Source organism: Narcine bancroftii, chromosome 7, assembly GCF_036971445.1.
Source record: "Narcine bancroftii isolate sNarBan1 chromosome 7, sNarBan1.hap1, whole genome shotgun sequence".
In the NCBI taxonomy this organism is placed as follows: Eukaryota; Metazoa; Chordata; class Chondrichthyes; order Torpediniformes; family Narcinidae; genus Narcine; species Narcine bancroftii.
Window position 1 is genome coordinate 209,838,395 of NC_091475.1, and position 121,896 is coordinate 209,960,290.

Below are 121,896 nucleotides of genomic sequence, written 5' to 3' on the forward strand. Positions count from 1 at the left end.
TTGTTCTATGCTACTGAAGGCCTGTACTGCTCTGTTACTGTTCTATGCTACTGAAGGCCTGTACTGTTCTGTTACTGTTCTATGCTACTGAAGGCCTGTACTGCTCTGTCACTGTTCTATGCTACTGAAGGCCTGTACTGTTCTGTTACTGTTCTATGCTACTGAAGGCCTGTACTGTTCTATGCTACTGAAGGCCTGTACTGTTCTATGTCACTGTTCTATGCTACTGAAGGCCTGTACTGTTCTGTTACTGTTCTATGCTACTGAAGGCCTGTACTGCTCTGTCACTGTTCTATGCTACTGAAGGCCTGTACTGTTCTGTTACTGTTCTATGCTACTGAAGGCCTGTACTGTTCTATGCTACTGAAGGCCTGTACTGTTCTATGTCACTGTTCTATGCTACTGAAGGCCTGTACTGTTCTATGTCACTGTTCTATGCTACTGAAGGCCTGTACTGCTCTGTTATTGTTCTATGCTACTGAAGGCCTGTACTGTTCTGTTACTGTTCTATGCTACTGAAGGCCTGTACTGTTCTGTTACTGTTCTATGCTACTGAAGGCCTGTACTGCTCTGTTACTGTTCTATGCTACTGAAGGCCTGTACTGTTCTGTTATTGTTCTATGCTACTGAAGGCCTGTACTGCTCTGTTACTGTTCTATGCTACTGAAGGCCTGTACTGTTCTGTTACTGTTCTATGCTACTGAAGGCCTGTACTGCTCTGTCACTGTTCTATGCTACTGAAGGCCTGTACTGTTCTGTTACTGTTCTATGCTACTGAAGGCCTGTACTGTTCTATGCTACTGAAGGCCTGTACTGTTCTATGTCACTGTTCTATGCTACTGAAGGCCTGTACTGCTCTGTTATTGTTCTATGCTACTGAAGGCCTGTACTGCTCTGTTACTGTTCTATGCTACTGAAGGCCTGTACTGTTCTGTTACTGTTCTATGCTACTGAAGGCCTGTACTGTTCTGTTACTGTTCTATGCTACTGAAGGCCTGTACTGTTCTGTTATTGTTCTATGCTACTGAAGGCCTGTACTGCTCTGTTACTGTTCTATGCTACTGAAGGCCTGTACTGTTCTGTTATTCTTCTATGCTACTGAAGGCCTGTACTGCTCTGTTACTGTTCTATGCTACTGAAGGCCTGTACTGTTCTGTTACTGTTCTATGCTACTGAAGGCCTGTACTGCTCTGTCACTGTTCTATGCTACTGAAGGCCTGTACTGTTCTGTTACTGTTCTATGCTACTGAAGGCCTGTACTGTTCTATGCTACTGAAGGCCTGTACTGTTCTATGTCACTGTTCTATGCTACTGAAGGCCTGTACTGTTCTATGTCACTGTTCTATGCTACTGAAGGCCTGTACTGCTCTGTTATTGTTCTATGCTACTGAAGGCCTGTACTGCTCTGTTACTGTTCTATGCTACTGAAGGCCTGTACTGTTCTGTTACTGTTCTATGCTACTGAAGGCCTGTACTGTTCTGTTACTGTTCTATGCTACTGAAGGCCTGTACTGTTCTGTTACTGTTCTATGCTACTGAAGGCCTGTACTGTTCTATGCTACTGAAGGCCTGTACTGTTCTATGTCACTGTTCTATGCTACTGAAGGCCTGTACTGTTCTATGTCACTGTTCTATGCTACTGAAGGCCTGTACTGTTCTATGTCACTGTTCTATGCTACTGAAGGCCTGTACTGCTCTGTTATTGTTCTATGCTACTGAAGGCCTGTACTGCTCTGTTACTGTTCTATGCTACTGAAGGCCTGTACTGTTCTGTTACTGTTCTATGCTACTGAAGGCCTGTACTGTTCTGTTACTGTTCTATGCTACTGAAGGCCTGTACTGTTCTGTTATTGTTCTATGCTACTGAAGGCCTGTACTGCTCTGTTACTGTTCTATGCTACTGAAGGCCTGTACTGTTCTGTTATTGTTCTATGCTACTGAAGGCCTGTACTGCTCTGTTACTGTTCTATGCTACTGAAGGCCTGTACTGTTCTGTTACTGTTCTATGCTACTGAAGGCCTGTACTGTTCTATGCTACTGAAGGCCTGTACTGTTCTATGCTACTGAAGGCCTGTACTGTTCTATGCTACTGAAGGCCTGTACTGTTCTGTTACTGTTCTATGCTACTGAAGGCCTGTACTGTTCTATGTCACTGTTCTATGCTACTGAAGGCCTGTACTGTTCTGTTATTGTTCTATGCTACTGAAGGCCTGTACTGTTCTGTTACTGTTCTATGCTACTGAAGGCCTGTACTGTTCTGTTATTGTTCTATGCTACTGAAGGCCTGTACTGCTCTGTTACTGTTCTATGCTACTGAAGGCCTGTACTGTTCTGTTACTGTTCTATGCTACTGAAGGCCTGTACTGCTCTGTCACTGTTCTATGCTACTGAAGGCCTGTACTGTTCTGTTACTGTTCTATGCTACTGAAGGCCTGTACTGTTCTATGCTACTGAAGGCCTGTACTGTTCTATGTCACTGTTCTATGCTACTGAAGGCCTGTACTGTTCTATGTCACTGTTCTATGCTACTGAAGGCCTGTACTGCTCTGTTATTGTTCTATGCTACTGAAGGCCTGTACTGTTCTGTTACTGTTCTATGCTACTGAAGGCCTGTACTGTTCTGTTACTGTTCTATGCTACTGAAGGCCTGTACTGTTCTGTTACTGTTCTATGCTACTGAAGGCCTGTACTGTTCTGTTATTGTTCTATGCTACTGAAGGCCTGTACTGCTCTGTTACTGTTCTATGCTACTGAAGGCCTGTACTGTTCTGTTATTGTTCTATGCTACTGAAGGCCTGTACTGCTCTGTTACTGTTCTATGCTACTGAAGGCCTGTACTGTTCTGTTACTGTTCTATGCTACTGAAGGCCTGTACTGTTCTATGCTACTGAAGGCCTGTACTGTTCTATGCTACTGAAGGCCTGTACTGTTCTATGCTACTGAAGGCCTGTACTGTTCTGTTACTGTTCTATGCTACTGAAGGCCTGTACTGCTCTGTTATTGTTCTATGCTACTGAAGGCCTGTACTGTTCTATGTCACTGTTCTATGCTACTGAAGGCCTGTACTGCTCTGTTACTGTTCTATGCTACTGAAGGCCTGTACTGTTCTGTTATTGTTCTATGCTACTGAAGGCCTGTACTGCTCTGTTACTGTTCTATGCTACTGAAGGCCTGTACTGTTCTGTTATTGTTCTATGCTACTGAAGGCCTGTACTGTTCTGTTACTGTTCTATGCTACTGAAGGCCTGTACTGTTCTGTTACTGTTCTATGCTACTGAAGGCCTGTACTGCTCTGTTACTGTTCTATGCTACTGAAGGCCTGTACTGCTCTGTTATTGTTCTATGCTACTGAAGGCCTGTACTGCTCTGTTATTGTTCTATGCTACTGAAGGCCTGTACTGTTCTGTTACTGTTCTATGCTACTGAAGGCCTGTACTGTTCTGTTACTGTTCTATGCTACTGAAGGCCTGTACTGCTCTGTCACTGTTCTATGCTACTGAAGGCCTGTACTGTTCTGTTACTGTTCTATGCTACTGAAGGCCTGTACTGTTCTATGCTACTGAAGGCCTGTACTGTTCTATGTCACTGTTCTATGCTACTGAAGGCCTGTACTGTTCTATGTCACTGTTCTATGCTACTGAAGGCCTGTACTGCTCTGTTACTGTTCTATGCTACTGAAGGCCTGTACTGCTCTGTTACTGTTCTATGCTACTGAAGGCCTGTACTGTTCTGTTACTGTTCTATGCTACTGAAGGCCTGTACTGTTCTATGCTACTGAAGGCCTGTACTGTTCTATGTCACTGTTCTATGCTACTGAAGGCCTGTACTGTTCTATGTCACTGTTCTATGCTACTGAAGGCCTGTACTGCTCTGTTATTGTTCTATGCTACTGAAGGCCTGTACTGCTCTGTTACTGTTCTATGCTACTGAAGGCCTGTACTGTTCTGTTACTGTTCTATGCTACTGAAGGCCTGTACTGTTCTGTTACTGTTCTATGCTACTGAAGGCCTGTACTGTTCTGTTATTGTTCTATGCTACTGAAGGCCTGTACTGCTCTGTTACTGTTCTATGCTACTGAAGGCCTGTACTGTTCTGTTATTGTTCTATGCTACTGAAGGCCTGTACTGCTCTGTTACTGTTCTATGCTACTGAAGGCCTGTACTGTTCTGTTACTGTTCTATGCTACTGAAGGCCTGTACTGCTCTGTCACTGTTCTATGCTACTGAAGGCCTGTACTGTTCTGTTACTGTTCTATGCTACTGAAGGCCTGTACTGTTCTATGCTACTGAAGGCCTGTACTGTTCTATGCTACTGAAGGCCTGTACTGTTCTATGTCACTGTTCTATGCTACTGAAGGCCTGTACTGTTCTATGTCACTGTTCTATGCTACTGAAGGCCTGTACTGCTCTGTTATTGTTCTATGCTACTGAAGGCCTGTACTGCTCTGTTACTGTTCTATGCTACTGAAGGCCTGTACTGTTCTGTTACTGTTCTATGCTACTGAAGGCCTGTACTGTTCTATGCTACTGAAGGCCTGTACTGTTCTATGTCACTGTTCTATGCTACTGAAGGCCTATACTGCTCTGTTACTGTTCTATGCTACTGAAGGCCTGTACTGTTCTGTTACTGTTCTATGCTACTGAAGGCCTGTACTGTTCTATGCTACTGAGGCCTGTACTGTTCTATGCTACTGAAGGCCTGTACTGTTCTGTTACTGTTCTATGCTACTGAAGGCCTGTACTGCTCTGTTATTGTTCTATGCTACTGAAGGCCTGTACTGTTCTATGTCACTGTTCTATGCTACTGAAGGCCTGTACTGCTCTGTTACTGTTCTATGCTACTGAAGGCCTGTACTGTTCTGTTACTGTTCTATGCTACTGAAGGCCTGTACTGCTCTGTCACTGTTCTATGCTACTGAAGGCCTGTACTGTTCTGTTACTGTTCTATGCTACTGAAGGCCTGTACTGTTCTGTTACTGTTCTATGCTACTGAAGGCCTGTACTGCTCTGTCACTGTTCTATGCTACTGAAGGCCTGTACTGTTCTGTTACTGTTCTATGCTACTGAAGTCCTGTACTGTTCTATGCTACTGAAGGCCTGTACTGTTCTATGTCACTGTTCTATGCTACTGAAGGCCTGTACTGTTCTATGTCACTGTTCTATGCTACTGAAGGCCTGTACTGCTCTGTTATTGTTCTATGCTACTGAAGGCCTGTACTGCTCTGTTACTGTTCTATGCTACTGAAGGCCTGTACTGTTCTGTTACTGTTCTATGCTACTGAAGGCCTGTACTGTTCTATGCTACTTAAGGCCTGTACTGTTCTATGTCACTGTTCTATGCTACTGAAGGCCTGTACTGTTCTATGTCACTGTTCTATGCTACTGAAGGCCTGTACTGCTCTGTTATTGTTCTATGCTACTGAAGGCCTGTACTGCTCTGTTACTGTTCTATGCTACTGAAGGCCTGTACTGCTCTGTTACTGTTCTATGCTACTGAAGGCCTGTACTGTTCTGTTATTGTTCTATGCTACTGAAGGCCTGTACTGCTCTGTTACTGTTCTATGCTACTGAAGGCCTGTACTGTTCTGTTATTGTTCTATGCTACTGAAGGCCTGTACTGCTCTGTTACTGTTCTATGCTACTGAAGGCCTGTACTGTTCTGTTACTGTTCTATGCTACTGAAGGCCTGTACTGTTCTATGCTACTGAAGGCCTGTACTGTTCTATGCTACTGAAGGCCTGTACTGTTCTATGCTACTGAAGGCCTGTACTGTTCTGTTACTGTTCTATGCTACTGAAGGCCTGTACTGCTCTGTTATTGTTCTATGCTACTGAAGGCCTGTACTGTTCTATGTCACTGTTCTATGCTACTGAAGGCCTGTACTGTTCTGTTATTGTTCTATGCTACTGAAGGCCTGTACTGTTCTGTTACTGTTCTATGCTACTGAAGGCCTGTACTGTTCTGTTATTGTTCTATGCTACTGAAGGCCTGTACTGTTCTGTTACTGTTCTATGCTACTGAAGGCATGTACTGCTCTGTCACTGTTCTATGCTACTGAAGGCCTGTACTGTTCTGTTACTGTTCTATGCTACTGAAGGCATGTACTGCTCTGTCACTGTTCTATGCTACTGAAGGCCTGTACTGCTCTGTTACTGTTCTATGCTACTGAAGGCCTGTACTGTTCTGTTACTGTTCTATGCTACTGAAGGCCTGTACTGTTCTGTTATTGTTCTATGCTACTGAAGGCCTGTACTGTTCTGTTACTGTTCTATGCTACTGAAGGCATGTACTGCTCTGTTATTGTTCTATGCTACTGAAGGCCTGTACTGTTCTGTTACTGTTCTATGCTACTGAAGGCATGTACTGCTCTGTCACTGTTCTATGCTACTGAAGGCCTGTACTGTTCTGTTACTGTTCTATGCTACTGAAGGCCTGTACTGTTCTATGCTACTGAAGGCCTGTACTGTTCTATGTCACTGTTCTATGCTACTGAAGGCCTGTACTGTTCTATGTCACTGTTCTATGCTACTGAAGGCCTGTACTGCTCTGTTATTGTTCTATGCTACTGAAGGCCTGTACTGTTCTGTTACTGTTCTATGCTACTGAAGGCCTGTACTGTTCTGTTACTGTTCTATGCTACTGAAGGCCTGTACTGTTCTGTTACTGTTCTATGCTACTGAAGGCCTGTACTGTTCTGTTATTGTTCTATGCTACTGAAGGCCTGTACTGCTCTGTTACTGTTCTATGCTACTGAAGGCCTGTACTGTTCTGTTATTGTTCTATGCTACTGAAGGCCTGTACTGCTCTGTTACTGTTCTATGCTACTGAAGGCCTGTACTGTTCTGTTACTGTTCTATGCTACTGAAGGCCTGTACTGTTCTATGCTACTGAAGGCCTGTACTGTTCTATGCTACTGAAGGCCTGTACTGTTCTATGCTACTGAAGGCCTGTACTGTTCTGTTACTGTTCTATGCTACTGAAGGCCTGTACTGTTCTATGTCACTGTTCTATGCTACTGAAGGCCTGTACTGCTCTGTTACTGTTCTATGCTACTGAAGGCCTGTACTGTTCTGTTATTGTTCTATGCTACTGAAGGCCTGTACTGCTCTGTTACTGTTCTATGCTACTGAAGGCCTGTACTGTTCTGTTATTGTTCTATGCTACTGAAGGCCTGTACTGCTCTGTTACTGTTCTATGCTACTGAAGGCCTGTACTGTTCTGTTATTGTTCTATGCTACTGAAGGCCTGTACTGCTCTGTTACTGTTCTATGCTACTGAAGGCCTGTACTGTTCTGTTACTGTTCTATGCTACTGAAGGCCTGTACTGCTCTGTCACTGTTCTATGCTACTGAAGGCCTGTACTGTTCTGTTACTGTTCTATGCTACTGAAGGCCTGTACTGTTCTATGCTACTGAAGGCCTGTACTGTTCTATGTCACTGTTCTATGCTACTGAAGGCCTGTACTGCTCTGTTACTGTTCTATGCTACTGAAGGCCTGTACTGTTCTGTTACTGTTCTATGCTACTGAAGGCCTGTACTGTTCTGTTACTGTTCTATGCTACTGAAGGCCTGTACTGCTCTGTTACTGTTCTATGCTACTGAAGGCCTGTACTGCTCTGTTACTGTTCTATGCTACTGAAGGCCTGTACTGTTCTGTTACTGTTCTATGCTACTGAAGGCCTGTACTGCTCTGTTACTGTTCTATGCTACTGAAGGCCTGTACTGTTCTGTTACTGTTCTATGCTACTGAAGGCCTGTACTGTTCTGTTACTGTTCTATGCTACTGAAGGCCTGTACTGCTCTGTTACTGTTCTATGCTACTGAAGGCCTGTACTGCTCTGTTACTGTTCTATGCTACTGAAGGCCTGTACTGTTCTGTTACTGTTCTATGCTACTGAAGGCCTGTACTGTTCTGTTACTGTTCTATGCTACTGAAGGCCTGTACTGCTCTGTTACTGTTCTATGCTACTGAAGGCCTGTACTGCTCTGTTACTGTTCTATGCTACTGAAGGCCTGTACTGTTCTGTTACTGTTCTATGCTACTGAAGGCCTGTACTGCTCTGTTACTGTTCTATGCTACTGAAGGCCTCTACTGTTCTGTTACTGTTCTATGCTACTGAAGGCCTGTACTGCTCTGTTACTGTTCTATGCTACTGAAGGCCTGTACTGCTCTGTTACTGTTCTATGCTACTGAAGGCCTGTACTGTTCTGTTACTGTTCTATGCTACTGAAGGCCTGTACTGTTCTATGTCACTGTTCTATGCTACTGAAGGCCTATACTGCTCTGTTACTGTTCTATGCTACTGAAGGCCTGTACTGTTCTGTTACTGTTCTATGCTACTGAAGGCCTGTACTGTTCTATGCTACTGAAGGCCTGTACTGTTCTATGCTACTGAAGGCCTGTACTGTTCTATGCTACTGAAGGCCTGTACTGTTCTGTTACTGTTCTATGCTACTGAAGGCCTGTACTGCTCTGTTATTGTTCTATGCTACTGAAGGCCTGTACTGTTCTATGTCACTGTTCTATGCTACTGAAGGCCTGTACTGCTCTGTTACTGTTCTATGCTACTGAAGGCCTGTACTGTTCTGTTACTGTTCTATGCTACTGAAGGCCTGTACTGTTCTATGCTACTGAAGGCCTGTACTGTTCTATGTCACTGTTCTATGCTACTGAAGGCCTGTACTGCTCTGTTACTGTTCTATGCTACTGAAGGCCTGTACTGTTCTGTTACTGTTCTATGCTACTGAAGGCCTGTACTGTTCTATGCTACTGAAGGCCTGTACTGCTCTGTTATTGTTCTATGCTACTGAAGGCCTGTACTGCTCTGTTACTGTTCTATGCTACTGAAGGCCTGTACTGTTCTATGTCACTGTTCTATGCTACTGAAGGCCTGTACTGTTCTATGCTACTGAAGGCCTGTACTGTTCTGTTACTGTTCTATGCTACTGAAGGCCTGTACTGCTCTGTTACTGTTCTATGCTACTGAAGGCCTGTACTGCTCTGTTACTGTTCTATGCTACTGAAGGCCTGTACTGCTCTGTTACTGTTCTATGCTACTGAAGGCCTGTACTGTTCTGTTACTGTTCTATGCTACTGAAGGCCTGTACTGCTCTGTTACTGTTCTATGCTACTGAAGGCCTGTACTGCTCTGTTACTGTTCTAGGCTACTGAAGGCCTGTACTGTTCTGTCACTGTTCTATGCTACTGAAGGCCTGTACTGTTCTGTTACTGTTCTATGCTACTGAAGGCCTGTACTGCTCTGTTACTGTTCTATGCTACTGAAGGCCTGTACTGCTCTGTTACTGTTCTATGCTACTGAAGGCCTGTACTGTTCTGTTACTGTTCTATGCTACTGAAGGCCTTTACTGTTCTGTTACTGTTCTATGCTACTGAAGGCCTGTACTGCTCTGTTACTGTTCTATGCTACTGAAGGCCTGTACTGCTCTGTTACTGTTCTATGCTACTGAAGGCCTGTACTGTTCTGTTACTGTTCTATGCTACTGAAGGCCTGTACTGCTCTGTTACTGTTCTATGCTACTGAAGGCCTGTACTGTTCTGTTACTGTTCTATGCTACTGAAGGCCTGTACTGCTCTGTTACTGTTCTATGCTACTGAAGGCCTGTACTGCTCTGTTACTGTTCTATGCTACTGAAGGCCTGTACTGTTCTGTTACTGTTCTATGCTACTGAAGGCCTGTACTGTTCTATGCTACTGAAGGCCTGTACTGTTCTATGTCACTGTTCTATGCTACTGAAGGCCTATACTGCTCTGTTACTGTTCTATGCTACTGAAGGCCTGTACTGTTCTGTTACTGTTCTATGCTACTGAAGGCCTGTACTGTTCTATGCTACTGAAGGCCTGTACTGTTCTATGCTACTGAAGGCCTGTACTGTTCTGTTACTGTTCTATGCTACTGAAGGCCTGTACTGCTCTGTTATTGTTCTATGCTACTGAAGGCCTGTACTGTTCTATGTCACTGTTCTATGCTACTGAAGGCCTGTACTGCTCTGTTACTGTTCTATGCTACTGAAGGCCTGTACTGTTCTGTTACTGTTCTATGCTACTGAAGGCTGTACTGTTCTATGCTACTTAAGGCCTGTACTGTTCTATGTCACTGTTCTATGCTACTGAAGGCCTGTACTGCTCTGTTACTGTTCTATGCTACTGAAGGCCTGTACTGTTCTGTTACTGTTCTATGCTACTGAAGGCCTGTACTGTTCTATGCTACTGAAGGCCTGTACTGCTCTGTTATTGTTCTATGCTACTGAAGGCCTGTACTGCTCTGTTACTGTTCTATGCTACTGAAGGCCTGTACTGCTCTGTTACTGTTCTATGCTACTGAAGGCCTGTACTGTTCTGTTACTGTTCTATGCTACTGAAGGCCTGTACTGTTCTATGCTACTGAAGGCCTGTACTGCTCTGTTACTGTTCTATGCTACTGAAGGCCTGTACTGTTCTGTTACTGTTCTATGCTACTGAAGGCCTGTACTGTTCTATGCTACTGAAGGCCTGTACTGCTCTGTTATTGTTCTATGCTACTGAAGGCCTGTACTGCTCTGTTACTGTTCTATGCTACTGAAGGCCTGTACTGCTCTGTTACTGTTCTAGGCTACTGAAGGCCTGTACTGTTCTGTCACTGTTCTATGCTACTGAAGGCCTGTACTGTTCTGTTACTGTTCTATGCTACTGAAGGCCTGTACTGCTCTGTTACTGTTCTATGCTACTGAAGGCCTGTACTGCTCTGTTACTGTTCTATGCTACTGAAGGCCTGTACTGTTCTGTTACTGTTCTATGCTACTGAAGGCCTGTACTGTTCTGTTACTGTTCTATGCTACTGAAGGCCTGTACTGCTCTGTTACTGTTCTATGCTACTGAAGGCCTGTACTGCTCTGTTACTGTTCTATGCTACTGAAGGCCTGTACTGTTCTGTTACTGTTCTATGCTACTGAAGGCCTGTACTGCTCTGTTACTGTTCTATGCTACTGAAGGCCTGTACTGTTCTGTTACTGTTCTATGCTACTGAAGGCCTGTACTGCTCTGTTACTGTTCTATGCTACTGAAGGCCTGTACTGCTCTGTTACTGTTCTATGCTACTGAAGGCCTGTACTGTTCTGTTACTGTTCTATGCTACTGAAGGCCTGTACTGTTCTATGCTACTGAAGGCCTGTACTGTTCTATGTCACTGTTCTATGCTACTGAAGGCCTATACTGCTCTGTTACTGTTCTATGCTACTGAAGGCCTGTACTGTTCTGTTACTGTTCTATGCTACTGAAGGCCTGTACTGTTCTATGCTACTGAAGGCCTGTACTGTTCTATGCTACTGAAGGCCTGTACTGTTCTGTTACTGTTCTATGCTACTGAAGGCCTGTACTGCTCTGTTATTGTTCTATGCTACTGAAGGCCTGTACTGTTCTATGTCACTGTTCTATGCTACTGAAGGCCTGTACTGCTCTGTTACTGTTCTATGCTACTGAAGGCCTGTACTGTTCTGTTACTGTTCTATGCTACTGAAGGCTGTACTGTTCTATGCTACTTAAGGCCTGTACTGTTCTATGTCACTGTTCTATGCTACTGAAGGCCTGTACTGCTCTGTTACTGTTCTATGCTACTGAAGGCCTGTACTGTTCTGTTACTGTTCTATGCTACTGAAGGCCTGTACTGTTCTATGCTACTGAAGGCCTGTACTGCTCTGTTATTGTTCTATGCTACTGAAGGCCTGTACTGCTCTGTTACTGTTCTATGCTACTGAAGGCCTGTACTGTTCTATGTCACTGTTCTATGCTACTGAAGGCCTGTACTGTTCTATGCTACTGAAGGCCTGTACTGTTCTGTTACTGTTCTATGCTACTGAAGGCCTGTACTGCTCTGTTACTGTTCTATGCTACTGAAGGCCTGTACTGCTCTGTTACTGTTCTATGCTACTGAAGGCCTGTACTGTTCTGTTACTGTTCTATGCTACTGAAGGCCTGTACTGTTCTATGCTACTGAAGGCCTGTACTGTTCTATGCTACTGAAGGCCTGTACTGTTCTATGTCACTGTTCTATGCTACTGAAGGCCTATACTGCACTGTTACTGTTCTATGCTACTGAAGGCCTGTACTGTTCTGTTACTGTTCTATGCTACTGAAGGCCTGTACTGTTCTATGCTACTGAAGGCCTGTACTGTTCTATGCTACTGAAGGCCTGTACTGTTCTATGCTACTGAAGGCCTGTACTGTTCTGTTACTGTTCTATGCTACTGAAGGCCTGTACTGCTCTGTTATTGTTCTATGCTACTGAAGGCCTGTACTGTTCTATGTCACTGTTCTATGCTACTGAAGGCCTGTACTGCTCTGTTACTGTTCTATGCTACTGAAGGCCTGTACTGCTCTGTTACTGTTCTATGCTACTGAAGGCCTGTACTGCTCTGTTACTGTTCTAGGCTACTGAAGGCCTGTACTGTTCTGTCACTGTTCTATGCTACTGAAGGCCTGTACTGTTCTGTTACTGTTCTATGCTACTGAAGGCCTGTACTGTTCTGTTACTGTTCTATGCTACTGAAGGCCTGTACTGCTCTGTTACTGTTCTATGCTACTGAAGGCCTGTACTGCTCTGTTACTGTTCTATGCTACTGAAGGCCTGTACTGTTCTGTTACTGTTCTATGCTACTGAAGGCCTGTACTGCTCTGTTACTGTTCTATGCTACTGAAGGCCTGTACTGTTCTGTTACTGTTCTATGCTACTGAAGGCCTGTACTGCTCTGTTACTGTTCTATGCTACTGAAGGCCTGTACTGCTCTGTTACTGTTCTATGCTACTGAAGGCCTGTACTGTTCTGTTACTGTTCTATGCTACTGAAGGCCTGTACTGTTCTATGCTACTGAAGGCCTGTACTGTTCTATGTCACTGTTCTATGCTACTGAAGGCCTATACTGCTCTGTTACTGTTCTATGCTACTGAAGGCCTGTACTGTTCTGTTACTGTTCTATGCTACTGAAGGCCTGTACTGTTCTATGCTACTGAAGGCCTGTACTGTTCTATGCTACTGAAGGCCTGTACTGTTCTATGCTACTGAAGGCCTGTACTGTTCTGTTACTGTTCTATGCTACTGAAGGCCTGTACTGCTCTGTTATTGTTCTATGCTACTGAAGGCCTGTACTGTTCTATGTCACTGTTCTATGCTACTGAAGGCCTGTACTGCTCTGTTACTGTTCTATGCTACTGAAGGCCTGTACTGTTCTGTTACTGTTCTATGCTACTGAAGGCTGTACTGTTCTATGCTACTGAAGGCCTGTACTGTTCTATGTCACTGTTCTATGCTACTGAAGGCCTGTACTGCTCTGTTACTGTTCTATGCTACTGAAGGCCTGTACTGTTCTGTTACTGTTCTATGCTACTGAAGGCCTGTACTGTTCTATGCTACTGAAGGCCTGTACTGGTCTGTTATTGTTCTATGCTACTGAAGGCCTGTACTGCTCTGTTACTGTTCTATGCTACTGAAGGCCTGTACTGTTCTATGTCACTGTTCTATGCTACTGAAGGCCTGTACTGTTCTATGCTACTGAAGGCCTGTACTGTTCTGTTACTGTTCTATGCTACTGAAGGCCTGTACTGCTCTGTTACTGTTCTATGCTACTGAAGGCCTGTACTGCTCTGTTACTGTTCTATGCTACTGAAGGCCTGTACTGTTCTGTTACTGTTCTATGCTACTGAAGGCCTGTACTGTTCTATGCTACTGAAGGCCTGTACTGTTCTATGCTACTGAATGCCTGTACTGTTCTATGTCACTGTTCTATGCTACTGAAGGCCTATACTGCTCTGTTACTGTTCTATGCTACTGAAGGCCTGTACTGTTCTGTTACTGTTCTATGCTACTGAAGGCCTGTACTGTTCTATGCTACTGAAGGCCTGTACTGTTCTATGCTACTGAAGGCCTGTACTGTTCTATGCTACTGAAGGCCTGTACTGTTCTGTTACTGTTCTATGCTACTGAAGGCCTGTACTGCTCTGTTATTGTTCTATGCTACTGAAGGCCTGTACTGTTCTATGTCACTGTTCTATGCTACTGAAGGCCTGTACTGCTCTGTTACTGTTCTATGCTACTGAAGGCCTGTACTGCTCTGTTACTGTTCTATGCTACTGAAGGACCTGTACTGTTCTGTTACTGTTCTATGCTACTGAAGGCCTGTACTGTTCTATGCTACTGAAGGCCTGTACTGCTCTGTTATTGTTCTATGCTACTGAAGGCCTGTACTGCTCTGTTACTGTTCTATGCTACTGAAGGCCTGTACTGTTCTATGTCACTGTTCTATGCTACTGAAGGCCTGTACTGTTCTATGCTACTGAAGGCCTGTACTGTTCTGTTACTGTTCTATGCTACTGAAGGCCTGTACTGTTCTATGCTACTGAAGGCCTGTACTGTTCTGTTACTGTTCTATGCTACTGAAGGCCTGTACTGCTCTGTTATTGTTCTATGCTACTGAAGGCCTGTACTGCTCTGTTACTGTTCTATGCTACTGAAGGCCTGTACTGTTCTGTTACTGTTCTATGCTACTGAAGGCCTGTACTGTTCTGTTACTGTTCTATGCTACTGAAGGCCTGTACTGTTCTATGCTACTGAAGGCCTGTACTGTTCTATGTCACTGTTCTATGCTACTGAAGGCCTGTACTGCTCTGTTATTGTTCTATGCTACTGAAGGCCTATACTGCTCTGTTACTGTTCTATGCTACTGAAGGCCTGTACTGTTCTGTTACTGTTCTATGCTACTGAAGGCCTGTACTGTTCTATGCTACTGAAGGCCTGTACTGTTCTGTACTGTTCTATGCTACTGAAGGCCTGTACTGTTCTATGTCACTGTTCTATGCTACTGAAGGCCTGTACTGCTCTGTTATTGTTCTATGCTACTGAAGGCCTGTACTGCTCTGTTACTGTTCTATGCTACTGAAGGCCTGTACTGTTCTGTTACTGTTCTATGCTACTGAAGGCCTGTACTGTTCTATGCTACTGAAGGCCTGTACTGTTCTTGTCACTGTTCTATGCTACTGAAGGCCTGTACTGTTCTATGTCACTGTTCTATGCTACTGAAGGCCTGTACTGCTCTGTTACTGTTCTATGCTACTGAAGGCCTGTACTGTTCTGTTATTGTTCTATGCTACTGAAGGCCTGTACTGCTCTGTTACTGTTCTATGCTACTGAAGGCCTGTACTGTTCTGTTATTGTTCTATGCTACTGAAGGCCTGTACTGCTCTGTTACTGTTCTATGCTACTGAAGGCCTGTACTGTTCTGTTACTGTTCTATGCTACTGAAGGCCTGTACTGTTCTATGCTACTGAAGGCCTGTACTGTTCTATGTCACTGTTCTATGCTACTGAAGGCCTGTACTGTTCTATGTCACTGTTCTATGCTACTGAAGGCCTGTACTGTTCTATGTCACTGTTCTATGCTACTGAAGGCCTGTACTGCTCTGTTATTGTTCTATGCTACTGAAGGCCTGTACTGCTCTGTTACTGTTCTATGCTACTGAAGGCCTGTACTGTTCTGTTACTGTTCTATGCTACTGAAGGCCTGTACTGTTCTGTTACTGTTCTATGCTACTGAAGGCCTGTACTGTTCTGTTATTGTTCTATGCTACTGAAGGCCTGTACTGCTCTGTTACTGTTCTATGCTACTGAAGGCCTGTACTGTTCTGTTATTGTTCTATGCTACTGAAGGCCTGTACTGCTCTGTTACTGTTCTATGCTACTGAAGGCCTGTACTGTTCTGTTACTGTTCTATGCTACTGAAGGCCTGTACTGTTCTATGCTACTGAAGGCCTGTACTGTTCTATGCTACTGAAGGCCTGTACTGTTCTATGCTACTGAAGGCCTGTACTGTTCTGTTACTGTTCTATGCTACTGAAGGCCTGTACTGCTCTGTTATTGTTCTATGCTACTGAAGGCCTGTACTGTTCTATGTCACTGTTCTATGCTACTGAAGGCCTGTACTGTTCTGTTATTGTTCTATGCTACTGAAGGCCTGTACTGTTCTGTTACTGTTCTATGCTACTGAAGGCCTGTACTGTTCTGTTATTGTTCTATGCTACTGAAGGCCTGTACTGCTCTGTTACTGTTCTATGCTACTGAAGGCCTGTACTGTTCTGTTACTGTTCTATGCTACTGAAGGCCTGTACTGCTCTGTCACTGTTCTATGCTACTGAAGGCCTGTACTGTTCTGTTACTGTTCTATGCTACTGAAGGCCTGTACTGTTCTATGTCACTGTTCTATGCTACTGAAGGCCTGTACTGTTCTATGTCACTGTTCTATGCTACTGAAGGCCTGTACTGCTCTGTTATTGTTCTATGCTACTGAAGGCCTGTACTGTTCTGTTACTGTTCTATGCTACTGAAGGCCTGTACTGTTCTGTTACTGTTCTATGCTACTGAAGGCCTGTACTGTTCTGTTACTGTTCTATGCTACTGAAGGCCTGTACTGTTCTGTTATTGTTCTATGCTACTGAAGGCCTGTACTGCTCTGTTACTGTTCTATGCTACTGAAGGCCTGTACTGTTCTGTTACTGTTCTATGCTACTGAAGGCCTGTACTGCTCTGTTACTGTTCTATGCTACTGAAGGCCTGTACTGTTCTATGCTACTGAAGGCCTGTACTGTTCTATGCTACTGAAGGCCTGTACTGTTCTATGCTACTGAAGGCCTGTACTGTTCTGTTACTGTTCTATGCTACTGAAGGCCTGTACTGCTCTGTTACTGTTCTATGCTACTGAAGGCCTGTACTGTTCTATGTCACTGTTCTATGCTACTGAAGGCCTGTACTGCTCTGTTACTGTTCTATGCTACTGAAGGCCTGTACTGTTCTGTTATTGTTCTATGCTACTGAAGGCCTGTACTGCTCTGTTACTGTTCTATGCTACTGAAGGCCTGTACTGTTCTGTTATTGTTCTATGCTACTGAAGGCCTGTACTGCTCTGTTACTGTTCTATGCTACTGAAGGCCTGTACTGTTCTGTTATTGTTCTATGCTACTGAAGGCCTGTACTGCTCTGTTACTGTTCTATGCTACTGAAGGCCTGTACTGTTCTGTTACTGTTCTATGCTACTGAAGGCCTGTACTGCTCTGTCACTGTTCTATGCTACTGAAGGCCTGTACTGTTCTGTTACTGTTCTATGCTACTGAAGGCCTGTACTGTTCTATGCTACTGAAGGCCTGTACTGTTCTATGTCACTGTTCTATGCTACTGAAGGCCTGTACTGTTCTATGTCACTGTTCTATGCTACTGAAGGCCTGTACTGCTCTGTTATTGTTCTATGCTACTGAAGGCCTGTACTGCTCTGTTACTGTTCTATGCTACTGAAGGCCTGTACTGTTCTGTTACTGTTCTATGCTACTGAAGGCCTGTACTGTTCTGTTATTGTTCTATGCTACTGAAGGCCTGTACTGCTCTGTTACTGTTCTATGCTACTGAAGGCCTGTACTGTTCTGTTATTGTTCTATGCTACTGAAGGCCTGTACTGCTCTGTTACTGTTCTATGCTACTGAAGGCCTGTACTGTTCTGTTACTGTTCTATGCTACTGAAGGCCTGTACTGCTCTGTCACTGTTCTATGCTACTGAAGGCCTGTACTGTTCTGTTACTGTTCTATGCTACTGAAGGCCTGTACTGTTCTATGCTACTGAAGGCCTGTACTGTTCTATGTCACTGTTCTATGCTACTGAAGGCCTGTACTGTCTATGTCACTGTTCTATGCTACTGAAGGCCTGTACTGCTCTGTTATTGTTCTATGCTACTGAAGGCCTGTACTGCTCTGTTACTGTTCTATGCTACTGAAGGCCTGTACTGTTCTGTTACTGTTCTATGCTACTGAAGGCCTGTACTGTTCTGTTACTGTTCTATGCTACTGAAGGCCTGTACTGTTCTGTTACTGTTCTATGCTACTGAAGGCCTGTACTGTTCTGTACTGTTCTATGCTACTGAAGGCCTGTACTGTTCTATGTCACTGTTCTATGCTACTGAAGGCCTGTACTGTTCTATGTCACTGTTCTATGCTACTGAAGGCCTGTACTGCTCTGTTATTGTTCTATGCTACTGAAGGCCTGTACTGCTCTGTTACTGTTCTATGCTACTGAAGGCCTGTACTGTTCTGTTACTGTTCTATGCTACTGAAGGCCTGTACTGTTCTGTTACTGTTCTATGCTACTGAAGGCCTGTACTGTTCTGTTATTGTTCTATGCTACTGAAGGCCTGTACTGCTCTGTTACTGTTCTATGCTACTGAAGGCCTGTACTGTTCTGTTACTGTTCTATGCTACTGAAGGCCTGTACTGTTCTATGCTACTGAAGGCCTGTACTGTTCTATGCTACTGAAGGCCTGTACTGTTCTATGCTACTGAAGGCCTGTACTGTTCTGTTACTGTTCTATGCTACTGAAGGCCTGTACTGTTCTGTTATTGTTCTATGCTACTGAAGGCCTGTACTGTTCTGTTACTGTTCTATGCTACTGAAGGCCTGTACTGTTCTGTTATTGTTCTATGCTACTGAAGGCCTGTACTGTTCTGTTACTGTTCTATGCTACTGAAGGCCTGTACTGTTCTGTTATTGTTCTATGCTACTGAAGGCCTGTACTGCTCTGTTACTGTTCTATGCTACTGAAGGCCTGTACTGTTCTGTTACTGTTCTATGCTACTGAAGGCCTGTACTGCTCTGTCACTGTTCTATGCTACTGAAGGCCTGTACTGTTCTGTTACTGTTCTATGCTACTGAAGGCCTGTACTGTTCTATGCTACTGAAGGCCTGTACTGTTCTATGTCACTGTTCTATGCTACTGAAGGCCTGTACTGTTCTATGTACTGTTCTATGCTACTGAAGGCCTGTACTGCTCTGTTATTGTTCTATGCTACTGAAGGCCTGTACTGTTCTGTTACTGTTCTATGCTACTGAAGGCCTGTACTGTTCTGTTACTGTTCTATGCTACTGAAGGCCTGTACTGCTCTGTTACTGTTCTATGCTACTGAAGGCCTGTACTGTTCTGTTATTGTTCTATGCTACTGAAGGCCTGTACTGCTCTGTTACTGTTCTATGCTACTGAAGGCCTGTACTGTTCTGTTACTGTTCTATGCTACTGAAGGCCTGTACTGCTCTGTCACTGTTCTATGCTACTGAAGGCCTGTACTGTTCTGTTACTGTTCTATGCTACTGAAGGCCTGTACTGTTCTATGCTACTGAAGGCCTGTACTGTTCTATGTCACTGTTCTATGCTACTGAAGGCCTGTACTGTTCTATGTCACTGTTCTATGCTACTGAAGGCCTGTACTGCTCTGTTATTGTTCTATGCTACTGAAGGCCTGTACTGCTCTGTTACTGTTCTATGCTACTGAAGGCCTGTACTGTTCTGTTACTGTTCTATGCTACTGAAGGCCTGTACTGTTCTGTTACTGTTCTATGCTACTGAAGGCCTGTACTGTTCTGTTACTGTTCTATGCTACTGAAGGCCTGTACTGCTCTGTTACTGTTCTATGCTACTGAAGGCCTGTACTGTTCTGTTACTGTTCTATGCTACTGAAGGCCTGTACTGTTCTGTTACTGTTCTATGCTACTGAAGGCCTGTACTGTTCTGTTACTGTTCTATGCTACTGAAGGCCTGTACTGCTCTGTCACTGTTCTATGCTACTGAAGGCCTGTACTGTTCTGTTACTGTTCTATGCTACTGAAGGCCTGTACTGTTCTATGCTACTGAAGGCCTGTACTGTTCTGTTACTGTTCTATGCTACTGAAGGCCTGTACTGTTCTGTTACTGTTCTATGCTACTGAAGGCCTGTACTGTTCTGTTATTGTTCTATGCTACTGAAGGCCTGTACTGCTCTGTTACTGTTCTATGCTACTGAAGGCCTGTACTGTTCTGTTACTGTTCTATGCTACTGAAGGCCTGTACTGTTCTGTTACTGTTCTATGCTACTGAAGGCCTGTACTGTTCTGTTACTGTTCTATGCTACTGAAGGCCTGTACTGTTCTATGCTACTGAAGGCCTGTACTGTTCTATGTCACTGTTCTATGCTACTGAAGGCCTGTACTGTTCTATGTCACTGTTCTATGCTACTGAAGGCCTGTACTGTTCTATGTCACTGTTCTATGCTACTGAAGGCCTGTACTGCTCTGTTATTGTTCTATGCTACTGAAGGCCTGTACTGCTCTGTTACTGTTCTATGCTACTGAAGGCCTGTACTGTTCTGTTATTGTTCTATGCTACTGAAGGCCTGTACTGCTCTGTTACTGTTCTATGCTACTGAAGGCCTGTACTGTTCTGTTATTGTTCTATGCTACTGAAGGCCTGTACTGCTCTGTTACTGTTCTATGCTACTGAAGGCCTGTACTGTTCTGTTACTGTTCTATGCTACTGAAGGCCTGTACTGTTCTATGCTACTGAAGGCCTGTACTGTTCTATGCTACTGAAGGCCTGTACTGTTCTATGCTACTGAAGGCCTGTACTGTTCTGTTACTGTTCTATGCTACTGAAGGCCTGTACTGTTCTATGTCACTGTTCTATGCTACTGAAGGCCTGTACTGTTCTGTTATTGTTCTATGCTACTGAAGGCCTGTACTGTTCTGTTACTGTTCTATGCTACTGAAGGCCTGTACTGTTCTGTTATTGTTCTATGCTACTGAAGGCCTGTACTGCTCTGTTACTGTTCTATGCTACTGAAGGCCTGTACTGTTCTGTTACTGTTCTATGCTACTGAAGGCCTGTACTGCTCTGTTACTGTTCTATGCTACTGAAGGCCTGTACTGTTCTGTTACTGTTCTATGCTACTGAAGGCCTGTACTGTTCTATGCTACTGAAGGCCTGTACTGTTCTATGTCACTGTTCTATGCTACTGAAGGCCTGTACTGTTCTTGTCACTGTTCTATGCTACTGAAGGCCTGTACTGTTCTATGTCACTGTTCTATGCTACTGAAGGCCTGTACTGCTCTGTTATTGTTCTATGCTACTGAAGGCCTGTACTGTTCTGTTACTGTTCTATGCTACTGAAGGCCTGTACTGTTCTGTTACTGTTCTATGCTACTGAAGGCCTGTACTGTTCTGTTACTGTTCTATGCTACTGAAGGCCTGTACTGTTCTGTTACTGTTCTATGCTACTGAAGGCCTGTACTGCTCTGTTACTGTTCTATGCTACTGAAGGCCTGTACTGTTCTGTTACTGTTCTATGCTACTGAAGGCCTGTACTGTTCTATGCTACTGAAGGCCTGTACTGTTCTATGTCACTGTTCTATGCTACTGAAGGCCTGTACTGTCTATGTCACTGTTCTATGCTACTGAAGGCCTGTACTGTCTCTGTTACTGTTCTATGCTACTGAAGGCCTGTACTGCTCTGTTACTGTTCTATGCTACTGAAGGCCTGTACTGTTCTGTTACTGTTCTATGCTACTGAAGGCCTGTACTGTTCTGTTACTGTTCTATGCTACTGAAGGCCTGTACTGCTCTGTTACTGTTCTATGCTACTGAAGGCCTGTACTGTTCTGTTATTGTTCTATGCTACTGAAGGCCTGTACTGCTCTGTTACTGTTCTATGCTACTGAAGGCCTGTACTGTTCTGTTACTGTTCTATGCTACTGAAGGCCTGTACTGCTCTGTACTGTTCTATGCTACTGAAGGCCTGTACTGTTCTGTACTGTTCTATGCTACTGAAGGCCTGTACTGTTCTATGCTACTGAAGGCCTGTACTGTTCTGTTACTGTTCTATGCTACTGAAGGCCTGTACTGTTCTATGTCACTGTTCTATGCTACTGAAGGCCTGTACTGCTCTGTTATTGTTCTATGCTACTGAAGGCCTGTACTGCTCTGTTACTGTTCTATGCTACTGAAGGCCTGTACTGTTCTGTTACTGTTCTATGCTACTGAAGGCCTGTACTGCTCTGTTACTGTTCTATGCTACTGAAGGCCTGTACTGTTCTGTTACTGTTCTATGCTACTGAAGGCCTGTACTGTTCTATGCTACTGAAGGCCTGTACTGTTCTGTTACTGTTCTATGCTACTGAAGGCCTGTACTGTTCTTGTCACTGTCTATGCTACTGAAGGCCTGTACTGTTCTATGTCACTGTTCTATGCTACTGAAGGCCTGTACTGCTCTGTTATTGTTCTATGCTACTGAAGGCCTGTACTGCTCTGTTACTGTTCTATGCTACTGAAGGCCTGTACTGTTCTGTTACTGTTCTATGCTACTGAAGGCCTGTACTGTTCTGTTACTGTTCTATGCTACTGAAGGCCTGTACTGTTCTGTTATTGTTCTATGCTACTGAAGGCCTGTACTGCTCTGTTACTGTTCTATGCTACTGAAGGCCTGTACTGTTCTGTTATTGTTCTATGCTACTGAAGGCCTGTACTGCTCTGTTACTGTTCTATGCTACTGAAGGCCTGTACTGTTCTGTTACTGTTCTATGCTACTGAAGGCCTGTACTGTTCTATGCTACTGAAGGCCTGTACTGTTCTATGCTACTGAAGGCCTTACTGTTCTATGCTACTGAAGGCCTGTACTGTTCTGTTACTGTTCTATGCTACTGAAGGCCTGTACTGTTCTATGTCACTGTTCTATGCTACTGAAGGCCTGTACTGTTCTGTTATTGTTCTATGCTACTGAAGGCCTGTACTGTTCTGTTACTGTTCTATGCTACTGAAGGCCTGTACTGTTCTGTTATTGTTCTATGCTACTGAAGGCCTGTACTGCTCTGTTACTGTTCTATGCTACTGAAGGCCTGTACTGTTCTGTTACTGTTCTATGCTACTGAAGGCCTGTACTGCTCTGTCACTGTTCTATGCTACTGAAGGCCTGTACTGTTCTGTTACTGTTCTATGCTACTGAAGGCCTGTACTGTTCTATGCTACTGAAGGCCTGTACTGTTCTATGTCACTGTTCTATGCTACTGAAGGCCTGTACTGTTCTATGTCACTGTTCTATGCTACTGAAGGCCTGTACTGCTCTGTTATTGTTCTATGCTACTGAAGGCCTGTACTGTTCTGTTACTGTTCTATGCTACTGAAGGCCTGTACTGTTCTGTTACTGTTCTATGCTACTGAAGGCCTGTACTGTTCTGTTACTGTTCTATGCTACTGAAGGCCTGTACTGTTCTGTTATTGTTCTATGCTACTGAAGGCCTGTACTGTTCTATGCTACTGAAGGCCTGTACTGTTCTGTTACTGTTCTATGCTACTGAAGGCCTGTACTGTTCTATGCTACTGAAGGCCTGTACTGTTCTATGCTACTGAAGGCCTGTACTGTTCTATGCTACTGAAGGCCTGTACTGTTCTGTTACTGTTCTATGCTACTGAAGGCCTGTACTGCTCTGTTATTGTTCTATGCTACTGAAGGCCTGTACTGTTCTATGTCACTGTTCTATGCTACTGAAGGCCTGTACTGCTTCTGTTACTGTTCTATGCTACTGAAGGCCTGTACTGTTCTGTTATTGTTCTATGCTACTGAAGGCCTGTACTGCTCTGTTACTGTTCTATGCTACTGAAGGCCTGTACTGTTCTGTTACTGTTCTATGCTACTGAAGGCCTGTACTGCTCTGTTACTGTTCTATGCTACTGAAGGCCTGTACTGTTCTGTTACTGTTCTATGCTACTGAAGGCCTGTACTGTTCTGTTACTGTTCTATGCTACTGAAGGCCTGTACTGTTCTGTTATTGTTCTATGCTACTGAAGGCCTGTACTGTTCTGTTACTGTTCTATGCTACTGAAGGCCTGTACTGCTCTGTTACTGTTCTATGCTACTGAAGGCCTGTACTGTTCTGTTATTGTTCTATGCTACTGAAGGCCTGTACTGCTCTGTTACTGTTCTATGCTACTGAAGGCCTGTACTGTTCTGTTACTGTTCTATGCTACTGAAGGCCTGTACTGCTCTGTCACTGTTCTATGCTACTGAAGGCCTGTACTGTTCTGTTACTGTTCTATGCTACTGAAGGCCTGTACTGTTCTATGCTACTGAAGGCCTGTACTGTTCTGTCACTGTTCTATGCTACTGAAGGCCTGTACTGTCTATGTCACTGTTCTATGCTACTGAAGGCCTGTACTGCTCTGTTATTGTTCTATGCTACTGAAGGCCTGTACTGCTCTGTTACTGTTCTATGCTACTGAAGGCCTGTACTGTTCTGTTACTGTTCTATGCTACTGAAGGCCTGTACTGTTCTGTTACTGTTCTATGCTACTGAAGGCCTGTACTGTTCTGTTATTGTTCTATGCTACTGAAGGCCTGTACTGCTCTGTTACTGTTCTATGCTACTGAAGGCCTGTACTGTTCTGTTATTGTTCTATGCTACTGAAGGCCTGTACTGCTCTGTTACTGTTCTATGCTACTGAAGGCCTGTACTGTTCTGTTACTGTTCTATGCTACTGAAGGCCTGTACTGCTCTGTCACTGTTCTATGCTACTGAAGGCCTGTACTGTTCTGTTACTGTTCTATGCTACTGAAGGCCTGTACTGTTCTATGCTACTGAAGGCCTGTACTGTTCTATGTCACTGTTCTATGCTACTGAAGGCCTGTACTGTTCTATGTCACTGTTCTATGCTACTGAAGGCCTGTACTGCTCTGTTATTGTTCTATGCTACTGAAGGCCTGTACTGCTCTGTTACTGTTCTATGCTACTGAAGGCCTGTACTGTTCTGTTACTGTTCTATGCTACTGAAGGCCTGTACTGTTCTATGCTACTGAAGGCCTGTACTGTTCTATGTCACTGTTCTATGCTACTGAAGGCCTATACTGCTCTGTTACTGTTCTATGCTACTGAAGGCCTGTACTGTTCTGTTACTGTTCTATGCTACTGAAGGCCTGTACTGTTCTATGCTACTGAAGGCCTGTACTGTTCTATGCTACTGAAGGCCTGTACTGTTCTGTTACTGTTCTATGCTACTGAAGGCCTGTACTGCTCTGTTATTGTTCTATGCTACTGAAGGCCTGTACTGTTCTATGTCACTGTTCTATGCTACTGAAGGCCTGTACTGCTCTGTTACTGTTCTATGCTACTGAAGGCCTGTACTGTTCTGTTACTGTTCTATGCTACTGAAGGCCTGTACTGCTCTGTCACTGTTCTATGCTACTGAAGGCCTGTACTGTTCTGTTACTGTTCTATGCTACTGAAGGCCTGTACTGTTCTGTTACTGTTCTATGCTACTGAAGGCCTGTACTGCTCTGTCACTGTTCTATGCTACTGAAGGCCTGTACTGTTCTGTTACTGTTCTATGCTACTGAAGTCCTGTACTGTTCTATGCTACTGAAGGCCTGTACTGTTCTATGTCACTGTTCTATGCTACTGAAGGCCTGTACTGTTCTATGTCACTGTTCTATGCTACTGAAGGCCTGTACTGTTCTATGTCACTGTTCTATGCTACTGAAGGCCTGTACTGCTCTGTTACTGTTCTATGCTACTGAAGGCCTGTACTGTTCTGTTACTGTTCTATGCTACTGAAGGCCTGTACTGTTCTATGCTACTGAAGGCCTGTACTGTTCTATGTCACTGTTCTATGCTACTGAAGGCCTGTACTGTTCTATGTCACTGTTCTATGCTACTGAAGGCCTGTACTGCTCTGTTATTGTTCTATGCTACTGAAGGCCTGTACTGCTCTGTTACTGTTCTATGCTACTGAAGGCCTGTACTGCTCTGTTACTGTTCTATGCTACTGAAGGCCTGTACTGTTCTGTTATTGTTCTATGCTACTGAAGGCCTGTACTGCTCTGTTACTGTTCTATGCTACTGAAGGCCTGTACTGTTCTGTTATTGTTCTATGCTACTGAAGGCCTGTACTGCTCTGTTACTGTTCTATGCTACTGAAGGCCTGTACTGTTCTGTTACTGTTCTATGCTACTGAAGGCCTGTACTGTTCTATGCTACTGAAGGCCTGTACTGTTCTATGCTACTGAAGGCCTGTACTGTTCTATGCTACTGAAGGCCTGTACTGTTCTGTTACTGTTCTATGCTACTGAAGGCCTGTACTGCTCTGTTATTGTTCTATGCTACTGAAGGCCTGTACTGTTCTATGTCACTGTTCTATGCTACTGAAGGCCTGTACTGTTCTGTTATTGTTCTATGCTACTGAAGGCCTGTACTGCTCTGTTACTGTTCTATGCTACTGAAGGCCTGTACTGCTCTGTTACTGTTCTATGCTACTGAAGGCCTGTACTGTTCTGTTACTGTTCTATGCTACTGAAGGCCTGTACTGTTCTGTTATTGTTCTATGCTACTGAAGGCCTGTACTGTTCTGTTACTGTTCTATGCTACTGAAGGCCTGTACTGCTCTGTTACTGTTCTATGCTACTGAAGGCCTGTACTGTTCTGTTACTGTTCTATGCTACTGAAGGCCTGTACTGTTCTGTTATTGTTCTATGCTACTGAAGGCCTGTACTGTTCTGTTACTGTTCTATGCTACTGAAGGCCTGTACTGTTCTGTTATTGTTCTATGCTACTGAAGGCCTGTACTGTTCTGTTACTGTTCTATGCTACTGAAGGCCTGTACTGTTCTGTTACTGTTCTATGCTACTGAAGGCCTGTACTGTTCTGTTATTGTTCTATGCTACTGAAGGCCTGTACTGTTCTGTTATTGTTCTATGCTACTGAAGGCCTGTACTGCTCTGTTACTGTTCTATGCTACTGAAGGCCTGTACTGTTCTGTTACTGTTCTATGCTACTGAAGGCCTGTACTGCTCTGTCACTGTTCTATGCTACTGAAGGCCTGTACTGTTCTGTTACTGTTCTATGCTACTGAAGGCCTGTACTGTTCTATGCTACTGAAGGCCTGTACTGTTCTATGTCACTGTTCTATGCTACTGAAGGCCTGTACTGTTCTGTTACTGTTCTATGCTACTGAAGGCCTGTACTGCTCTGTTATTGTTCTATGCTACTGAAGGCCTGTACTGCTCTGTTATTGTTCTATGCTACTGAAGGCCTGTACTGTTCTGTTACTGTTCTATGCTACTGAAGGCCTGTACTGTTCTGTTACTGTTCTATGCTACTGAAGGCCTGTACTGTTCTGTTACTGTTCTATGCTACTGAAGGCCTGTACTGTTCTGTTATTGTTCTATGCTACTGAAGGCCTGTACTGCTCTGTTACTGTTCTATGCTACTGAAGGCCTGTACTGTTCTGTTATTGTTCTATGCTACTGAAGGCCTGTACTGCTCTGTTACTGTTCTATGCTACTGAAGGCCTGTACTGTTCTGTTACTGTTCTATGCTACTGAAGGCCTGTACTGTTCTATGCTACTGAAGGCCTGTACTGTTCTATGCTACTGAAGGCCTGTACTGTTCTATGCTACTGAAGGCCTGTACTGTTCTGTTACTGTTCTATGCTACTGAAGGCCTGTACTGCTCTGTTATTGTTCTATGCTACTGAAGGCCTGTACTGTTCTATGTCACTGTTCTATGCTACTGAAGGCCTGTACTGCTCTGTTACTGTTCTATGCTACTGAAGGCCTGTACTGTTCTGTTATTGTTCTATGCTACTGAAGGCCTGTACTGCTCTGTTACTGTTCTATGCTACTGAAGGCCTGTACTGTTCTGTTATTGTTCTATGCTACTGAAGGCCTGTACTGCTCTGTTACTGTTCTATGCTACTGAAGGCCTGTACTGTTCTGTTATTGTTCTATGCTACTGAAGGCCTGTACTGCTCTGTTACTGTTCTATGCTACTGAAGGCCTGTACTGTTCTATGCTACTGAAGGCCTGTACTGCTCTGTCACTGTTCTATGCTACTGAAGGCCTGTACTGTTCTGTTACTGTTCTATGCTACTGAAGGCCTGTACTGTTCTATGCTACTGAAGGCCTGTACTGTTCTATGTCACTGTTCTATGCTACTGAAGGCCTGTACTGTTCTATGTCACTGTTCTATGCTACTGAAGGCCTGTACTGCTCTGTTATTGTTCTATGCTACTGAAGGCCTGTACTGCTCTGTTACTGTTCTATGCTACTGAAGGCCTGTACTGTTCTGTTACTGTTCTATGCTACTGAAGGCCTGTACTGTTCTGTTACTGTTCTATGCTACTGAAGGCCTGTACTGTTCTGTTACTGTTCTATGCTACTGAAGGCCTGTACTGTTCTGTTATTGTTCTATGCTACTGAAGGCCTGTACTGCTCTGTTACTGTTCTATGCTACTGAAGGCCTGTACTGTTCTGTTATTGTTCTATGCTACTGAAGGCCTGTACTGCTCTGTTACTGTTCTATGCTACTGAAGGCCTGTACTGTTCTGTTACTGTTCTATGCTACTGAAGGCCTGTACTGCTCTGTCACTGTTCTATGCTACTGAAGGCCTGTACTGTTCTGTTACTGTTCTATGCTACTGAAGGCCTGTACTGTTCTATGCTACTGAAGGCCTGTACTGTTCTATGTCACTGTTCTATGCTACTGAAGGCCTGTACTGTTCTATGTCACTGTTCTATGCTACTGAAGGCCTGTACTGCTCTGTTATTGTTCTATGCTACTGAAGGCCTGTACTGCTCTGTTACTGTTCTATGCTACTGAAGGCCTGTACTGTTCTGTTACTGTTCTATGCTACTGAAGGCCTGTACTGTTCTATGCTACTGAAGGCCTGTACTGTTCTATGTCACTGTTCTATGCTACTGAAGGCCTATACTGCTCTGTTACTGTTCTATGCTACTGAAGGCCTGTACTGTTCTGTTACTGTTCTATGCTACTGAAGGCCTGTACTGTTCTATGCTACTGAAGGCCTGTACTGTTCTATGCTACTGAAGGCCTGTACTGTTCTATGCTACTGAAGGCCTGTACTGTTCTATGCTACTGAAGGCCTGTACTGTTCTGTTACTGTTCTATGCTACTGAAGGCCTACTGAAGGCCTGTACTGCTCTGTTATTGTTCTATGCTACTGAAGGCCTGTACTGTTCTATGTCACTGTTCTATGCTACTGAAGGCCTGTACTGCTCTGTTACTGTTCTATGCTACTGAAGGCCTGTACTGTTTTGTTACTGTTCTATGCTACTGAAGGCCTGTACTGCTCTATCACTGTTCTATGCTACTGAAGGCCTGTACTGTTCTGTTACTGTTCTATTCTACTGAAGGCCTGTACTGTTCTGTTACTGTTCTATGCTACTGAAGGCCTGTACTGCTCTGTCACTGTTCTATGCTACTGAAGGCCTGTACTGTTCTGTTACTGTTCTATGCTACTGAAGTCCTGTACTGTTCTATGCTACTGAAGGCCTGTACTGTTCTATGTCACTGTTCTATGCTACTGAAGGCCTGTACTGTTCTATGTCACTGTTCTATGCTACTGAAGGCCTGTACTGCTCTGTTACTGTTCTATGCTACTGAAGGCCTGTACTGTTCTGTTACTGTTCTATGCTACTGAAGGCCTGTACTGTTCTATGCTACTGAAGGCCTGTACTGTTCTATGTCACTGTTCTATGCTACTGAAGGCCTGTACTGTTCTATGTCACTGTTCTATGCTACTGAAGGCCTGTACTGCTCTGTTATTGTTCTATGCTACTGAAGGCCTGTACTGCTCTGTTACTGTTCTATGCTACTGAAGGCCTGTACTGCTCTGTTACTGTTCTATGCTACTGAAGGCCTGTACTGTTCTGTTACTGTTCTATGCTACTGAAGGCCTGTACTGTTCTATGCTACTGAAGGCCTGTACTGTTCTATGTCACTGTTCTATGCTACTGAAGACCTATACTGCTCTGTTACTGTTCTATGCTACTGAAGGCCTGTACTGTTCTGTTACTGTTCTATGCTACTGAAGGCCTGTACTGTTCTATGCTACTGAAGGCCTGTACTGTTCTATGCTACTGAAGGCCTGTACTGTTCTATGCTACTGAAGTCCTGTACTGTTCTATGCTACTGAAGGCCTGTACTGTTCTGTTACTGTTCTATGCTACTGAAGGCCTGTACTGCTCTGTTATTGTTCTATGCTACTGAAGGCCTGTACTGTTCTGTTACTGTTCTATGCTACTGAAGGCCTGTACTGTTCTGTTATTGTTCTATGCTACTGAAGGCCTGTACTGCTCTGTTACTGTTCTATGCTACTGAAGGCCTGTACTGTTCTGTTATTCTTCTATGCTACTGAAGGCCTGTACTGCTCTGTTACTGTTCTATGCTACTGAAGGCCTGTACTGTTCTGTTACTGTTCTATGCTACTGAAGGCCTGTACTGCTCTGTCACTGTTCTATGCTACTGAAGGCCTGTACTGTTCTGTTACTGTTCTATGCTACTGAAGGCCTGTACTGTTCTATGCTACTGAAGGCCTGTACTGTTCTATGTCACTGTTCTATGCTACTGAAGGCCTGTACTGTTCTATGTCACTGTTCTATGCTACTGAAGGCCTGTACTGCTCTGTTATTGTTCTATGCTACTGAAGGCCTGTACTGCTCTGTTACTGTTCTATGCTACTGAAGGCCTGTACTGTTCTGTTACTGTTCTATGCTACTGAAGGCCTGTACTGTTCTGTTACCGTTCTATGCTACTGAAGGCCTGTACTGTTCTGTTACTGTTCTATGCTACTGAAGGCCTGTACTGTTCTATGCTACTGAAGGCCTGTACTGTTCTATGTCACTGTTCTATGCTACTGAAGGCCTGTACTGTTCTATGTCACTGTTCTATGCTACTGAAGGCCTGTACTGTTCTATGTCACTGTTCTATGCTACTGAAGGCCTGTACTGCTCTGTTATTGTTCTATGCTACTGAAGGCCTGTACTGCTCTGTTACTGTTCTATGCTACTGAAGGCCTGTACTGTTCTGTTACTGTTCTATGCTACTGAAGGCCTGTACTGTTCTGTTACTGTTCTATGCTACTGAAGGCCTGTACTGTTCTGTTATTGTTCTATGCTACTGAAGGCCTGTACTGCTCTGTTACTGTTCTATGCTACTGAAGGCCTGTACTGTTCTGTTATTGTTCTATGCTACTGAAGGCCTGTACTGCTCTGTTACTGTTCTATGCTACTGAAGGCCTGTACTGTTCTGTTACTGTTCTATGCTACTGAAGGCCTGTACTGTTCTATGCTACTGAAGGCCTGTACTGTTCTATGCTACTGAAGGCCTGTACTGTTCTATGCTACTGAAGGCCTGTACTGTTCTGTTACTGTTCTATGCTACTGAAGGCCTGTACTGTTCTATGTCACTGTTCTATGCTACTGAAGGCCTGTACTGTTCTGTTATTGTTCTATGCTACTGAAGGCCTGTACTGTTCTGTTACTGTTCTATGCTACTGAAGGCCTGTACTGTTCTGTTATTGTTCTATGCTACTGAAGGCCTGTACTGCTCTGTTACTGTTCTATGCTACTGAAGGCCTGTACTGTTCTGTTACTGTTCTATGCTACTGAAGGCCTGTACTGCTCTGTCACTGTTCTATGCTACTGAAGGCCTGTACTGTTCTGTTACTGTTCTATGCTACTGAAGGCCTGTACTGTTCTATGCTACTGAAGGCCTGTACTGTTCTATGTCACTGTTCTATGCTACTGAAGGCCTGTACTGTTCTATGTCACTGTTCTATGCTACTGAAGGCCTGTACTGCTCTGTTATTGTTCTATGCTACTGAAGGCCTGTACTGTTCTGTTACTGTTCTATGCTACTGAAGGCCTGTACTGTTCTGTTACTGTTCTATGCTACTGAAGGCCTGTACTGTTCTGTTACTGTTCTATGCTACTGAAGGCCTGTACTGTTCTGTTATTGTTCTATGCTACTGAAGGCCTGTACTGCTCTGTTACTGTTCTATGCTACTGAAGGCCTGTACTGTTCTGTTACTGTTCTATGCTACTGAAGGCCTGTACTGTTCTATGCTACTGAAGGCCTGTACTGTTCTATGCTACTGAAGGCCTGTACTGTTCTATGCTACTGAAGGCCTGTACTGTTCTGTTACTGTTCTATGCTACTGAAGGCCTGTACTGTTCTATGTCACTGTTCTATGCTACTGAAGGCCTGTACTGCTCTGTTACTGTTCTATGCTACTGAAGGCCTGTACTGTTCTGTTACTGTTCTATGCTACTGAAGGCCTGTACTGTTCTATGTCACTGTTCTATGCTACTGAAGGCCTGTACTGCTCTGTTACTGTTCTATGCTACTGAAGGCCTGTACTGTTCTGTTATTGTTCTATGCTACTGAAGGCCTGTACTGCTCTGTTACTGTTCTATGCTACTGAAGGCCTGTACTGTTCTGTTACTGTTCTATGCTACTGAAGGCCTGTACTGTTCTATGCTACTGAAGGCCTGTACTGTTCTATGTCACTGTTCTATGCTACTGAAGGCCTGTACTGCTCTGTTACTGTTCTATGCTACTGAAGGCCTGTACTGTTCTGTTATTGTTCTATGCTACTGAAGGCCTGTACTGCTCTGTTACTGTTCTATGCTACTGAAGGCCTGTACTGTTCTGTTACTGTTCTATGCTACTGAAGGCCTGTACTGTTCTGTTACTGTTCTATGCTACTGAAGGCCTGTACTGTTCTGTCACTGTTCTATGCTACTGAAGGCCTGTACTGTTCTATGCTACTGAAGGCCTGTACTGTTCTATGCTACTGAAGGCCTGTACTGTTCTATGCTACTGAAGGCCTGTACTGTTCTGTTACTGTTCTATGCTACTGAAGGCCTGTACTGTTCTATGCTACTGAAGGCCTGTACTGTTCTATGCTACTGAAGGCCTGTACTGTTCTATGCTACTGAAGGCCTGTACTGTTCTGTTACTGTTCTATGCTACTGAAGGCCTGTACTGTTCTATGTCACTGTTCTATGCTACTGAAGGCCTGTACTGCTCTGTTACTGTTCTATGCTACTGAAGGCCTGTACTGTTCTGTTACTGTTCTATGCTACTGAAGGCCTGTACTGTTCTATGTCACTGTTCTATGCTACTGAAGGCCTGTACTGCTCTGTTACTGTTCTATGCTACTGAAGGCCTGTACTGTTCTGTTATTGTTCTATGCTACTGAAGGCCTGTACTGCTCTGTTACTGTTCTATGCTACTGAAGGCCTGTACTGTTCTGTTACTGTTCTATGCTACTGAAGGCCTGTACTGTTCTATGCTACTGAAGGCCTGTACTGTTCTATGTCACTGTTCTATGCTACTGAAGGCCTGTACTGTTCTGTTATTGTTCTATGCTACTGAAGGCCTGTACTGCTCTGTTATTGTTCTATGCTACTGAAGGCCTGTACTGCTCTGTCACTGTTCTATGCTACTGAAGGCCTGTACTGCTCTGTTACTGTTCTATGCTACTGAAGGCCTGTACTGTTCTGTTATTGTTCTATGCTACTGAAGGCCTGTACTGCTCTGTCACTGTTCTATGCTACTGAAGGCCTGTACTGTTCTGTTACTGTTCTATGCTACTGAAGGCCTGTACTGTTCTATGCTACTGAAGGCCTGTACTGTTCTATGTCACTGTTCTATGCTACTGAAGGCCTGTACTGTTCTATGTCACTGTTCTATGAGGGAGGGGAGGGGAGGGAGAGGGAGAGGGGAGGGGGAGGTCACTGTGGGGAGGGGTGAGGTCACTGTGGGGAGGGGTGAGGTCACTGTGGGGAGGGGGGAGAAGGTCACTGTGGGGAGGGGGAGGGGTAGAATGTCACGGGGGAGGGGGAGGGGGAGGGAGAGGGGGAGGGGGAGGGGGAGGGGGAGGGGAAGAGGGGGAGGGGGAGGGGAGGGGAGGGGGAGGGGAGGGGGAGGGGAGGGGGAGGGGGGGAGGGGGAGGGGGGGAGGGGGGAAGGGGGAAGGGGGAGTGGGGGAAGGGGGAGAGGGGGAAGGGGGAGAGGGGGAAGGGGGAGAGGGGGGAGAGGGGGAAGGGGGAGAGGGGGGAGAGGGGGAAGGGGGAGAGGGGGAAGGGGGAGAGGGGGAAGGGGGAGAGGGGGAAGGGGGAGAGGGGGAAGGGGGAGAGGGGGAAGGGGGAGAGGGGGGAAGGGGGAGAGGGGGAAGGGGAGAGGGGGAAGGGGGGAGAGGGGGGAAGGGGGAGAGGGGAAGGGGAGAGGGGGAAGGGGGGAGAGGGGGAAGGGGGAGAGGGGGAAGGGGGAGAGGGGGAAGGGGGAGAGGGGGAAGGGGGAGAGGGGGAAGGGGGAGAGGGGGAAGGGGGAGAGGGGGAAGGGGGAGAGGGGAAGGGGGAGAGGGGAAGGGGGAGAGGGGGAAGGGGGAGAGGGGGAAGGGGGAGAGGGGAAGGGGAGAGGGGGAAGGGGGAGAGGGGGAAGGGGGAGAGGGGAAGGGGGAGAGGGGGAAGGGGGAGAGGGGGAAGGGGGGAGAGGGGGAAGGGGGAGAGGGGGAAGGGGGAGAGGGGGGAAGGGGGAGAGGGGGAAGGGGTGAGAGGGGGAAGGGGGAGAGGGGAAGGGAGAGGGGGAAGGGGAGAGGGGGAAGGGGGTGGGAGAGGGGGAAGGGGAGAGGGGGAAGGGGAGAGGGGGAAGGGGAGAGGGGGAAGGGGGAGAGGGGGAAGGGGAGAGGGGAAGGGGGAGAGGGGGAAGGGGGAGAGGGGGAAGGGGGAGAGGGGGAAGGGGGAGAGGGGGAGAGGGGGAGAGGGGGAAGGGGGAGGGGGAGAGGGGGAGAGGGGGAGAGGGGGAAGGGGGAGAGGGGGAAGGGGGAGAGGGGGAAGGGGGAGAGGGGGAAGGGGGGAGAGGGGGAAGGGGGAGAGGGGGAAGGGGGAGAGGGGGGAAGGGGGAGAGGGGGAAGGGGGATGAGGGGGGATGGGGGAGAGGGGGAAGGGGGGAGAGGGGAAGGGGGAGAGGGGGAAGGGGGGAGAGGGGAAGGGGGGAGAGGGGGAAGGGGGGAGAGGGGGAAGGGGGGAGAGGGGGAAGGGGGGAGAGGGGAAGGGGGAGAGGGGAGGGAGAGGGGAGGGGAGAACGTTACTGTGGGAGAGGGAGAACATCACTGTGAGAGGGGGTGAAACGTCACTGTTGGGGAGGAGGAGAATGACACTGTTGGAAGGGGGAGAACATCATGGGGGGGGGGTCTCACACAGGGTGAGGGGAAGCCTTGTGCAGAGGGTGGGGAGGACTCCAGCAAGGGTAGTCACCCCTCACACAGAGGGTGGGAGTGTGGAGAGCTTCACACCGAGAGGGAACAATCACACACCGGGCCGATTCAATTTGGATGCCCACCTCTGATCTATAAGGTCCTCACCCTCAGATTGAAAACGAACATCAGTGGCTGAAAGACTGTAGGACGTTCCGTAGGCCAGAATTAAGACAAAGAATGGTGATGGTGGTGGAGCAGTCAATGTGATCTACATGGGCTTCAACAAGGTTTGGATGAGCTGGCTCATGGAAAGAATAAAACCATGAGATTCACGTTGAAGTTCATCTGCTTGCAACCCAAAGAAACAGCGTTCTCCGGTCCTCGGTGCAAAACCCGTAGACATACAACCAGACATTACACGGTGACACACAATACACATGCAGGACAAATATACATCAATAAAAATAAGTGTGTAATGATAAATAATAGATAGTAGAGACTTGGATGATTAGTGTGTGAACAGTTCCTTTAGTTGTTCAGCAGTTACCCTGCAACTTGGATCTAAACCTGGTTCGGTGATGGAAGGCAAAAGAACACAGTTGCTGGAAACCTGTGGCAGGTTATGTTCTGCAGAGAAAGCTGGAGGGAACCCAAAGGGTGAGGCAGCATCCATGGAGAGCAATGGGCCATCACCACAGTACTACAGCACAGTACAGGCCCTTCAGCCTTTAGATCAATCTTTTCCTTCCCACTCCCATACCACTTTAAGTAATCCCAACGCCATCGTGCTCTGTGATTAGTCAGGGATTGCTTAAGGTGGAATGTGGGTGGGAGGGGAAGGTTGAGAATCACTGCTCTAGACCCAATTGTTACTGAAATATTTGGCTTGAGAAAAATGGTCATTGGCCCATTTCCTTTGAGTTCTGAAACCCTGCACATAACGAGTCAATGAGGGACGATTAAAACGGGTTTTCGAACCTTTTCTTCCCACCAACATCCCACCTTAAGCAATCCCTTACTAATCGCAGAGCACCGATGGCATAGGGATTAATAAAGTGGGTTGTGTGTGGAAAGAAAAAGGTTGAGAAACACTGGATGTTGTGCCGACCTATATATTCTTACCTCCCCCAAAAAAAATGAAAGCCCGTACCCCTCTGTTTTTCTTCCATCCACACGCCTGTCTGAGAGTCTCTTAAATGCCCCTAATGTTTCAGCCTCCACCACCACCTCTGGCAGAGCATTGCAGGTACCCACAACTCTCTGAATAAAAAAAAACATACCCCTGATGTCTCCCCTAAACTTCCGTCCTTTTACTTTGTACACATCCGCTGGGGGGAGGGGGGTACAATTCTTGCCCTTATCTGTGCCTCTCAGAATCTTGTAGTCCTCTATTAAGTCTCCCCTCATCCTGCTTTGCTCCAGAGAAAAAAGTCCTAATTCTGTTAACCTTGCCATAAAAGCCTTATTTTCTGATTTGGCAACCTCTTCCACACCCTCTCCAGAACTGAGCACAATAATCGGGACCCTCTGACATCTCGAACCAAAATGTTAGCTGGCCATTCATCCCCACGGTTGCTGCCTTACCCACCGACTCCTTCCAGCTGCTCATTGTTCCCTCCAGATGCCAGGGTAGGGGGAGGGGGGTAGGGGGAGGGGGGGTAGGGGAGGGGAGGTAGGGTGGGGGGAGGGGGGGTAGGGGAGGGGGGGTAGGGGATAGGGTAGGGGGGGATAGGGTAGGGGGGGATAGGGTAGGGGGGGATAGGGTAGGGGGGGATAGGGTAGGGGGGATAGGGTAGGGGGGGATAGGGTAGGGGGGGATAGGGTAGGGGGGGATAGGGTAGGGGGGGATAGGGTAGGGGGGGATAGGGTAGGGGGGGATAGGGTAGGGGGGGATAGGGTAGGGGGGGATAGGGTAGGGGGGGATAGGGTAGGGGGGGATAGGGTAGGGGGGGATAGGGTAGGGGGGGATAGGGTAGGGGGGGATAGGGTAGGGGGGGATAGGGTAGGGGGGGATAGGGTAGGGGGGGATAGGGTAGGGGGGGATAGGGTAGGGGGATAGGGTAGGGGGGATAGGGTAGGGGGGGATAGGGTAGGGGGGGATAGGGTAGGGGGGATAGGGTAGGGGGGGATAGGGTAGGGGGGGATAGGGTAGGGGGGGATAGGGTAGGGGGGGATAGGGTAGGGGGGGATAGGGTAGGGGGGGATAGGGGGGTAGGGGCAGCGAGTGAATCCTGCCATGCACACACCACGCCACTGATGTGCACCTTGGACCTGTCGAGACCCTCTCCAGCCCACGTGCTCCCCGCACTGGAGTGGCCAATGGCAGAGCGAGAAGGTGGGGCTTCAGGACTGTGCCATTCCCACACCGTGTGCGGGGGTGGAAGGAAAACATTGGTGGAGGGAGAGTTCCCGAAGAAGTAATTTTCCAATTGCATTCATGCTCGGAAAGAACGAGCTGAATGTATTTGCCACCAAACACCACGATTGTTTCCTATTGCATTACTCTGGCCGTCCCCTTTGCTTGGCGTGGGGCATTGAAGTTGAGGTGGACCCCCTCCCGTTCAGGTAGAAAAGGGGGGGGGTCCCAGGTCTATTAAAGGGCCGGCGACTTCTTTCAATCTCATTCACGACTTGAAATCCTTCGCCCTTTTAAATGTTGCAATTTGTTTCACTCCGACTTGCAACATTTAAGTGAGGAGCCTCCGATCTCGGAGGGAAGAAATGCGGACTATTATTGCAGCCCATTCAGGAGTCCTGAGAGGTAAGGGGAGGAGAGGAGGAGGAGGAGGAGGAGGAGGGGTGGGGTGGGGGGGGGGGTGCAGTTCATACAATGGCCCGTTTCCTTCCTCCCCCCCCCCCCCCCACCCCGCAACACACACACACCTTTCGTGACTCTGCAACAGTTGATCCAATCTAAGAAGTTGTTGAAATAGTTTTGCCAAAGTGTTGATACTTTTTAAGTGGTTTTGGGACAGTTGATACAGTAACTTCTGAATGGATTTGCAACAGTGTTGGGACGTATTGGTCTCCCAAAGTGGGCACCGTTACGAGGGTGGGTGGGTGGCTGGGTGGGGGGGAGACTCCTTGCCCGCATTTGGGGATTGAGATCTACAACCGGGGGGGGGGGGGGGCGGCATTTCAACTTGGCTATTCAACTCTGGGCAACTTCGTTCATTTCTGGCGTGCGAGATGGTGAAAAGCACGGAGAGCAGCGCAAGAATCGGTCGTTTTTGCCCATTTATGTCTGTGCTAAAGGTGTCGCCAAACCTCTTCTCAATGGACGTGCTCCATAATCTCTCCATTCCCTGCATAACTGAATGTCCACCTCGAAGTCTCTGGAGCATCACTCTGCTTCCACCTCTACCCCTGGGAGTCTGTCTCCAGGCCCCCACCACTCTTCAGAAATAAATTAGTTTCCCCACTTTTCCTTTAAACTCCCTCACTTGAAGTGCATGTAGATTTGATATAGATATATGGCCACCGTGACAGAGGTGCACCAAAGAAAAGGTACAAGGACTGCCTAAAGAAATCTCTTGGTGCCCGCCACATTGACCACCGCCAGTGGGCTGATCTCGCCTCAAACCGTGCATCTTGGCACCTCACAGTTCGGTGGGCAGCAACCTCCTTTGAAGAAGACCGCAGAGCCCACCTCACTGATAAAAGACCAAGGAGGAAAAACCCAACACCCAACCCCAACCCACCAATTTTCCCCTGCAACCGTGTCTGCCTGTCCCGCATCAGACTTGTCAGCCACAAACGAGCCTGCAGCTGACGTGGACATTTACCCCCTCCATAAATCTTCATCCGCGAAGCCAAGCCAAAGATATATATTTAAATTTAGTCATCCAACAGGGTAACAGGCCATTCTGGCCCCCACATGCACCCATTTCCCCATAGGTTTATGAAGGGTGGGATGGAACCGGAGGAAACCCACGCAGATACTGGGAGAACTGGCACACAGCACCAGATTCGAACCTGGGTTGCTCAAACCGTGCAAATTTGGACTCTGCGGCACCAGTGACCTGGGTTCAATTTGTAAAGAGTTTGTGTGTTCTCCCCGTGACCTACAAATGTGTGCTGGGTCAGTCGATGAATTGGGTGGCGTGGATTTCAATGACTGGAACTGGCTTCTACTGTATTGTAATTTAGTAAGCCTCTTTCAGGTCCTTCCTCGGCCTCTGACGCTCCAGAGAAAACAACCCAATGTTGTCCAACCTCTCCAATCCCAACACCATCCCAATACGTCTCCTCTGCACCCTTCCTCCACATCCTTCCTGTAATGGGGTTGCTTGAAATCTTCAGATTCGAGGGCATTTTCTACCCTGCTATAATCAGATGTCTAGAGCAGTGATTTTTCAACCTTCCCTTCCCACCCACATCCCACCTTAAGCAACCCCTGACTAATCACAGAGCCCCGATGGCATAGGGATGACTGAACGTGGGATGTGGGTGGGAAAAGAAAGGTTGGGACCCCCCCCTGGTCTAGACTTGTCTCTTCTTGAGTATAGTTTACAGTTTCAGATAAGTAGAAATTCAGAATTTATTGTCATAAAGTTCATTGTTTTGTGGCAAACATTGATATAAACCTCCTTACAAAAATAAAATAAAAACAATTCGTGAAGAGTCAAAGTCTGATGGCAAAGGGGAAGAAATGGTTTTTGTAATGTTGGGTGTTTGCCTTCGGGCTCCTGTACTTTTTTTTTCTCCTGATGGTGGAGAGGACATGGTCTGGGTGGTGGATGAGGATCCTTGAGGATCGAGGCTGCTTTCTTAATACACTCCCTCTTGTGGTTGTCCTCGATGGAATGGAGTCTGCCTGACTCACGGGGAAAAGAATCTCTGGATTGTACGTGATGTATGTACTCTGATAAGAAATCAGAACTTTGGACTAGAGTTAACTACTTCTGTAACTTGCTGGATTCTTCGGCTATTCTCAACAATGATTGGTTCTCTTGGCATAATTCCAAAATCCTTCGCCTCACTGGGATGTTTGGGAAGATCTCTTTAATTCTTTATGCAACTTCTTGCTGGTCATGGATTGACTAATTTTTCTTTTGCCTATGTTATAAACGATGTATTCTTTTAATTTTGCCTTGTGTTTACTGTTTCCCAGCCTACCTCTTCCAACTGAGTCGTGCAGCACAGAAGACCCTTTAACTGACCAAGTCCATTCCACTTGTCAACAAATTTTTTCAAAAGGTTTGCTTTGTGAACAAAAATATTGGGGATTGTGATCAACAACCTAAAGTTGAACACAAAGATCATTTCAAATTTTCTGTACCACGTAGGAACATAAATTTAACTTTGATTGAATTTAACGTGATAAATCGCATAATGATGCTGACATATCATGTTAGTTCAACTGACCTAAAAGCATTTTGCCGCTGAGTTTCATTTGTACTCAGCATCTGATGCCTCTCACGTCAGTGTCCTACAATAGTTGGCTAGTGTAAATGGGTTCCAGTTGCCCTGATACCATTTTGCCATGATCGCAACGTCCTGGTGAAGCCTTTCACCACGTCCGTCACTGATGGCACCAAGAGCAGCCAGGAAGGAGTCCGAATGCAGAAAATGAATTTTCAATGACTTGTTACACTTCATGGTTTTGTTGGCTTGAAGCCTGTTGTCAATTAGAAAACATTTGCATAGCACCTACACTGAGTGCATGCCCAGGTGTGCTTGGACTGACCAGAACAGCTTGTTTTGTGGACAATGTACTAGCGGTCAAGAAATCACAAAAATAAGCTTTGATGAACGCCTGAAATGTCGGTTCTGTATCTTTGCCATTGCTACATAGAGGTCATCGTTTGACCTGCCGAGTTTCTCCAGCATTTTGGCTTTTTTTTTACAAAAATAGGCTGTATCTAAAAATTGGTACGTGAGGGGAGTGCAGTCAGCGTAGTGGTTAGCGCAACAATGTTACAGCGCCAGCGATCAGGACCTGGGTTCGAATCCCATGCTCTCTGTAAGGATTTTGTACATTTTCCCCATGTCTGCATGAGTTTTCCCCGGGAGCTCCAATTTCCTCCCACCGTTCAAAACATGCTGGAGGTTTCAGGGTAATTGGATGTAATTGGGCAGTAAAATGTATATGATAGGAAAGTTTTAAGGTGATTTTTCATGATCTGCAGCCCAAAATCCATAAAATAAACACAAGTGTTCAGAAGCAAAATTTTCGTTGTCCAATGCTATCAGTACTTGGTCAAATGGCCTTGAACCTTGTTCCACTGATGCAAATGCTTGTTCATGTTTATTTCCACACATACCAAAATCCAATCATGGAGGTTATTTTGCGAGCAGGACAGCTAGACATCTCGTACTCAGTACAGAAGTTCAGAGTCACGGGGTGGGGGGGGTGGGGTCTTCTGGAGTGGAGTGAAGGCAGAATAATTCTACTGGTCTGAGGTTCATTCACGAGTCTGACAACAGCAGGAAGGTTTCCTCAGATCTGGTGGTGTGTGATCACGTGCTCGTGAATCTTCTTGGGGAAGGGGTTATGAAGAGAGTGTGGGATGAGTCTTTTTAATAGTTTGGCTGCTTTTCCAAGGCTGTAGGGGCTTGTCTGTCTATTTAAACATTGTGAAAGTCCGCTCTAACCCTGCTCCAGGTAAAAATGTCTTCCTCCGATTTCCCTCTACACTTTCCCCTTCCTCTAAATCTTGTTCTGAATAAGGGATAAGGAGAAACAATCCTCACGATTCACTTTCCCTGGAAGGGAATAAACGATCGGGGTTTATCCCCTGTACATCGCCCTCCTTAACATTTAGGGTGGTACAATTAGCATAGTTTTGAGGGTAACATGGTTACAGGCCCAGTGATCGGGACCGCGCTTTGAATCTGGTGCTGTCTGTAAGGAATTTGTATGTTCTCTCTGGGTGTCCTCCCACCATTTTAAAAAAAAAACAAGTAGCGAGGGTTGTAGATCAGTTGGGTGTAATTGGGCAGCACAAGCTCATGGGCCGAAAGGGAGTGTTATTTTTTTTAATTGAAAAATCCGTTCTCTCTTCAGAACTGAGTTATTCCATCCTAACCTGGTGAATCACTTCTGCGCCCTCTCCAGTGCGATCACATCCCCTCCTTGAGGTGCTGCAAGTGACTTTGTCGCTAATCTTCGAGTTGTAGAGTTTTTTAGCACGGGATCAGGCCCTTGTAGTCACGGCAACCAAGTTGTATACGCGAGCTAGTCCCGTATAATGGGAAAGATTACTGTCATATGCACGACTACAATGCACAGATGCATAGAAATTCTTGCTGCACCAATGAAAAATTAAGTTACTGTTACATTTGCCTGTACTTTACCTGAATCCTTCTAAAATGTTCCTATCTGTGCCCGACTGTCTTTTAAACATTATGATCGTGCCTGCCTCGACCACTGCCTCGTTCAGACCACCCTCCGTGCGGAAAAAAGTTCACACTCGTGTCCCTTTTTAAATCTTTCCTCTCTCACCTTAAATCTTCAGAGTTTGCTTTAAGATTGGTCCATTTGAACACTTTCAACATCAGACATGGGAGCAGAAATCGGCTATTCCGCCCTTCAAGTCTGCCCCCCATTTAATCATGAGCTGATCCATTTTCCCCCACTGCCCGACCTTCTCCCCATAACCTTTGATGCCCTGGCTCATCAAGAGTCTGCCTTAAATACACCCAATGACTTGGCCTCCACAACCCATTGGCAACCAATTCCACAGATTCACCTCCCTCTGGCTGAAGAAATCTCTCTGCATCTCTGTTCTAAGTGGGCACCCTTCAGTCCTGAAGTTGTGCCCTCTTGTCCTAGACATAGAATGGTCCAGCGCAGGACTGGAATGCATTGGTGGGGAGGAGGGGTGGTGGAGAATGGGACATTGGGGACATTCAAAAGTCTCGAGCAGGTGTATGGATACAAGAAAAAATTGAGGGTTACTTTGCAAAGAAGAGTAGGGTTAGATTGTTGTGGAGTTGATTTTCATAGGTCGGCACAACATTGTGGCCTGAAGGGCCTGTTCTATAATGTTTTGAGTTCTTGTGCCAGTTAACTGTATAAAGGACAGATGTGTTGAGGATTTCTATTTATAACATGGTAGAAGCTGATTCTGCCCATTTAAACCTGTACCGACCAATTAACCTACAAAAATCGTACATATTGAGGGGTGGGGAAAAAACCAGAACACCCACGCAGACAGCACCGCCTTCTCACCCAGGTGGCTGACGCTTTAATAGCATCACGCTGACCTCAACACTAATTGTCATTGAGTTGTGCAGGATAGAAAGAGGCCTCTTTGCCCAACTCCTCCATTTACAACCAAGTGGTTTGTCTAAACTAGTCCCTTTTGGCCTACAATGCCCGTTGACAGAAGCCATGTGGCTCATTTGAAGGTTGGGAGGTATTGGCTAAAATCATAATTTTTTATGTAGTTGGTAGAAGTTCAGAGGAAAACAACTAAACTTGACTGCTTCACAGGGACAGAGGGTCTGTGGTGGTTCACCACCGGCCTACTGCAGGGGGAAACCTCTGTACCTGCAGGAGTGTAAGGGGACAGGACAACACCTGGCCGGCGGTCAATCAGTTGGCCTTAAGGGATCAAGCCCCACCCAGTCGGGTGTCAATCACCCTCCGGGGATATAAGCCTGCACCGGCCTCCCGAAGCTCACTCAGAGTTACTGCAGCTACAGCCAGCCTAGCTCTGTGGAAGTCTTTGTGGATTAAAGCCTGTTATCTGTGTGTGTCTGATTCTGTCTAACAGCGCACCACAATTTAATCCACAAAATTTTCCCATGGCTGCCATGGAAAAACTCCTGAGTGCAGGGAGCCTTGAGGTTGACCCACGCCACCCGGGAGCCCAGACACGCTTTGAGATCTGGCGACACACTTCGAGATCTGGCAGCACGCAGTCAAGGCAATCATCGAGGCACACGAGGGCGACATCCTGAACTCAGATCAGAAGAGGTTGGTCCTACTCTGGTCAAAGCTGGGTCCACACGCCTTCCAGGTAACCAAAGGCTGCTCCACGTACAAGAGCGCAATGGACACTCTCGAGACCTTGTACAAGCCCCCCATGAATGTGGTCTGTGCAAGGTACCTCCTCAGTCACCCTGCCCGAGGCGCCCCATGCCTTCCAGTCACTGCTGTGCACGGCTACCAACGAGACCCCTCACGAACGCCTGTTCTCAATCCCCAGGAGGTCGGCAACTGGAATGTCACTCCCAGCATGGCTCACGTCCCAGGGACCGGTGATCCTGCGTAAACATGTACGGACACACAAGACCAAAGCCCTGGTGGAGCAGGTTTTCCTCCTTCATGCAAACCATAACTACGCTTACGTTAGGTTCGGCAGTGGCAGGGAGAACACCGTCTCAACCAGGGACCTGGCACCATCAGGAACACCCACCTCATCACGCCACCTTCCAGCCCAGGACGACGCTGACCGGGCATACATTCCCATCCTCAGGCAACTATAGGGCACGCAGGGCCACCTTGACCAGCAGGGGCCCACTTCAGCCATAGGAGACGATCCCGCCCTCCCCCCCCACCCATCCAATATGACCCGCAACGTCGACCCTGGCCCCCCTGGGCTCCCCTCCGCGCGGCATCACACCAGCCATACACAACCCTGCCGCCAGCCCCCCCACTTCCCCTCTGACGAGTGACCAGGAGCCAGTCCTACGACGGTCACAGAGACCCCAGCGGCCGCCGAATCATCTCAACCTGTAAATATTGTATGTACGTCATGGGTGTGATTCCTTGTTACTGCCCCCCCCCCCCGGGACAATTTTAAAGAAGGGGGTGAATGTGGTGGTACACCACTGGCCTTCTGCAGGGGGAAACCTCTGTACCTGCAGGAGTGTAAGGGGACAGGACAACACCTGGCCAGCTGTCATTCAGTCGGCTTGAAGGGATCAAGCCCCACCCGGTCGGGTATCAATCACCCTCCGGGATATAAGCCTGCGCCGGCCTCCTGAGGCCTCACTCAGAGTTGCTGCAGCTACAGCCAGCCTGGCTCTGTGCAAGTCTTTGTGGATTAAAGCCTGTTGTACAGTCTTTACCTTGTGTGTGCCTGATTCTGTCTAACAGCGCACCACAGGGTCCATAAACTTTGAGCAGAGACCAAAGGGGGCCATAGCCAAAAATATGATTTCTCTAAACCTTCCCTATCCACGTTCCCATCAAAACATCCTTTAAGCTAGTGGTTCTCAACTTTTTTCTCTCCACTCACATACCACCTTAAGTAATCCTGACGCCATTGGTGCTCTGTGATTAATAAGGAATTGCTTAAGGTGGGATGTGGGTGGGAAAGGAAGGTTGAGAATCACTGTTCTAGACCCAATTGTTACTGAAATATTTGGCCCATTTCCTTTGGAGGTCTGAAACTGTGCACATAACGAGCCAATGAGGGAGGATTAAAACGGTGGTTTTCAAACTTTTTCTTCCCGCCTGAAGCAATCCCTTACTAATCACAGAGCACCAATGGCAACAGGGATTACTTAAGGTGGTCTGTGAGTGGCAAGAAAAAGGTTGAGACCCACTGCTTTAAGCATTGCAATTGCCCGCACCTCTTTCACTTCCTCTGGCAGCTCGTTCCACGCTCCCACCACCATCTCTGTGGGGGGGAGGAATGTTCATCAGGTTCCTCTTAAATCGTTCCCCTCTCGCTTGATGCCCCCTGGTTTTGGACACTACTATCCTTGGAAAATGGCTGCCCCCCCCAATTGACCCCATCTATTTCCCCTCTCAGATCTTTCCACAGTCAGCATCTCTCAAAAACTGGTCCTTGGCTTTTAGCCAGCTTTATTTTTTTTAAGAAGCTATTTAATGTTTGCAACATGACTGAAAATTTATTTACTGTCTAAACATAGTTCTTGTTGGTTTGTGGTGGGGGGTGGGGGGAGGAGAGGGAGGGCACCTTGTGGAATTTTACTATGTTACAAATAGGCAGACGCCTTTGTCCTGAAACTGAAACCCTTTCACATTTATAAGAGTGCAAGAGGCAAGACAATGCCATTTACCCACTTGTGTCCGTAAGGATTTGATTTAATAATGAGTTTATTGTCACACACATTGAGCAATGTTCATCCACCAAAGTTCTTGCTTGCAGGAAAAAAAACTTCCAAGAACAATTTTTTTTGAAAAAAAGATAATAATTCATTTTAAAAGAGAATAAATACAAACCATGAGTAATAAATATTAACCATTCGTTATCCAAGAGTAAAATAAAAGTAACTTGGCAATGGCGCAGACGTGAGAACATAAGAAACAGGAGCAGGAGTCGGCCATTCGACCCATCGAGCCTGCTCCACCATTCATTGGGATCACAGTTGATCTGATGCTGTGCTCATCTCCACCGACCTGCCTTTTCCCCACTTGTGATGGGCTGCAGTGCAAACAAACAAGCTCAAACTACAAAGGCTGTACTACAGGCTTTAATTAGCCCACAAGGTTCAGTGTCCCTTCTGGTTCCATGTGCTCTACTCCCACCCAAGGGCCGATGTGAAACTTTATATGGGGTCGGTGATTGGCAGGGAGTAGGTGGATCCAGCCTCCCAGGTTACCTCCCTGCAGGTACAGTGGGTCGCCCCCTGCAGTCAGCAGGCAGGAATGCAGCAGTCCAGTCGTCGTATCACCACACCCATATCCATTCCCCTACCATGTAAAAATCTATCCAACCTTGTCTTCAATATATTGACTGGGGTTGCCTCCACGGCTTTTAGGGGTAGTGACTTCCATAGATGTGCCCTCTGGGAAAAGAAGTCCCTCCTCATCTCTGTCCTAATCTACAACTCTGAATCGTGAGGTTATGTCCAGCTATTTCAGATCTTTCCCCCCTTTTTCCCCCCCCCACTAATGGAAACAATTTGCCTAGTGTACACCTTCATACATTTCTATAAGATCCCCTCTCATTCTTGTAGTCAGTCCTTTTGTGGTTTCGTTGGAAAGAAACTGTTCATGAACTGTGAGGTGCTGGTCTTTGGGCTTCTGTCTGAAGGAAGCAGCGAGAAGAGGTTGTGTCCAGGGTAATGGATCTTTTGCCTCTGCCCCTCTTCTACTTGATCCCTCATTTCCTTTGATACCTGTTACCTGCCCAGAGGACCCCAAAACCCAGCAGCAATGGATATTCACCAAGAGAAATGGTTACTTGAACCAAAATTTATTTGAATTATCTTTAAACATGAAAATAGAATTACACTTTAATTTATCACCATTAACCTAACTTAACCCCCTTCTAATTCTAAGCGCACATGTGTGTGTAAGTTCAGAAAAGTTCCTTGGTTCACAGTCCAATCTCTCTTCTCACTCCTACAAGTTCACTGGTATCCTGAACTTAAAAAAAAAACTTAGACTGTGCACAGAATTTAACATGTGTAAAGTTCACCAGGCTTTGGCGCTTGAAAGGTAAATGGTTACCACTCAGGAAGGTTCTTGTCTGTTTTCAGAGAGAGATGTGTTGTTCCAGGACATCCACAACTGATTTACTTCCATCAGCCACTCCAGTGTCTTGCTGACGAAACTTGCCCCCCTCAGGGTTCTCCAGATGATAACCTTTTTTTAGGTCACCACAAGAGTTCCTTTTTGTTTCACATTCCAAGTGAAACATTAGACAGCCAGTCCTCTCCTCTTGTATGAACCACAAGGGCTGTGACTAGGCCATCTTCCAAAATGGGGCTTCTTGCAACCTTGTCCTTTCCAGTTCCAGCTGCTCTTGCTGGCTGTAATGCTATTAATTGATCTCTCGCTCTTCTAACAAGCTCTTTCATCTGTTGCTTTGGTAAACAACGATCCATTAGTGAAGTCTCTTGAGCACTCTTCAAAGCTCTTGCAAAAAAACTGAAAGAAGTCACTATGTCTAGCATAAAATTAAATCTGTTTTGAAGTGTTTGCATGTGACCTACTCTAACAAACCTTTCCCAATTTATCATCCAAAAACAGGTCTATATGCTTTGTCACATACCCCAGAAATCGATATTTTTCAGGTGCTTGGCTATCCACTTGGGAGGAAAGTTCAAAGATTCCCCCACCGCTTGGTTGAAGCAGTTTCTCCCCCCTCCATCCTGAATGATCGATCCCTTGAGGCTCCCATTCCCGCCCTCCGTGCTGATTTTGGATATCCCGAATGTGAAAGGATTTTTCTCTTCGTGAAATGGGCTCCTTTCATTTTTGTAGCCAGTCGGTTCACTTTGGGCTGAGGCTTTTGGAGGGAGTGGGAAAAATCAGGGTTTTTTTTTTTAAGTTCAGGATGGGAATCAGGTTTATAGTTGTGAAATTTGTTGTTTTCTACTGTGCAGAAGAAGTAAAAGGTTCATTGTCCGTTCAGAAATCTGATGATGGAGGAGAAGAAGCTGTGTTTGTAGTGGAGAGTGTGTCTTCAGATTCCTGGACCTCCTTTCTGATGGTAGCAGAGTGAAGAGGGCACGGCCTGGGCGGGGAGGGTCCTTGAGGTTAGAGGCTGCTTTTTTTTAATCCTTGAGGCGCCACCTCTTAAAGATGTTTTTAGTGGACCGATGCCCGTGATGGTGTTGGCCTGTGTAGCTGTTCCTCTCCTGTGCATTGCCACCTCCAGACCAGCTTGGATCAGCTGCCCTTCTTATTTAAAAGAAGGTTGCTTCTCATTTCTCCTTGTCCTCTTCCATCTGTTCCCCCCTCACCCCACCCCCAGCCTCCTAATTCCAGGATTTGTGCAGCGTACTGACCCAGCTGTGTACAGCCCTTATCCCACCAACCTCTCCTATCCCCGTGCCTGATAGGTCCAATCCATGTACCTCTACAAATGATTCTTGTATGTTGCAAATGTACCTACCTCAAACACCTCCTGCAGCAGGCCCACTCCATTCACCCACCACCCTCTACATTTTTAAAAATGCTTCCCCTCTGGTTCCTGTTAAATCCCTTCTCCCCACCTTAAACAGGGCCCTTTTGTTCTCAATTTTCCAGAGTAGGGAAAAAGACCCAAACTATTGAATGATTTTGTCCACCTCTATGAAATCCACCCCACCCCTCAACCTTGCCTCCAAGGCATAAAGCTCCAGCCTGCTCAAACTCTCCCTGTAGCTCGGGCCCCCTGAGGCATGGCCACATCTTCGTAAATCTTCTCTGCGCCCTCTCCAGCTCAACAGCGTCCTTCCTGCAGCTCGGTGACTAAAAGGGCATCAACAATGCCTTTTACACCTGCAACATGACCTCCTAACTTCCAGACTCCGCACCCTGCCTGATGAAGATCAATGCGCAGAAAGCCTTTTTGACCACTCTATCGACCTGTAATGCCACCATCAAGGTACTAGGTACCTGTTCCTCCCGCTCCCCCCGCTCTACAACACTCCTCAAATCCCTACCCTTCACTGTGCGGGTCCTACCCATGTTAAACCTCCCACAATGCACAACCTCATTTCTCTGTATTAAATTCCATCAACCCCTTCTCTGACCACCTGATGCAAAATTAGTACCAAATAAATTATTTTCATATTATACAAAATGATATACATTAGGGTTATTAATGATATACATTTTGTATATTAATGATTTTAAATGATGGAACAAACAGCTTTGTAGCCAAGTTTGCAGATGATACGAAGGTGGCTAGAGAAGGAGGGAGAAGACACGAAGGCTGCAGAAGGACTTGGGCAGGTTGGGAGAATGGGTCCGAGAAGGGATGGCGCGGTTTTACAGCGCCAGAGACCGTGGTTTGTATGCGGCGCTGCCCGAATGGAGTTTGCACTTTCTCCCCGTGTCTGCGTGGGTTTCCACTGGGTGCTCCAGTTTCCTCCCATCGTTCAAGAAAAAAAAGTACCAGGGGTTGTTGGTGTAATTTGGCAGCACGGACTCGAGGGCTGGAAGGGCCTGTTACCGCGCTGTATGTCTGGGTTAAAAGTGGCAAATGAAGTATCTTGTCTTGTGATATTTTTTTTAATATAATGCAAAATACGCTGTTCCACTATTTGGCCCTTGAGACCTGGTAACAGCCTCGTAAATATTCTCTACATCCTCTCCAGCCTGTTGACCAAAACTGCATTTTGACTTGTGGCTCTAAGCACATTTGGATCTGATTTGTCAATCAGAAAAGCTCATTTTTATTTACTTTAAGGCTGTGTCTTGTGATCTGGAAGAAGTGCAAAAGAAGAATGAAAGCCCATTCAAATGGCCGTGGATAAATAATTAAGCAGTTTTGTGATGGTTCATTGAGAAGATTTGAGCCTCTTCTGTACTAGCCCTGGACTTCTAGCTGTATTGTGAAATCATGTAAATTATTGGCAATGGTCATGGGACAATTTAATTTTAAAATAAAACACCAATGTTATTGGCTCATCTCTAGGTCAGGCGAGGAAACTGACAATTGACGTTTTGGGCCGAGATCCTGCATCCCTGTTGGAGCAAGAGTTGGGTAGCGGTGCTCAAGGAGGTTTGGAATCAGGGCTGCTCCAAGCCAGGCGTAGGTCAAGCTCGTGTGAACGCCCATGGCTGCACCTTTGATCTGTAGAGAACGAGAGGAATCTGAAGAGAAGTAGTTCGGAAGAAAAACAAGTCCACCACGTGGAGGGGAAACTGGTTGGATCCATGTTTTCGAAACAAAATCGAGGGGGTTCCTGAGACCTTTGGGGGGTGTCAGAATGGAGATGACCAGGAATTGGATGTCCATGAAGAACATGAGGCGGTGGGATCAAGGAACTGGAAGTTGTTAAAACAGTGTGAGGTGTACTGGATATGGGAAGGAAGGGATTGGGCAAGAGTGGGACAAAATGGAATTGAGGTATGAGACATTCAGTGGGGCAAGAGCAGGTAGCGACAAATGGAGCTATCAGAACAGTTTGTGGATCTTGGGTTGGAGATCTAAATAGAAAGTAGGATTGGGCAGTATCAGGTGGGAGGCTGCGGAGGGAAGATCTCCTGAGCTGATGAGATCTGCAATGGTTTGGGGGGAATTGGTGACCAAGTGGTTCGTGATGAGGTCTTGGTCCAAGGAAGCACACAAAAAATCCTCCAGGCTACAATGGCACCCTCCATTGGCTGCAGGCCTGAGGGAGGCAACGATTGGTGTGGAGTGAGCAGAGAGCTTGCTGGTTCGGAGGGGGGGGTGAGGTTGCAGAGAAATTTGATTCAGATTTGTAACCTTATAACAATTACAGCACCGAAACCGACCAGTTCGGCCCTTCTAATCCCTGCTGCACATCACCCCCACCTTGTCCCCTTGACCCAGCCCATACCCTCCACACCTCTCGTTCACATACCTATCCAACTTTTCCTTAAATATTAAAACCGAACCCACATCTACCACTTTGGCCTGAAGCTCATTCAGAGTATGTGCACGACATCACATACAGCCCTGAGATTCTTTATCCTGCGGCTGAGGCAGAATTGGCCACTAATTGGTAGTGCACTATTTATTCCCCTTTAATTGTCCCGTAAATGTGTAATATACATGAAACAACTTGTGTCTGCCGTAGGGCAAGCAGTCACCACGAGTGTTGTCCAGCAGCCCTAACAAGAAGAGAAAGAGAAGCAAAAGAGTCCCTTCAAAGACACCGAGTACCTGCAGATGATCCTATTGCAGGATTTCAACCATCTTTCTCTCTGGATGCTGCTCGACACAGCACGGTAAAAGGCCTGTGCCACCCAATTTAGACCCGAATGATCCGCAACCCTCCCGTATGTTTAGAACGGTGGGAGGAAACCCACACAGATACGGGGAGAAAGTACAAACTCCTTATAGGCAGTGCGGGATTCAAACGCTGGTCGCTGTAGCGGCATTGCACTAACTGCGCCCACCCTTCTTCCAGTAGGTTTTTGTTCTTTCCTCCAGATTCTCTGATGTCTTCATTTTCCTATCTCTTGATTTTTTTTTTCACTCGTCTAACAACCGCACCAAAGCACAAACAACTATAGCCATCTCCCTGTTTGAGATTCCCTGGTATGAATTGATACTGTCAAAAACAAAACTGCTAATGCCTTGTAATCCATGTCAATGAACCTGGCCCTCTTCAAGTGCAAGTTAATAATTCTACCACAGGGCAAGCAAATAGTTCATCACGGAGCTGCATGTCAATTATGGTCCCATTCCTTTCCATATTTCCCCCGCTCCCCACCCCCCCCAACACAACCGTGTGCAGTTCTAGTCACCCAGCTGTTCGAAGGATGTTACTATACTGGAAAAGATGCTTGAAAGACATCACAAGAATTATCACAAGAGAAAGGAACAGAAGCAGGCTATTTGGCCCATCGAGTCTGCTCAGTGAAGCCTCCCTGAGCTAAACTGTTCTTGCGTCTAGCTCCAAGTTCCGGCCCTGTCCCCATATCCCATGATACCCTGGCTCATCAATTCCCCCTTTAAACTCCCCCAATGATCAGGCCTCCACTGCTCCATGTGGCAACAAATTCCACCAATCCGCTGCCCTCGAGCTAAAGAAATTTCTCCTCACTTCTGCTGTAAATTGGTACGTTTTAATTCCAAGACTGTCCTCTTGTCCTGGAATCACCCAGGACTGGTTGGCTGCCCATTGCTAGTGGGGTCAGTGTTGGGGCCGCCGCTGCTTTTTTTTCACTGTTGTATAATCAATGATTTGGATTATGTGGCCAAGTTTGCAGATGATAGGAAGGCAGGTGGAGGAGCAGGTAGTGTTGAGGACACGGGGAGGCTGCAGAAGGACTTGGACAGATTAGGAGATGAGCAAATGAAATACAATGTCAGGAAATGTATGGCTGGGCACTCTGGTAGAAGTAGTAAACCGGCGGCAGACTATTTTTCTAAATGCCAAGGGCCCTGGGAGTCCTCGTGCAGGACGGCCTGAAGGTAAACTTGCAGATTGAGTCAGTGGTGAAGAAGGCAAATGTGATGCCAGCGTTCATTTCAAGAGGAGTAGAATCTAAGAGCAGGGATGTTGAGGCCCTGGTGGGACCTACCATGGAGGATTGTGAGCAGTTTTGAGCTCCTCATTGAAGAAAGGATGTGCTGACATTGGAGAGGGTTCAGAGGAGGTTCACGAGGGTGATTCCAAGAATGGGAGGGCTATCATATGAGGAACATTTGCCGGCTCTTGGCCTGTACTCATTGGAATTTAGGAGAATGAGGAGGGGTTTTATTGAAATATTTCAACTGTTGAAAGGTGTGGACAGAGTAGATGTAGAAAGGTTGTTTCCCCTGGTGGGAGATTAGAGGACAAGAGGTCACAACTTCAGAATTGAAGGGCATCCACTTAGAACAGAGAGGAGGAGGAATTTCTTCAGCCAGAGGCTTGTGAATCTGTGGAAATTGTTGCTACAGGCAGTTGTGGAGGCCGGGTCATTGGGTGTATTTAAGGGAGAGATTGATGTTCTTGATAAGACAGGGCTTCAAAGGCTATGGAGAGAAGGCTGGGCAGTGGGGCTGAGTGGGGAAAATGGCAGGGCAGACTCTGGGCTGAATGGCCTATTTTTGCTCATGTACTACGGAAGGAGAGTTTAGGTGGGCTGGGACTTTTTTTAAACGTTTTGTTTCAATCCTGAGCATAGGATGCTGAGGGGTGACCTGATGGAGTTTTATAAGATCATAAAAGATGTTATGGATAGGGCGAATGAACAGAACTTGCTGCATTTTGTCCTCCTGTGGGCTCATCTAGGTCAGAGAGACAGTTTCGTTGAGCACCTTCGCTCTGTCCACGGCAACAGCAAGGACCTCCCCGTGGCCACCCACTTCAGTGCTCCACCCCATCCCCACACCGACGTGTTCATCCATAGCCCGTGCAGTGTCAAATCGAGGCCACCGGCAACACCTTGTATTCTGACTGGGCACTCTCCAATTAGACGGCATTAACATTAACCTCCAATTTGCATGAAACCCCTCCCCCCCCCCCCCGTGACCCTCTCTCTCCTCACCTCTCCATCTCCTTTGGGGATATTTAAAGGCAGCATTGCATTTGCTACCTTCACCACTGCTTCAACTTGCAGGTTTCCCTGATCAAGGTTATGGGGAGAAGTCAGGGGTATGGAGTTGAAAGAGTTAGTAGATCGACCATGATGGAATGGTGGGGAGGTGGGGGGCAGACTCGATGGGCCGATTAGTCTAATTCTGATCCCATGTCATATGGTCTCTCTATGTCCTTCGTGGTTTCATAAATCTCTGAGGTTTCTCCCCACCCAACCAACCTTCCAAGGTTCTGGGGAACTAATTTCTCCATCTAACCCAGCCTCTATTGCAATAGCAACATGATCGAAACTGCCTGTACTCTGCCATGGCTGATCTTCTTAGTGATGTTGACATCTGTGTGACCAAATGCATCTTGATTTTAAAAGTTTGGATTTATTACTGAAATTCTTTATCCTGTGGTCGGGCAGAATTACCACTTGTTGGTAAACAGGACGTGGGAAGAAAGATCCATATACAGAAAAAAATTAAAATTCAGTAATAAATCGTGTCCTTGAATGAGCTGCTGGTTTGTATGGGACAGCCATTCTTCCAAGATCACGAGATAGAAGGAACAGAATCAGGCCACTAGGCCCATCAGATCTGTTCCATGGCTACGCATTAAACTAAACTTGCCCCTAGTTCTTGACCTTTTTGTTTTGGCCATGGCCCCTTTAGGACGCTGCTCAAAGTTTATGCCCCCACCCCCCCGCCCTTTCCCTGTGAAGCAGTCAAGGTTTGGCTTCTTCTGTACTTCTACCGACCACAAATAACATTTCTTACACAAGGTGAAAAGACAGCCAAACTTTTACCTCCCGGTGGTGGGGCCGATGGTGGGGCTATGATGAGAACGGCTGGGTTAGGGGTCTGATGGTGGAGGGGTAGCAACTGTTCTTGAACCCGGCGCTGCGAGTCCAGTGGAACCTGTACCATCTCCCCGATGGTGGCTGCGGGGACAGTTCGCGTGCTGGGTGATGTGGATCCTTTGATGGCAGCTGCTGCTCTCTGAAGGGGGTGTTCCATAAGGCTTCAGAGCAGAAATGGTTTCTCCAGCAAGTTTGTGTATTGCAATCAACCTCAATGCCTGTAGACTTTCTGTTTAATGGCGTGATGTGATGGGATGAGAGTATTGTCCATAGGGTGTAGGAGTAGAATTGAGTCTGTCCCCCCATTTGATCACACGAGGATTCATTTTTCCCCTCAGCTCTACTGCCCAGCCTTCTCCCCATAAAACTTGGATGCCCCTAACTAATCAGAAACCTTTCAATCTCTGCCATAAATGACCTGACCTCCACAACCACCTGTGGTAACAAATTCCACAGATTCACCACCCTCTGGCTGAAGAGATTCCTCTGCACCTCTGTTCGATGGGGATGCCCTTCTACCCTGAAGTTGTGCCCGCTTGTCCTAGACTCTCCCACCGTGGGAAGCAACCTTTTTCCATCTACTCTTTCAATATTCAAAATGTTTCAGAGATTTTCTCCCCCCCCCCCTTCCTATTCTCCTAAACTCCAACGAGTCCAGGCCAAGAGCTGTCAAACCCTCCTCATACGATAACCCTTTCATTCCCGGAATCATCCTTGTGAACCTCCTCTGAACCCTCTCCTAAGTCAGCACATCCTTTCTTCAACGAGGAGCCCAAAACTGCTCACAATCCTCCACGTGAGGTCTCACCAGGGCCTTAAAAAAGCCTCAACATCATATCCCTGCTCTTGTATTCTATTCCCCTTGAAATGAATGCCAGCATCTCATTTGCCTTCGTCACCACCGACTCAACCTGTTCCTATGGTGGGGCGAGTTGTATTTTAATTTACACCTACTGCATGGTAACAGGGCCTTCTGGCCCATGAGCCCAAGCCGATCCAATACCCCAATTAACCTACACCCCTGTACATTTTGGAGGGTGCCAGGAAACCCATGCAGACACAAAAATGTACAAAGCCAGCACCAAATTCGAACCCGGATCGCCTGTACTCTAGTAGCGTTGCACTAATTGTGCCATGATCCACTGGACTGTCGCAGCAGAAGATGCCCCTGAATTATGGCAGGTTCTGAACAGTGAGTTGGGCGGTTGGAACTTGAACCACCAAAGTACTGCTCACTGAACATGCAAATTGATTCTCTCTCTGTGTGGAGACTTCTTGTTGTACGGACACCTGATTAAATTTCGCTGTGGTTAACACTGTTTTGTCATGGGTACTGGGCAGGTCCCCTGTAAGCTCGAGTGTTGGCTACAAGAGAGTCCTTGTTCTCTGCTCATTCCATTCCAGCTTCCAGGCATGGGAGTGCCACGCATGGAAAGCAAGTGGCAACTTTGAACAGTGTTGTTGGATATGGTTTGGGGCTACGAATGAGCTGGTCATTTGATTAACAAAGGTGTGAACTTTTTAAATCCCTTGTAGCCTTATTCATTATGCTTTGAAGCAATAACAGAATGTGACTTTAAGATTGATATTAACGTGGGGTTTTTCCTTTGGGTATTTAAATTTAAACATACAGCACGGTAACAGACCCTTCCAGCCCATGCCGTCCAATTACACCAGAGGTCCCCCCCCCCCCAAACTTTTTTAGGCCATTGACCCTCCTCATCGGCCCTCAGGCATGGAATCCCAGTGCTGGATTGTAGGTGGGGGAGCCTCCGGCGCTGGAAGGATGGGCGGTGGCGGCAATGGCGCTGGGCGGGGAGGTGCTACCAAAGGAACAAAGAAGGGGTCCATCTTTCTTCTGTGGTCAGTCCATCCTCCCGTTTGCTCTCAACTTGTTCAAAGGCTGAAGCCGAATGCAAGGGGGCAGTCACCAAGGCCTGCTCTCAGGAGAAGTTGGCACGGTTTTAATTTTTGGCTTTTTTTTTCATAAATATACATTTTAAAATTTTCCATTTTATTTATATATCTTACAAAACACAACAACCCCTTCTTTTCTCCTCCCCCCACCCCCTTCTGTAAACTGTCAGGGCTTACAGTTGGGTCCTCATTGGGCCCCTATATAATCCAAATCTGGTTCCCATATTTTTATAAATACGTCATATTTGTTCTTTAGATTGTATGTGATTTTTTTTTCTATAAGAATACAACTGTTCATCTCCATCTTCCATCGGGCTGTCTGAACAGGGGTCTTGGGTTTGCACGTAATCGCAATACATTTCTTAGCCACTGCTAAGGCTATTTTAACAAATGAAATTTGGAATTTAGTTAAGTTTATTACTTGGCACGTAAATCTTCAAATTCTTTCTTTAATCGAGGTCGGGCTAAAGTCATGAAAAAATAGTACCTTTTCATGATCGACCTCGGGAGGGCCATTATTCTGCTTGGAGTAATGATATCCTGCTCCCAGAATTATCTCCCGTTCTCGGTAGCTTAGAACTGGTCTCTGATCACCAGGTCCGAGTGTTCGGTGAGCTCTCTCGATATGCAATTTTTCTCCAAACTTGCCTTCTCCCAATCCTTGTGGGATCCATTTTTGAAAAAGTTTCACTATGTCTCTTCCCTCGATTCCTTCCTTTAGTCTGACAATTCGGACATTATTTCGTCGACGACAGTTCTCCATGTGGTCAATTTTGTCCAGCAGTCTTTGTTTATCCAACACTCATTCTTCAGCTTTTTTTTTCCAAAGCCTCGAGTTTTTCATGTGTTTTTGTCAGTTCAATCTCTGCTCGACCCATTCTCTCTGTCAGGTCTTCAGCAATCTCTTTTTATTTCGGTCATTTTCTCTGTCCTGTCTCTCATCATCGTCTCAACACCTGAATTGGTTACTCAAATTCTCCATTTTTTTTTTCCCAGGACGATGCTAAATTCTTGACCTGTCTCCCCAGTTTTACCTGGTTCTGCCAGTCTGCTTACACATGATATCTGTCTCTCTCCATTCCTTACATATTCATTTTCAAGTTCCAGTTTAATACCATCTGACTGAATAATATACAGCTGGATGAAACGGCGTTTCTCAGGCGAGAGTGTGCACACTCCTGCGCATAGACGCACACACATGCTGACACGCTCTTTCTCTCACATGCACACTTTCAGAGTGGACGGCCAGCACCTGTTTCCCAGGGCGACAGGAGCAAATGCCAGAGGACTCTTGTACAAAGTGAAGGGAGGAAAGTTTAGGGGAGGCATCAGGGGTAAATTTCTTTTTTGAAGTTGTGGGTGCCTGGAATGTATTGCCAGGGGGAGGGGGTCAAGGCAAATAAAGAAATATAAACTGAGATTGGCATGAGGGGTCATAAATTAAGGATTAGGGGGCAAAACTTTAGAGGTAACATAAGAGGGAACTTCTTCACTCAGAGAGCGGTGGCTGAGTGGAATGACCTTCCGGAAGAGGTGGTCGCAGCAGGGTCAATTTTGTCATTGAAGAGAAAGTTGGATAAGTGCATGGATGTGAGGGGATTGGAGGGTTATGGACAGGGAGTGGGTTGGTGGGACTAGTGTAGTTCACTTAAATCGGTGTGGACTAGAGGGGCCGAGATGGCCTGTTTCTGTACTGTAATTGTTATATGGTTAAACTGACTGTGCAATACAGAGAGGAAAAAAAATCAATAAAGTGCATGTCGGTCCTTAAATGAGTCCCTGATTGAGTTTGTCGTTGAGGAGTCTAATGGTTGAGGCGTAGCGGCTGTTCCTGAACCGGGTGGTACATAATACATACATGACAATTACAGCACGGAAACAGGCCATTAGGCCCTTCTAGTCCGCACCGAACCAAACACCCCTCTCTAGTCCCACCTCCCTGCACAATGCCCATAACCCTCCATCTTCTTCTCATCCATAGACCTGTCCAACCTTTTCTTAAATAATACAATTGACTCCGCCGCCACTATTTCTCCCGGAAGCTCATTCCACACGGCTACCACTCTCTGAGTCAAGAAGTTCCCCCTCATGTTACCTCTAAACCTCTGCCCCTTAATTCTTAACTCATGTCCTCTTGTTTTAATCTTTCCTCCTCTTAACGGAAATAGTCTATCCACATCCACTCTGTCTATCCCTTTCATAATCTTAAATACTTCTATCAAATCCCCTCTCAATCTTCTACGCTCCAAAGAATAAAGACCTAATCTGTCCAATCTCTCTCTATACTCTAGATGCTTAAACCCAGGTAACATTCTGGTAAACCTTCTCTGCACTCTCTCCACTCTGTTTATATCCTTCCTATAATTAGGCGACCAGAACTGCACACAGAACTCCAAATTAGGCCGCACCAACGTCTTATACAATCTCAACATCACCTCCCAACTCCTATATTCCATGCAATGATTGATAAAGGCCAGCATACTAAAAGCCTTCTTCACCACCCTATTCACGTGAGTTTCTACCTTCAGGGAACGATGTACCGTTACTCCTAAATCTTTCTGCTCTTCTGTATTCCTCAATGCTCTCCCATTTACCACGTATGTCCTGTTCTGATTCTTCTTACCAAAATGAAGCACCTCACACTTATCAGCATTAAATTCCATCTGCCATTTTTCAGCCCACTTTTCTAAGCAGCCCAAATCCCTCTGCAATCCTTGAAAACCTTCTTCATTATCCACTATTCCACCTATCTTAGTATCGTCTGCATATTTACTAATCCAATTCACCACCCCATCATCTAGATCATTAATGTATATAACGAACAACAATGGGCCCAATACAGATCCTTGAGGCACACCACTGGTCACTGGCCTCCAACCTGACAGACTACAGTTCTCCATGTGGTCAATTTTGTCCAGCAGTCTTTGTTTATCCAACACTCATTCTTCAGCTTTTTTTTCCCAAAGCCTCGAGTTTTTCATGTGTTTTTGTCAGTTCAATCTCTGCTCAACCCATTCTCTCTGTCAGGTCTTCAGCAATTTCTTTTTATTGTCCACTACCACTCTCTGGACTCTCCCTTTCAGCCAATGTTTAATCCATTTGACTATCTTAAAATTTATACCTAAAGACTGCACCTTCCTAACTAACCTTCCATGTGGTACCTTATCGAAGGCCTTACTGAAGTCCATATAGACAACATCCACTGCGCTACCCTCATCCACATTCCTAGTCACCTCTTCAAAAAATTCAATCAGATTGGTCAAACATGACCTTCCTCCCACAAATCCATGTTGAGTGCTCCTGATCAGACCCTGTCTATCCAGATGTTTATAAGTACTATCTCTAAGAATTTTCTCCATTAATTTACCTACCACAGACGTCAAACTTAGAGGCCGATAGTTGCCAGGCTTCCTCCTTGAACCCTTTTTAAATAACGGAACCACATGCTCAATGCGCCAATCCTCCGGCACTATCCCCATATCTAATGACATTTGGAAAATTACCGCCAGAGCCTCTGCTATTTCCTCCTTCACTTCTCTCAATGTCCTGGGGAAGATCCCGTCTGGTCCCGGAGACTTATCCACCTTTATATTCTTCAAAAGCCTTAAAATTACACCTTTTGTAATCTCCATATTCCCCATATTTACCCAATTTGCTTTTTTTATCTCACATCTCCCAATATCCTTCTCCTTGGTGAATACCGAAGAAAAGAAACTGTTCAATATCTCCCCCATTTCTCTAGGCTCCACACACAGTTTTCCGCTCTGATTTTCTAAGGGACCAATTTTGATTCTAGCTTTCCTCTTACCATTAATATATTTGTAGAACTCTTTTGGATTAGTTTTCACCCTGCTTGCCATAGTTTCCTCGTACCTTCTATTAGCTTTCCTAATTCCTCTCTTAAGATTCCTCTTACATTCAATGTATCTTTCAAACATCTCCTTAACTCCATGCTTCTTATGTCTAATGTACACCTCCCTTTTTCTTCGAACCAAGTTTCCAATATTCCTTGAAAACCACGGCTCTCTCAAACCTTTTTCCCCTCCTTTTAACCTAACAGGAACATAAAGCTTTTGCACTCTCAAAATCTGATCTTTAAAAGACTTCCATCTCTCTACTACATCCTGCCCATAAAACAAATTGTCCCAATGCACACCCTGCAAGTCCTTTCGCATCTCCTCAAATCTAGCTTTTCCCCAATCAAAAACCTCAACCCTTGGCCCTGACTTCTCTCTTTCCATAATGACATTGAAGCTGATGGCATTATGATCACTGGACCCGAAGTGCTCGCCAACACTAACCTCTGTCACTTGACCCATCCCATTTGCCAACAGTAGATCTAACACTGCTCCTTCTCTGGTCGGCACCTCTACATATTGTTGTAAAAAACTATCTTGCACACATTTCACAAACTCTAACCCATCCAGTCCTTTCACAGAATGTGTTTCCCAATCTATATGTGGAAAATTAAAATCTCCCATAATTACAACCCTGTGCTTATCACAAATATCTACTATCTCCCTACAGATTTGCTCCTCTAGGTCTCGGTCCCCTCCGGGGACCCCTACAAGTGTAACCTCTCCTTTCCTACTCCTCAGTTCCACCCAAATAGCCTCCGTGGATGTGCCCTCTAATCTATCCTTCCTAGGCACTGCTGTAATATTTTCCCTGACAAGCAATGCAACCCCACCTCCTCTTGCCCCTCCGACTCACACCTAAAACAACGAAACCCAGGGATATTCAGTTGCCAATCACATCCCTCCTGCAACCATGTCTCACTAATCGCTACCACATCATACTTCCAAGTATCAATCCACACCTTCAGCTCATCCACCTTTTTTACAATACTCCTGGCATTAAAATATATGAATTTCAGAGATTTCCCAATTTTTATTCCCTGTTTTCCCTCATCTTTAATAACAACATTATTTACTTTTCCTGCCAATTGCCCTTCATCTTCTTCCAGAGCATTTCCCTTCTCTATCACCTGCCCATCCATATTCAAATACTTACTACAAACTTTCTTTGTTTGCATTCTAACCTTCTCCTTACTGCTCTGTACTATTTTGTTCCCTCCCCCCAACCATTCTAGTTTAAAGGATCCTGAGTAGCCCTAGCAAATACCTCTGCCAGGATTCTGGTCCCCCTGGGATTTAAGTGTAACCCGTCCTTACTGTACAGGTCACATCTCCCCCAAAAAAGGTCCCAGTTATCCAGAAACTTAAAACCCTGCCCCTTACTCCACCCCTTCAGCCACGTGTTAATCCTCCACCTCATTCTATTTCTATTCACACTGTCATGAGTCTTGTGGCCCCTACACCTCTTTCCTGATGGCAGCAGCGAGAACAGAGCGTGGGCCGGGTGGTGTGGATCCTCGACGATTGCTGCTGCCCTCTGACGGTAGCGTTCCCTGTAGATGTCCTCAGTGATGGGGAGGGTTTTGCCTGGGATGCCCTGGGGTGTATCCGTGACCTTTTGCAGGGCTTTGTGCTCCGGGGCAATAATTGCTTTGTGCCGAGTAATTTGAGGAGGCTGTCAAGCAGAGAGGCTCTCGCTGCAGTAACAAATACTATATTCAAGTGTATAGTTTTTTTAAATCTAGGATTGCCAGTTAAATGGCTGTTAAAGCGAATGTAATTCTGGGCTCCAATTTTCGAAAGCTTACATTGGATCCATTCCATCTGTTGCAATGGTAAATGTTGACATGACCCTGAGTATTTCACTCCGCACAGCCCCTCTGCAGGTTGAACATTAAAGTTGGTGTCCAAAAAAAAAACATTTGCTGTGGTTTTTGAATGCGGGCCAACAGTGTACATTTCAGTAAGCTACTTGAGCTGATAAAGTAACTTGAATGTATCCTTCTTTGTCAAATCCTTGCGTGAAACAAAGCAAACGGCTTTGTGATCCTGACAAAACTGATTTGAGTAATGTGCGAACTTGGCAAGTACTAACAATATAATCTTCTCAAATTCTTCAATGAGGGAAACTGTTGAATTGGAGGGTACTTTGCACTATTTTTTTTAAAGTGACATACTATTGATTCTCTATAAAGGACTGAGAAGCAATTTTATTGGCTCATAAAACGACGTGACAGCGTAAACGTCAGGATATTTCCACAAATGCATTTCACCTGCAGCACGTTTGAAGCCAATTCTGGCCATTTAAACCCATGCCGCCCAATTGTATCCAAATTGACCTCCGCCCTGTGCGTTTTGAAGGGTGGGAGGAACCTGGAGCACACGGAGAAAACCCTACGGGGAGAACGTACCACCTCCTTGCAGCGCTGGATTCGAACCTGGGTTGCTGGTGCGATAACAGCATTGTGCTGACTACTGCGCCGACCGCGCCTCTCCTCCCGCTGAGAATATAGGGAAGGTGAGGGATAGGAGTTGGCTTTTCGGCCCGTCGAGCCTGGTCCGCCATTCAGTAGGATAGCGGCTGATTTGGCCATGGACCCGGCTCCACTTCCCCGCCTCTTCCCCACGGCGTTTAATTTCCCAACTGGGAAAATCCGAATCTGTGTTTATTGTCACGATTGGTGTTTCACAGCAGGTGCAAAAATTATTATAAATTACATTTCTGTACATACGCTATTTAAGAAAATCAATAAGTTAGTGCAAAATAAGAGGGAAAAAATGGTAGTATCTGATGGCGGAGGGGAAGGAGCTGTTTTTGTATCATTGGGTGTTCATCTTCAGGCTCCTGTTCCTCCTTCCTGATGGTAGCAGTAGGAAGAGGGCCTGGATAGAGATGGATCTTGAGGATAGAGGCTGCTTTCTTCAGACATTGTGTCTTGTAGATGACCTTGATGGAGTGAAGACTGATTTCCATGATGGCGCTGGCTGAGTTAGCAACTTGCTGTAACCTTGTCCTGTCCATTGGCCCCTCCGCACCAGGCAGTGATGCAACCGGTCAGAGTGCTCTTCACGGTACCTGTAGAGTCTTTGGTGACAAACCAAATCCTCTCCAACTCCTCATGAAGTACAGCTGCTGGCGAGCCTTCTTCGTCATTCCATTGACGTGACGGCCTTGGGATGGATCTTCGGAGATGCTGAAGGGAGGAACAGGACTACAAGATGAGGTCATTGCAGTTCAACTGTGTGGGGAAGATCTCGCAAAGGATGGTGAATTCTCAGCCTTGGGGTTAGAAGGGCAAGGTCACTGAGATTTTTTAAATTAGGATGTGAAATCGGAATTGAAAGATCAAGGAATTGAGGGCTGTAAAGAACTGATTGAAGAGGCCTAGGGTGGATTTGCCCTCATCGTATCCAATGAGACAAAGGTTGAATGACCACCACCTCCTGTCTTGTACTTTTACTTGGTTAAAGCCTGTAGGGTCTGCATGGAATCCTTCAGCCCCACATGTCCATGCCGACCAGGTTGTCCCCACAACTGGTGCTGTTGACCTGCTTTTATCCTCCAAACATTTCCTATCCATTTGATGGGAAATGAATTTTGAGTGTCACCATTGTCCCTGCTTCTACCCCCTTCCCCTGGCAGCTCATTCTAATATGCCCCCTCCCCTGCTCTGTGGGAAACATTTTCCCTTTCCCATCCCACTTTAGAACTTTAGAGCATTACAGTACAGGCCCTTCAGCCCACTATATTCTGCCGACCTATGTAACAATTAAATCTAGTCTTCCCGACTTCATACTTGTAAGCCTTTTATTTTTCTTGCATCCATGTGCCTGTCTAAGAGCCCCTTAAATGCCCCTAATGTTCCAGCCTCCACCAACACCCCCAGCAGTGCATTCCAGGCACCCACCACTCTCTATGTATGGGGGGGTGGGGGGGGTGGGGTGTGGAATAAAAAGACTCTGAAGTCTCCCCTAAACTTTCCTCCACTCACCTGAAGTAGATGTCCTCTGGTATTTGTTATTGTCACCCTGGGAAGCAGGTGCTGGCTGCCCACCCTATCTATGCCTCTCAGAATCTTGCAGACCTCAAAGCCACCTCTCATCCTTTTTGCTCCAAAGAGAAAATCTCTATCAACCTTGGCTCATATCCAGGGAGAACTTAATAAAGTGCACGTCGGTCCTTAAATGAGTCCCTGATTGAGTTTGTCGTTGAGGAGTCTAATGGTTGAGGCGTAGTGGCTGTTCCTGAACCGGGTGGTGCGAGTCTTGTGGCCCCTACACCTCTTTCCTGATGGCAGCAGTGAGAACAGAGCGTGGGCCGGGTGGTGTGGATCCTCGACGATTGCTGCTGCCCTCTGACAGCAGCGTTCCCTGTAGATGTCCTCAGTGATGGGGAGGGTTTTGCCTGGGATGCCCTGGGGTGTATCCGCGACCTTTTGCAGGGCTTTGCGCTCCGGGGCAATAATTGCTTTGTGCCGAGTAATTTGAGGATTACTCGTGCCAATCTCTACATTTCTTTATTTGCCTTGACCCCCTCCCCCTGGCAATACATTCCAGGCACCCACAACTTCAAAAAAGAAATTTACCCCTGATGCCTCCCCTAAACTTTCCTCCCTTCACTTTGTACAAGAGTCCTCCAATCCAGGCAGCATCTTCTGCGGCCTCTTGAAAGCTTCCACGTGGTTCATTAAAGTACTTCTGAGCTCCTTAAATCTATGTGCCTCAGTGTTGGACCCTCCTTCCCTGACCACCTTAGCAATGCCCCCTTCTCCAAGGTTTACAAACCACCTATGCTGCAGGGAAGAATCATCCCTACACCCCCCCACCCCCCCACCTCCGGCTCCTTATTCTGGGCATGGCACTCTAGTGAATCTTTACTGCGCCATCCCCCCCCCCCCCCCCCCCCCCCCCCCCCCCCCCCCCCCCCCCTGTACTCCGAGTGTGGCCTCACCAACATCCTTAACGGTGGTAACAAGATGCCCCATTTCTGTGCCCTGACTGGTGAACTGCACCAAATACCTCTTCACTAATCCGTTTACCTGTGCCACCACTTGGAAACAGCTATACATTGAAGTGTTTATTCTTGTCTGTATTTTTTAACAAGCTTGCAGAATTTGAGTGGGATTGCAAAACTGTTGAACAAATTCATTTTCAGACAATTCAACTGCAAATAGTTACTGTACTGTCTGTGTAAACATTGCCGCCAGGTTACAGAATGAAACACTGAAGTCTGCAGAAGCTGTGACTGCAGTTAAAACAAAGTACTGGAGAAACTTTGCTTATTCCTTGAAGGGCTCAGGCCCGAACTGTCTCTATCTCCTACAGGCGCTGCAAGTTCCTCCAGCATTTCGGAGTGGGTTTTACTGCAATCATGATTTCAAAGTTGAATGGGATTTGGTTTAGGTCATGACTTGGATTAAAGTGAGGGAGAGTTGCGCAGGTCGTCAGCCTCATTCTCTCGCCCCGGTCTATCTGGACCCAGTGGCAGGACATAGTCGAGATGGCTGGAGGCAGGTCAGGATGCAGTGGATGGCCAGCAGTGTTCTGTACGTGTCTCACTGTGCCCTCTTAGCGCTCCACAACGCATCGCTGAGAATCGCCTTTCTGCCAATTGAACAAGTGATGTTTTCTTCCGCACAGTCTGCTGAATCCAGGCTTCACACGTGAGGTAGACGAGCCCTGAGTTCTTGCGGCGTGCTCAGAAGCCTCCCTACCCATTGTTGGGCATCCTCATCCGCCTTTGGAGCTGTTGGGAGATGTCTCCTCTTCCGCCTGCTCCGCCATTGGGATGATCAGCCGTTGTACAGCAAGGATGCATCAGCGACATCTCAGGCTTGAGCCCTCCATCAATACATAGGCAGGTGCCTGACCAAAATTCTGAGGGGGAGGTGTAGCACAGGGTCTCAGGCACGAGGTCCTAGGTGGATACAGGTGGATGGGGGTGGGGTGGTTGAGGGCTGGGGAGGCCGTTTATTACCACCCTACTGGATGGGAGTATTGGATAAAGAAGGCACTGAGCAATGTTGTTGGGAATTGCTGGAGTATGGGATTATTTTTTTTGAGGGGGGTTAGATTCAGGGGAAGCGATATTCACCTTCATGGACAATGCTCTTTCTTCCCTTCTCCCTCATCTTCTGTGTCGTTGCAGTGGATAGTTTTGTGGAGGTTTTCTCTCATCAGATTTGTTTCCTTGATCTTCAGCCTCTTAGTTAAACCAACCTCAGCACTTTATGTGGGAATAACCAGCATTTGGACGAAATGAGAGCTTATCGTCGTAGACATAAGCTCCATCAAAATTCTTGCTTGCTGCAGACACATGGGAACCGATATTGCAATAATCTTAATTAAACTACCACAAAATGTTCAGGGATAGAAAGGAATAATAAATATAAAAGGATCTCCTTCTCCTGGTTCCTTTCGGTCATTTGGTGGGGTTTATACCCCACCCCCTCAGAAAGGAACAGCATGTGCGTGAATGGATTTTAGGTGAGTAGGGAGTTGCCCATGCATGTCCTGATCTTCCCTCTCAGCATCCCCTCCCGGATTGAGCGGCCTGGTGAGGCCCAGGACGGCTGGGGTGAAGTTCTGTTGCAGTGAATGGGTGGACCGAGCTTCGATGGCAAGGGATGCCCTTTCCGTGCTTCACGGCACATGCTTGCTAGACGGCTGCCGACCCTACAGGACAGTTCGTCCTTTGGCTGGTCTTGTTTTTCATCCTTCAGGGTGTTCAGCCACCCTCCGCACCGTGGAAGCCTGGTGACCACTCGACCATGCGACAGGTAGTACTGGGTTCATGGTACCAGTAGCTCTCAGACAACTGACCTGACAGTAAAATATATAGGATAAGGATAGATGAATATTTGCAGATGCATGTGATTGGGCAGCACGGCTTTACAGCGCCAGCAATTGAGACTGGGGTTCGAATCCCGCGCTGTCTGTAAGGAGTTTGTACGTTCTCCCTGTGTCTGCTTGGGTTTTCCAAGCGGGCTCTGATTTCCTCCCACTGGTCAGAACGTGACCTCACCTTCTCTTTTGCACTTAAATTGTTTATTTTTTAAATTTAATTTATAGCAATATTAGCATTGTAATTCTGCCACAAAGCAACGAATTTTGTGACGTGTTCATGAAACTAAATCTGATTTTTGCCTTCCCCTGATATAACATTACACGGTTGGTGTAGCAGTTAGCGCAACACCTTTACAGCGCCAGCCATTGGGGTTCGAATCCTGCGCTGACTGTGAGGAGTTTGTACCTCCTCCCCGTGTCTGGGTGGGTTTTCCCTGGGGGCTCTGGTTTCCTCACCGTTTGAAACGTACCAGGGATGTAGGTCACTGGGGGTCGTTGGTCAAAATGGCCTGTTACCGTGCTGGACCATGCTTGAGTTTTCTTTTAAAAAGAAGCCTGAATTTCAGCCCCTCTGAGTTCAAGAGTAGATTTTATCTGATGGCTATCAACCTCTTGAACCTCCCTGGAGTATCCCAGCTATAAACCATTCCAGGACCACCAAAGATCAGCTTGGACAATAGAAGCAGCTGTGAATATTTATTTATCCATTTTTTTCCCATTTATTACGCATTTTTTCTCTCTTGGCACATTGTGGTAATTAAGACTATAAGACATGGGAGTGGACTTGGGCTGTTCGGCCCTTTGAGTCTGCCTGCCATTCCATCATGGCTGATTTACTCCCCTCTTCATGTGGGGGGGGGTAGATTTTTTTCAGAATGGTGGGTACCTGGAGTGGACTGCTGCTGTGGGTCGTGGCGGAGGCAGATTCAACAGTAACACGGAAGAGGCTTCCAGACGGATATGAGAAGGAGATGGAGGGATTTGGGATCGCCCGCAGGCAGCAGAGTTTAGTTTGGGTGGCCCAGAAATAGGCCGTTCAGCCCATATAATCTGTGTTATTCTGCCTAGTCCTATTGACCTGGACCATCACCCGCCATCCAGAGGGCACCGATGTACCTGTCGAAACTTTTCTTAAATGTCAATATTGAGCCCGCATTAATCTGGGAGCGGGTTCCACACTCCCACCGCTCTTTGTGTGAAGTTCGCCTATTATTCGAGCAGATGCAATAGATTCTGCTCCTATAATCTCATGGTCTATTCCTTTAGCATATTGTACGTACCTGTGTGGGTGAAGCAAGTTAGAATTGCAGTGCATCTGCTCGTTGTACTTGCAAATATGACAGTAAACCATTTTACCCTTGCAGGCGGAGTTCCATATTCCCATCCTGTGTTTGGGGTGATCACCCAGTGTCTCAAGGCCAATAAATGACTGATTGTTATGGTTTTAATAACTTTATTTATTTGTTCAACAAGGTTATTACATACAGTAAAATAAGTACATGTTATGAACAATAAAAAAATTTATATATATAAAAAAATGAGAAAAAAAAAGAAAGAACCCCCCCCCCCTCCCCCTCTCAGCCACCTCTCTTTAGGAGAGCCAAAGAGAAGAAAAAAAAACTGAAATATATTTACTAAAATCTAATCAAGGTAAATCTAAATGTAAATATTCTGAATATAAAGACCACTTATTAAGAAAAAAAGAATAATTATCATGTAAAACATGCGTGATTTTTTCCATTACCAAACAAGTTTTCATCTCATTATACCATCTATTAATATCAATCACATTAGCATATTTCCAAGTACTTGCTATACATTTTTTCTACAGATAAAGCTAAATATACAAAAGCAATCTGAAATTTGTCTAATCCCAAATCTTTCAAAGGCTTCAACTTACCCAACAAAAATATTGTCGGGTCTAGAGTATTTTGATCTTACACAAATATTCCAAAAACAATTGAATTGCTTTCCAAAAAGATTGTATATGTACACATAACCAATCAGCATGAAAAAAAGTTCCAACTGAATTACCACATCTAAAACAAGAGTCTGATTCACTAAAACCATATTTTTAAAAACTTTTCAGGTGTTGATGTAAAAAATTGTAATTAACCATTGCATAACGAACATTTATCAATCTAGTAACACTACCATGACCAATATCGAACCAGTCATCCTCAGAAAAAGTAAGATCAATATCCTTTTCCCATTTAATCTTAGATCTATCCCATCCCTTTTTTTCCATACTTTCCTGTAATATTTGTTACATCAATGAAATATATCCCTTCTTTTGTACAATCACAAGAAAATATTCAAATTTAGTCAATTTAGGTAAAATCATATCTCTACCAAATATTTGTTTCACTAAAGATTGAAGTTGATAATAAATGAATAAAGAATTCTCATTAATACCAAAATCTTCCCTCATTTGATCTTCTTTAAAACAATCCCCCAAGTTTTTTATACCTTGAGATTTCCAATGTAATAAACATTGATTATACATTGAAAAAGGAATAAGTAGATTATTATATAATGGTGTTAAAGTCAATAATTTAGCCTTATTTTTCCACATCCATAACTTCATTAAATGTTTTAGTATAGGCACATTATATTGTTGTAATAAATTTAAATTCCACCGAAACAAAAATTGATGCATTTCAAGTTCAGAAATATTCCCCATCTCAATTTTAGCCCAACTAGGGGGTCGTTCCAAATCCATTAATGAACTAATAAATTTAAGTTGAGCTGCCTCATAATAATTTTGAAAATGTGGTAAGCTTAATCCCCCTAATGCATATTTCCAAGTTAACTTATTCAAAGCTACTCTTGGAAATTTACCCTTCCATAAAAATTCCCTAACCATTTTATTTAAATCTTTAAAAAAAATTCTTATTAAGTAAACACCAAATTGACTGAAACAAATATTGTATACGTGGAAAGATATTTTTTTTTAACGCTTCCACCAGCGTTGTCTCCGCTCCATCCTCAACATTCATTGGAGCGACTTCATCCCTAACATCGAAGTACTCGAGATGGCAGAGGCCGACAGCATCGAATCCACGCTGTTGAAGATCCAACTGCGCTGGGTAGGTCATGTCTCCAGAATGGAGGACCATCGCCTTCCCAAGATCGTGTTATATGGCGAGCTCTCCACTGGCCATCGTGTCAGAGGTGCACCAAAGAAGAGGTACAAGGACTGCCTAAAGAAATCTCTTGGTGCCTGCCACATTGATCACCACCAGTGGGCTGATATCGCCTCAAACCGTGCATCTTGGCGCCTCACAGTTCGGCGGGCAGCAACCTCCTTTGAAGAAGACCGCAGAGCCCACCTCACTGACAAAAGACAAAGGAGGAAAAACCCAACACCCAACCCCAACCAACCAATTTTCCCTTGCAACCACTGCAACCGTGTCTGCCTGTCCCACATCGGGCTTGTCAGCCACAAACGAGCCTGCAGCTGACATGGACATTTACCCCTCCATAAATCTTCGTCCGCGAAGCCAAGCCAAAGATTCTTCCAATTAAACTTGTAGGAAGATCCTTCCTCTTAATCAAATCAGCTTTGATCTTTTTCATTAACGGTACATAATTTAATTTGTATAAAGATTGATAATCAACATCCACATTTATACCCAAATATTTAATTTGATCAGTCCACTTCAAATTAATAATATTCTTATAAACTGAATAATCTCCTTCACCTATCGGTAAAATTTCACTTTTTTCACAATTAACTTTATATCCAGACAAAGATCCATATTGTGTTAAACACTCCTTCAAGTGTAAAAGTGACTGAGCTGGGTTTGTTAAATACACCAGTACATCGTCAACAAATAGATTAATTTTATACTCCCCATCTAAAACTCACATACTTTGTATCTGTGTATTTTGTCGTATCAACTGTGCTAAAGGTTCAATTACTAACGCAAACAAAGCTGGAGACAAAGGATAACCTAGTCAAGTTGAACGGGTTAATTTAAAAGATTCCGAGATCTGACCATTTATCAATATCCTGGCTATTGGTTTATTATAAAGCTTTAATCCAACCAATAAAAGAAGGACCGAACTTAAATTTCTCTAAAACTTTAAATAAAAAAATTCCACTCAACTCTATCAAAGGCCTTTTCTGCATCGAGAGATATCACCTTCGGATGGTCAGGGCACTGTTGATAGTTATTAATCAAACTAATCACTTGAAGAATATTATCTGAAGCATATCTATTCTTTATAAAACCTGTTTGATCAATATGTATCAACTTAGGTAAAAATTTAGCCAATCGATTCACTAATACTTTAGCTATTATTTTATAGTCTACATTTAACAAAGAAATTGGTCTATATGAAGACACCTTCAATGGATCTCTATCCTTCTTAGGAATTACAGTAATTAAGGCACTAGAGCATGATTCAGGTAGATCATAATGTTCCTTAATCTGTCGCATCACATCTCCAAACACTGTAGATAAATACCTTATCTTCTTTCTTTGGCTTGGCTTCGCGGACGAACATTTATGGAGGGGGTAAATGTCCACTTCAGCTGCAGGCTCGTTTGTGGCTGACAAATCCGATGTGGGACAGGCAGACGTGGTTGCAGGGGAAAATTGGTTGGTTGGGGTTGGGTGTTGGGTTTTTCCTCCTTTGCCTTTTGTCAGTGAGGTGGGCTCTGCGGTCTTCTTCAAAGGAGGTTGCTGCCCGCCAAACTGTGAGGTGCCAAGATGCATGGTTTGAGGCGATATCAGCCCACTGGCGGTGGTCAATGTGGCAGGCACCAAGAGATTTCTTTAGGCAGTCCTTGTACCTTTTCTTTGGTGCACCTCTGTCACGGTGGCCAGTGGAGAGCTCGCCATATAACACGATCTTGGGAAGGCGATGGTCCTCCATTCTGGAGACGTGACCCACCCAGCGCAGCTGGATCTTCAGCAGCGTGGACTCGATGCTGTCGACCTCTGCCATCTCGAGTACTTCAACGTTAGGGATGAAAGCGCTCCAATGAATGTTGAGGATGGAGCGGAGACAACGCTGGTGGAAGCGTTCTAGGAGCCGTAGGTGATGCCGGTAGAGGACCCATGATTCGGAGCCGAACAGGAATGTGGGTATGACAACGGCTCTGTATGCGCTTATCTTTGTGAGGTTTTTCAGTTGGTTGTTTTTCCAGACTCTTTTGTGTAGTCTTCCAAAGGCGCTATTTGCCTTGGCGAGTCTGTTGTCTATCTCGTTGTCGATCCTTGCATCTGATGAAATGGTGCAGCCGAGATAGGTAAACTGGTTGACCGTTTTGAGTTTTGTGTGCCCAATGGAGATGTGGGGGGGCTGGTAGTCATGAAAACCCATCATCACCAGGTGATTTTCCACTCGGCATTTTCAACATAGCCAATTTAATTTCTAAATCAGTAAAAGGAGCCTCCAGCTCCGATATGTCTTCTTCTAATACTGGTAATTTCAACATCGATAAAAAGGAATCAATCGATCCACTCTCCTGTTTTTCCTCAGAAATATATAATTTCTTATAAAATGAATGAAACTCATCATTAATCTCACGAGGTTTGTAAGTAACAGTCGAATTTTGTCTGACTGCATTAATAACCCTTGATATCTGTTCTTTCTTTAACTGCCATGCAAGTACCATGCACTTTCTCACCCCATTCATAACACTGTTGTTTAGATCTATTAATCAAACATTCAAATTGATAAGATTGCAACGTATTATATTTCAATCTAGACAACTCTATCTTCTGATTTTCTGTCACATCTCTGAAATTCCTTTTCTAATTCATCAATCTGTTTCTCTAATTCAAGGCTCTCGGTCAGATAATTATTTTCAACCTTAGAGGTATAACTAATTATTTGATCTCTCAAGTAAGCTTTCATAGCATCCCACAACATAAATTTACTCTGAACGGAGTTAACATTTTCTTCCAAAAAGAGATTGATTTGTTTTTTAAAAAATTCAATAAATTCTACTTTTTTTAACAACATCGTATTGAATCTCCAACGAGAAGCTGCACAAACTTTTTCAGAACTCTCACAAGTAAAAAAAACAACAAAGAATGATCTGAACTGACCCAACTTTTATATTCTGCTTGCAATAATTTCCCCTGTAAATGTGCCGATACTATATTTTAAAAAAAAACAATTCTGGAAAAAGATTCATGTCTAAATGAATAAAAAGAGAAATCCTTCTCTGTTGGGTTGAGACGTCGCCAAATGTCCACTAAATTAAAATCTTCCATTAAAGCTCGAATTTGAATTGCCATTTTGGATTTTTTAACATTTTTTGGAGATTTATCTAATAAAAGTTCCAAAACACAGTTAAAATCTCCTCCAACCAGAACATTTTCATTAGCTTGCCCCAGAAGCAGAAAAGCATCCGAAATAAATGCTTCATCATCCACATTCGATGCATAAATAATAAGTAAAGTCCAAAATTCATTAAAAATCTTACAATTCAATTTAAGAATACATCCTGCATTCATTTCCATTGATTGTAATTCAAAAGATAAATTTTTATGTATCAAAATTGCTACTCCCTTAGCTTTGGAGTTAAATGAAGAAGAAAAAACATGTCCAACCCAATCCCTTTTCAATCTCATACTCTCCTTTTCATTCAAATGTGTCTCCTGTAAAAAAGCAATATCAATCTTCATCTTTTTGATATATGGCAAAAGTCGCTTACGCTTGATTGGGTTGTTTAATCCCTGAACATGAAAGATAGCAAATTTCAAATTTGACATATCTAATGCAATTGCTAAATACCAAAAATAATCACAAAATTAATAATAACAAAGAAAAAAAATTTGTATAGGACCCTCAAATTAAAATATATAGGCCCACCAAATAAAAATAATATTCATTAATAAGAGAAAAGAAAAATAACAAAAAAAACTACCAAAAAAAACTGGGTGTGGATTACCCATTAGTGACTGATGACTAACAAAGAAGTTAGTGCAATATTCCCCCCCCCCCCCTCCTCAGCCAGCCAATCAAAAATATTAACATATTACAAAAAATCAGCCTTGAGATTCTAGTCCAGATGGTGAACTCATTTCAAGAGTAGATGAACTCTTTCCATTCCCGTTCTTTCCACTTCTGCCATTTTGTCCATTTCCAAGACCGTCAGATTTTCTTTTGGGAGATAATGGTGGACTTCTTCTTTGTCCTCTGACATCCAGTAACGAATTAGCAAAAACCATTGCTTCATGCTCACTCTCAAAGAAATGAGACTGATAGTTTCCATAAAACACTTTCAACACAGCAGGGTAACGAAAAGCAAATTTGTAACCTTTATAAGCCATAAAACATCTTTAACTAGATTAAATTCACGTTGGCGTCTGATGACATCTTGACTCAAATCAGGGTAGAAGAAAACTCTACTATTCTGAATCATTATTAGAGCTTGCCTTTGTCATGCATTTTGAGCTGCAAGTTGAAGAATTGTCTCTCTGTCCAAACAGGTAGGGGTGGTCTTCTTAAAGCTCTATGTGCTCTTTCCAATACCAATCCATCAGGAAAAGACTTTTCCCCCAACTTCTGGGGAATCCACTTTTTTTTAAAAATTGACGGGATCTTGACCTTCTGGCAAACCCACAATTTTCACATTATTTCTTCTGCTTAGATTTTCCAAATAGTCTATTTTTTTTTTAAGTCTTTTTCCCGGGCTCCTAAATCTTTAATTGATTTTTCCACCTTTACTATTGTTTCTGTATTGGATTGTACCTGTTGTTTACATTCAGAAAGAGAAGCTTCAAATTTTTTTTAAGTTTTCCCAATTTTCTTTAGCTTCTGCCTTAACCACAGTTAGGTCTAAGCTTGTATCAGAATTCATTTGAACCAGCTGGTTCAATTGACCAGTAATAACATCCAAATAAAAAGCAATACCTTCAAGCATCATGTAAACAGGCTGAGGTGCATTTTGAAATGTAGAATCCGGTTCCGTAATTTGTAACTCACTTTCTTCCAGCTCTTCTTCCATTTCCTTTGCAGTAGTAGAGTAAGGTAAGTCCTCTTCTGGTTGTACTTCAAAAGGTAGCATTAGTCGTTTTGCTGCGAGTTTGGACACCCAATGACGAACCCCCAACTTCCTCAGGGGGTCGTCGCTGCCCTCCCCCCGCAGACCATTTTTTCATAAAATTACGGAGTTCTCCATAATTAACGGCGCTATCCAAGCCCACAGTCGCTATAGATTGCGTGTCTACCGTCACAGTCCTCTTCCTCCATGCTCCCGTCTCTTCCATTGGGGATGTTCTTTGTAGCAAGCCTCCAGGCTCGTGCCCGACTTCTCGGGAGCGCACTCCTTCCTCCGCAGAACGGGTCAAACCAGCGCCATCTTGAGACTGGTGAGTAGCTGTTACCTTAACTTTTGTCCCCACCAGCGATCGTTGGAGCTTGGGGATCGCTGAAAATGGATCCGAGGCTGTTTCAAGTTGTTTAGGCCCCAGTTAGAGTTTCGAAACTGTATTTTCTTTTGTAACTGGGACTTAGTTTTTTTTTTAAACATTAGTAGCCATAATGGTTCACCAAAATATCAAACTGAAAATGAAAGTTTTAAAATTAAAAACAAAGGGTTAAAAAATGGGCACTTAAAAGTCTGACCAGAGAGGGCAGAGATTACACGTCTAGTCTCTACGCCATCTCTCCACGCTCGCTGACTGATTGTTCTGGTTATGTATTTATAACTGTGGATCATTGTCTGTGCCGGGCGCTATTGGAATGTTAGGATTTTTTTGAAGATCCTGGAAGGGTGAACAGAAGTAACCTTTAACATTTGTGTTTCACTTTTCTTTAGGAACTGGTGAAAGCATCCTCTCTGCGTTGAGTCATCTGCCATCCCTACCATGGATAGCCAGGTCCAAAATAGAACAGCACTTGCAAATGATATCAGTCTATCAATGGGTTATAACCTTTCTAATTATGGGTAGGTAATTTGTGCATTATTTAACAATTAAATGTTATTAAGAAAATTAAAGATTGTTTCGAAGCTGGGAAATGTATTACTTTGAGTAGAATGAAGGAAAAATTTAAGATAGTGGGAAATACAAAATTTTATTATCAAGTTGAGAGGATTTTTTGTGAAATTTTTGGTCATGATTTAGTATTGCAGGGTGGAGACAGAAGTTGAATTATTAAGTACTAGGGATGTAAAGAAATTCATTCAGACGTGTATAAATTATTACAAAAGAAGGCTCCAAAAGAGAGAGTTCATAAATCAAGTCATAAATGCGAGGTAGATTTAAATAAGCAAATAGATGAATGTAGATGGATTCAGATACATAGAGTATGAAAAGTTCAATAAAATTGGTTAGTTCAATATAATTTTATTCATCAGTTATTTTTAACACCGTAAAAGTTACATATAATATGAATTGTATTTAGATGTGGACAAGAAGTTGGTACTTTTTGCATTCAACTTGGCCATGTTCCACAATTAAACCCTTCTGGCTTGATTTAGGTAATTTATTAGAACGAATATCTGGAGTAAGATTCCCATAGGATCCAATGTTATTTCTACTGGAAGATGTTAGAGCAGTCTTTCTCAACCTTTTTCTTTCCACTTGCATCCACTTTAAGTATTCCCTTTGCCATCAGTGCTCTGTGATTAGTAAGAGATTGTCTAAGGTAGGATGTGGGTGGGAAGAAAAAGTTTGCAAACCACTGATTTAATCGTCCCTCATGGACTTGTTATGTGCACGGTTTCAGAACGCCAAAGGAAATGGACCTATGACCATTTTTCTCAAGCCAAATATTTCAGTAACAATTGGGTCTAGAGCAGCAATTCTCAACCTTCCCTTCCCACCCACATCTCACCTTAAGCAATCCCTTACTAATTACAGAGCAGTGATGGCAGAGGGATGACTTAAAGTGGAATGTGAGTGGGAAGAAAAAGGTTGAGAATCACTGTGTTAGAGGAACTAAACCTAAATTAAAATTAAACATGTATCAGGTAAAATTTGTTCAAATTGTCTTGGCAAATAGCTAGAAAATGTTCTGCTATAACTTGGAAGTCGGATACTGATCTGGGAATGAGCAGATGGCAGAAGTTCTGAGTTGGATTCCACTTGAGAAAATTACATATAATTTAAGAGATAAATATCATACATTTTATAAAATATGGAACCCATATTTACAAACTGTTGGTATTGAAATTTAAATGAATCTCGAACATCCCCTTTCTCCTATAAGTCTACATATTGGAAAGTAAAGTGGTTTTCTTGTCCCTTTTCTTTATTTTTTAGTCTTGGGGAGGGGGTGGATTTAGAGGAGGTATTCCTTTTATATTTTTTTATTTTCATTTTTTTTAATACATAAAATGCCACATGTATTTGGATTGTTTGAAATATTGTAATATGTTTAAGTGATTTTTATATTAAATAAAATTAAAAAATTAAATGTTAACTGAAGAACAGGCCCTTCAGTTTACAATCTTGGCAAGAGCTGAGGTTAAGCAGGTTAGGATTTCTATCCCCTGGAGAATGAATGGGGAGATTTGTTAGGGGTGTATAAAATTATGAGGGGCATAGATAGCGTAAATGCAAGCGGGGCTTTTCCCCACTGAGGTCGGGTGAGTCAAGAACTAAAGGACATGGGTTAAGGGTGAAAGGGGAAAAGTTTACAGGGAACCTCTTCATGCAAACAAGGGTGGAACGAGCTGCCAGCTGAAGTGGTGAATGCAGGTGCGATTTTTGACTTTTAAAGAAGAGTTTGGACAGGTATCTGGATGGGAAGGGTGTGGAGGGATATGGGATGGGTGCAGATCAGTGGGATTAGGTGGAATAATCATTTTGTGCAAGCTGGAAGGTCTGAGGGACCTGTTCCCATGCTTCCCTGCCACCTCTGCCTTCCTGGGGAAACCGTGGGCGGCACAGTTACAGTGCCAGTGAGCTGGTTTTGAATCTGGCACTGGCTGTAAGGAGTTTGTCCGTTCTCCCTGTGCCTGCGTGAGTTTCCCCTGGGTGGTCCAGTTTCCTCCCACCCTTCAAAACATATGGCGGGTTGTAGATCAATTGAGTGGCACGGTCTCATTGGGCAGAAGGGCCTGTAACATGCCATGTGTCTAAATTATTTTTAAAATAGCCATGGGGAGAAGGTGCAAACTCCGCTCACAGACACCAGTTAGTAGAACTGAATCAGAAAACTAACTTTCTTTGCTACTGTACCAATTGGATGTCATTGACCTTTTCCCTTCAAGGGAATGGAATCTCAAAAGGACTTGTTAGCACTTCAGAGAATGAGGGTATTTTGACGACTGAGTTGGTATTGAAAGGTTGACTCTGCAAATGAGGCAAAGATTGGAGGTGTTGTGGATAGTGTAGAACTGCCATTATCAATCTTTATTGGTCATGGCCCCTTTCGGACTCTGCTCAAAGTTTATGGATCCCTTCCCTGTGAAGAAATCGTTTTGGTTTCTTCCGTACTACATTTATATTTTTAAAAATTGTTACGCGAGGTGCAAATAAAACAAGGCTTTGACTTGAATGTAAAAAAGCCCTGTAGGGTCCTCCTTGAGAATGGCTGGTGTAGACGGTTTTTGTCATGCCGGAATACACTAATGGTGGCTCTTTCCCTGCTCTTTCATGTACTGTTACATAACAATAGAGGAATCTTGAGTTGGCAAATAAGTCTGATGAGGCAAGGTTAGCAGAGCTTGGAGAGAGGAGACTTGGAGTTCTACAAGATTTTGAGATAAGGTGGACAGCCTGTGCCTTTTACCCTAGGCCAGGAATGGCAAACACCAGAGGACATCTGTACAAAGTGAGGGGAGACTTTAGGGGTAAGTTTTTTTTATACAGTTTTGGGTGCCTGGAATGCATTGCCAGGGGTGGTGGTGGAAGCTAGAACATTAGGGGCATCGAAGAGACTCTTTGGCACACGGATGAAAAAACATAGAGGGTTATAGGTAGCAAGGGCTATGGTAGGAATATGTAGGTCAGCATAGCATCAAGGGCTGTACTGTGCTATAATCTATCTTCTAGGAATCTTTTTGAAAATTTTATTTATTAAATCATGTTAAACATACAATAATGGATACAATTTAGAAAAGAAAAAATAGATACATATTTATGTATCTATTTTTTTTAAACTAAACCCCTACAACCTCCCACCCCCTGCCCTAACCAATCCACCCCCTGCCCTAACCAATCCACCCCCTGCCCTAACCAATCCACCCCCTGCCCTAACCAATCCACCCCCTGCCCTAACCAATCCACCCCCTGCCCATCCCCCTCTAATCTACCCCCAAAAAGAAAGAGATCACATAACATAAAATTCATCAGTTAATTACCATGGATCGGAGCAACACCACATAACATGCGGAAAGGGGATTTAATAATTCAACCCCATATAATCCAAATACGGGCTCCAAGTTTTACAAAAAAAGGAATAATTATTACGTAAATTATGTTATCTTTTCCAACGGGATACAAGATCTCATTTCTAAATGCCATCGTTGAATAGTCAAATTAGTCTAATTTTTCCAAGTAATTGCCAAACATTTTCTAGCCACAGCTAAAGCCAATCTCAAAAAAACACAATTTGAAATTTATTTAATTTTAATTCTAAACTCAACCTTTTAATATTACCCAACAAAAATACTAAAGGATCTAATGGAAATTTCACTTATAAAATTAACTTTTAATAGTTCCTTACACCTATTCCAAAAAGGTTTCACCATCTCGCTTAACCAAGTAGAATGTAAAAAAGAACCTACCTCCTTATGACATGTAAAACATAAATCCGAAGAAATAAAATTATATTTACTTAATTTCTCTAGTTAAATATAATTATAATGAACCAATTGATACCTTACATTTACAATTTTAGTCACATTATCCTTGCACAAATTCATCCACTCATCCTGAGAGATACATATACCTAAATCTTTTTCCCTTTTTAATCTAGATTTATGAATATCCGGCTTAAGCATTTTATTCTGTAATAAAGCGCACATCTCCGATATAAATCTCTTCTTGCCACCTTCTTGAACGTGATGTAGATGATGCAGAGTTGGGCAAAGACGTGGCAGATGGAGTTCAATCCAGATTATGTGAAGTGATGCACTTTTGAAGGCAGAGAACGTGGTTAATGGCAGGATTATTAGCACTGGGAGATCTATGGACCTGGATCCCAAGATCTCTCAAAGTTGATGGGGTGGTTAAGAGGGCGTTTGTTGTGCTGGTTTTCGTTAATCGAGAGCTGACAGGTAATGTTGCAGCTCTATAAAACTCTGGTTAGGTTGGTTCTGATATTCTAGCAAGGATGTGGAAGCTTTAGTGAAGGTGTGGAGATTAACCAGGGTGTTACCTGGATTCAGAAACGTGCCTTATGAGGAAAGGTTGAAAGAACCAGGACTTTTCGCTTTGAAATAACAGAGGATGAGAGAGAACTTAATAAAGGTACTTAAGATTATGAAGGGCTTACATGGGGTGGACAGCCAGCACTTTGTTTCCATGGCACACTTAGCAAATACCACAGGGCATCTGGACAAAGTGAGGGGAGGAAAGTTTAGGGGAGACGTCAGAGGTAAAAAGTTTTTTAAGAGTAGAGGTTGCCTGGAACGCATCTCTGGGATTGATAATGGAGCCTGGCACAATAGGGACATTTAAAAGACACTGAGACAGGCACACGGATGCAAGACAAATAGAGGGGTGTATGGTAGGGAGTAGGATAACATGGGTAGGCACAACATTGTGGGCTTTCATTGTGCTGTGAAAAATTATAAATGTAGACACACAGCGTGGTAACAGGCCCATTTCAGTCCACTAGTCCGTGCTGCCCAATTAACCTGTACCCCTGGTACGTTTGGAATGATGGGAGGAAACTGGAGCCTCCAGGGAAAACCCAAATAGATACGAGGAGAACGTACAAATCCCTTGCAGCACGGGATTCGAACCTCCCACCGGTTCCAATCGCTGACGCCATAAAAGTGTTGAACTAACTGTGCCATCCTTAAAGGTCCCTGTTCTATCGCTTTTGATTATTCTGTGATGTTAAACGTCGGGTAAAGTTGCGAATGAATAATAGTCCCATGGAGATGGTGTGGTTTTACATTTGGCCAATCTTTGTCCCAGTCTTTAATTGTACTTTTTTTCTCTCTGCGCAGGGATCAGTTGTACCATAATCCTGGTTTGCATCTTCTTCACCAACTGCTGGCCACTTTCAGCTCTATATTTCTCCTGGCTGATCATTGACTGGGATACACCCAACCGAGGTAGGAAACCAGAGTCAATAGGTCGGCTCATTGTGGGCCATGCACAGAGGCCAGTTAACCTCGTCCAGGTAGGGGAGGGGTTGGGTGTGATCCCTGTGGAAGGCAAAAATCCAAGATTCCTTCATTGTCGCTCAATGGTACAGAACATGTACCATGAAATTGCCCTCTTCCTGTCATAAGGCAGGCAACGCCGCCCGGTGCTTCTTACAGAAAGCAAAAGTGAGACCCTTCCGGGTCGCTGAGTGTCCGTGGATTTGCCTCCACCGCTCCCGCAGCTGCTCGGACCCATCGGCCACCCGATATCTAGATCCAAACCTCCGACGCAGTCAGGACGCCTTTGGGAGTTCTTTGGCACGCAAGGCCCCTCGGGAGTTCTTGCCCTCAACGCCCTCTCGGATCGGGCTGGTGTTTAGTGTATTTTTTTTTAATATAGTTGTCATCTGTACAGCAGATAAACATTACTTTGCGTAGTATCCTGGCAGGTCAACCGATCCTTGTTGCTTATTTGTCACAGTGTGCAAAAGTGCAGTGACCAGGGTTCATCTGTGAGCAGTCTAACAGGTTCTCTCTAATATTCTCACAGCCATGCAGTGAAGCAGCATATTTTGCATAATATCTTTACAACAGATCGATTAGTCCCAACAATGGCAGCACAGATGTAGGGTTTGTTTTGTAACCTGATGATTACGGGGTAGAAATACTCTTGGTCGAATGGACAGACGAGCAGAGGAATAGTTGATGGATTTTGATGCAGAGAAATGCATGTATTTGGGAGGTCTAATGTAGGTAGGACCTACAACAGTGGTTCTCAACCTTTATCTTTCCACTCACATACTAATTTAGGTCATCTCTACACCATCGGTGCTCTGTGATTAGTAAGGGATGGCTTAAGGTGGATGTGGGTGGAAATAAAAAGTTTGAAAACCACCGTTTTAATCGTCCCTCATTGACTCGTTATGTGCACGGTTTCAGAACTCCAAAGGAAATGGGCCAATGACCATTTTTTCTCCAGCCAAATATTTCAGTAACTATTGGGTCTAGAGCAGTGATTCTCAACCTTCCCTTCCCACCCACATCCCACCTTAAGCAATCCCTTACAGAGCACCGATGGCATAGGGGTGACTTAAAGTGGGATGTGATTGGAAAGAAAAAGGTTGAGATCCTCTGACCTACACAGTGAATGGTAGGGGTCTGGGAGTGAAAGTGGTATCTTGGGTAGATAGGGGAGGGGTTAAAAATATTTTCAACACATTGACTTATATCAGTCAGAGTATTAGAGTACAGAAGTTGGGAGATCACGTTGCCATTGCATAAGAGGATGGTAAGGGACCCCATTTGGAAGATTGTGGTCAGTTTTGGTCACCGAGCTGTAGGAAAAATGTCGTCGAGTTGGAGAGGGTGCAGAAAAGATTGATGAGGTTGTTGCCAGGGAGAGGTGAAGCAGGCTGGGGCTTTATTCATTGGAATGCAGGAGGGTGAGGGGTGATCTCACAAAGGTGGACAATATCGAGAGGAAAAGATCAGGTGAACCCAGAGTCTTTTGCCCTAAGTAGGGATAATCTATAACCAGAGGACATGGGGGGATGGGGGGGAGAGATATTTAAAACTAACTTGAGAGGGTAACCTTGCACACAGAGGGTGGTGGGTGTGTGGAACGGGCCGCTGGAGGAGGAGGTGATTGAAGTGGGGGCTATTGCAATGTTTGAGAAACATTTGGACAGGTGTAGAGATAAGATGTGTTTAGAGGGATAAGGGCCAAACGTAAGCAGGTGGGACATTTTGGTCAGCATGGGCAAGTTCGGCCGAAGGGCCTGTTTCCACGCTATGTGACTGTTAAACAGGTTATATAAAATAAAACATAACGTGCGGAGTTTGTGTAACAGAGGAAAAAAAAACAACACCAGTGTCATTTGATAATCAGATAGTATTTATGGTCCTGTAATAAAACAGAAGTGTAATATTACACCAAATTGTCTGCCAGATTTTTCATTAACATTAGGAATGTCCAGCACCCCTTAAAGTCGGAGAAAGAGAAGCAAAAGAGATTCTCCCCAGAGTCCCCAGTGTCTGTGGATTCACTTCCAGTACTCCCGCAGCCATTCAGTTCAAACCATCGGCAGTCCCAGACCACACCAACACAAGATGTCTGTACCAAAATCTGATCACAGCAGAGAGGTGGCTCCCTTTGAAGCTGGCGGTGATTGTTTTTTTTTTGTAACTCTTGTGAGTGTGATCATTCCACAAAATGCCCTGTAGTTATTCGTCCAGGCTACCCGGACAAGCCCTCCTAAATCTGTTGCTTCTCCCACCAAGGAGGACAAGAGCAGTGGCCACCGGGTGAAACCGCCACCACTGCAGGTCCCCGTTGAACTCGCATGCCACCCTGAAAGATTGGGAAATGTGCCGCAGGTCCCTCGTCTTTCGCCGCATCCAAATCCTGAGGGCTCCATCCCCACTGGTACAGTGGGAACACCTCGCCGTCTCAAGGCATCGGGAATGGGCAGTGAAGGACATCATCAAAAAGTTAACCAAATGTTGGTGTGTACTTTAGCTTGGTGGCCGATTGGGACGCACCTTCCATCCTCTTATAACCACTTCAGACAGGTCTGTGGTTTGCACCATTGATATTCTGGGTGGTTAGTTCCTCGAAGGTTGCTCTTGGCCAATTCTCAGGGCAGTAACAGAGGTCCTTCTAGTAAAAGCACGATGCTAGCAAAACTCAGCAGGTCAAACGGTGAACTTTATAGAAAAAAGAAAAAGGTAAATAACCAAAGGTTCGGGCTTGAGCTCTTCAAGGTAATAATTTATGAAGGGCTCAAGTCCAAAACATTGGTTATGTTCCTTTAGTTTTGTTTTATAGATGACACTGTTTGGCCAGCTGAATTTCTCCAACATCATGCTCTTACTTCAGTCATGGTATCTGCAGACTTTTGTATTTTACAACAGAGGTCCTTCCTTGTTGAGCTAGGAATTTCATCCCTGTTAGGGTGAATACACTGGGACAAGGAAAAAAAAAGGGTGCAATCTTGTAATCTGCACATGGTTGGATGCATGCAAGAACCAATTTGCTGGGATTGGTTCTGTAAAAATGACAGGACCTTGTACCACAGTAGAGGCCTTTGGCTCATGATGTTGCCTCTCCACATCCACTCTATCTAGCCCTTTTAGTATCTGATATGTTTCAATGAGATCTCCCCTCATCCTTCCAAATTCCAATGGGTAGAGTGAAACATGGAAGTCTGCAGACGCTGTAGTTGGAGGAACTTGGCAAATCTTGCCGCGTCCATCGAAGGTAAAGATGTATACTGACGTTTCAGGAATGAGACCTTCATCAAGGTGTACGCTAAAAGCAGTCACCAACAGACACCTCGGCTCTGCCCGCCCCAACAGCAGGGATCTCCCAGTGGCCACCCATTTCAATTCCTAGCCCCATTCCCTTGCTTATATGTCTGTCCATGGTCTCATGTAATGCAAGACTGAGAATTGGAGGAACAGCACCTCATTTTCTCCTGGGTACCCTCAAACTAGAGGGTATTAACATCAACGCCTTCCAGTTTCCATTAGTCCCTAAACTAGATCTTTTCTCTCTCCAGCCCAGGTGGTCCCAGCTGCAGGTGGGGGGGGCATGGAGAATTGAGAGGTGCACCAATTTTGTGTATTAGGTGCTCCATTCAAAAAGCAGATGGAAACTAGTGCATTCACTTTACAGGAGGTCGCCGGTCGGCGTGGGTTCGGAACTGGGCTGTGTGGCGATACTTCCGAGAATACTTCCCCATCAAAGTGAGTAGATCGGGAAAGAGATCGCCAATTTCTTATGTAAATCTGATCTCTGGACCAGGCCTCCCCTTGCTGGCAGCGAAAACGCATTACCTCCTTTGTAGAATTTAATACTGAATCTGCAAAGCATATTCAAGATTATTGTCAGTTAAACAGGAAAGTCTGCAGACACCGTGATTGTAGAGCAAAGTGCGGGAGAAGCTCAGCAGGTTGTGCAGCATCTATAATCCCTGCCTAAAGACGTTGCATAACCTGTTGAGTTTCTCCCGCACTTTTGTGTATTGCACTCAAGTTTATCGTCACGTGTATGAAGATGCTGTGAGGGAGGTTGTTTCGCAAGCAAACTGGTTGGACATCTCGTACGTGGTGCAAATAAGACAAGAAGAGGAGTAGAGTTACAGAGAGAGATCAGTTGGTACGGAGCAAAGGCGAAAGATTTTTACTGATGAGGTTACATCCGTGAGGTGGGCCTTCTCACCTTCGTATCTTCTCCCTGATGGGATTGGGGGTGGGGTGAATCTTGTAATTTGTTGGCCACTTTTCCAAGGCGGCAGGAAATGTAGACTCAGTTAATGGAGGGGAGGTTTTGAGCCATGTTCACAATCCTCTGTGGTTGCTTGCGGTCTTGGGTGGAGGAGTTTCCGTCTCGCGCAGTGACACGCCCTGACAGGATGCTTTCAACGGGGAGGCCCCTGTAGACGTTGACAGGGACAATGTCGCTGTGCTGAATTTGCGCAGGCTTCTGAGGAAGTAGATGTGCTGGTGCAATTCCTTAGCCTTTGTGTTGACGTGGACGGACCAGGGCTGGTCACAAGATGTTTACTCCCAGGAACTGGGTGCTCTGTTATGTGTTCAGTAGAACCTTCTGACCTGCTGTGCAAGCCCACCAGCCCTGCATTTTGCAATTCTTTCATTCCTACGTGATCTTGCTCTCTAATTACTTTATAGCTTTTGTTCAACAACTTATCCTTATAACAATCCTGGCCTCACCCTTAAGTGATGTTCCCTTTGTCCTAACCATGTAGATCGGATAGATTTATAAAATTGTGAGAGACATTGGTAGGGTAGATGGTTGGAATAAAACTGCATGCCAGAGGACATGCATTTAAATTGGGTGGGGCAGGGCTAGGTTAAAGGAGATGCAAGGGCAATGTGGTCAGCATACTGGTTAGCGCAATGCTATTACAGCGCCGGCATCCTGGATTCTAATTCGCTAGTGCCCGTAAGGAGTTTGTATATTCTCCCTGTGTCTGCGTGGGTTTACTCCAGGGACTCTGATTTCCTCCCACCCTTCAAAATGTACGGGGGTGCAGGTTAATTGGGTGGTATGGGTTTTTACAAGATCCCCTCTCATCCTTCTAAATTCCGATGAATACAGACGATTCAATCTCTCCTCATGGGCCAACCCCCTCCTCCCTGGAATCAACCTGGCGAACCTCCTCCAAAGCCAGTGCCTCCTTCCTCAAATAAGAAGACTAGAACTGCACGCCGTGCTCCAGATGCGGCCTCGCCAGGACCTTGTACGGTTGCACCATGACCTGCCTGCTCTTAATTTCAATCCCTTCAGCAACGAAGGCCAACATTCCTGGTAGCCCTGCAAACCAATCTATTGCGATTCATGCACAAGCCCTCCCAAGTCCTTCTGCACGGCAGCGTGCTGCAAGCGCTTGCCATTTAAATAATATTCTGATCTTCCATTTCTCCTTCCAAATTGGATAATATGACATTTACCAACATTGTACTCCACCTGCCAGACCCTTGCCCACTCACTTATCTATGTTCGTTTAGTGAGTCCTCCGTGCACTCTCCCTGGGACAAGTGCATCCCTTCTTGGGCAAAGGAGACCCAAAATTGCTCCCAACAACTCCAGGTGGGGTGTCACCAAACACCTGAAAAATTACCACAAGGCTTTCGTACTTCTGCAAAGAGAACAGAAAGGCAGGTCAGGGAGCATCTGCAGAGTCCCCTAGAACAAGTGGAGCAGAAGAACAGACCCTTTGGCCCATATGTCTCTGCTAAACACAATGCCAAAATCTAACTAAAACTGCTGTTTGCCCAAGATTGATCCATGTCCCTCCCTCCCCTTCATACTTGTGTGTCGATCTAGAGGGCTCTTACAACACCCCACTTTTGTATCTGCATCCTCCACAGCTCCTGGCAGCCCATTCCAGGCACCCACCACTCTCTGTGTAAAACATCTCCCTTAAACTTCCGCTCCCTCCCCTCAAACATGTGTCCCGTCAGTGTAGAACACTGTTGCCCTGGGGAGAAGAAAAAAAGATTCTGACTGTCCACACTGTCAACGCTCCTTGCCAAGGCTCAGGTCTCCCTCAATCTCTAATGCTCCGGAGAAGACCTTGGACATCCTATATACATTTAAAAAGCAAACATCTGGCAAAAGGACAGAGAGCATCTAAATGATTGGATTATCTTATACTTTAAAAGCTAATCACCAATGGGTCTTTATTGACAGCCACAATAGCACAATGCCAGCTGGACTAGACAGAGCTGGAGAGATCAGTGATAAGCAGCTGACGGACTTTGGTTTAATTACTGTTGAGTAACCCCAGTGGAAAATCCTGCTGTGTTCGTGCTGCCTGCATGCTGTTCCCCACGTGAAGCAGGGCTGCTAGAATCCATGTAGCGCACATTTATTTTATCGGGGGCTTTTATAATGTTTACTCAGCAATTCAGGTTGAAGTGGCCGGTGGGGCACATGTGAACTGCATGCATGGCAAGAGTGCTGCTTCGACTCGGACAGACAGCACGGAACAGGCTCTTCTACCCAACTCATGCTGGAATTCTGGGCTAGTCTCATTTGGTCCCTATCCTTCTGTCCCAATGTCATTAAAATGTTGTAATTGACAATGGCCCTTCAACCCCTCTAATCTGTGCCAAATTATTATTCTGGCTCTTCCCAAGGGCCTGTTACTATATGCTGTATCCCTATATTCTGGGCTAATTACTCAGAACTAGCACAGGCTTAGAGGATGAATGGCTTCCATAGAGTAGAACAGAAACAGGGCCTTCAGGCCTTCTAATCTGTACTTGGTCTCGTCCCACTGGTCTATCCCATCCAAATTTTCCTTAAATGTTAACATCGAGCATGAATTCACCACTGCAGCTGTCAGTTCGATCCACACCCCCACCACTCTCTGTGTCGTTCCCCTCGAGGTTCCCTTTAAACACTTTCCCCTTTCACCCTTAACCCTTGCCCTCGACTTCTTGCCTCACCCACCCTCTGTGGAAAAAAAGCCCTGCTTGCATTTGCTCTAGCTGCACCCCTCATCATTTTGTATTCCTCGATTAAATCTCCCCTCATTCTTTTACGCTCCAGGGAAAAACTAACTCAGTTTCAGCACATCCTTGTACTTTTTTTTAAAACTGTATACTTCTAAATATCCAGTGGACTCAAATCCTGCTTGTCCAAGTTTTCCTCGCAGGACGAGCTGAGTTGGCCTTCTCTGAACTGCTTCCAGTAATGAGACCAATCCTATATTGGTTTCAACAGTGGAGTGTGTAAATGAGCCATGTCACTCCACGGTCTTGAAACGGTATTTTGACCTGAAATAATGACGGCCCATTTTCCTCCATAAGTGCGGCCTGACCCCACTGAGTGGATGGCTGCCCCTCCTAACAACGTAGAGCACAGGGAGCAGGAGTCGGCCATCCGGCCCGCTGAGCCTGGTCCGCCATTCGATGAGATCACTGCTGATAGGCTCATCACCACCTATCTCCTTTTACCCCATACCCCTTAATTCCCCCACTATCTAAAAATCTATCCAACCTCGTCTTAAATACATTTACTGAGGTCACATCCACTGCTTCAATGGGCAGCAAAATCCACAGATTCACCCCCCTCTGGGAAAAGCAGTTCCTCCTCATCTCCGTCCTAGATCTTGAGGCTATGTCCCCTTGTTCTAGTCTCCTTGTTCTAGTCTCCCCCACCAATGGAAACCACTTACGAACTTCTATCTGATCATAATTTTATGCATTTCTGTAAGATTCCCTCTTCTAAATTCCAGCAAGTACAGTCCCAGATGATTCAATCTCTCCTCATTGGCATAATTATGACTCAAACTTCCTTCCCCTCTACCCACTACCCAAGAAAGGCAAACACTGAAGGACCCATCACCCAATTGGGGAGAAGGGCCAAGAGGGGGAAAATAGGCTGAAAGAGTTACTTCCCTGTAGCCATCAGGCTCCTGAATGAACTCCACAACAGTGCTCTCATGCTGCCCTTGCTTGATGCCAATTTTCTTTTCCATTGCATTCTTGTACGTCTTTTTTTAAATTTTATTCAGACTTACAGCATGGTAACAGGCCATTTCAGCCCTCGAACCCATGCCACACAATTAACTTGCGTTTCGAAAAGTGAGAGGAAACTGGAGGCCCCTGGGGAAAACCCACGCTACGCTGACATGGGGAAAATGTACCAACTCCTTATAGACATCTTGGTTGCTGGCCCTGTCAAGGTTTTGCGCCAACCGTGCCACCCTGTATGAATGTTGGAGATGATCTGTTGGTCTGCTTGCAGAAGAACCTTTCTGTATTTTGTGACTAGTTTCTGTGTATTCGTATCCCCCGACGATAACTGATAAGGTTCGTTAGATTAACTTATTGTTTACTGCACATGCCCATAACCAATCCTGCAGCTGGAAATTTAATTCTCTCCACATCTAAACTCTGCCATCTCTAACCACTCCCCTCATTATTCTCGTACTCTTTCCCATAAGCAACACCTTTCAATATGATGCTTTCCTTTTGCTCTCTTCTGCAAAACTAACGTTGTGCAGCTTGGAGAGATATTTTTCCAAAACTGAACTTTATTCACAATAGATCCTTCACAAAAAAAACAGTCTTTTGTTACGGGCCCAGAGGACCCCAAATCTCAGCAGCAATAGAAATTCACTAAGACAAATGGTTACTTAAACAAAATTTTAATCATCTTTAAATATGAAAACAAGATCAATCTTTAACTTATTACTATTAACTTAACCCCCTTCTAATTCTAAGTGCACGTGTAGTTCAGAAAAGTTCTTTGAGTCACAGTCCAATCTCACTTCTCACTCCTCCAAGTTCACTGGTATTAGGCAATTCTTTAACTGTGCACAGAATTTAACTTTTATGAATCTTCTCCAGGCTTTGGTGCTGAAAAGGTAAATGGTTACTGCTCAGGAAGGTACTTGTCGGGTTTTCAGAGAGAGATTGGACACAAGCTGACTCCTTCAGATCAGCCACTTCAGTGTCTTACTGAAGAAACTTGCCCCCTCAGGGTTTTCCAGATGATCACCTCTTTCTTTCAGGTCACCACAGAGTTCCTTTTCTGTTTCCCTTATCTCAGGTGAAACATCCAGCCAGCCATCTCCTCTTGCATGGACCATTTGGGCTTTGACCAGGCTGAACTAAGAACTCACAACCCATCTTCCAAATGGGGTTTTTCCACAAGCTGCTGCTGGACTGTCGGACTCGATTCTCTCGCGCTCTCTCTCTCTCACTCAGAGAAAACCACATGACCCTCTTAGCACTCAGACAGACTGTGGCACCGGACCTGATCTTCCGAGTTCGTTCATCTGTTGCTTTCCAAAACAATAGTCCATTACTCCACAGCAGGTTCAATTAACACCTTCTTGTGAAGTCCTTCTAGGCCTTCAAAGGTTTTACAAAGACACTGGGAGCCTGGACTGTCTGGTTTGAGCAGAGCTCTCACATTTTAAATGAGATCTGTGTTGTGAAGTGCTTGTTTGTGACCTACACTTAAAAAAAACCTGCCACAGTTTATCTCCTTTAAAACATATCTATGTACAATATGAAATATAACATAATCCATCACACTTTTCAGATGGTGAGTGTCATAACTCTACATTTCCATTCTCTATTTAGCACCATTGTTGCCTCTGTGCCACTTTGATGCTCCTCTTTCCATTGCTTAGCACTTGCCACGAAGGTCTGCAGGCGCTGGGGTCAAGTGCCACGCACAAACATGTTGGAGAAACCCCAACGGCCCATGCAGCATCCGTAGGAACCAGCGTTTCGCGTCCGAGCAGTTTGTCGAGGTGTGAGCAAAAAGAATAGGCAGGTGCTGGGGGAAGAAATGGTGGGGGAGGAAGGGGGCGGCACGCAGATTAACAGGCAAGAGGTTATCGGTGGATGCAGGTGGGAGGGTAGAAATTAAAGCTGAGAAATGATAGAAGAGGGTAGCTCTCTAAGTAGTAACGGAAGAGGGTGGGTGTTGCAGGAAATGAGACAGTAGGGAGAGAGAGACGGGGGTGGGGGGGTGGGGGGATGGTTGATGGAAATTGGAGGTCGGTGTTAAAGCTGTAGAGTGCCCAGACAGAGTATAAGGCGATTTCCTCCGGTTTGCGGGTGGCGTCAGTTTGGCAGGACCAACCCATGGCCAGACACGCGATAAAGGTTCCAACATTTAGAATGTAACCTGCGTGAAATTCTTTAACGTAAGGCAGACAGAGTCACCACTTTGACCAGCAGACATCAGGCCCCAGCCAGGCACAAACTCGTGACCCCCACTCTGGTTGACAAGACCAGCGGTCTCGCCACTGAGCTGCACAGCAGGGCAGTGGTTTTGCTGATTCAGCGGGCAGAGCAAAGGTTCTCAATGAAACGATGACCCAGAATCTGTTCGGTCTCCCCCAACGTAGCTTTACCCAGGCACGTCCTTGCCAACGGTTTTCAGGTAATTTTGCAATTGTAAGTTAAACTCAGTTCCTGTTCGTTGATTTTCTTTGCAATTTCAGCTGTGAATTCCTGACTGGATACTTTTTTTTGCAAAGTTTGCAAAAATTTGACCAGGATTGCAAAACTGTTGGGCAAATTCATTTTCAGACAATTCAATTGCAAATAGCTGCAAGTAGTCTGAGTAAACATTGTTGGCAGTTTACAGACTAGGCGTATTAGGCTTAGTGCTGAGGTCTGTGGGGTGAACAGTGGGACGTGGACATTTTGGATTGCAAGGGAAATGATATTAATTTTCACATGCAATGTCATCTAGCCATGAGCTCTCCTCTACTTCCCTTCTCCGCCATACAGTCTACTTCATGCCAGTGAATAGTTTTGCGGAGGTTTCCTTTATCCATGCGACCCCCCCCCACCCCCCAGTCCACTCCTCTCTCCTCACCAATCATCCCCTTGGCATCTACCCCCACCGTGACCGAAGGAAGTGCTTAACACTTGCGCCCGCTCCTCCTCCTCTTGCCACCACTCAGGGGCCCCAAGCAGACCTTCCAAGTTGAACAACACGTGAAACCGCACAGGTCGTCTATTACACCCAGAGATCCTGCTGCCGTCTCCTCTCCATCAGATGACTGGGAGGTCACTTGGTTGAGCAGCTCGGCCCTGTCTGCCACCATAGCGGGGACCTCCCAGTTAAGGCTGTCTCTAGAGTGCCCAGCTTTAGGGTGTTCTTCTCCAGCTTGCGGGTGGATTTCAATTCCCCGTCCCATTCCCTTGCTGACTTGTCTGTTCATGGTCTCATGCACTGCTAGACTGAGACCACCGACAAACATCACCTTGTATTGCATCTGGGAACCCTCCAACCAGATGGTATTAGCCTCGACTTCTCCAGTTTCCGTTAGCACCCCCCTACTTGTGTATCCATGGCAGAGGGATTGCTTAAAGTGGGATGTGAGTGGAAAGAAAAAGGTTGAGAACCACTGGTTCAGACCCTGCCTCCCCCATACATAACACTCCATCGGCTTGTCTAGCAATATCTTGAAATTCACATGCCTCCACCCCCGACCCATGTCGTGCATTTCACACACCAACCATTCTCTGGGTGGAAAAAACCTTCTTCTAATACCCTCCCCTTGTACTTCCCACCCATTACCTTAAAGCCATGCCCTCTTGTATTGAGCAGTGACGACCTGGGAGGGAATCCCTGGCTGTCCACGCTATCTCTAAAATCTTATATACCTCTATCATGTCTCCTCTCTCCCTCCTTCTCTCCAAAGAGTAAAGCCCAAGCTCCCTTAATCTCTGCTCATAATGCAAACTTTCTAAACCAGGTAGTATCCAGGTCAATCTCCTCTGAACCCTTTCCTATAATGAGGTGACCAGAACTGGACACAGGTCTCCAAGTGTGGTCTTTTCTTCCTTTTTAAATTATTTTTTTTTATTGAGTTTAACATATAAAATTTAAGAAAAAATGCATAACAAGTCATCTCGTCTACATACAATTTTTAAAAAAAGGAATTACATTAGTATAGTCACACTTTCCTTCTTCTAATATATCCTAATTTCAAAGTATCATCTTCCAAAACATGAGCTGCGATCTCCCGAATTTTGATCTCTTTCATCCAACAAATCAAACTCTGTGGTTGTTACTTAATGTAGTTTTAATTTGTTGATAAAACAGATAAACATTTTGCATAGCTTCACAACAAGACTTTCACAACGGTGAATAACAAAGTATTTACTGTATGATAGAGATATAAAATGTAGATAAAGATACAAATGATAAAAGGTTTTTAAGGAGATGCAAAAATTCAAAGAAAAATTTCTCGAGCTCATGCTTCCTTCACATCTTGTAGAATGAGAGCAAGCTGTTAGCCTGGGTGGATATTATGACATCATAGTCACTATGGTAACACTACAAACAATAGTTCTCTTAAAGAGACAGGCACAAAATTAACTAAGCATTAAAAAAAACCAATTCAACAGTTCCTTGATCCACAGGAGGGACAAGATCTTGAATGAATCTATGATAACCATATTAAACCCATATTTGCCAAATTAATCCAAATAAAAATTGATTAAAAATGAATCTTATCGACCCCCTCCCTCTAATCAAGGAAACATTTGTAAAAAGTAATGGGAAACTGACTCTGATGACGACCTCCAGACATTGGACAAAGAATTTCCAGAACTGTCAAATTGAAACTTCCTATCTTAAATGTTGCATCTAATTTTCTCCAAGCTTAAATAGGACATTATGCCACTGTGCATTGGTAGGTATTAAAAAAACAATGCACAAAATGCCGGAGAAGCTCAGCAGGTCCAACAGTGTCCTTCATGTAGCAAAGGTGAAGATACAGAACTGGCGTTTCAGGCTTGAGCCCTTCATCAAGGTGTGAGAAAATGGTAGCAAGCATCCGAACAAAAGAGTAGGAGGGGGGGGAAGGAGGGGGTGGCAAAAGCAGGAGGTGATAGGTGGAGAAAGGAGAGAGGGGACAACAACAATGAGAGGTGAAGGGGGGGATGACTGGGTGGGTAGGAGAACTGGAAAGACAGGAAAAGGGGGGGAAGGGAAAGAAAAGGTGAGCAGGGCCTAGTGGAAAGCAGTAAAGTGGTTCTCAACCTTTAACTTCCCACTCACATCCCACTTTAAGTAATCCCTCTGCCCTCAGTGCTCTGTGATCAGTAAGGGATTGCTTAAGGTGGGATGTGGGTGGAAAGCAAAAGGTTGAGAATCACTGCTCTAGACCCAATTGTTACTGAAATAATTTGCTTGAGTAAAATGGTCATTGGCCCATTTCCTTTGGAGCTCTGAAACCGTGCACATAACGAGTCAATGAGGTACAATTAAAACAGGGGTTCTTGACCTTTTTCTTTCCACTCACACCCCACTTTCTGTATTCCCTCTGCCGTCAGTGCTCTGTAATCAGTAAGGGATTGCTTAAGGTGGGATGTGGGTGGAAAGAAAAAGTTTGAAAACCTCTGTTTTAATTGTACCTCATTGATTCGTTATGTGCACGGTTTGGTCAAACTAGAATTTTGTGGAGCTGCATCATTATCTCACAGCTCTTAAACTCAGTCCCTCAACTTATGAAAGCTAACGCCCCATAAGCTTTCTTAACGATGCTGTCTACCTGTGAGGGAACTTTCAGGGATCTGCGGGCATGGACCCACCCAGATCCCTCTGCTCTTCCACACTACCAGGAATCCCAGCTGATGAGAGTTTAATATCACATGCGCAAGTACAGTGTACAGGTGCACCGAAATTCTTACTTCCTTCACCTTCACAGGTATGCAAGTTGCCCCAACCACAATGGTATCACAAACTCCCAAGACAGAAAACAGGCAATGAAGGTAAAAGGATAGATAAATGTTTGCAGTTGTAGTTAGTGCAAGGGAAAATATATTTCAGTAATGCAAACAAATCTTTTGGTGGTCCCAGAGTAGTTTATGGATAGGGTGGTACTGGGAGCTTCAAGAACCTGATAACTGTTGAATAAAAACTTTTCTTGGACCTAGAGATGCTGGTCTTCAGGCTTCTGTACCTTCTTCCCGAAGTCAGCAGTGAGAAGAGGTTGTGGCCAAGGCGATGGAGGTCCTTCATGAGCTGGTGTCTCACAGAATCAAAATGATTGTCGTGAACGTGTGTCACAAAATGAGTTATTTTGCTATAAATTACATTTTTTTTAAAAATAAATAAATTGGTGCAAAAAAAGGCAGAAAGTGAGGTGGTGTCTTTGGTTCATTGTCCGTCCAGAAATCTGATGGCGGAGGGAAAGAAGCTGCTTTTTTGTCCCGTAGGGGTGTTCGTCTTCAGGCTCCTGCACCTCCTTCCTGATGGAAGTGTGAGAAGTGGAGATAGCCTGGGTGGTGGGGGTTCTTGATGACAGAGGTTGCTTTCTGAGGTCCCACCTATTGTCGATGTATTTGACTGAGTGAAGAGTGGTGCCCATGATGGCGCTGGCCAAGTTCACAACCCTCTGTAGCCTGTTCCCGGCCTATGCGTTGGCACCTCCGTAACCAGACAGCAACCCAATCAGTCAGAATGCTCCCCATGGTCTCTCTTCTTTGGCTTGGCTTCGCGGACGAAGATTTATGGAGGGGGTAAATGTCCACGTCAGCTGCAGGCTCGTTTGTGGCTGACAAGTCCGATGTGGGACAGGCAGACACGGTTGCAAGGGAAAATTGGTTGGTTGGGGTTGGTACACCTGTAGAAATTTGCAAGAGTCTTTGGTGACAAAAAACACATCTCATTAAGCATAACCTGCTAGTGAGGATGTTTTCAATGACGTAGACGCCTTTGATGAACAGGACATCGGAGTCTGTGATGGATTTGTTGCTTTCTACAGCCTTCTGTGTTCCTCGACACTTGAGTTTCCAAATCCGGCTGCGACGCAATTAATCGGTATGCACAGTGCACCTCTGGAAATTACCCCTTGAGAAGGTGGACAGCAATTTGCCTTGTGGACCAGAGCAGTTGCATGAATCACCACAGGCAATGACTCAGCCTTTTGAAATGTAACCTTTTGTTGGAAGGAACGTACTTAGACCATTGCGTTGTTTGAGACCATAAGACATAGGGGCAGAAATAGGCTATTCAGCCCATCGTGTCTTCGTTGCCATTTAATCATGAGCTGATCCATTTCCCCACTCAGCCCCACTGCCCGGCCTTCTCCCCATAACCTTCAATGCCCTGGATAATCAAGAACCTATCAAACTCTGCCTTAAATACACCCAATGACCCGGCCTCCACAACTTCCTGTGGCAACAAATTCCACAGATTCACCACCATCTGGCTGAAGGAATTACTCTGCATCTCTGTACTAAGGGGATGCCCTACATTTGATAGACTGACCCTTCACCTGCAGTAACAGATAGGCCTCAATGTGAGGATTGTGTATACAGATTACAACTCTCCTGCCATGTCTCATCAAATTGTGCCAACTTTGAGTAAGTTGTCCTTGATGAAGTGTTCTGGCCCAGAATGGTGACCATTCACTTTCTCCAAATGACGCTGCTCAACCTGCAGGGTTGATCCAGCAGAGTTTTGCTTTACCTAACTATTAGGATCTTTGGTTGGGCAGGTAGATGGAAGGGAGGGCTATGAACTGGTTGCAGGTCATGGGGACTAGGCACAGACTGGATGGGCCAAAGGTTAGTCTTCTAGGTTTTTAAGAGAACAGAAGAGGTTTGCCAGGATGCTACCTGGATTAGAGATCATGAGGTCTGGGGAGAGGTTGAAATTGAGAGCCATTGACAGGGTGCACAGTCAGGGTCTGTTTCCTGTGGTTAAAATGTCCCACATCCTAAAGCAACCATATGACCCAACCCCCAGTGGGGTGGAGATGGGGGGGGGGGGGTGGGGTGGGGTGGGGGGGGTGTGGGGTGGGGTGGGGGGGAGGGAGAGAGAAACAGCCAAAAAAGTTGAGATGTCAACATCACTGAAGTTCTATCCTGGAGCCTCCATGTCAATGCAATCATGAAGAAGGGTCGCCAGCGGCTATATTTCGTTAGGAGTTGGAGGAGACTTGGTCTGTCATCAAAGACTCTTGAAAATATCCACAGGTGTAGCCTGGAGAGCATTCTGACCGGTTGCATCACTGTCTGGTGTGGAGGTGTCAATGCACAGGCCAGGAACAGGCTACAAAGGGTTGTGAACTTGGTCAGCGCCATCATGCGCATCATTCTTTACCCTATCAAGGACGTCTACAAGATGTGGTGTCTTTGCAGAATATTACAGCTCAGTACAGGCCCTTTAACCCAAGATGTTGTGCCGACCTATATTTCCCCACCAAAAGAAAAAACAGCCTCTTCTCAAGGACCCCCACCACCCAGCCATTCCCGCTTCTTACTGCTACCATCGGGAAGGAAGTACAGGAGCCTGAAGCTGACACAGACAGCTTCTTCCCCTCTGCCCTCAGCCACAGACACTACATCCCTTTCTCTACTTTTGCTCTAAAGGATTTTTTTTTAAATGTAATTCCTAGCTTTAAGATTTGCTTAGACCATTGCGATGTTTGAGACCATAAGACGTAGGGGCAGAAACAGCTCATCGAATCTGCCCTACCATTCAATCATGAGCTGATCCATATTCCCACTGCCTGCCCTTCTCCCCATAACCTTTGATACCCTGGCTAATCATGAACCTATCAATCTCTGCCTTAAATACACCCGATGACCTGGCCTCCATAACCGCTTGTGGCGAAACAACATATTTCGTGACAAAAAATTCTGATTTTAAGTCTGGCTGCCCTGGAGAAATGTGTTTGAGGTTGGCAAGAGAGTTCAAAAGGCTCAAGTCAAGTGTATTGTCATCTGATTGTATAAATACGACCCAACGAATCAACGTTCTCTGGACTTAACACACATACAGACAAATAATACATATGTAGGGCAAGAATTCATATCTACAAATAAATAAATATTAGTTTCGTACATATGAGTCTCGGTTAGTTCATGTGACCAGTTCCTTTGGTCGTTCAGCGATCTCACTGCCCGTGGGAAGAAGCTGTTCCTCAGCCTGGTGGTCCTGGCTCTGATCCTGGATCTCTTCCCCGACGGGAGCAGCTGGAAGATGCTATGTGCGGGGTGGAAGGCGTCCTCGATGATTTTCGAGCGCAGTGCAATTTATTTTACACAGGGAGCTGTGGTTACCTGGAACAGCTACCAGGGGTAGTGGTGGAAGCAATAGTGTTTACGATGCTTCTCGGCAGACAAATGAATATAATGGGGGAGGATGTGGATCAAGTGCGAACCGCAGTTTTAGTCTAAATTGGGTATTCAGCAGAGATATTGTAAAGGCTGTGCTTTACTGGCCTGTGTTTGGGCAATAGACTTTGTGCATTTGTTTGGGGGTAAAACACAGGATTCCGTTGACACTCATGGTCAAGTTAAAAAAACACACAAATGCTGGAGAAACTCAACAGGTCAAACAGTGCCTTGATGTAGGAAAGGTGAAGATACATCTCCAACATTTTGGACTTGAGCCCTTCATCGAGGTTTGGGGGAACATGAGAGATGTCTGAACAAAAGGGGGAAGGGGGGGGTGGTGAGGGTGGGAGATGATAGTGAGGGGGGGGAGTTTAGGTTAGGTGGAGAGAGAAAGTAGGAAGTAAAAACTAGTTGGTGGGGGGGCAGCAAGCTGATTAGTGGAATGCACTGAACTCACTGTTCATGCCCTGGGGTTGGAGAGTGCCCAGACGAAAAAATGAGGTGTTGTTCCTCCAATCTGCGGGTGGTCAGGGTGGGGTAGTGGGAAAGGCCGTGTGATCTTGAGAGTGTGATTCAGAATTGAAATGGTTGGCTACAGGGAGGTCGCTTTTGTTGCTGACGGAGAGGAGGTGCTGGACCGAGCGATCTCCTAACGTGCATTTGTTTTCTCTCCTGTCACAGCTGGTGAAGACTTACAATCTCGCCAACAGCCGGAACTATATTTTTGGTTACCACCCTCACGGCATCTTCTGCTTTGGAGCCTTTTGCAACTTTGGAACTGAAGCAACCGGATTTTCCAAAAAGTTTCCTGGAATTCGACCTTCCCTGGCCACTCTGGCCGGCAACTTCAGGATGCCAATCCTGCGGGATTATTTAATGAGTGGTGGTGAGTGACAAATGACAAAAAAAGAATGGAAGCCTGCAGACACCGTGATTGAAGTTTTTTGAAAAAAAATGTGGGGGCTGGAAGAAACCGGAGAAGTCGATGCTAATGCCGTCCCAGACGGAATATTGGGTGTCGCTCCTCACATTCACAGGTGGCCTTGGTCTAGCAGTGCACGAGGCCGTGGGCCGATGTGTCAGCGCAGGAATGGGGCACAGAATTAAAAATGGTTGGCCTCTGGGAGATCCCTGTCATCGATGCGGGCAGAGCGAAGGGGCTCAGTGAGGCGATCTCCCAGTCTGACCAATGGACGTGGTGTTCCTCCACCCACTCCAGGATAGTGTGAACCTGTGCTTGCGTCGGATTGGTTCATACCCTGGGGCCAGAGAGGTATGGTCTGTGGTACCTGCTGCTCTGGAAAGTTCCCAAGGTGTTAAAGTGCCCACCCCACTCCGGTTACATGCCCTTCCACCGAGAAAGAGATAAATAACTTGAAATCACAAACCAGATTCAAGGACAGTTTATCTCCCGCTGGACAATGAAGATTTTGCTTCCTGGTGGATTTTGGGCTCCTTAAATTTTTCCTATCGAGTCCTTTTTTTTAAAGATATAATCTGTATTTGTGATTTCCTGTCATATTATAAGTCTACTAGTATATTGCCCACAGAGTTGTTTTGGTCAGTCAGGCCTGGGCATGCTTAGTCAGGATAGATGCAGAGAGGCTTTTAGATGTACTATGGATGTTTAACAGGCTCTTGGACAAGTACAAGAAAAATAGAGGGCCATGAGGTGGGGAAGGTTTAGTCTTTTTTTTTTAGCACGTTTATATAGATCAGCACCACATTTTGGGTAGAAGGTTCTGTACCCTTCTGTAATGTTCTAGTACATAGTAAGTGTAGTGAGGGATTCGTTCAGGAGACCCAGAGTAGTTGATTCTAAGAGTAGAGGGGAGAGAATTACAAGGGACACGATGGGCAACTTTTTCCACTCAGAGGGGACCTCGTGTCTGGAACGAGCTTCAGGAGTGGGTACAATTTACCACATTCAAGAGACATTTAGTCAGAATAGGGAAAGGTTTAGAGGGAAGTGGGCCAAATGCAGGCAAAAAGGGACCACCTCAGATAGTCAGCCTGGGAAATTGTGGCACGGTTAATGTCAGGGATAGCAGGACATCACAGCACCAGCGACCCGTGTTCGAATCTGGCGCTGTCCGCAAGGAGGTTGTACGTTTTCCCCTTGTCTGCGTGGGTTTCCTCCAGGGGTCTCCGGTTTCCTCCCACCCTTCAAGAACGTATGGGATTTGCAGGTTAATTGGGTCTATTTGGGTGGTAACGTGCTGTAAAGCACTAACTCACCAGAACATTGCAAAGTGATGACCTCTGCTTGCCTGCACTCTGCATTGCCAGAGTGAAGGCATCAAACATCTAATCTATTCGGAATGACCACTCCCAGTTCCAGACGTGCTCTTCAGTGAATATACTTGCACTTTAGCCTGTACCACGTTGAGTGTAATGTCCAACATCCAGTCTTATCTCTCACCTGAGAGAAAAACCTAGAATGTTACAAGCCCTTCGGCCCACAATATTGTGCCAACCCACCCACCCCCCAAAAAACCCTCTATTTTTCTTTCATTCATACGCCTTGCTCAGACGCTCTTAAATGGTCCTGTTGTTCCACCCTCCACCACTACCCCTGGCAAGGCATTCCAGGCCCCCACAACTCTCATTGTACAAAGTAACTTGCTCCTGGCGTTTCCTTAAACTTTCGTCCCTTCACTTTTTAAATTTAAATTTAGACACAGTAAGAAACCTGAGCCCATGCCACCCAAATAACCCCCCCCCCCCGAAATGAACCCCACAGTGGAAAGAAACTGGAGCCCCTGGGGAAAATCTACGCAGACACGGTGAGAACGTACAGACTCCTTACAGACAGCACGGGATTCAAAACCCTGTCCTGATCGCTGGCGCTGTAACGGCGTTGCGCTAACTGCTACACCAACTGTGCCACCATTTTAAACTTTGTACAGACGACCTCTGGCGTTTGCTACTCCCACCCTTGGGGTTAAAGGTACTGTCTGTCTACCTTATCTATGCCCCTTAAAGCTAAAGGGTTGTACGTAGAATCCAACCAGAGATGCTTCAAAAGTACATATATGACAGCATATAAGACCCACTTTTCTTCCCCCCCCCAAAAAAAAATTGGCTCAAAAATCCCCCCTAGGTCTTGTATGTGGTTAAAATTGAGCAGGTTGCAGGCTGCTTGCCCATCTTCAAGCTCGTGGAGGTCCTTCGGCTGTCCAGGAAGTGGGCCTGCAATTTCGTGGGTCCTTCTCTCCGGTGGGCCGTGCTTTCTGGAGCTGCCGCTGTCCTCTCCCTGGAGAGAAGGCCGACCACTGCGCCACCCCCGGAAAAACAGCCAATGGTACGATCGATCACTTGCTTTGAGGGGAGCGCTGGGCCTCGATAATCGGGCATTGTTCGGCGAGCCCGGCCCCCCAAGCGGGGGTGCAGGGGAGGGAGTGGCCTGACGGCTTGGCAGGCCCCTCACTCACTGCTACCCACCCCATGCTTCATTCATTTGCTCGGGGGGGTGAGGTGTCGTTCTTGTTGAACAAAGGCTCAGCACGGTGCCTGATCCCCGAGGCCCAGCACTCCCTCAAAGCAAGGAATTGATCGTCTGCTCCCCTTGACAGTGGGCCCTTCCCATTGCCCTGGTGACCGGCTTCTCTCCCTCCCGGTGCGCTCGTCAGTCAGTCAGCGCTTGCGGGCAGGAGGACGCATTGCTGTTGCTTGAGAGTGAGGAGGCCACAAGCAAGTACAGGGTATCTCAGCCCAACAGGGTGAAGAGCTCCACTGAGCGGTGGATCGACAAATTTGGCTGGTTTCCATTGAGGTGAGCGAAGGCACACTCACGTTATCTACAAGGAGGAACCCATTCACCAACTTACCCATAAATGCACTTTTTTTAAAAATTCTTAATTTTCCCGGCAGAAATGGGAGGTGGATGGGTCTTATATGCCTGTTGGTCTTGTATGCTGTCAAATACGGTACCTTCTGGTTGATGGTGACTTGTTTATTTGTCTTCACCAACAAAAGTACCTGCCCATGAGAATGGTCGTCATGTGAGTAAAGTTTTCTGTAAGATCTGACTCATAGGATCTAAATTTTTATTGGACCTGATGTGTTATCTGCCACGAACACTTATTTTCTGAGCACTTTGACCAGTATCTCTGTGTATGCTTCGTCCAGGTGCTTTGTTCTTTACTTTTGTAATACGGCGAGTGCAGCAGGTAGCGTGACACTAACCAGCGACCCCCCCCCCCCCCCCGTTTCGAAACCAGCGATGCTTGCGAGGCCCTCTCCCCGTGTCTGTGTTTTCAAGACGTATGTTAATGGAGGTATTTGGGCAGCCTGGGCTCGTGGGCTGGAAGGGCCTGTTACTGTGCTGTATACTTAAATTTAAGAACTGGATCAAAGCAGACTCCAGCCATTGAAATCTGTGCTGCCCAGTCTCCCACAATTAACCGTCCAATCCACTAGATAGAAAGAGGGCAGAGATTTACTAGGATGTTGTCTGGACTTCAGGAACTGAGTTATAGGGATAGGTTAAACAGGTTAGGACTTTATTCCCTGGAACCGAGGATTGAGGGGAGATTTTATAGAGGTATCTAAGGGGGATAAACAGAGTCAATGTTTTCCACTGAGGGGAGGTGAGATACAAACCAGAGGAGATGGGTTAAGGGTGAAAGGGGAAGAGTTTAGAGGGAACTTCTTCACACAGAGAGGGGTGGGGGGTGTGGAACGAGCTGCCAGCTGAGGTGATGAATGCAGGCTCAGTTTTCACATTTAAGAGGAATTTAGACAGGTACGTGGATGGGAGGGGTATGGACGGCTATGGACTGGATGCAGGTCAGTGGGACTAGGCAAAAAAAAAAGAGTTTGTTGCAGACTAGAAGGGCCGAAGGGGCCTGTTTCTGTGCTGTAGTGTTCTATGGTTAATCCAGTATGTGTTTGGAGGATGGGAGGAAAACCGAGCACCCAGGGGAGACCCATACAGGTCACGGGGAGTACATACAGGCTGCTTTAAGGCGGGAACTGGCAAACCAGGCAGACCTCTTAAATCTTTCTCCTCTACCTTAAACCTAGGCTTTTGGAATATTAGTCTATTTTTAAAAATACACTGGAGTGAAAATAGCGGCATTGCCAGAACTCCTGTAACAGCAACGCTCCAACTGGTGCTGATCCAAGGAGAGTGAGGAGTGGTGATACAGCACTCCCACGAGGTCCAACCACCTGCTCGACTGCCCTCAGCTCCGTACAGCTTTTGAACAGCCCGTTAAAGGAGCTGACGGTAATTTTATTTAAAATCCCACGGGGCCTGTGCCCAAGATGGCAGCGCCGGTGACCGGCGGCAGCCACGAGGAGCTGCAGACTCCAGGGGAAGCGGGGAACCATCCCTCCCATCGCAGAAGCTGAGGAGACGACCCACGAGATGGTGACCACAGCGGCGAACCACTGAGGGGGGGGGTGTCTGTGGCTGAAAGACTCACGTGTGCGGCAGGCTGCTGGCAACTCGGGGCAAGGAACCCACGGAGGCCACGGACTGCTGGAGACCACTGTCGGGAGACTCGCGCCGGGCCGCGGACTGCTGGAGACTGGCTGGTATCGGAACTGGGATACAAGGAGGTGCCGAAGTGTGGTGATACACCACTAGCTGACTGTATGGCTGCGGAGGCACTGGAGATGAATTGATGAACAATTTGTCACTCTTGGGTGGGGGGGGGGGGGGGGGTACTCTCTTCTGCTTCTCTTTCTCTGAATGTAAGAGGCGCTTAAAGCAATTTTGTTTAAATGACATGGTTTTATGACATTGACAATAAATTGAATCTTGAGTTGGCTATTTGGTCCCACCTGCCAGCCCTTCCTACGTGCCCCTCTTGGAGCAGTGGTCCAGAACGAGGGAAATCACCGTTAAATTCATGTGGGAAATCTGCAGCCACCTCCGGCTCAGGTGGAAATGTCGATAACTTTCTGAGCGTTGGGAGTATTGCTGAATTTGGTTCAGTTTTGGACACCGCGCCAAGATGTTGTCAAGCCAGAGAGGGGGGCACAGAAGATTGACGAGGATGTCGCCAGGACTCGGGGGTGGCCCGAGCTACTGGGAGAGGGAGCAGGCTGGGGCTTTGTTCCTCAGTGCGCAGGAGGATGGGGGGGGGGAATCTCACAGAGGTGGACAAAACCAGGAGGGGTATTCGCAGAGGGTCTTTTGCCCAGAGTAGGTGAATCAGTGACCAAGATCCCTTTATTGTCATGCAATAGCACAGAACATATACGACACGGAATTGCCTTCTGTCTGCCTCAAGGCAGAAAAAGAATCACCATTCGTGTTGCCCAGCACCCCTTACAAAGGACAGGTGGGGGGAGAGAGAGGCTTTAACAGGAACCTGGGGGGGGGTAACGATTTTACACAGAGGGTAGTGGGTATGTGGAGTGGGCTACCAGAGGAGGGGTTCGAGGCAGGTATGATTGCAACATTTAAGGAAAAGAAATTGGATGGCCATGTAGATAGGATGAGTTTAGAGCAGCCATACTCAATTGGGGTGATATGCCCCCACCCTCTCCACTGAGGGCTGCAGCACATTTAAGGAGGAGCACGGACTGAAGAAGGGCCCCAAGGTGTATTGGAGGGGGTAGATACTGAATAACCAACTAAACGACTGCTTCACAGGGAAGGTGGCCGCCCCCATACACTTTGCTCAAAAAGGTTGGGAATGGCTGATTTAGAGCAGTGGTTCTCAACCTTTTTCTTTCCACTCGCATCCCACCTTAAGTAATCCCTCTGTCACCAGAGCTCTGTGATTAGTAAGGGATTGCTTAAGGTGGGAAGGGAACATTGAGAACCTCTGCTCTAGACCCAATTATTACAGAAATATTTTGCTTGAGAAAAATGGTCATGGGTTCATTTCCTTTGGAGTTCTGAAACCGTGCACATAACGAGTCAATGAGGGACGATTAAAACAGGGGTTTTCAAACTTTTTCTTCCTACCTTAAGCAATCCCTTACTAATCACAGAGCACTGATGAGATAGGGAATACTTAAAGTGGGATGTGAGTGGAAAGAAAAGGGTTGAGAACCACTGGTTTAGAGGAATAGGGGTCAAGTGCAAGCAGGTGGAACAGGGGTGGGTGGGACATTTTGGGCGGCATGGGCAAGTTGGGCCAAAGGGCCTGTTTCCCTGCTGTGTGATTCTGTAACTGAATAATTGTTATTAGTTTTTCTCTTAACTGTTGACTACTCTTGTAGTTAACGTGTTGTATGTCGTATACATCTCTGATGTTATGGATGGGAGGTGAGGGTCTGGATGCAACAGCCATCACTAAAGAGGTTGCGCTGTGCAAAAGTGTGGGTCTAAAGGTTGAGGAGCCCCCTGGTCCCAATGGAATGCATCTTGGGGGTGCTGAATGAAATGGCAGAAGGTGTATTCAAGGCGTGGGTGATAATTTACCAAAATTCTCAGGCCTCTGGGCAGGAAGATGGCGAATGTCACACCGCTATTCAATGAAGGATTTGGGTAAAAGGCAGGGAAATTTTAACCAGTTAGTTTAACATCTGTAGTTTGGGCAAATGCTTGAAGCTGTCGAGACGTATGTAACTAAATGGATCCATCAGGCAGACGTAGGATGGATCCAGCAAAGGCAGGTCCTGTTTGTCTAACTTACTGGAGCTCTTTGAGGATATAATGAGTGCGGTGGATAGGGGGGAGCTGGTGTTTACCTGGATTTTAAGAAGACATTCGATAAGTTGCCACATTAAAGACTTGTACAGAAGATGAGGGTGCATGGAATTGTGGGGGGGGGGGGGTGGGAAGACGATAGATAGAGGATTGGTTAACCAATAGAGAGCAGAGAGATGGGGTACAGGAGTATATTTCTGGTTGGAAATTGGTGGTGAGCAGGGTGCTGCAGGGGTCGGTACTGGGCCCTCAGCAGATCATTATACATAAATGATCTGGAAGAGAGGACAGAGGGTCGTGTGTCTAAGTTTCCTGATGACACTAAATTGAGTGGAAAAGCAAATTGTGCAGAGGATATGGAGAGTCTGCAGAGAGATATTGATAGGTTAAGTGAGTGGGCAAGGGTCTGGCAGATGGAGTACAATGTTGGTAAATGTTTGGAAGGAAGAATGGAAGATTAGACTACTATTTAAATGGCAAGCGATTGCAGCATGCCGCCGTGCAGAGGGACTTGGGAGAGCTTGTACATGAATTGCAAAAAGTTGGTTTGCAGGGGCAGCAGGCTATCAAGAAGGCAAATGAAACGTTGGCCATCACTAGAGGGATTGAATTTCAGAGCAGGGAGGCTCTGCTGCAACTGTACAAGGTCCTGGTGAGGCCGCATCTGGAGAACTGCATGCAGTCCTGGTCTCCTTACTTGAGGAAGGATGGACTGGCTTTGGAGGCGGTGCAGAAGAGGTTCAGCAGGTTGATTCTCGGACTGAGTGGGGGTTGGGCCATGAGGAGAGATTGAGGCATCTGGACCTGTAGTCACTGGAATTTAGAAGAACGAGAGGTGATCTTATAGAAACATAAAACTATAAAAGGCATCGATAAGATAGAGGAAGGCAATTTGTGTCTGTTGGTGGGCGAGTCTAAAACTAGGGGACGTGGCCTCAGGATTCGATGTAGTAGATTTAGGACGGAGATGAGGAGGAACTGCTTTTCCCAGAGGTTGGTGAATCGATGGAATTTGTTGCCCAATGAAGCAATGGATGTGACCTCAGTAAAATATTTATGACAAGTTTGGATAGATTTTTACATAGTGGTCGACTCCTGCTCCCATTTCTTATGCTCTTATTACAGAACCAAGGCTGATAAATTGATTGAATTTGAAAGGGAAAAACAATTAACGGGGCTGAAAATACTATTCCAGGTTTTGGAGATTGCTGCATAGTCTCCCTGTTCATTCATAAGCAGCGAAAAAGGCCCTTCAGCCCAACTCATCCATGCTGACTAACCTGAGCTGGTTTCATTTGCCTGCTCGTGGTCCATATCCTATGCCATAGGTGCTCTGTGGTTAGTAAGGCGGTATGAGCTCTCCACTGGCCACCGTGACAGAGGTGCACCAAAGAAAAGGTACAAGGACTGCCTAAAGAAATCTCTTGGTGCCCGCCACATTGACCACCGCCAGTGTGCTGATATCGCCTCAAATCGTTCATCTTGGCGCCTCACAGTTCGGCAGGCAGCAACCTCCTTTGAAGAAGACCGCAGAGCCCACCTCACTGACAAAAGGCAAAGGAGGAAAAACCCAACACCCAACCCCAACCAACCAATTTTCCCCTGCAACCGCTGCAACCGTGTCTGCCTGTCCCGCATCGGACTTGTCAGCCACAAACGAGCCTGCAGCTGACATGGACATTTACCCCCTCCATAAATCTTCGTCCGTGAAGCCAAGCCAAAGAAGAAGATGTGAGTGGAGGGAGAGAATGAAGGTTGAGAACCACTGCTCTAAACCTCTCTGCTCTGTGTATCCTTCGAAATGTCTTTTGAACAATTGTTATGATAGCCCTCTCTGCCACTTTTTCTGGCAGCCACACACTCACCACCCTCTGGTGTGAAGAACGTGTCCCCTCAGGTCCTCTTTACATCAATCCCCTCCCACCCTCATCTTCGTGCCCTCGTTGGAGACACCGCTGCTCTGGGGAAAATAGAAAGTTACGACACAGAACAACCCCTTTGACGCACGATTTTATGACAACCCATATAAACCTACTCAACGATCTAAACCTTCCTGACCTCGCACCCATAAACACTGTTCCCTCAGTGGTTTTCAACTTTTTCTTTCCACTCACATCCCACTTTAAGTAATTCCCTATGCTCTAAGTGCTCTGTGATCAGTAAGGGATTGCTTAAAGTGGAATGTGAGTGGAAATAAAAAATTTGAAAACCACTGTTTGAATCATCCCTCATTGACTCGTTATGTGCACCGTTTCAGAACTCTAAAGGAAATGGGCCAGTGACAATTTTTCTCAAGCCAAATATTTCAGTAATGATTGGGTCTAGAGCAGTGATTCTCAACCTTCCCTTCCCACTCGCATCCCACCTTAAGCAACCACAGAGCACCGATAGCAGAGGAATGACTTAAAGTGGGATGTGAATGGAAAGAAAAAAGTTGAGAACCACTGAACAGCCAGCGCATAAAGGAAATTAATGTCTGCACAGAAGTTTAGTTACATAAAATAATGTAGTAATTAATAATTATACTTATTAAAAATCTCTTGGCTAACTGTTTCTGTTAACTAGTTAGTCAGTTAAACAAGTAGTTAATCATCCTTGTTTTATATTAAAACATGCCAATATGAGAGATTGGCTGTGCCAAATTACCTTGAAACAATTTCAAGTTTATACATGCACAAGCATTCAGTGCGCACAGACCTTTGTGTACACAAACTCCTAAAATTTAGAGGAAGCACTGCCCACGACCCTCTTTCTTACAACCACATGCCGGACTAAGAGTCCCTGTCGAAAGCACCACCCCCAGTAATGTGTTACAGCCATAATGTGGCAGCCTTGAGGTCCATGGAGAAAAATCCTAGGCTAGCCAGTCTCCCTTATAACTCAAATGTCCCAGTAACATTCTTGTGACTTGTCCCACCTTAATAATGCCTTTCCTGTCACTGTGCAGGTCAGAGACTGGGACCGAGGCTCATTATGGAGTTCTGGGAGGGGGCTAGGGGACTGCAGGCCATAGCACCCCCTTTGGGTGCATGTGGTATTGTGATTGGAGGTTCTGATGAGTAAACTGCTCCGTCCCCTTAGGGATCTTTCCGGTGACCAGGGAGGCTATCGACTACATGCTCTCAATGAACGGCACCGGCAACGCCGTGATCATTGTTATTGGTGGAGCAGCAGAGTCCTTGGAGTGCAGCCCAGGCAGCAACGTCGTGAACCTGAAGAACCGCAAGGGCTTCGTGAAGATCGCTCTGCAGAATGGGTAAGGAGTGTTGGCCGTACTCCACCCCCTCCGGCCCCGCTGACCCTGTGTCGAGCATTGGACCCTCCTGTTGCTCCTATATAGAAGCATGTCGGAGAAACTCAGCAGGTCAGGCAACATCCACAGGAAGTGAAGGATGACCAGCGTCTCAGGCCTGAGCCCTTCGCCAGGAAGCGGGAATAAAGAGGTGGGGGGGACAGGTGAGAGGGTAGAATAGAAAGAAGCTGCAAAAGGTAGCTCTCTGATAGGAGGGGAGCTGGAGCAAAGGAGACAGAGGGGTAGGGATAGAGATTAGTGTAACAAGGGGGTGGTTCAAGAGCCTGATGGCTGTTGGAGAGGAACTATTCTTAAACCTAAAGGTGATGGCCTTCAGGCTTCTGCCCAAAGGGTGCAGTGAGAAGAGGTTCAACCTGTGTGATTGTGGTCCTGTATGAGATTGGCTGCACTTGACTTTGTGAATCTGCAGGGGTCCTTTACCCGGTGAACCTCTCGGTGCAACCTCGTCCATGTCGGAGAGACTGGGGGATCGTTTTGTTGAGCAACTTTGCTCTATCCACTTCCATTCCACACCCCATTGCCACACGGGCATGTCTGTCCATGGCCCCATGCACCGCCAAACTATGGTTGCCCCCAAATTAGAGTAACACCTTGCATCTTGGCAGTCTCCAACCAGATGGCATTAACATTGACCTCCAATTTCCATTAGCACATTTTCCCCGAGTCTCTCTCTTTCCCTCCCCCGTCTCCTTTCCTCCAGTTGCCCATCCCTTCCCTCTCCTATCAGAGAGGAACCCCCATCCATCCACTTCTCAGCTTTGTTTACCCTCTCTCCTCCCCGCCCACCTGTATCCACCAATGATCTGTTAGTCTGTACTTCTGCCCCTTGCTCTCTCTTTTCTTTCCCCCTGCCTTTTTTGTTCAGGCTGTTTATGCTCTTACCTTGTCGAAGAGACTGGTCACCTTTCACATCCTATGGATGTTGCATGACCTGCAGAGTTTCTCCCCTATGTTTGTGCATTGCGTTTGATCTCTTTCCCCCCCCCCCCCCTCCCAGCATTTGCAGCCTTTTTCGTTGAACTTCACAGTAATCAGCTGTAGGGAGAGAACGTTGAGGTGGTTGTGCCACATTCTCTCATTGTTTTTTTTAAATATAGGTGTGCAGCGCGGTAAAAGGCTGTTTCGGCCCACCAGCTTGTGCCGCCCTATTGCTCCCAATTGACATGCAACCCCTGGCACACTTCGAATGGTGGGAGGAAACCGGAGTCCCTTGGGGGGGGTATCCACACAGACATGGGGAGAACTTACAGCTTGGGATTCCAATCCTGGTCATTGGCGCTGGGTTGCACTAACCGCTGCACCAACTGTTCCTTTGCTGCTTTCACCAGGACATTGCCGGGGACAGGAGTGATGGGGAGAGGCTGGGTCATTGTACCCTGGAGAGTTGGAAACTGAGGGATGAATCTTGTAGAGGTTTTCCATGCCAGAGGAAGCTGCGGGTACAATGGAGGCAATGAGATGGGCACATGGATGCGAATCATTCTGCTGTGATATCCACTGAACACATAAATAGGACTAGTTTGGCCAGACTAGCTGGTAGGCCTGAAGGACCTGTTCCCATGCTAAACTCCAGGCTGTCCATCCAAGCTAGACTTGTTCACCTGCTGTCGGTCTATGCCCCACTGAACCTTTCCTATCCATGAACCTGTCCAATCTCATCCGTAAACATTTTGGAGGTTTTGCTGTGTTGAAAATTCACCAGGGAGGAAGTTCATTCCTTCCCAAACTTCTCCTTTCTGCAGGGCTGATCTGGTGCCTGTGTATGCTTTCGGTGAGAACGAGGTCTACCGTCAGGTCATCTTCGAAGAAGGCAGCTGGCTGCGGGCAATCCAGAGAAAGTTCCAGAAGCTGATTGGATTTGCCCCCTGCATTTTCCGAGGCCGCGGATTCTTCTCCAGCGGTTCCTGGGGTCTGGTGCCTTTTGCGAAACCCATCAACACAGTGGGTAGGTTCAACCTCCCCATAAGACAGCATCCCTGGCCGCTTGTCCCTTGTTAACATTGACTGATAAACACAAAAAAACAAAAATGTTGCTTCCTGATAATTCAGTAGTCCCCAACCTTTTCCTTTCCACTCACATCCCACTAAGTAATCCCCAAGTAATCATTGGTGCTCTGTGATTAGTAAGGGATTGCTTAAGGTGGGATGTGGGTAGAAAGAAAAAGTTTGAAAACCATTGTTTGAATCGTCCCTCATTGACTCATTATGTGCACTGTTTCAGAACTCCAAAGGAAATGGGCCAATGACAATATCTCTCAAGCCAAATATTTCAGGAGAAATTGGGGTCTAGAGCAGTGATTCTCAACCTTCACCAGACATTGTGACCATGGAAAAGCAGCATCCGGGCAATTGGAATCTATCAATGCTGGCCAACTATTGTTGGACACTGACATGAGAGGCATCAGATGCTGAGTACAGATGAAAATCATCAGTAAAACATTTTTAGGTCAGTTGAACGAACACATTATGCGATTAAACATGCCAAATTCAATCAACGTTAATTTAATGTTTCTCCAACTTCCTACATGATACAGCACATCTGATATTACACTGGACAATAATTATTTTTCCCCAAAAGGTTTGGTTCCCAAATTTTTTTTTTTTTTTTTTTTTTTTAAATAAACGGGATTATGACAGACAATTTTAAGCTGAACGCAAAGACATAAAGGCGTCAATCGTTCTGGTGCCCAAAAAATGTGGTAACCTGCCAAAATGACTATCGACCAATGGCCCTCACATCATCAGTGATGTAGTGTTGAAAGGCTGGTGTTGAAACACGTCAGCTCTTGTCCGAGCAGCGACATGGATACGTTCCAGTTCGCCTATTGTGGCAATATAATAGATAGATGCCATCTCACTGCCTCTACACGAAGCCCTGGAATACCTGGACAGTAAAGATGCTCTTTATTGACTATAGTTCGGCATTTAACACCATCATCCCCTCAACTCTAAGACCTGGGGCTCAACACCCCACTGGGTAATTGGATCTTTTCCTCACCTACAGACCACAATCAGTGAAGATTGGTAAGAACATCTCCTCCATAATCTCCCGCAGCTCTACTCACTTTTCACCCATGACCCATCACCACTATCTACAAATTTGCTGACGATACCACGGTAGTGGGTTGTATAAAAAGAGACAAAGAGTCAGCGTACAGGAGGATGATTGAAAACTTGGCTGAATGGTGCACCAACAATAACCTCGGACTTGATGCCACCAAAATCAAGGAGCTGATTGTTGACTTCAGGAAGGGAAAACCAGATGTGTACGATTCAGTGATCATTGGGGGATCGGAGGTGGAGAGAGGAAGCAAATATAAGTTCTTGGGAGTCATTATCTCAGAGGATCTTTCCTGGACCCAACACACCAATGTCATCTTGAAGAAAGCACGTCAGCACCTCTACTTCCTCAGGAGTTTGCGGAGGTTTGGCATGACACCAGAAACCCTGACAAATTTCTACAGAGGTGTGGGGGAAAGCGTGCTGACCAGCTGCATCACAGTCTGGTACGGGAACACCAATACCCCTGAGCGTAGAGCCCTGCAAAAGGTAGTGACCACAGCCCAGGACTTCACAGGCCAAACCCTCCCCCAACATCGAGAACAGGGAACGCAGCTGTCAGAGGGCAGCGGCAATCATCAAAGATCCATGCCACCCAGTACACGCTCTGTTCTCGCTGCTGCCATCAGGGAAGAGGTTTAGGTGCCACAAGACTCGCCCCACCAAGTTCAGGAACAGCCGCTATCCCTCCACCACCAGACTCCTCAACGACAAACCCAGAGACTCATTTAAGGGCTCTGACTTTTCACAGTTTGGTTTTCTGTGTTTCTTCTTCTTCTCTGTATTGCACAATCAGTTGTTTACATATTTTATATTGTTACATATGTACAGTTTTTTGTACCACCATTGCCTGCAATAAATCTGAAACCTGAGATAACTGCAGATGTGCTGTCTCATGTAGGAGGTTGGAGAAACATTAAATTAACTGATTGAATTTAGCGTGTTTAATTGTGATAATTCAACTGACCTAAATATATTTTGTTGCTGATTTTCATTTGTACTCAGCATCTGATGCCTCTCTTGTCAGTCTTGGCCAACACTGATGAATTCCAGTTGCCCTGATGCCGCTTTCCTGCGGTTGTGATGTTCCCCATGTTCGCCACTGATGGCACCAAGATCAGCCGGGAAGAAGCCCAAGGGCGAATGCAGAAAAGGAATTTTCAACGGCATGTTGCGCTTGCTGGTTTTTGTACGCTTGAAGCACACTGTTGATCAGCTGGGATGCAGTTTGGTGCTCTGTCATGGCCAAGAACATTCTCAGAAACATCTGAATGCCTTCCACGCTATTTTCCACAATATACCTGCATTGAATGAATGCCCAGGCATGCTTGAACTGACCAGAACAGCTCGTTTTGTGGGCAATATGCTGGTAGGTTTAAAATGTGATAGGAAATCACAAAGATAGGTTTTTTTTTTAAAAGGGTACATGGTAGGAACATTTTAAGGTGATTTTCATGATCAGCCCAAAATCCATAAAATACACTCAAAAGTGTTCAGGAAGCAAAATCTTCATTGTGCAGAGCCATTTTTACATTTAGCTTGAAGTTGTCAATCGTAATCCCCAATTTTATTTTCAGGAACAGGCTCTTCAGCCCACCATGTCCGTGCCGAACATGATGCCAAAATTAAACTGAAACTCTACTGCTTGCACATGACCCCTCCATTCCCCCGTGTGATCATCTGTCTATCTAGAAGCCTCTGAAATATCACGGTGCTGCGTTTCCACCACAATCCCCGGTAGCCAATACCAGGCACCCTGTCAAAAACAAACCTGCCCCGCACATCTCCTTAAAATGCTCCCTCCTCACCTAAAATGCATGTGACATTTTTTACCGAGGAGAAAGATTCTGACTGTCCGCACCTCTCATAATTCTATCAACTTCCATCAGGCCTCCACCCCAGAGAGTAGTGGTGGAAGGGAGGTACTCTACCTGGAGGGCAGTGACTAGTGGAGGGCCACAGGGATCCGTTCTCGGTCCCCTACTCTTTGTGATCTTTTATAAATGATCTGGATGACGATACAGAACGTTGGGTGAGTAAGTTTGCGGATGACACGAAGATTGGAGGAATTGTAGATGGCGAAGGTGGTCAGAGGTTGTAAGGGGACATTGACAGGATGCAGGGTTGGGCAGGCAAGTGGCAAATGGAGTTCAATCCAGACAAATGGGAGGTGATACATTTTGGCCAGACAAATCGAAAAGTTGAGTGTATAAAACTTGGGTTAACAGTCGGTTAATTAAGAACGTGGATGAACAGAGGGATCTTGAGGTTTATGTCCATACACCCTTCAAGGGAGTTGCCCAGATTGATAAGATAATTTTAAAAGCCTATGGGATTCTAGGCTGCATTGATAGGGGGATTGTGGCTAAGAGTAGAGAATTCAGGTTGCAACTTTATAAGTCTGTGGTGAGACCACATTTGGACAATTGTGTCCAGTTCTGGTTGCCTCATTTTAGGAAGGATGTGGAAGCTCTGGAGAGGGTGCAGAGGAGATTTACCAGGGCATTGCCTAGATTGGAGGACATGTCTTATGAGGCAAGGTTGGCAAAGCTGGGACTTTTCTCTTTGGAGCATAGAAGGATGAGAGGGGACTTGGTCGAGGTCTACAAAATGATGAGAGGCATAGATAGATTGGACGGCCAATACCTGTATCCTAGAGTGGGAATAACAGCCACTAGAGGACACATGTAGAAGATTAGGGGAGACAGCTGGGGTAAGTTTTATTAAAAAACAGAGTTGCTGAGGCCTGGAATGCCTGGCCAGTAGTGGTGGTAGAGGCTGAAACGTTAGTGGCCTTTAAAAGACTATTAGACAGGCACATGGACAAAAGGAAAGTGGAAGGTTATAGGGTAGGGAGGGTTTCGCACTTTTAAACAGTACGGCAGAATGTGGAGGGCCAAAGGGCCTGTACAGTGCTGTCATGTTTATAAAAACCCAACCCAACTTTGTTCAACATCTCCCTGTGACTTGTACCCTCAAATCCACCAGCATCTCCTGTACCCTTTCCAAAGCCTCCAGGCCCTTCCTGTAATGGGGTGACCTGAACTGCGTGCAGTACTCCAAGGGCAATCTAACCCAAGTTTTATACAGACGGAGTAAAATACTAAAGTCTGCAGATGCTGTGGTTAGGAGTGAAAATGCAATGCCGTAGAAACTCAGCAGGTCAAACTGTGTCCTTTGTAGAGTAAAGATTAAAAAATACATAGAGCCCTTCATCCCTCCTCCCCTTCTCACTGCTGTCCACTCCCTCCCTTCTCCACCTATCACCTCCTGCCTTTGCGACCACACCTCCCCCCCCCCCCCCATCCCCACCATTTTGTTCGGATGCCTGCCGACATTTTTCCATCCCTTGATGAAGGGCTCAAGCCTAAAACGTCAGTTCTGAATCTTTACCTGTGCTGTAGAAAGGACACTGTTTGACCTGCTGAGTTTCTTCAGCACTGAGCTTTTACTTTATACAGCTGGTACATGACATAGTGAGAGCTTCATTGTGTTACAGTGGTAGCTGAAACTTGAGGTCCTGCAGTATGGAAACAGGCCCTTTGGCCCATTGAATCCATGCTGACCATTATGCCAATTCGGTTTAATTTTCCCCATACTCCTCCTCCATTCAACCAAGGATCCAAACGCATCAAAAGCCAGTGAACCAACCTGATCGCACGCCTTGGGAATGCAGTTGGAAAACCCACGCAGTAAGCAGGGAGAGCTTGCAAACTCCGTGCCTGGGTCCTTGAGACAGAGGTTATACTAGTTGGCCCTCTCCACTACACCATCATCCATGCCGCTGATCAGGGATGGGGCTTGTATAAATGCATTTCCTTTTTAAAAATTTTTTTTTTAAATTTAGAGATAACACACAGTAACAGTCCTTTCCGGCCCAAGAACCTGTGCTGTTCAAATACTCCTCCATGGCCAATTAAGGTGGGAGGAAAAGCAGGGCACCCTGCAGGTTGCGGGCGAACGTACAAACTCCCTACAGACAGCGCCGGATTCAAACCAGGGTCACTGGCTCTGAACAAGCACCACATTAACCGTGCCTCCCGTATTTAGTCATGGCACTCTTTTTTTTTGCCAGTCGGAGAACCAATTTCTGTGCCCAGGATCAAGAACCCAAGTCCCGAAATGGTTGACCACTACCACCGAATTTACATGCAGTCCCTCGTCAAGCTGTTCAACAAGTACAAGAGTAAGTTTGGCTACTGCGAGTCGGAGTGCTTGGAGGTGATTTGAAGAATTTCTTTTTCCCCCGTCTGTGGTTTGCCAAGAACTCGATCCACACCCGAACCAAGTGAGATTTTCACCCGGATAAACACCACTCCCTGCCACTGAAGCAAACCTGCCACCAGTATTCTGTTTGATTGCTAAAGAAGATTATTTTTGTGAAGAAATATTTTTTAATTCAAATCGAAGATTTTTAAAGAACAAAAATGTATTTCATGCTCTTGTTGTTTGTTTGAAAAATGTATGCAGTCTGTCAAATTGATCGCCGTGTTCTCAGAGTTGTTAACAAGTGCAAATGTTTTTGAGAATTGTTTTAAATCCATAAACCAATGCAGTGCAATAGTCAACCAACTCTCAGAACAGGTGAGATAAAGGCCAAAGCTTAACTGGTTCCCTTTTGCACCTTAATTGTTTGTTTGGTAACCGGCTCGAGGGATGATAACGTTGTGTTTTTTTTTTGAGAAGAGGCTATGGGAGAGAAATAGATGGTCACATTCGGTGTTTGAGCAGTGAGACAGGTGGGGGGGGGGGGGGGCGGTGGTGTTGGGTAGGGGGCGGTGGTGTTGGGTAGGCTTGTGTAAATGAGCTGGCCAACTCGAGTTCAAGTTTATGCTCACAGGTACTGCGAGAAATCTCAAAACTGCAAAGAAAGTAGCAAAACATGTCGCTGGAACATGCAGTCCCTCATCAAGCTGTTCAATGAGTACGTCTGGGTACTGTGAGTCGGACTGCTTGGAGGTGATTTGAAGAATTGCCGATTTTCCCCGTCTTTCTCTCTCTCTCTCTTGCCATCTGCGGTTTGCCAGGAATTTCAGCTTTAGCACAGTAGAAGCCAATCCTGGCCACTTAAACCCGTGCCACACAATTCTTTCTTTCTTTTTTTGGCTTGGCTTCGCGGACGAAGATTTATGGAGAGGTATGTCCACGTCTGCTGCAGGCTCGTTGGTGACTGACAAGTCCGATGCGGGACAGGCAGGCACGGTTGCAGCGATTGCAAGGGAAAATTGGTTGGTTGGGGTTGGGTGTTGGGTTTTTCCTCCTCTGCCTTTTGTCAGTGAGGTGGGCTCTGCGGTCTTCTTCAAAGGAGGTTGCTGCCCGCCAACCTGTGAGGTGCTAAGATGCACGGTGGGAGGCAATATCACCCCACTCCCAAATCAACCTACTGGTTCAACCAGCAAAGTTCTGTATATTAAATTGTAGAGCACTACCAGTAACCACAGAGACAAGCTAAGGGAATGATAGGCTTTAATACACAGAAGAACCTTGTTGGCCCAGATCCCAGGATAGGAATGGCGGCAAGGGAAAGGTGGCCCAGGACCACGGGGGAGGAGTCGTAGGGTATGTGTCATCCCTGGGCAGGGCCAGCTCCATATACACAACCGACCATGATAACTATATACAATGGAGGAAACCTATCACCTCAAATTCCCCCATACATTTTTTTGGAGGTGGGAAGAAACCAGTGCTTCCGGGGTGGGGAGCCTACGCAGGCACAGGGAGAACGTACAAGCTCCTTACAACGTGGGAGTCACTGAAAGAATGTTGCACTTAACCACTGCCATTCATCTGGTGGAGAGAGATGCAGTTAATTACAGACATCTGTGTAAAGCGAGGGGGTGGAAAGTTTGGGGGAGATGACAGGGGTAAGTTTTTTTTAATATATACAGAGAGAGTAGTGACTGGAATGAATTGCCGGGTTAGTGGTGGAGGCCAGTACAATAGGGAGATTGAAATAACTTTAGGGACATGGATCCAAGTAAAATAGAAGGCTATGGATGTGGTGCAGGGAAGGTTAAGGTTGTTGAGTAGATTTATATAGTGGTTGGTGCAACGCTGTACAGAGGTAGCGGTCGGGACCGGGGTACGAATCCCACGCTGTCTATAAGGAGTTTGTACAGCCTCCCTCTGTCACCACTGAGGCTCCGGTTTCCTCCTACCCTTAAAAACGTACCAGGAGTTGTAGGTCAATTGGACGTGATGGGCTCATGGGCCAACATGGCCTGTTTCCGTGCTGTACGTCTAAACGTTTTTTTTAAAACAATTAAAACATGGTGGGTTGAAGGGCCTTTACTGTCCTGTAATGTTCTAATGCAGACATTATCAGCCTTACTTTGGCTCTGCTCCAAGTTTATGGGCCCCCTGCCCCTGTGAAGCACTGAAATTGAATTGTCCATACTTCTACCAACTACATAAAAACTATGTTATCATTTCAGTTCGTGGCCCAACTTAAACATGCTGCGGCCCCCAGGGAGCTGTAGGGGTCCCCAGATGGGAATGGTTTTAGATTTATACATACAATATGGTAACAGGCCCTCAAGCCCGTGTCACCCATTAACCTACAACCACCAGTATGTTTATTTTCTGGGGTGGGGGGGGGAGAGAAATGGGAGCCCCCAGGGAAAACGTAGAAACTCCTTACAGAGAGCGTGGGATTCGAACCCAATCCCGATTGCCAGCACTGTAAAAGCTTTGCACTAACTGCTATGGCAACCGTGCTGCCTGAATCATCTTGCAGCAAGGATGAGCTCGGCAAAGCAAGCCCAAATTGATCACACACCCCGTGTTGCATCCCCATGTTTCAAAGATTGTCGGATCAGGGAGTGGAGGCTGAAACCTCATGCAACTCGGAGGGTCAACAACTTGTATTCCATCTGGGCACCCTCCAACCAGGTGGCGCTGACTTCTCTGGTTCCTGTTAGGCTCCCCCCCCCCACCCCGTCTCTTGCTTTCCCAACCCCTCTCTCCTCTAGCTCTCCATTCACAGAGCCACCTCCCTCCCTGATCAATTCTCACCTTTCCTCTCCTATTCACGACCACGCATGGCCTCTTGGTGTTGACCTGTGCTGCTACCCCCACCCCCATCTTTCCTCTGTCCCCCTCATCTCCCCTCTCTCACTGACTCTCCCTTCCCCCACCCCCTCTGCCCTGTCTCCCCTCCTACCACCCTCCCCCTCCACACTGTCTCCCTTCCCCTCCTCCCCCACCACCACTCTTCCCTCCTCCTCCTCCCCCTCCCCCTTCCCCTTCACTCCTCCGCCCCATCTTTCCTCCCCTCCCCCATCTTTCCTTTCAGGTGCCTGCCTGCTTTCTGCTCACGCCTCGACATAGGGCTCAGGCCCAAAACGTCTGTTGCAATATCTTTGTCTCCTGCAGCCGCTGTGCGACCTGCTGAGTAGAAGCCTATCCCTGGCCTACCTGGTAGGGTGTCCCCAACGCAGACAACACCTTGTGCTTCCTCTTCAACAGCGCAGGATGATGGACTCATTGGCCGCGAGAAAGACGAAGGGAGTGCAGATCCCACTATTATGGTCTAAAGGGGGTATGGTTTGTTGCATTTGCTCCCTCTGCCAACTTTATGGACGGAGATCTAACCCAGTTTGGAATCTGATTGAGATGTTGGGCAAAAAGAGCGAGAATGCACCTTTTTGCCCCCCCCCCCCCGACATTGTCTCTCTGATCTTTTAACAGGTCGACCAGCGTCAGCGGGAGATGAAATATGGTTGATAACTTGGGGTCAAAAAATGATGAGGAATATCAATAGCATAAATGCAGTCAGAGGTTGACCCCCCACCTCCCCCCCCCCCCCAAGAGGTTGGGTAGACAGGAACTAGAGGGTGTGGGTTAAGGATACAAGGAGAGATGTTTAAGGGGAACTTCCTCATGCAGAGTGTGATGGGATGAGCTGAAGAGCATAAGAGAGGAGCAGGAGAAATAGGCCATTCACTCCATCAAGTGTGCCCGGCCATTCACTCAGGAGCTGATCCATTTTCCCCACTGCCTGGCCTTCAACCCATAACCTTTGATGCCCCCGGCTAATCAAAAACCTATCAATCTCTGCCTTAAACCCATCCAATGGCCTGGCCTCCACAACTTCCTTTGGCTACAGATTCCCCAGCTTTACCACTGAAAGCAGGCTCGATTTTGACATGTAACAAAAATTTGGACAGGTACATAAGTGGGATATGGTCTGGGGGGCAGGTCAATGGGACCAGGCAGAATAATGGTTCAGAAGAAAGTCTGCAGACATCGTGGTTGAAGAAAAAACAAAGCTGGGCAAACTCAGCAGGTCAAGCGCTGTCCTTTATATAGCAAAGATTTTTTAAAAAACCTTGATGAGGGTCTCAAGCCTGAAACTTTGGTTATGCATTTTTACCTTTGCTATATACAGGACGCTGTTTGACCTGCTGAGTTTCTCCAGCTTTGTGTTTTTAAGAATAATATTTTGGAACAGTCTAGATGGGCTGAAAGATGGGTTTTCTGTGGCTTGGAACCTTTCATGGAGAGGTGGCTCCCATCTGACGGAACTGTCAGCCTCTGCCTTCCCATTTCCCACCCCTCCCCCACTTCTCCCCTTGCCCCTCACTCTCCCCATCTGTCTGGTCCGTGCCTCTGTCAAAGTTCACCTCCCCCTGCTTCACCAATCCCTCTCTGGACCCGCGACGTCCTCCGAACTGGTTTTGCTGGTCGGGCTCCGGCCCAAAACATAGACCTTTCTTTCGTTTCCCTCCATGGACGCTACTCGACCTGCTGTGTTTCTCCAGCGTTTGGCTTCAGATCCCAGGCACTCTCCTGTGAGCCTCTCCTCTATCAGAACCTGTTTACATTGTTACCTGGCAAAGAGAAGCCATTACTGTATGTGCCTAAGTAATTTATTTGTAAAATGAAGTGTTAATAAGTTTCCAATGTTTGAAACAGGTGACACCACTGATTTATTCTGTTGAGGTCTCGTCCTCCAAACTATTCCCTCTGAACCCCCTCCCCTCCACAGTAGCAAAGCAACTTCAGAAAACTTTTGTACAAACTTGTGGAGTCAAATAAAAACATTTTATTTGTTTAAAAAAAAAACAAACCTTGTGTCGTCTGGTTTTTGAGAAATGTAGGGATAGGAAGGTGGTGAATTGCAGATGGGAGGCTGGCTCGTGAAGAACAGATGTTGGGGCTGGGATTCAAGAAAGGGTCTCGGGTGCTGGCATCTTCCTGATCTGGGATCTCAATTCACCGCTGCAACCTTTTTCTTCCCACTCACATCCCACTTTAAGTAATCCCTATGCCATCGGTGCTCTGTGATTAGTATGGGATTGCTTAAGGTGGATGTGGGTGGAAAAAGTTTG

General features: G+C 45.8%; 1 protein-coding gene across 1 annotated transcript; it reads left to right on the plus strand.

The window, feature by feature from the left end:
* Positions 1–37,403: 37,403 nt before the first annotated feature.
* Positions 37,404–121,624, plus strand: dgat2 (diacylglycerol O-acyltransferase 2). The gene is made up of 8 exons (XM_069892156.1): positions 37,404–37,631; positions 75,981–76,109; positions 81,291–81,398; positions 85,108–85,178; positions 99,258–99,462; positions 109,273–109,447; positions 111,247–111,449; positions 116,640–121,624. Exons 1-8 carry the CDS (start codon positions 37,592–37,594, stop codon positions 116,792–116,794), a joined length of 1,086 nt encoding a protein of 361 aa, XP_069748257.1. The 5' UTR covers positions 37,404–37,591; the 3' UTR covers positions 116,795–121,624.
* The last annotated feature ends 272 nt before the right edge of the window (positions 121,625–121,896 follow it).

What these genes read in the sequence shown, in the direction of transcription:
- dgat2 (XM_069892156.1), top strand. Translation starts at nt 37,592, where the DNA reads ATGCGGACTATTATTGCAGCCCATTCAGGAGTCCTGAGAG. An exon ending in CTGGGATACACCCAACCGAG is followed by an intron (nt 81,399 to 85,107) that starts GTAGGAAACCAG and finishes TTCACTTTACAG; the next exon opens with GAGGTCGCCGGTCGGCGTGG. An exon ending in AAGATCGCTCTGCAGAATGG is followed by an intron (nt 109,448 to 111,246) that starts GTAAGGAGTGTT and finishes TCCTTTCTGCAG; the next exon opens with GGCTGATCTGGTGCCTGTGT.